This window comes from Phyllostomus hastatus, unplaced genomic scaffold (assembly GCF_019186645.2).
Source record: "Phyllostomus hastatus isolate PE091 unplaced genomic scaffold, TTU_PhHast_1.1 phas_contig_198, whole genome shotgun sequence".
In the NCBI taxonomy this organism is placed as follows: Eukaryota; Metazoa; Chordata; class Mammalia; order Chiroptera; family Phyllostomidae; genus Phyllostomus; species Phyllostomus hastatus.
In genome coordinates, this window is record NW_025333715.1 from 4,671,619 (window position 1) to 4,775,674 (window position 104,056).

At 55.8% G+C, this 104,056-nt stretch overlaps 4 protein-coding genes and 1 long non-coding RNA gene across 9 annotated transcripts; 4 read left to right on the plus strand and 1 right to left on the minus strand.

Moving 5' to 3' along the window:
- Positions 1 to 952: 952 nt before the first annotated feature.
- On the plus strand, positions 953 to 8,220 carry LOC123816176. The gene is made up of 3 exons (XR_006785232.1): positions 953 to 1,119; positions 1,327 to 1,600; positions 2,057 to 8,220. It is a non-coding gene; the product is annotated as an uncharacterized LOC123816176 (long non-coding RNA).
- A 631-nt stretch (positions 8,221 to 8,851) lies between these two features.
- On the plus strand, positions 8,852 to 18,521 carry POLR3H (RNA polymerase III subunit H). 2 transcript variants are annotated; one of them, XM_045834742.1, is made up of 7 exons: positions 8,852 to 8,906; positions 9,179 to 9,309; positions 10,547 to 10,643; positions 14,171 to 14,257; positions 14,796 to 14,859; positions 16,277 to 16,478; positions 17,318 to 18,521. In XM_045834742.1, the coding sequence occupies exons 2-7, from the start codon at positions 9,199 to 9,201 to the stop codon at positions 17,369 to 17,371; spliced, it is 615 nt and encodes a 204-aa protein (XP_045690698.1). In that variant the 5' UTR covers positions 8,852 to 8,906; positions 9,179 to 9,198; the 3' UTR covers positions 17,372 to 18,521. The 2 variants fall into 2 exon arrangements, with proteins under 2 accessions (XP_045690698.1, XP_045690699.1); XM_045834743.1 differs by having other exon boundaries at positions 8,874 to 8,919.
- Positions 18,522 to 18,664: 143 nt separating this feature from the next.
- ACO2 (aconitase 2) lies at positions 18,665 to 60,231 on the minus strand. Of its 3 annotated transcripts, none has more exons than XM_045834736.1 (18): positions 60,080 to 60,231; positions 40,659 to 40,795; positions 35,927 to 36,185; positions 32,772 to 32,864; positions 28,425 to 28,583; positions 28,054 to 28,204; positions 27,424 to 27,528; positions 26,396 to 26,487; positions 25,272 to 25,377; positions 23,728 to 23,885; positions 23,520 to 23,593; positions 22,964 to 23,075; positions 22,158 to 22,280; positions 21,762 to 21,917; positions 20,618 to 20,809; positions 20,143 to 20,275; positions 19,583 to 19,704; positions 18,665 to 19,158 (listed from the first exon to the last, which is right to left on the minus strand). In XM_045834736.1, the coding sequence occupies exons 1-18, from the start codon at positions 60,113 to 60,115 to the stop codon at positions 19,021 to 19,023; spliced, it is 2,346 nt and encodes a 781-aa protein (XP_045690692.1). In that variant the 5' UTR covers positions 60,116 to 60,231; the 3' UTR covers positions 18,665 to 19,020. The 3 variants fall into 3 exon arrangements, with proteins under 3 accessions (XP_045690692.1, XP_045690693.1, XP_045690694.1); XM_045834737.1 differs by lacking the exon at positions 60,080 to 60,231 and adding an exon at positions 44,209 to 44,349; XM_045834738.1 differs by lacking the exons at positions 35,927 to 36,185; positions 40,659 to 40,795; positions 60,080 to 60,231 and adding an exon at positions 33,740 to 33,931.
- A 324-nt stretch (positions 60,232 to 60,555) lies between these two features.
- Positions 60,556 to 67,992, plus strand: PHF5A (PHD finger protein 5A). Its single transcript, XM_045834744.1, has 4 exons — positions 60,556 to 60,691; positions 61,114 to 61,137; positions 61,656 to 61,822; positions 67,350 to 67,992. The coding sequence occupies exons 1-4, from the start codon at positions 60,640 to 60,642 to the stop codon at positions 67,437 to 67,439; spliced, it is 333 nt and encodes a 110-aa protein (XP_045690700.1). The 5' UTR covers positions 60,556 to 60,639; the 3' UTR covers positions 67,440 to 67,992.
- An 8,642-nt stretch (positions 67,993 to 76,634) lies between these two features.
- Positions 76,635 to 84,835, plus strand: TOB2 (transducer of ERBB2, 2). 2 transcript variants are annotated; one of them, XM_045834741.1, is made up of 2 exons: positions 76,635 to 77,076; positions 82,905 to 84,835. In XM_045834741.1, exon 2 carries the CDS (start codon positions 82,996 to 82,998, stop codon positions 84,031 to 84,033), a length of 1,038 nt encoding a protein of 345 aa, XP_045690697.1. In that variant the 5' UTR covers positions 76,635 to 77,076; positions 82,905 to 82,995; the 3' UTR covers positions 84,034 to 84,835. The 2 variants fall into 2 exon arrangements, with proteins under 2 accessions (XP_045690697.1, XP_045690696.1); XM_045834740.1 differs by having other exon boundaries at positions 76,635 to 77,072.
- The last annotated feature ends 19,221 nt before the right edge of the window (positions 84,836 to 104,056 follow it).

Below are 104,056 nucleotides of genomic sequence, written 5' to 3' on the forward strand. Positions count from 1 at the left end.
CCACACACAGCGGGGGAGGCTGCGTCCACCCCTCCCGGAGAGTTCTGGGTGTCCGCAGCAGATAAGCCCCGGGTGTGACTCTCAGCCCAGCACGTTAAGGCTGTGTGACCTTGGGCAAGTCTCTTGTGACTCTGATCCTCCACAGCGCCCTCTGTAGGGGAGGGAGGAGAGGACTGTTGGGGGTTCAAGTGCACTAGCCATTAGGCTGGGGCCGTTTGGAGGAGGCATCGACAAAGGAGTTTCTCCTCCTTCATCCAGCCCCCTCTCCTCAGCCTCAGAGTGGAAAGGAGGAAGGCTTTCCCTCATACACCCTCAGTACTACTGAGACAGGCTGGCACTGTCAAAACAAGTCTCACTAAAATAAAAATAAAAATAAAAAGGGGGGGATTTAGCAGGGAAACAATCATCAAAAACACCAAAGGTGGATAAAAATAGCTGGTAAGGAGCACCGAGGTCGTCCCACTTGTCGGGCCACCTGCTTTGCCCCGGTTTCCGAGCTCACGGCAGCCCATGCTCCGCTGCAGCCGCCCCTGTGTGCCGGCGCGGGGACAGGCTCCGACGGGGGGGGGGGGGGGCTGCTGTGTTCACCGCCCGGCGTGAGGGGCGTCTGAACCCAGGGCACCCGGCGCTCCCACGTGCCCCGCGGTGCCAGAGCCTCCCAGAGCTGGCTCGCACCGTCTGCACTCCTGACCCAGGGGGAGAGACCAGATGCTCGCCGCCACCGGCGCTGCCCAGGCCCAGAGCGCTGACTCCTCGCCCCCCCACCCCCGCCCCCGTCGGAGGACCCGCCCCCAGGAATCTGCCCACTTTTAATTTGTTTCCTTCTTTGCCGTCCTCTCTTCCAAAGATAGTAAGTTTCCATTGTCTCATCTGCTTCTTTTTTTTAAAAAGATTAAATGCTTTTTTAAAAGATTTTATTTATTTATTTATTTTCAGAGAGGGAAGGGAGGGAGAAAGAGAGAGAGAGAGAAACATCAATGTGAGGTTGCTGGGGACCGTGGCCTGCAACCCAGGCATGTGCCCTGACTGGGAATCGAACCTGCGATGCTGTGGTTTGCAGCCCTCGCTCAATTCACTGAGGAGCTACTCCAGCCGGGGTTCATCTGCTTCTCATAACAAGTCCGTGAGGTTTGCCTGGGTGAGGGAACAGGCCGGGAGGGGTGGCGGGGCTCCACGGGGTCCCCGAGCTCAGAGGGGACGGGGACAGAGCAGCAGCCTGAGCCCCGGGCTCCAGACCTGGGCCGCGGTGGACCCCTGGTGATTCTCACCGCCCACCGCCCACTGTCCCCTCTTCTGGGGACGCCCCTCTCCTCTCTCGGGCCACAGGACCCCTGGCCCAGGCTCGGCCAGTGAGACCCGGTGCCGGGACTTGGTCTGGGATCTCCCTGCGGCTGGCTCATCCCGGAGGCTCCTGAGTCTATGCGGCATTGGCCTTGAGCTGTCTGTGGACCAGCGGTGGATTACAAACACACAGAGGCCAGCAGAGGGGCGTGGCCAGGGAGGACTTCTCCAAGCTAATGATGTTTCAGCTGAGCCCCAGCTGACCAGAAAGAGCCAGCGTTGCCAGAATCCAGAGAGAAGACATCGTCAGAAGGGGACGGTGGGTCGGGGGGGCCCACAATGGGCATGAGCTTCCAGGGGCCTGAGCGGGAGGAAGGAGGCCGGTGCGCTGTGAAAGAGGCCGAGGGTTGGGCAAAGGCCCGGGGCCCGGCCCTCCCTGCACCCTCCCTGCACCCTCCCTGCACCCTCCCTGCACCCTCCCTGCACCCTCCCTGCACCCTCCCTGCACCCTCCCTGCACCCTCCCTGCACCCTCCCTGCCTGTCCAGCCTTTTCTCTCCAAGGCTCCTCCCCGCCAGCTGGTGAACACGTGCAGGGCTGCGGGGCGGCCGGAACAGCGAACGGCGGAGGCTGGGGCGAGGGTCGAAGTAGCGCTACGATGTGCTCGACAGCGCGGAGAGGGCACAGCTGCTCATTCAGGAAATGAGCAGCCCGTGGCGCAACCCACCCGCCCACACACACCGTGAGTAACAAAGAAATCGTCTGCTTCAAACCAGGGGCTCCGCCACTGAGGCTATTTTTGTGAAAAGCTGAGGATTCAAAAGCGCGTCTCCTTGAAAGCCTCCCTGATCTCGGAGGAGCTGAAGACGCAGGGGCAGAGCTGAGCGGCACCTGAGTCCTGTTCACTCCGCCGGAATCATAATCCCCGCCCCATTGCTGACGGCCCGCCCACCAACAGGGGCCAGTCCGGGACAACCGCGGCCTCGGTCCCCATAACCTTTTAAAGTACGTACATGCCTAAGGGGTTGGTGCCAATTTGGCAGACGCAGGAACTCCGGCACAGAGAGGTTAAGAAACCAGCCCAGCGTCACACAGCTGGTACTGGAGCTGGGATTGACACTCAGGAATTCTGGCTTCCATTTAAAGAATAGTTGCACTATTATTCTTCGCTCCACCACGCTGTCTTTGAAACGCCTTCTCAGGTCCTTGCACGCCCACCTCCTCCACCGGGCACTTGTCCCCACCCTGTCCTCTGGTTCCTCTCTCCGATCTCACTACTGCCCTTTCGCTGGAGATCTTTTTCTGCAGCTCTGACCGCACGATCCGTTCATTTTGTTTACACGCGTAACGAGTATCGTTTGACTACCTACTATGTACCAGATGGTCTGGGCTCAAATACCGCAGGGAATAAGGCAGACACCTGCCCTGAGTTTACAACACTGTCTCGTCCAGGGAGAGACACGGCACCAAGCACACAAGCACATCAATGTATAATCACAAATCTGAAGATGACGAATCTGACACCCAGGAGACTAGGAGGGCCAAGTCTAGCCGCCGACATGGAGGGCTGGGAGACGAGTGCTCTGACAAGGGATCCTATAGGCCAAACCCCCACGATGACAAGGATCCAGCCTTGTGAAAAGCAGGGAAAAGTGTTTCTTAAGGAGGGAATAGCATGCGTGAACTCCCAGCGGCAGGAAAGAACTCTGTGCATTCAAGGAAATTAAAGTCCCTGGCGTGGCTACAGCTGGGAAGAGGAGGGGAGGAGAGCGGGGACCGTACTGGGGAGGGTCTGGGGGACCTAGTGCGAGGCAGGCGCCTCATCGGAAGTGAGATGGGGAGAAAGGGCACCGTTCTGCCTCTAGTGCCGCCGGCAGCCTGGCGGTCCTGTCCAGGGTGACGATGGGTGTGAGCAGGAGAATGAGGGAGCACTGAGGGGTCCCCGGCCTGCCCCCCCCCGTGTCCTGTCCTGAGGACCTGGGGCTGGAGCAGCCAGGCTGACCTCCTGCTGGTGCAGGCCTGGGATGGGCTGTGAGCCGGGGCTCCATCAGACATGTGTACACACACACACACACACACACACACACTCCTGAACACCCTGGGCTGTGTGCCTGCACCTTCTCAACACCTGGGGCTCACCCCCATCCTCACCTTCTGAGCGAGGCTATCTCTGAACCGCCCTGACTAGAGTGGCAGCCCCTGTCCCACGCTGTCCCATTATCCGGGTGACCTTTCTTGATAGCAATGCCCGAAATGACCTCCTGCGTCTGTTTGTTCCCCATTTTCTGTCGGCCCCCCTCCCCGCTCCCCCAGAGCAGGGGCAGCCCCAACAAGTGCCTGTTGACTTTCTGCCCTTGCTTTCGGCTCAAGACGAAGCAGAGAGCAACATCCCAGGACGCTTCATTTAGGTCCCTTCCAGAATCACCGTTCCCGATGGCACTTCGGCTGCGCCTTTGCCCGCATGGAGGGGTCATTTTAAAAGTGCCCCAATGAGAATGGTTCTGGGGCCTGTCCGGACACCATCCAGGGCGCCCTTCCGTCCCCCAAAGCCCGCACTCCTCACGAACCTGGAGAGAGTCCTCCCAGGGCCCAGAATCAAGGAAACCTGGTTAGTTTCCATGTGTAATTGACATGTTTTTCTCTTTGCTTTGATTGCTGGAAAGCCCAGGGGCAGGTTCTTCCACTGCCAGCGAGTTTACAGGACCACGGCCATCTCCAGGCTAATCTGTTCTCGTCATCCTTTCGTCTAATCCAAGAAATATTGGTCCTGGGCTTCCCCTTCACTGGGGAATCGACAGTGAGTGAAGCAGACGGAACCCCTGTTTTCACGGCACTCACAGTCAGCAGGGAGAGACAAGAAAGCAACCTAATAAGTACCTATGCCCTATGTCAGGGGGCAATAAACGCTACAGAAAACTATTAAGGAGGGAAGGGGGGAAGGGAGCCCGGGTTGGTCTGCAATTTAAAAAGGGGGTATGTGTGTGTCAGGGAAAGGTGACACCGCGGTGACATTAAAGCAAGGGCTTGGAGGAGGTGAGGGATGACAACCAGAGGGTGGTGAGAGGAAGGATGTTCCAGGGAGAGGGAACAGCAGCAGACAGAGGCCCCGAGTGCAGAGGCAGGAGAGCCATCAGGCAGAGGAATGGGGCACGTGGTCACAGGGGTAATGGGGTGCGGGCCCTCAGGGCAGTGAAGGCTCGTCCCTGAGTGAGACGGAGCCTTGCGGGGTCCGGAGGGGAGGACTCCGAGTTTCTGAGCGTTGTTATGACAGCATCTCTCTGGCATCTGTGTTGAGCGTAGACTGGGGGACAGGATAGGACACCAGGGGAGGCTGCTGCCAAGGCCCAGGGGGGAGTGTGGCTGGGACCCCCGAGCAGCCACGAAGGGGTTGGGGAGGCGTTGGAATCTGGATGCGTCTTGGAGGTAGAAGCAACAGGATTTCCTCAAGGTTCACAGGGGCGTGAGAGACCGAGGGGAGTCAAGGGTGACTCCCAGGTTGGCCTGAGCAGCCGGAGCAGTTGCTGTCTGGGACGGGGAGACGGTGGTGGAAGCGGGTTTGGGGTGGGGTGACCAGCAGTTCCGTTCTGGTCCAGGTTAAGTTTGAGTTGAGAAAGGGGGATTTGGAGCAGGCAGGGTGCGTGAGTCTGGTGCTCCGGGAGAGGGCTGGCCGGAGATGGACGCAGGAGCCAGCCGTCCGCGGGCGCTGCTGAACTCGGCCAGGCCCCAAGGGGTCAGCAGGCAGGAGTACAGACCCCAGAGAAGCGGGCTGAGGCTGCCTGCCCACGTTCCCGGTGCTGAGAGGAGAGTATGCGGTGAGGGGGGCCGGGGGGCCTGGGCTCCTGGAAGCCAGGTGGAAAGAGTGTGCGAAAGAGGAGGGACTGATCAGCTGAGACCAATGTGGCCAATCAGGACTGAGAATCACCACTGGCTATGGCAACGTGGAGGCCATTGGTGAGCTTGAGCCAGCAGTTTGGGTTGAGAGGACAGGCTGGCACAACATAGGCAAGGGCCCTGACCGGGAACCGAACCGGCGACCCTTTGGTTCACAGGCCAGCGCTCAATCCACTGAGCCACACCAGCCAGGGCTCATCCTTTTTTTAAAAGAAGAGTCTATTTAGTTTTAGAGAGAGGGGTGTGAGAGAAACATTGATCGGTTGTCCCTCACACATCCTGGCTGGCGCCCTTTTGGTTTGCAGGATGACGCCCAACCCCCTGGAATCCGCCAGTCAGGCCCACTCTCGTCCTTTGTTTACGGCTTCGTATGATTCCATTCTGTGAGACACTGTGTGTTTTTACCCAGTGCCCCCGGGGCGGACAGCCATTCGAGGTCGGACCTGTTATTATCTCCAGTTTACAGAGGAGCCACTGAGGTGCCGGCAGGCTCAGGGGCTTCCCGGCGGCTCAGCCGCTCGCTGCGGTGGGAACGCCACGCCCGCAGCCGCGGGCTTGGCCGTCCTCCGCCTCCCGGATGAGTTTCCAGCTCTGCTTTCTCCCTCGCTCCTACACGCTTAGCAATGACTTGACCACCCTTTTGTTCATGCGAATGCCACACATTTACAAGCCTTGACCAGGTGCCAGGCTCAGGGCAAGGCCCAGAGGATGTGAAGGACGGGACAGAGAAGTCCTGTGCCGCACAGGAGTGGGCAGGCCGAGTCTGTGTGTGTTTTGTAAGCCACCCCCAGTCTTCCTCGAATGACAGAGAGAATAAAGAAGCCTGGTCCCTGTTTTTCACTAACGAGGAAACCAGCCGTGCCAACGAATGACTGTGACAGTCCTGGGAGCTGAACACTGCTAAAGAAGCCTGGGAACCCAAAACACTGAACTCTGCAACGCTGGCCCCATTCCCTGCCACCTCCCAGCAACTCCCCACCACCACCTGGCCCTCCTCCAATTTCCCATCTCTGCGAAAGGCCCACCGCCCAGCCAGTGGCTAAAGCCTTCAGGGATTGGCCCCTCCCACTTCCCATCTCAGGTCATCCACCCTGTCCTGAGACCATCCCCTGAAGACCTCCGGACTCTGCCTCACCTTACTCTGTGGGGCTACTGACCCCTGCCAGGGGCCTTCTCTTAAAGGAGTCACCCATTCCTCCCTGGTCTTGTCTCCACGCCGGCCCCTTCCCATCCACTGTCCATCCAGCCGATGTGTCACTGCATCATTTCTTTGTTCTAACCTTCTAAAGCTTCCCTTTGCTGTCTGTCCTAGGACTAATGTCTGGGAGAAAGAGCCCAGTGCTTAGGACCGTGGGCTCTGGGGCCCGAATCCCAGCTCTGCAACTTAGCAGGTGTGAGACCTTGAGGGACCCGCTTAACCTCTCTGAGTAGGCAAAATTCGAGATACTGTAATGGCATAAACAAGCATGATAAATGCTAATGAGATACATTAGATAATGATAATAATCGCCCCTACCTTTCAAGCTGCCACGAGGATTAAGTTAATGAGGTCCACTCCCCTCCCAGGTGTGCAAACCCTGAACGCTGAGGGTCCCCAGGAGACTTGCCACCAAGGGAGCAACAGGTGGAAAAAGCTTGTTCTGGACTCCGAGGCCCCCTTTCCTCTGACTTCCCAGGGAGCCAGAGCAGCCCTGCCTAAGCTCACTTCTTTCCTGTAATGTTTCTAGAGCCGAAGAAGCCCCACCCGGGCTCTCTCCTGTTGCTCCTTCTATCCTAAGCCCTTCCCTGTTTCCCTGTCCCCAGCTTAAAGAAACATGCTCTCAAAATCAGAAAAGGTCGTGAATATTATAACAGGCCCTGTGCTCTGGGTCACATCTAGGTCTACAACCTCACCAGTTCTCATCTCCTCTATGGACCTGCGGAAACGCTTTTGATTTTCTGAAAGCATCACATTCCCTCCCACTCTGTCCTGTCTGCAGCCCCTCTGAGTTGAATCCAGGGTCCTAGTTCTATTCCATCATATCTCCAACAGCTAGACACACGGCATGTTGAAAAACAAAAATGAATGAATGAGAAAGGCACTGTATTGCATTCTAATGGATATGAATAGCAGTTTTCCAGGTAAAGAAGGGACGGAGGTAGGGCTATGAAAGGGCTTGTTCCACCCTGGGGGCTGGAGGCTCCCAGTGCCGGGAGAACAGAAGGAAGATGAGGTTGGAGAGGAGGGCTGAGCCCAATCCAGACTTTTCTGTGTGGGCACAGGATATTCACAGGGGAAGGCTTTTGTAACAGTGGCAGTTGCAGGAGAGATGGAGGCCCGGAGCTGGGTAAGTGGCTAAGCTCCAGGGGAACAAGGAAGAGGTCTGAACCAGGGCAGTAGCTGCGGGAATAGAATGAAGAAGGAAGATTTGAGAGAAAGAATATAATTTCCTGAGCACTTTTACTGAATGCCTCCTAGGAAAGATGTGAGGGGATTAAGGGAATAAAGAGCAGAAGTAGCATTTTCCCCTGTCTTCAAGTAGCTCAAATCCCAGGATAGGCGGACAGACCTATAAATAAAAATATGAATGCAAGGAAGGTCAAATTCAGTACCACTGCAGCCAGTCTCATAGAAGGATCTCTGTATGTGTAAAATCAGCAAATTAAAGCATCATCCACTTTTGAGTCCTCTGTCACCTACCCCAAGGCTCTTTTTAAGTTCTCAAATTATTGCTAAAACACACTTCAATATATTTTCACAACCCACCAACTTTTAGTAGTATAGACTTAGACTTAGCAGCCCCTGATCTTGGACAAGTTACCGAATTCTCTTAGCCCAAGCCCACATTAGCTATCATATCAAGGTGAATGAGATGAGAACGGGGTGGGGGTGAGGGAGGGCAGAGAATGTGGAGGTGTGGTATTGGGGCAAGATCCTGCAGGGCCTTGTGAGCTACCAGAAAAGTTTTGGACTTTATGCCCTGGCTGGTGCGGCTCAGTGAATTGGATGCCGGCCTGAGAACCAAAGGATCCCAAGTTCAATTCTCAGTCAGGGCACATGCCTGGGTTGCAGGCCAGGTCCCCAGTAGGGGGCGCGTGAGAGGCAACCACACATTTATGTTTCTCTCCCTCTCTTTCTCCCTCCCTTCCCCTCTCTTAAATAAAAAATAAATAAAATACATTTTTTAAAGTTTTGGACTTTATTAGTCCACTGGGAAGCTACTGAGGTGGTTTATTTGTCACAACTTACTACCACTTTTTAACTGAGATGTACTCTATTATAAATGCAAAGATCCTAAGTGTTGAGTTCCGTGAGTTTTGAGAATTGTATACATCTGCGACATTTCTATCACCCCAGAAAGGTCCTGCCTGTCCCTTTCCAGTCAGTTCTCCCGGGTCCGAAATACTGAAGGGTCTAAGTGCACTACTGTGTCTGCGTTTTGAAGGGATCACTCTGGCTGAGGCGGGCGCCGAGGGCAGCCTGAAAGCAGCAAGGACAGCACGTCCGAGGCGAGGTCGCCTAGCAACCAGAAAGCGTTGTCCGAGGGTTGAGAGCTCCGCCCTTGGGGAGGGCCATTCAGGCCCCGCCCCGCCCCATCCAGGCCCCGCCTTACCCGTTCCGCAAAGGAACCAGTAGGCAGCGTCGCCTCGCGAAGTGGGGCGGGCACAGTCTTCTTATTGGTCAATTCTCCGGAAGCGATAGGATTCAGAATCTCGCCTAGAGTCGTGAGACTGTCGGATGCGTGGGGGTGCGCGGTGCGTGGCGGCTGTGAGTGGTGTAGGGTGGGCGGGCTGGTCCGCGCGGCGCGGGCGTGCTCATTTCACGCTGGACTGAGAGACTCTCGCGCTGAGCCTCAGTTTCCTCCCTTCGCAGTAGCGGAACATGTCCCGCACGGGGCATATCAGGCCCTACTGCGCAGCCACACTGCCGACCAGAAGATTATCTCAGCTATTGGGAGGGGACGAGGGGAGCCCGGAGGTCCTCACAGCTCCAGTCCCCGGTGCCTGACTGACCCTCCCGTTCCCAGAGCCCCCAGCGCAGGACAGGATGTTCGTCTTGGTGGAGATGGTGGACACTGTGCGGATACCCCCGTGGCAGTTTGAGCGGAAGCTCAACGACTCCATTGCCGAGGAGCTGAATAAGAAGTTGGCCAACAAGGTACCGCATGGGCCCAGGGGGTCGCGGGAAAGCCTTGGCACGGGAGGGCCCAGCACTGCCCACCCGCATGGTGCAGGCCTGGCTTGGCCATGCAGCTTATCTCAGAACTCGGCTTCCTCACCTGTACGTGGTAACCCTCATCCCACGAGGATGCTGGAGGGAGTCAAAGGGAAACAGGGTTTGAGAAGAGCCCTTGTGACTGTGCAGGGCCAGATTCCACACTTCCAAATTACTTTGCAGCCTTAGGTGAGCATTTACCGATTCTGAGCCACAGTTCCCATTTGTAAAGTAGAAAACAATCACTGCTGTCCACCCAGGCATTGTCTTTGTGAAGACGGCCGGGCAGGAGGCTTACCCATTCATTCCTGCAGGAGAAATGCGTGTGCGCCTTCTGAGTGCCATGCCTGTGTGCCTGGTGCCAGCTCGCCAGAGGTCTCCCACCGCCTTTCCTGTAGTGACCCTCCCTCCTCCGTCAGTCTGTGTCCTGTCACTCTTTCCTTCCCAGCACTTCACTTACCATTCGCTGATTTCTTATTGGTTTCCTGGGTTGCTGGGTGTTTTTTTTCTTTCCTTCTCCATGAGGGCAGGGACCTTGCCCATATTAGGCAAAGCCAGGCACAGAGTAGATGTCCCATAATGGTCTGCCGATTGAATGAGGGACACATAAGCTTTCTCCGTAGAGTGTGGCGGGGACAGCGGATGTGAACGAGAGGCTCCCACGGTTGAGTGTGACGACAAGTTGAGGTGGAGGCTTTGAAGGACAGGTGTTCACATGCCTGCGGAAGAAAGGAGCTTCACCCACAGTGAAGGAGACAGGCTGCTTTGTGAGGGCCTGGAGGAGCTAGCCAGGGTACTAGTCTTTTGTGGTGGGAGGGGCTGGGCCATGCAGGCGGAGGACACAGCATGTGCAAAGGCCCTGGGGCCTTCGGGGAGAATATTGCACCTTCATGGCCTGGAGGAGGCTGGGATGGCCTGGCAGGCCGAAAAGGTGGCAGGGGCCGGGCCACCCAGGGTGTAGGGCTTCCTGAGGTGTGGGACTGCATCCTTAGAACAGCAGGAGGCGATGGGTGGGGTGGGGCCTGCCAGAGGGAGATTGGCTGGTTTTAGTCAGTGCCCCCAACTCATTTCCTGCCGTGAAGTGGGGTGATCACCCCTGCCCTGAGGGGGTGGGTCTCCAGAGAGACCGCCTGGGGCTGGGCCCCGGGGTCACCGTGTGTATGCGCACTGACGCACACAGGTCGTGTACAGCGTGGGACTCTGCATCTGTCTGTTCGACATCACCAAGCTGGAGGACTCCTACGTGTTTCCCGGGGACGGCGCGTCGCACACCAAAGGTGGGTGCCTCTCCCCCTGGGGCATCGGACTCCTGAGGCTCAGTTTCCAGTGGTGAGAGTCCTGTTACGGGGGCTGGGAGACCCGGGGCCTGGTCCCGACTTGGCCGGGGACTGACTGGGTGACGGAGGGCAGGATCTTCTCTCTGGGCCGTAGTTTCCCCCCATATACGAGATGGGAGGGGGCCCTGGCCTGGTAGCTCAGCTGGTTAGCACGTGATCCCAAGAGGCCAAGGTTGCGGGTTCAGTCCCCAGTCAGGGCACATACAAGAATCAACCAGTGAACTGATAAATAAGTGGAACAACAAATCACTTTCTCTCTCTCTCTCTCTTTCCCTCCTTCCTCTCTCTCAAATCAATAAGTAAAAATTTTTTTAAAGAAAGAAATGGGAGGTGGACACATCCTCTCCAGCCCTGAGATTGCGGCTCTGTGTCCATGCCCCCTGGGTGTTGCCTGCTCCTGAGCCCTGCTCCGTGCCTGGCCCTCAGGCTGTTCGGTGTGGGGCAGTGGCAGGGCGGAGGGAGGGAGGGAGCGGGTGAGGCAGCTTAAGCCACGTGGAGAGGTCAGAGGTGTGGAGAGCGGAGGGGAGCGCAGCCGCCCCTCCCGAGGAAGGCTGGTTGGGGGTGAGGGATTTCGAGGGCAGTAGGACGTAATGGCTCACAGTGTGGCCTCTGGGTTCAAATCCCAGCTCTGCCACTTCTTCACTGTGTGTGTCCGAGCTTCGTTTCCTCGCCTGTAAAATGCATTTAACAGTAGTTTTGCTGTTACAGGACTGTTGTGAGGATTACCGTGTTAATGCATGGAGGGCTCTTAGGACAGGACTTGGGTGCATAGTGAACTTTTTGCCCCAAATCTGTGGGTGAAGATTTTATTTATTTATTCTTTTTTTAAATAAATCTTTTTTAAAGATTTTATTTATTTATTTTTAGAGAGGGAAGGGAGAGAGAGAGAGAGAGAGAGAGAGAGAAGAGAGAAACATCAATGTGCTGTTGCTGGGGGCCATGGCCTGCAACTCAGGCATGTGCCCTGACTGGGAATCGAACCTGCGATGCTTTGGTTCGCAGCCCGCACTCCATCCACTGAGCTACGCCAGCCAGGGCCTTTATTTATTCTTAGAGAGAGGGGAAAGGAGGGAAAAAGAGAGGGAGAGAAACACTGACCTTACCAGGGAACATTGGTATCTCTGTTACATGTGGTCTCACCTTTCAGTAGGCTGGAGTTGGCTGAGAGCCCCTGCTCTTATCCCATTGGCCAAAGCAGGTCACGTGGCTGCAGGCAGCTTCCGGGGATGGAGAAGTAGGCTCCACCTCTCCACGCTGTCCCACTGCCGAGGGGTGTGCCCTAGGGGTGGGAGGGAGATGCAGAGGAAGGATCCCCTTTGTGAAGAGCTCTCCCGGAGGGAGTGCGCCGTTCTTCACTCTCCTGCCTGGACCCAGCCGAATCAGAAGCAGGGGGCAAGGGGGCCATTTAGGTGGTTCAGGGCTCGTCGGAGTCTGGGCAGGAGACCTGCTGTGTCTGCTCCAGGCCCGCGGAATTGGAATCGCAGTGTCTGGGGGTGGAGCCCACTGCGCATCCCACGGCCCGGCCCGGCCCCATCCTCGCGGGCCCTCCAGCTGGCCTGTGGCCTTCTGTTGTGTTTGAACTGGGGTGCAGTTCAGCTCATGTACCGTAAGGTTCACCCTTTTAAAGTGAACTTTTAAAGTTCACCCTTCCAGTGACTTTTCGTGGATCCACGGAGCTGTGCGACCATCACCGCCAATTCCAGGACACTCTCATCGCCCCAGGAGAAACCCCGTGTTCACTTGGTTCGCTCAGCCCCTGGCGCCACTCGTCTCCTTCTGCCCTGGGTCTGCCCGCCCCGGGCCCCTCCCAGAGGCAGGACCACACGCTCAGTGGCCTTTGTGAGTGGTGTCCGTCACGCAGTGTGGTGTCCTCCACGTGGCAGCGCTCGCCAGCACTTGCGTGCCCGGAGGCGGAGCGCTGTCCCGGGCTCGCCCTGTGCTTCTGGGTGCGCTGTGGGTGCTCCGGACAGGTGCGCCCCGGGCACCGCGCCCCACTGTCCTGCCCCTCCCCGGAATCCAGGGCCGAAGCCCGCCTGGCGCAGCCTTGGAGACTCGGTAGAGGCTCTGCGGGGGTGCCTTACACTGAGCTGGTGTCGTGTCATGTGGTGGACGGGAACTTCCCGTCCTGTGGGTGGTGACCCTTGGCTGCCCTCCTTGTCTGCTTGCTCTCCTTGTGGCCAGACAAGGCCCTGCCGTCTTCGTGATGGCTGAGACGGCTCTCCTCTCCTCTCGGCTCCCTGCCCGGTGGAGTCACGAGGAGGCAGCCCGGCAGGGTGCTGGGGGCCACGTGGGCCCGCTGCCCCTTGGCAGACCAGGCGGCTGAGGGTGCCGGTGGCAAGAGCCTGTGAGGGGAGTGAGCCTGCCTGAGGAGGGCAGAGTCGGCCCCATGGCCCTGTCTGGCGGTCCCGGCGTCTCCCCGTGGCAGGACAGGGCCGAGCAGCTCGCAGTGTGACCGTGAGCAGGTGACCCAGTCTCTCTGTGCCGCGGTGGCGTGACCGCTGACACGGTCAGACCGGGATAGTCACTCTCCAGCCCTGGCAGTACTCCTGCCAGTGGTGGGCCTCCCTGCCCACGCTCAGCGCTTTAAGCAAGGGGCAGGAGGGACAAGGTGATGATGCTGCCAGACCCTGGGGTCAGAGTCTGTGACGTGGGCAGAGACCTCACCTGATAGTTTCCATGAAGCCCAGCAAATGGGGGCCATCTAGGGCAAGGCCAGAGAACCCACAGAAGCATTTTTAAAAAAAATATTGTTATTGATTTTTCTTTTAGAGGGGAGGAAGGGAAGGAGACAGGGGGAGAAACATCAGTGTGTGGTTGTCTCTCCTGTGCCCCCTCCACGGGGCCTGACCTGGCCCGAAACCCAGACAGGTGGTGCCCTGCCTGGGAATCAAACCAGCAACCCTTTGGTTCGCAGGCCAGCGCTCAAACCACTGAGCCACACCAAGGCCACAGAAGCATTTTCGCTAGGTGATCGGCTCTGTCCCCCTTAATGTCAGGGCAGTTTCAGCATTGCATTCCAGGTCAGAGCTGTGCTTGGGGCAAACTGCACTGGCCAGTGGGGGCCTTTGCCAGGCCCTGCCGCCCTCTGTAGAATTTAAAGGAGGGAGCCTGGAGGAGGACTGGGAGCGACGTGGGGGCCGTTGATGGCCCAGAATACGAACTCAGGTGCGACTCCCCTGATGGATGCGGGAGCCAGCCCCCCCCCCCCCCCGTTCCAGGGCGTTGCTGCTGGCCTCCCACGAGGGCCAAGCTGGGGCCTGGCAGGGAACGGCAGTGTGAAGTTCCCTCTGGCCCCGCTGCTGTGTCTGGGCCCACAGAGGGGGCTCCACGGGGAGCGCCGGCCGGGCTCCTGGAGCAGCCGCGGCCCCTCTGGGTCGGTGTGCTGGCGAGCGAGCGCCGCCCTGGTGGAAGCACCTGTTCCTCACGTGCTTGCTCATCACGGATGCGCTCGCTTCCTTCGTTTGCAGTCCATTTTCGCTACGTGGTGTTCCACCCGTTCCTGGACGAGATTCTGATTGGGAAGATCAAAGGCTGCAGCCCCGAGGGAGTGCACGGTAATGGCGGCCCCTGCTCCCCAGACGGGACCCGGGAGCACGGTGGGACCAGTGGCTAGGGCTGAGCCCAGGCCAGCCGGCCTCCCTTCAGCTCCTGTGCTCGGCCACGGGGTCGGGGGAGCAGTCAGGTGCAGAAGCAGAACGTCGCCACGGTGTCAGAAGAGCTGGTCGGCGAGAACGCGCAGCCCCTCTCGTGTTCCTGTCACAGTGAGGACCTCGGTGGGCTGCGAGGCTTCCCCACGAGGCCGAGCGTCAGGGTGGGCCCTGGAGCTGCTCAGGGTGACGACTCGGGCCTCGGCACACACCGGTCCATGCTGTGTGCGGTGTCCACCTGAGGTTTGGGATGGCCGCTCGGGGTGTGGGGGTGGCAGAGGCAGAGGCCCGTGTGGGACTCCGAGGGCGGGGCGGGGCCCAGGTTTCTCTGGTGACGTCTGCCCCCCGGGCAGCACGTGCCAAGGGGCTTTCCTCTCGAGTATCCAGACCCTCAATGTGGCACCGTCCACCGTGAGCCCCGGTCCCACGCTGTCACTCTCTTCAGTCTCTCTAGGGTTCTTCGATGACATTCTCATCCCCCCAGAGTCGCTGCAGCAGCCCGCCAAGTTGTATCCTCCCGAGGTCAGCATGGGGCGCAGGGGGGCTCTGGGCGCTCTGGAGGCTGGTCCTCACCCCCCGGGGGCGGCCCTGGGTCCTCCTGTGGTCTGACGCTGCTGGCCTCTGTGCCCACCCTGCCTGGGCTCCCCACGCTGCCCGGGGTGCCCACGTGCCGGTCCCCTGTCTGGGCTGCGGGGCCTGGCAGTGTGTAGGGTGTGCGCTGCAGGCAGGGAGCTGTTCGCCCCTGCCCCCTTTGCTTCGGTGGTCCCTGCAGGAGTCGTCCCAAGGTGACTTCCCTGGGGAGCTGTGCCCTGACTGGCTCCCCTCCCCTCCCCTCCCCTCCTCTCCCCTCCCTGCTGGGCTGCACGTGGAAGTAGCATCAAGCATCTGAGGGGTTGGCTGTGAGGGTCCTGGGTGGGGTTGGCGCCCTCTGCTGGTCTTCCCCATTGTCCCTGCCCCAGCCGCTCGCTTGCTGCACTGGGGTTGTCTGTTTTTGCACATCCTCACTGAGGCTGCTCCTTGGGAGGGACCCGGTTCTGTGGGGACTGTACACACTGTGCCCACCGCAGGACCCGGGGCTGCCACTAGAGGGCAGCGTGGCTCCTCAGTGAGGGCTCTGCAGGGCGACCAGGGGCTACCCTGCCCTTCCGCCAGGCACACGGCCCTGGCTGGGCCTGCGCAGGGCCAAGGCCAAGGCCTCCGTGAGTCTAGAATTTGTCAGAAACCCTGGCCCAGCCCTGTCGGTCCTCTCGCCAGCTGTGGGCCCTCAGGCACGTGACCTTCCGTCCCACCGCCAGCCCCTTGAACGCGAGGGAAGTCCTTGCGCTGCCCGGTCAGTGTCAGGAGGCGTGGGTGGCGAGGGGTGTGGAGCCACACCGGGCACGGAAGCAGGCCAGCGTTCGCTAACAGGGGAGGGCCGACCGGAAGCCCTTTCCGCGTTTTCCTCCTCACCACGCCCTTGCAAGGGGCACCTTGCCACACAGTCCCTGTTTTATTCGCGGGGACCCTCAGGCCCAGACCTGAGGTCGGGCCTGACCCCAGGTCATAGCTGGCAGGTGGCGGAGCTGATGCTGTATTTGGCCTCTGAGAGGACCCACAGGCGGATTCAGACCGGGCAGCGAGGGGACCCCGGGCAGCAGCAGGCCGTGGTCATTCCCATCTTGAACGCCGCTCTTGAGCCTCCGTCCGGCTTTTATGGCCTGGGGGGGTGCTGGGCGGGGGCCGTGTTCCCCAGCTGGATGCCGGCCCCCAGCAGCTCTCGCTCCTTTCTGGGGGACCTGCCCCCGGCCCCGCCTTGCCCTGGCTCGTGGGCCTGCTTTCCCTGGGACTCCCAGCCAAAGGGGGGGGGGCTGGGTGCTGGGGGAGGAGGCCCCAACCCTCAGGAGCTCCCCCACGGCTTGAGAGTTGCCTTGACCTGGGCCCACGCAGCGACGAGGCGGAGCAGATGTGGGTGTGGGAGTACGAGACGGAGGAAGGCGCGCACGACCTGTACATGGACATCGGGGAGGAGATCCGCTTCCGCGTGGTGGACGAGAGCTTTGTGGACACGTCCCCCACGGGGCCCAGCTCCGCCGAGGCCGCCTCTGCCAGCGAGGAGCTGCCCAAGAAGGAGGCCCCGTACATGCTTGTGGTGAGACGTCCCGAGGTGCTGCTAGACCCCGGGGGCCGTGGGGCGGCAGAGTCCCGCGGCGGAGTGGTGGGGGAGCCGCTTCCCGGTGCGGCGACCTGGGTCCCGGCGCTGGAACCCTCTCCCAGCAGGGCAGGGTGCGCGTCCCTGTGTGGTCTTGGGCAGTCGCTGCACCCTGGGCAGCCGTGGTCTCGGGGGGCTGGGGCAGGACGCCTCCAGGTGAGGTGATCAAGTGGTCAGGAGTCAAAGCCCCGAGAGGACGCATGAGGCTGCGGAGGGGTGAGCCTCAGGGCTGCTGCCCAGCCAGATCTGACTTGGGTTTGATTTGCCTCTTATTTTCGTGAACTCAGGCAGACACACATGGCAAAAGTGGGGGTTCAGGGGCCTCCTCGTAGGGCTCCCGGTGCCGTGTGGGCCCTGGGTTATTCCTTTGGGGGCAGCTGACTCTGCCAGGGGTCCAGGTGGCCCAGGGCATCCCCTCTCTGCGTATTTGGCAGCAGCAGGGCCTTTCTGGCAGGAAGACCACGGGGGGCTCGGGAGGGCATGCTCATGGCGGGCCTGCAGTGCCCGGGTTTGGACAGGCCTGGGGACAAGAGAGGGGACCTGACCCCCAGGCCTTGAGGCCAGGGCCGTGTCCTCAGGAAACTAGCACTCCCCTTAGAGGCCTCAGGAGAAGCTGGGGCGGGAGAGGGGGTCTGGCTGTGCGCCCACACGCGCCCCTTGCCAGCGCTGGGCCCGCCTGGTGCCCGAACAAAGGGCCCCTCCGCCCCCCGTCGCAGGTGGCACAGCCCTGAAGGTGGGTGACATGCACCTGTTCTCCCCCCCGCCGCCCCCTCCGGCAGGGATCCATCAGTGAGCCGGGCCTGGGCCTCCTCTCCTGGTGGACTAGCAGCTAGCCCTGGGCCCAGCTGCGGACCGGCCTGCGTCCGCAGACCCCAGCCCTCGGGAGGGGCCCGAACCCCGCGGCAGCGCACAGACGCCGAGGAACTGAGAGTGCAGCGAGGACCTGCGGGGCGGGGCCGCGAGTGCCCTGCCAGCCCGTCCCCTCCCCTGCCGCCCAGGCCGGAGTCCTCTTCCCGGAAGGCCTGCTCTCGGTGACAGCAAAGACATTTAATAAACAATGGCAACCCCCGTTGAAGAGCCACCGGTCTCCCTGGCTGTCGTCAGGACCTGTCGTTGAGGTGCCACAGCGGGGGCAGCATGCCCTTCCTCTCTTCACGTCACTTGTGGAGATGGCTCCCCCGCCACAGCAGAACGTGGGGGCTGCGAGATCCAGGCCGCCTCCGGCCAGGCTTTGGGCTGTTGAGCCTGGTGGCTCCCTGGGGTGACACAGGGAGCAGAAGGCTGGCCCTGGGTGGCTGCCGGGGCCACGGAAGAGCCTGAGGGTAAAGAACAGGCACCTTCCTTCCCGCCAGCTTGTGGGCGGCGGACGCTGTGGGCTCTGCTGGCCCCCGCTAAGGGCAAGTGACCAGCTATGTCCCCCCGTCAGTAGAGCAGGAAGCCTGGGGACAGCTGTCCCCCTCAGACCACAGCCACATCGGGAACACCCCGTGGGTCTGCCACGGGCCCCCAGAGCCTGACATGGGTGCAAGCACCCGGCGTCCACTCACCAGAACGGCTCTGCCGGGCTCCTCTCGCCCTGCCCCAGTTCTGCCGGGGCCAGGACACGGGTTTGTGGTTAAGTCTCGTCCTGGTGAAGGGGCCCTGTTCTGGCCTTTTTGGCCCACACTGGGCACGGGAGCATGGGGGTGTGGGCAGTGCCAGGGAGCAGTGTGCACCGTGGGCCAGCTGTGACCTTGGACAGGGTGGCCTGGGTGGAGGGTCTGGGCTGCCCCACTGGAGTCTGGCGGACCGGCTGCCCGGGGGAAGGGGGGCGGCGGTACAGGAGTTCTGGCAGAGCAGCACCGGGGCCTGGTTTTAGCTGCACGGGGAGGGAGGAGTTCCCCTGGGGCGTTCCACCTGGGCCCAGGGCCCCCTGGGGCGGAGGGAGGGGAGGCTGCCCTGCGATGGACGTGGGGCAGGGCAGGGAGAGGGGCCGAGAGGCGGGAGCCTGCCAGCTCACGTCCCCACGGCAGCGTGGGGTGCAGCTGCGCCGTGGTTATCGAGGGCCTCCACCAGTCCCTGTGACAAGACCCCCGCAAACCCCGGAGTTGACGATGCCGCCACCACTCACACACGGGAGCCGTCACTGAATGTGGATTCTTATTTTTCTTGCAAGACCAAAACGTTCTTTAAAATCCTCCAGCCACCAGTGAAATGATCAGACAGGAGAAAAACTCTAGGTGGAAGTCTTGTCATCAAAAATAAATAGAGTTGGTTCACGATCTGAACCAGTCTGAACCAGCTGAGAAGAGGAAGGCAGATTAGCCACCCTGCAACCACGGTCACTCCGCGGGCTGAGGGAGCGGAGGGCGGGAGGCCTGGCCACGCCGTCCTCGTGCAGGAGGCCGCGGCCAGACGGGACTGGGCGCGGTCCTGATGACACGCGGAGGCGTGCCCGTGCCACCAGAGCTGAGTCCGAGGAGCAGGGCGGCCCGGCGGGCCCTCACTGCTGCTGCAGCTCCTTCATTCTGTTGAGCGCGCTGCCGGCGCGGAACCACTCGATCTGGGTCTCGTTGAAGGTGTGGTTCAGGAGGATGGTCTCCTGGGTCCCGTTGGGGTGCTTGATGATGCATTTCAGGGGCTGCGGGACAGGAAGCAGGTGTGGGTGGAGCGGCCCTTTGGGACACGGCCCCGGGTTCTGCTGGAGGGCCAGGAGGCAGGGCGCCGCTCTGGGGCCTCGGGGGCCGGCAGGTGAAGGAAGTTCTGAGCTGGGTCTGGGCCCAGGTGGCAGCGGCAAGACCGGAATAGCCTAACTCCTGAGGCCACGTGCGTCCTGCTGGGCTGGCTCCACCCTCACCACTGGGAAGGCACCTCCCTCCCTTTCTGGGGGCTGCCCGGGGAGTTTTAAGGGCCCTTGCAGCTGAAACAAAGGCTCGTGGGAAGAGTGCAGGGGGGGCCAGGTGCAGAAGGGGGAGCAAGGTGGCTGCCCCCTGTACCCCCCCCTCCCAGGAGGGCCCCTGGGGAGACGGCATGGCCAGCCCGCTCTCCCTCCCCGGCCCCCTGACCTTGCCAGGGGCAAAGTCCTTCAGGCCTTGGATGGTCAGCTTGTCCACGGGGTGGATCTTGTTGTAGTCGGCGGGGTCGGCGAAGGTGAGGGGCAGCAGGCCTTGCTTCTTCAGGTTGGTTTCTGCAAGGCAGGGGCACACTCAGGCGGTGGCGGGCAGGGCCCCGCCGCCCCTCCGTGCAGAACCTCACCCGCTGGGGGGCTTCCTCTCCTAGGCTCGGTCGGGGCTCTGGACACACCCTCGTCCTACCCCCACCCCCCCACAGACCTGGGGCTGGGGCCCCACACCAGCAGGCGGGGGTGCTCGTGTCTCTGAAGCCTTCCTGACAGACATTCACCAGCAGAAAAACCCCTTTGACCGTGAGCCCTAGATCTGCACTGTTGAGGTGCACAAGTTTGGAAGGAAGGTCAGATCGGTGCTCGCCAGAGGCCGGAAGCTGCGGGCGAGGCCTGGAGACCAGGCGCGTGGCCCCGACCCGACTCAGCCACCGGCAGCGGGGCGACCTTCCTTGGGCTGCCAATGAGGGGAGCGCATGGGGCGGGGCGGGGGCTCCCGCTCACCGTGGATCCTGGCGAAGCTCTTGGTGATGATGGCCCGGCCCCCCAGGTGGCGGGGCTCCAGGGCGGCATGCTCCCGGCTCGAGCCCTCGCCGTAGTTCTCGTCTCCAATCACCACCCACTGGATGCCGTGTTTCTGTCGGGCGTGGGAGTGGAGAGGTGTGAGGGAGGAGGGCCTGTGCCCCTGGGCTTCCTGAGGTCCACAGGACAAGGGGCTACGCAGTCCCTTTGTCACCTCCCCAAGGACAGGTGAACCAGGTCCACACTAGGCCCTGAGCGCAGAGAGGTCATGAGGCACGGGCCCCGTCTGTCGTGGGCAAGGGAGGGTGCGAGGGCCCCAGGGCGGGCGCAGAGCCCGGAGCAGCGGGTGCGGGCTCCCGGATGGCGAGCACCCCTTCCCTGGGCCGCCCGCTCTGCCCCACCCGGCCACCAGGAGGTGCCAGAGGACCCCACCCCGTCCCTGTTGAGTCCGACCCACCTTGTAGTAGCGGGCAGTGTCTGGGACAGGACCGAACTCCTGGGTGATGGCATTGCGCACGGAGTTGGCTTTGCCGTTTTCGATGTTGATGGCACCGATGAGCAGGTTGTTGGAGATGTTGTCCAGGTGGCCACGGAACTTGAGCCAGGGGCCAGCAGCTGAGATGTGGTCAGTGGTGCACTTCCCTTTGACCTTGGATGGGTGGGTACAGAGGACAGAGGTCGGGGCGCGGCCCCTGACTGGTGGCCAAGGGGAGAAGCCCTCCAGAGGTGGGCCGCAGGCCAGTGGCCAGGACCCAGGGGGCGACGAGATGAGCAGGTGCGAGACACAGAGTCTACAGTCCTGGCACTGTCACCTGTGGCCGGAGGGGCCCAGCAAGGCCAGCACACCCCTCTCGAAGGCCATGTGAGCGAGAGCTCCAGGCAGGACACTTGAGGGGGCAGCGGCGAGACAGGGCGGACGGATGCCTCTGCTCGCACAGCCTCCGGGCCTCGGCCCCTAGCAGGAGACACCCAGCCCGGAAGGCCAGTCACAGCCCTCATGCCGGACTCGGAGAGCGGAGCGAGGGGGTGGCTCTGGGTCCTGGCAGGCCATTGACCCGTTTCATCTACCGCGTGGGCTGAGTACGGGCGGTGCCACTGCTCGGACCCCCCTTGGTCAACGGCAGACATTCACGGCCCGCATGTTCGGCCTCGTCACAAAGGCTGTGTCAGCTCGGCGCCCAGACACAGGCCACACCACTGATGCCCGGCTGTGGGGACGGCAATCGATGGCTTCCGGGGCCCATTTGGTCAAGCCCGAGGGGTGGAGACCTGCTGTGCTGGATCGCACGTGCCTTTCCTGTTCTTCTTGTGGTGCGTTCACTGTCCACACCCCCTGGAGGTGGCACTGACCAGTCACAGCCGGATGGCTGGGAGCCCCAGACAGCAGCCGGCGTGGGGCTGCAGAGAAGGGGACTCTGGGCTGCAGACGCCCCGGCCCCTCTGCAGCTAACCCCTCCCTCCGCCCCCACCTTAACCATGTCCCGCTCCTTCCCGTGCCCAGAGGAGGGTGTGTGGTCCCGAGGCCGGCCCCTCCTGGAGATCCGGGCGGGGGGGGGGCCTGGCAGGCAGGGGCTGCGCTCCCTCGCCCCCACGCTGCTGACCTTGATGAGGATCTGCAGGTCCTCCAGGTCTTTCCCATTCCATTTGTCGAAAGGCTCAAGAAGCTGCAGGCGCTGGCTGGTGGGGCTCACATCCACTCGCTGCCCACTGCTGTCCTTGGGGGGGTGCTGGTAGGTGTCCTGCCCGGGGTCGAACTCCTGCAGGGAGACGACAGGGACAGAGACGTCAGTCCCCTCCCGCACAGAAGATGAGCCCCTGTGCCCGAAGCAGATGTAGCTCTCGTGAAAGGTGTCACCCGTGCCTGCCCGAGGCGGGCAGGGCCAAGACGCCTGGATGCTGGGAAGCACGTGTCTGGGCCCCGTGGCACCGGCAGCGGCCTGAGGCACCCGGGCCGAGGCAGAGCTGCAGCGCGAGAGCGGGGGCGCAGAGCGGCTCACCGCGCGGGGGAGCTCGTCCGCGTCCGGGGCCTCCAGCTTGAACTTCTTGCCGTCCTTGCCGGTCAGGAAGTCAGTCTCGGGGTTAAACTTGAGGGTGCCGGCGATGGCCAGGGCTGTGACGATCTGAAATGGGGGTGGCCAGTTTGTTGGTCAGCACCGAACATCACTGCTGTCCCCCAACCCCAGCCAAAGCCTAGATTAAAACTGAGAGTGAAGCCCAGGAAATTTCCAAGTTCTCCGCAGAAGCTGGAGCCGGTCTGCAGAGGACTCGGGAACCAAGGGCAACTGGGCCTCGGCGCCCCACAGGGCAGGGCCAGCGCGGCTGGGTACACTGTCCTCTCGTACAGGGGTGCCGCCCTGGGCTGGGAGAGGCCCTGGCAAGAAACACTGCTGGGATGAGAGTGTCCCCATATGGGCAGCACACTGGGAACGTGAAAGGCCACCGTGTCACTCATTTTTGGCAAACAAGTGTTTCTGAAGCACTCATTTAAGAAATCAAGTCAGGCCCTGGCTGGTGTGGCTCAGTGGACTGAGCACTGGCCTGCGAACCAAAGGGCTGCTGGTTCAAGGCCCAGTCAGGGCACAGGCCTGGGTTGCGGGCCACGTCCCCGGTTTGGGGGTGCATGAGAGGCAACCACACATTGATGTCTCTCTCGCTCCTTCCTTCCCTTCTCTCTAAAATTAACAAGTAAAATCTTAAAGCTGAGCCCCCAGTAAGTGCCTGGAGCGCTGGGCTCACTCCACGTTCGTCAGGACAAGGACTCCGCGTGGCCCGGAGGCGGCGCCAGGGCGCTGGGGCGTCTCACCTCCGGGGATGTGACGAAGGCGTGGGTCTCTGGGTTCGCGTCGTTCCGACCCGTGAAGTTCCTGTTGTAGGAGGTGACAATCGTGTTCTTCTCCCCCTTCTTGATGTCCTTTCTGCCAGGTCAGAGGACAGAGTTAGGGTTGTCTGGCCTTGTCACCCGGCCCATTCTGCCTGCCTCTCTAGAGAAGGGGTATCAGAAAGACCCCAAGAGGGGCCTCCACTGGGGGACTCCCACAGAGAACGGGAAGGAACCCTACGGATCACAGGTCCCCCGAGACCACGGCCTGACTGTGCCGGCCTGGGCCCCCGCCCCTTCCAATGGCTGTGAGAGCCCCTGCCGTGCCCGTTAGGGTGAGGCCTCCTCGCCCTCCTCCCACCGGCCAGGGCTTCGGCCGGTGGCCGCCCGGCCCCGCTGCAGGGCTCTCGGCTCCTCTTCCAGCCCGGCTCTCCGATCCTGCCTGAAGCCCGAGCCTCTTCCGTCCGCCCCAGACACGTTTCCCTCCAGCAGCCGGGGCTCCGCACTCAAGGGACCGCCCTCCCAAAGACGTGCCTCTCACCTGTCCCACTGGCCAATGCAGGGGCCACAGGCATTGGCCAGGACGATGCCGCCGACCTCCCTCAGCACCTGTGCCTGCAGGGGAGAGAGGGCTCAGGGAACTGCCGGGCCCTGCCCGCGCCCTGGCCGACAAGGTTCTGACGCGCCCGGTCCTGAAGCCACGCTACTCAGCAGGCGGGAACCAGGGGCGGGGGCACGCGGGCACTCACGTAGCCGTCCCGCTCAATGGTGGCGCGGATCTGCTCAGAGCCTGGTGTGATGGTGAACTGGGACTTGCACTTGAGTCCATGAGCCAGCGCCTGCTTGGCCACAGCTGCTGAACGCCCCATGTCCTCATAGCTGGAGTTGGTGCAGCTGCCGATCAGACCTGGCGCGTTGTGCGGGGAGAGGGCCAGGAGTCAGGAGGAGACAGCGACCAGAGGTCTCCACCTGACCTCAGACCGTCCAGACCTGGTCAGGTGTTCACCCTCCGTGCTGGGCCAGGGGCTGTTCTTAACAGAGACAGGTCAGAAGCAACCTAACTGTCCAACAGTGAAGAATAGGCTACTCGTGACCCAGCCATTAAGGGAGGGCAGGGTGGCCATCAAACACGCCATTACTCTTACACGAACAGAACCATTGCGTGTGCGGGCACATTAGTGGGCTCACTGAAACATGGACGGACCACCGCTGGGTGAGGGCTTACAGGAGACACTGATTTTCTTCTTAATTTTTAGAGGGGAAGGGAGGGAGAAAGAGAGGGGGAGAATCATCAGTGCGTGGTTGCCTCTTGCGCACCCCCTACTGGGGACCTGGCCTGCAACCCAAGCATGTGCCCCAACTAGGAATCAAACCAGCAACCCTCTGGTTCACAGGCCAGCACTCAATCTACTGAGCCACACCAGCCAAGACTGATTTTCCTCTTTTAGACTTTCTAGAATCCTCTGGCTTTTTAAAGTTGGTTTATAATCTGGGGGGCTGGGGGGTTCTTTTAAAAAAGTCTGTCAGTTACTAAGGAAGTCAGTAAAGACTGGATGGCATCGTGCTATCTACAGATCTCGAGGTGGACCTTCGTATCAATTCAGCTGTTTATGTCCTGACTGTTAAACCACCAAACACGGTGTGCGCTTCGACTAACACGGGCAACACGTTACAGCGTGCCTTGTGCCCTGCGCTGCGGAAGCTCTTTTCACACAGTAAAGCGTCATTCCCCCCGAGAACGTCGATGGGGAAGCACGATCGTCGCCCCCATTTTACAGACGGGGAGCCAGGAGGTGCAGTGACTTGCTCACGGTCACCCAGCGGTGAAGTGGCAGAGGCAGATTCAGACCCGGGCCACCTGGCTCCAGGCCCGTGCTCTGCCCGGCCACACTGCGCCAGGACAACGGCAGGCACTAGCGGTGCCGGCACACCAGTGCGCCTGTGTCCGTGAAGGGAGCCCAGGCACCCCGGGCAGCACGACGGAATGTCTGTGAGACAGAGACACGCCTCAGTGTGCGCGGGGGCGTGGGACCGGCGTGCCTCTCGAAGAGCCCCTAGAGCTGCTTTCTGGTCGGGCTGAGATCAGGGGTGCTTTACAGTGACCGTACTTCTTTTACACCCGGATAAAGAAGTTTCTCTAAAAAGCCATCAAGAAAAAGCAAACCATGTCAGGAGGTGCCTGGCACCCCCAGGAAGCGCCCCTCGGGGAGCACAGGTGGCTGCCCACAGCCCCGGGCAGACCCGCGGGCCCCGAGGCCCGTGAACCCGGCGGCGCGGTCAGCACGGTGCTCACCCACTCTGATGTCCACGGGCCAGCCTTCCTTCTCCGCCACGGCGCCCACCTCTGCCACAGGGTGCGCCAGGTCAGGGGTGAAAGGCCCATTGATGTGCGGCTTCAGCTGGAGAGAGGAAGTCATGAGAAGCAGGAAGAGGGGGGGGAGGGCAGACCTCAGGGTGCAGACGGCCTCTCCTCTTCAGAGGTGGTCTGGCTCCTGCTCACCAAGCCCCTAGGAGGGCCCGGGAAGCCAACTACTGCTCTTAGGTTCAAAATTCCCCCCAGGCACAGCCCCTGGGATCCTTCCGGCCCTGCCACGTTCCTGTTTATCTCCAGTCGTCAGTGGTGCCCTGCTCAGGGTCACAGAACTAGGAGAGGGCAGAGGCATGGAATGAATCAAGGCTGGCAGCCTCCCGAGTCCATTACCTCCCACACTATGGTGCTTTGGGAATCGTACGGCAGATGGACTTCAGGCCAGACGCTTTACATGCCATAATACTCATCAACAAACTCGGGGCACTTAGCAAGGTGCCTGGCACTCAGAAAGCACTCAGCACATGTTAGCAACTGGTATGGCATGAATGAGCTCATTCAATGCCCGACCGCCTTAGATCTTACACGTGACGGAGTGAGGTCTGCAGAGGTTGACCGACTTGTCCGGGGGTCACAGGCGTAAGTGGCAGAGCCAGGATTTGAACTCCTGCAGACGGGCTTCGGGGCCGAAACCCTTGACCACTCCCCTTTGCTGCTTCCGTTCCTGCAGCCTGCCCGCCCTCTGGCCTGGTCTGCAGGTCTCAGGGTGCCACACCCCGCTCAGGCCTGGGGATCTCCGGCCTTGACCTCTGAACTCTGACAGTGAAGCAAACTCCAGGACGTAATCTTGGCTTTTGCTCAAGCTGAGGTAGGGCAAACTGGCCCAGATTCTGAGTCACCAGCCACAGTCCCCTCCACTCTCCCCTTGGCCACACAGTCCTGCTGCGGCCCGACTCCGGCAGTAGTTGGCAGGGGCGCTGGGGAACCCCGGGCCCGAAGAGCCCTGCTGGCGCGCAGGCCAGAGCCCTCCCTGACCGCCCCAGGGCACCCCAAATGGGGCCCAAACTCCCCACCCTCAGAAACCCCTCGGACCCAATGCCCTTCCTCACCTCGGTGAGGTTAATTTCAATCAGTTGGTCATAATGGCACCCCGGGTCAGGCACCAGGTGCTCCTTGAATTCCTCAGCTAGGTTGGCAATGTCTGGAATCAACAAGGAAGGGAGGCTGAAGCACGTGAGACAGAAACTGGTTACCAGACCTTATCCATCCCCCCGACCGCCTGTCCACCGGAGCCGCAGAGACCCAGCGCCTGCCGGACACCAGGCCCCGGGCACCGATGGCAAACAGACAAGGCAAACAGCCCAGGGCACCGTCCCTGCCCTTGAGGGGCTACAGCCTGGGGAAGGAGCGACAGGTGAGCCAGAAGTGACAATGTGGGATGACAGATGCACAGGGACACACAGGAGAAGCACCGACTGAGTGCAGTCAGGGAAGGCTCCCTGGAGGAGGTGAGAAATGCTGAGTTCTGAAGGAGACGTTACCAGGCGGTGGAAAGGAGGAAGGGCCTTCCGGGAAGGACTGGTGCCCAGATCCTGGGAGCGAACTGACACTCTCCCCGCAGCTGCCTGGCCTCGGGCTCCATCCGTCCCCTCGCTCCCCTCCCCTCGGAGGCTCAGCTGACCCCTCCCACAACCCCATTTCCCGTTCCGGGCTCCAGGGAAGCCAAGCTAGAACCTCAGGGAAGTTGTGAGGGGGGCTGGGACAGTGGTTCTGGTTCCAAATGTGCCCCCCCGTGACAGGGCAGGAATTATAAACGGAAGCAGACCCACGTCAGTCCCATGGCTCCCTGTAGGGGGCACCAGGGACCAGGCCAAGACGGCTCGACAGCCACCCTCTCAGGTGAGAACTTCGGACCCGAGGCAGGGATATCTCAAACTTTGAAGCCAGTCCCTGCGAGAAGCTGGTGAGAACTGAAGACACCTCACTGCTAAACGGCGACACACACGTAACTTTCATGCCCTTTTAGGAGCTTTTCAGAGCCCCCGAGGCCAGTCCAGAGACAGGCCCACCTGCCCAGAAGGGAAAGGTGCAGCTGATGGCTTTGTTCCCTCCCGAGCCCTGCCCTGCTGCCCCTCACCTGTGCGGCCTGTCTTGCTCAGGTATTTCTTCATCCTGTGGTTGTAAGGAAACACTGAAGTCGTGGCCCCGATTTCTGCGCCCATGTTGCAGATTGTCGCCATGCCTGCAGAGGAACAGAGCCCGCGGGGCTGGCTGAGCGCTGGGGTGGGCCCCGCGCACTTGCTAGATGTGCTCACCATCTTCACACCAGGGAGTGGGCACCACTGCTTCCCTCACTCCCACGGCCACCTCGTGGCAGTGGGCAGGCTCCTCCCACTGTGGCCCAGGTGCAAGCCAGGGAGGGCCAGGGCAGGGAGGCCACAGGGGCCAGAGGCAGTGTTCTGGCGCTCAGAGTAGCCGCTGCGCGGAGTGAAGAGGACACAGGCTTCGGCCCCTACAAGCTGAGCTCCACTTCTGGACCGCCTGTCCTGCTCAGCAGGGTAGCCCGCCCTCCGTGAGGGGCCTCCATCCCCTCCTGCTTAATGGGGACCCGGACTACCCGTCTTCCCTCTGCCTCTAAGTATCTGCCCCAAGTCCTCAAACCGGACGGGTTCTCAAGGGAAGGCCAGTCACCGCTTCTACAGCTCAACCACGGGCCCCGCCAGGCCCCACGCAGGCCGAGGGCCACGCCGCGTGGCGCCTTCCTCACCAGTGCAGGAGATAGAGTCCACCCCAGGCCCGTGGTACTCCACGATAGCGCCCGTGCCGCCTTTCACCGTGAGAATGCCCGCCACCTTCAGGATCACATCTTTGGGCGAGGTCCAACCGGAGAGCGAGCCCGTCAGCTTCACGCCAATCACCTGACAGGTGGGCAAGACAGCAGTCACAGGCCCCATGTGCCACGTGCCCACCAGGAACCCACCTGCTGGACCCCCATTTCTGCTTGTTTCTCCCTGCCTCCCTCTCAGAGGCGCGAGGCTGGCCTAGCCACGCGTCCCTTCCGGCTTCCACATCTCCCATTCATCCCCACGGACCACCCCTCCGCAGCCACCCGGGAGCGAGCCCTTCCCTACCCCTTACCTTGGGGCACTTCAGCTCCCAGGGGATCCCGGCCATGACGTCCACTGCATCAGCACCCCCAACTCCAATGCAGATGCCCCCCAGGCCACCGCCATTGGGGGTATGGGAATCAGTGCCAATCAGAAGAACCCCAGGGTAGGCATAGTTTTCCAGAATGATCTGGAAAAGAACCCAAGGTCTTGAGCTTTAAAAGCCTTCAGCAGAGAACGTAGAGCCCCAAAGGGATCTGCAGAACTGCCTCCTGTGGACAATGGGCCGCTGGGCCGTGCCCAGGTGCCCCTCCGGGGGCCCGGGAGAGCCAGACACTCGGGAGGCAGCTGGCCTGGGCCCGTGGACGGCTCTGCCGGCTCCGGGCTGACTGACGCGGGCTCGAAGTGCCTCCCTGCACCTCCGTTTCCTCGTGTGTTGGCACGGCGAGGAGAACACCCACACCCTCCAGGCCCCAGGACTGTGGTGATAACCATCTAGATAAACTGTCAGACAAGGACGTGTCTGTGCCAGGCCTGGGACAAGCCTGACCACCGAAGGGTGCTCCCGACGACAGCCCCCACCTCACGAGGGGGACGTGCGGAGTGCACCTATCCATCTGGCTTCTCATCGGGGCAGACGATTCTTCCGTGAGCTGGCGCCAGCCCCGTGAGGCAGCGCTGGGCCCAAAGGGCGCGCCAGCTGTGAGCCGCTTTCTCCGCCGCTGCGTGCAAGCGCGGGCGAGGCCTTCCCACCCGGCACAGGCTGGCGGTGGCTCCGAGAACGGAAGGGGCTTGCTCAAGGGAGACGGCGACTCGTCTCTCCTCTAGTCACCCTTCCTGGGGCACAGCGCTCCCTCATCAACACCCCTCCTCGCCGGGAGGGGCTGGCAGTGAGCGTGTCCCCCTCGTTCGACGGTGGCACAGGGTCAGCCCTCCCAGCGCGGCCGGAGGTGGCCGAGGGATCCGACTGGGCCAGCCCGGCCGGGAGTCGGCGTGCCGAGTCTGGGCCCGGCCCCACCGCCCACAAGTAGCCGTGGGCCCCGAGGTGAGTCCCCTCACCTCTCGCAGCCCCGGTTTCCGCACGCACGGAACAGGCGGACAGTGGCGCTCCCCTCCCTGGGTCACAGTGACGGCTCAGGGAGATCATGCGCATTATTAAGCTGTAGTCGTGCCTGGGAAGTGCGTATTTTTATTTATTATTTTGCGGCAAGATCTGTTAACCAAGTTTCTGCTGCCTGTCTGTCGGATGGAATCACCCCCCAGCACGTGCGGAGGGGTGCTGCGGAGGGCAAAGGAGATCAGAGACGAGAGGGCCCTATGGCTCGTCAGGACCCGCCGAATGGAGGGCCGGCTCCCTGCCCGGCAGACTCATCGAGGCACGAGGGGTCTTCCCTTGGGCGTGCAGAAAGTCAGAATATCTGGTTCCTCCCCCGGAAGGCGGCAGCTGGCCGGGAGAGCAGGCCGGCACGGAGGAAATCTCTAACAAAAGCAACTGCTGGAGTGGACTCTGGTTAACCGTTTTATTTCTCCAGCCCTGCCTGCCTCGGCCGTGATGAAAATTTAAAACTAGCTACTCTCTAAACCTCCTCGAGGCTGCGAGAGACCGGCCCACGAGGACCAGACACACAGGACGCAGTGTGCTCGCGTGTGGTCCGCGTCTTGAAGGGCGAGGCCAGTGCAGACGGTGTCACAATGCAGCTGGTTGTGACGGTGACCTCAGTGGTCAGCTGGACGTGGCTGAGGGAACGCGGGGTAGGGGGTGATGGCGAGAGAAGTGTATTTTGGGCTCCACTAACATCTAAACATAAAGCTGGAAATTCAGCCGTTCACCCACACCACTCACACATACACTGAGGACCTATTCTGTGCTGACCTGGCCCCAGGCCCAGGGCTGGAGAGGAAGAATGAACCACAGTCCGTGTCCCCACAGAGCGCACGCCAGGGTCGGCTGCGAAGGGCCCACAAGGGGGCGCCAACGCGGGGCCCAGGGAGGGCCGGCAGGGGAAGGAGGTAAGCTCCGACCGGGACACAGTGGGTTAAAGCTGCTCATGGCCGGTCACCAAGGGGGACACAAAAGCAAAGCTGCACGGGATCACATGATCCCTAGAATTTTTTTTCTTTTTTTTTTTTAATTCATACTTTTCTTTTTTTTATATTTTATTTTTTATTTGTTTTTAGAGAGGGAAGGGAGGGAGACAGAGAGAGAGAGAGAGAGAGAAATAGCAATGTGCAGTTGCTGGGGGTCATGGCCTGCAACCCAGGAATGTACCCTGGCTGGGAATCAAACCTGGGACACTAGAATTTTCTTTTTAAAGGAACAGATATGCCAGACTGCACGCTCAGCTGGCGGCCGGTGGCAGGTGTGAGCTGCCACCACTCACAGCCCCAGACTCTGGCCCTGGAGCTCCAAGCAGGCCTGGGCGTTTGTACTGAGGCAGAATGGAGGTGGAGCAGGGGGCACCTGGACTGGGACGCCCTCAGTAACCAAAGGCCAGAGGGCTGGGCCTCTGCCCTCCCCGACCCTGCTGACCCTGCCGCTGAGAGAGGCTTTCTGGCCCCTGCAGGCTGTGACCTGCTATTCCCAGGCAGCCCCGTCCTGCCGTCCTGCCGAGAGTGGCTGCTGGAAAGGGCAGAGCAGTGACCCGTGGGCTGTTTTGGAAGGGGCGGTGCTGGGTGCCCACGGGTCGGATTACAGCCTGACTCAGCGCCCTGAAGGAGTCCCGGGAAGTGAGGCCTGGGGTGGAGGCGGGGAGAAGGGTCACCTTGGAAAGGGGCAAAGAGGCAGGTTTCGCGTGTAAGACGGATTGCAAATGGACACCCAAACCTGCGCACACCCACAAACCAGGCCACTGGTCCTCCCCGGACACACACACGCACAAACACACTCACACTTGCAGAGACAAAATTGCCAACCAAGAGAAAATTCCTCCTCGGAGAGATCCTGGAAGAACAACCGGCCGATAGGGCCCTGTGGCCTACGGTACCTCCCTCCTACGAAACACCATCAAGGGGTCGAAAAGACCCGGAGGAGCGCTGTGCCCTGAGGGGGGGCGCCCCGGAGTGGTGCGCCGTGGGGAGCACTGGCCCCAGGGCCAGGCGCGCGCCTGGGTGTGAGTCTGGACTGCACGGTCGGGTGGGCAAGCTGGGGGTCCCCGGGGCAAGCAGGTTATGGTAACTTCCCAGTGCCTCCGTTTCCTCATCGGTAAGGCAGGGCTAATGAAGCCGCCCACCTCAGGGTCCTGAGGAAGCGACTACCTGTGGGACACTCCCACCGTTAGCTGTTCATGTGGCAAGGAGTAACACTTGCGGGGGGAAAAGCAAAACAAAAAATAATACAGTACTATAATGCTTAAAGGGAGAAACACGTCAAACTTTTTTTTTAAAGCAGGACTCAATAAACGGCTTTTTTGGTAAGTATTAATAATGTAAGCCCTGGCGGGTGTGCCTCGGTGAGCTGAGCACCGGCCTGGGAACCAAATGCAGTCAGGGCACACGCCTGGGTTGCGGGCCAGGGCCCCCCCCCCATAGGGGGCGCTCCAGAGGCAACCATACACTAATGTTTCTCTCCCTCTCTTTCTCCCTCCTTTCTCTGCTCTCTAAAGATAAAATAAATAACATCTTCTTTAACAAAGTATTAGTAACACATTTACATTAAATCACGCGGCCTCACGAGTAGAAGAGAAGCCTCTCAGGGTTGCATGTTGTATTCAACTATTACGACCTCCTCGTGCTACGGTCCCCGAACCGGCCTCTGCATTCAATGATTCCTTTTTTTTGGTTTAAGACTATTTCATTGATTATGCTATTACAGTTGTCCCATTTTTTTTTTCTCCCTTTTATCCCCCCCTGTCCTGCACCCTCCTCCTACCTGCATGCCACACCCCGCTCAGTTCATGTCCATGGGTGGTACATATAAGTTCTTTGGCTTCTCCATTTCCCATACTATTCTTACCCTCCCCTGTCTATGTTGTACCTACCAATTATGCTTCTTATTCCCTGTACCTCCCCATTCTCCCCCTCCCCCTCCCTGCTGATAACCCTCCATGGGATCTCCATTTCTGTGGTTCTGTTCCCCTTCTGTTGTTTGCTTGGTTTGTTTTTGCTTTTGAAACACATCCAACTTAAAATGCTGGTTACTGAAGTGGTCAGAAGGGACTATTTTAATTTCTTACACGGAGAGTGAGAATGTGTACCTTGACATAATAAAAATCAATTTAAAAATGGCGGAGGAGCCCCAGGGCTGACTGAGATGTTGCTATAACCCAGTCTCCCCTCCCTGCTCCCGAGCCCCTGCTCCCACAGGCCCGGGGGTGCTCCCTGGTTCCCCAGGGGCAGCCCGCCGCCCCCTCCACGAAAGGCAGGCCAAGCCCTGCTTTACCTGGTGAATGATTCCGGAGCCAGGCCGCCAGAAGCCCACACCATACTTGGCACCTGCGGTTGCCAGGAAATTATACACTTCTTGGTTTATGTCCTATTGAGGCAAATCAATAACCAGAGCATTAGTAACACAGTTCACGTCTGGGACAACCTGTGCTCATGCCCGCCACCCTCTGCCCAGCACCCCTGTGACCCTGAAGGGCCGGCACGGCGAGGACAGCCCTCTCCTGGAGGCCTTCCACACACACCCCCGGGCCTGGGTGCCGGCCCGGTTTCAGCCGGCAGGCCTGGGAGAGACACAGGGAGCAGAGAGAAAACCCCGGCTCCGTGACTCCTCGCCAGGGAGTGGGTCCAGAACAAGTTCCTTCTCTGCCCGGGTCTCAGTTTGTTTACCTGTAGCAGGAACCAGGCTACATCCCCTCCATGGGGCCCTCTGGCAGCCGGGCCTCCGCCAAGGCCAGCAGCGAGGGCGCACCGGAACGGTGGTGCTGCCTCTCCACCTGAGCCTCGGACGCCTCCTCTGTGACCCTGGCTGTCATTTCCTGAATGAACGTCCAGCTACGGAAAGGACACCGTGCGAAACACCCTCCCAGCCACCACACGAGGGGAGAGGCGCTGTCATCACGCCCATTTTACAGACACAAGAACAGAGAGTTAAAGACAAAAGTCAGCTTTGAAACCAGGCCTGTTCCACCCCAGAGCCTGAGCACGGCATTCTGGTATAAAAGAACGCTACCTCCTTGTATCTCGGCACACCCAGACCAGCATCGCGCACGGCGCAGATGCTCCACACTGTGTCCCGTGTACGACGGCCCCCAACAGAAGGACTGCCACACAGACCGTGGTCTGACGTGCAGGTTTCAACAGAACAACGGGGTGGGCTACACCCACTCCGTCCGCGATCCGAAGGCGGCTTCCTCGGAGGGCAGGGCCGGCCTCCTCGCACACTGATGCGCGGCCGGGGCTTACCTGCATGCCGTGCCTGCCCCCGGACAGGTGAAACGCCAGTGTCAAAAGGGGTGGGACCGCCACGGACTGCACAGAGTCCCCAAGGCAGCATTAGGAAATGAGACCGGCCAGCCTCTGGGCTCGGGACAGTCATGCTCCAAGGCAGAGGAGGGACCCACTGTCAGCTTCCCGGGCCCTCAACAGGACACCCTCAAGACCACGTAGCCCCCTTCGCCCAAACCCCAGACCAGCAACGCATCCTTCTCAGGGCCCGTTTGGTTCTTCCAGGTTAAAAAAAAAAAAAAGGGGGCAGACAAAAAACTTGGGTCCCCAGAGTGGTCCCTTTTCGATTAATTATTAACAATACTGGCTTTTTCATTTACAAATCAGTCACTTATAAAACTGGCACCAAGGGCAGGAGGCAGGCGGTCGTGTGTCTGGGTACATACGCACGTGGGTCTGTGCGAGTGGGGGAAGGGGCCGCGGTGGCTGGGCCCGAACTCAGCCTGGACCCCCCGGCTGCCTGTGTGATCCTGGACAGGCCACTCCGCCTCTCTGGGCCCCAAGCACGTAAGTCTGACCATATCCCTCCCCTGCCTAAACCCTTGGATGACTCCTAGGCTGGCGCTCTTGGCCCCCAAGGCCCTGCCCACGCCCACCCCGGCCCCCCTCCGCCCACCCCTCTTCTGCACAGAGCTCCAGCCCCACGGCCCCTGCTTCCAGTTCCACAAACGCACGGCGTTGCTTCCTGCCGTGGGGCCTTCATACGCTCTAGAATGTTCTCCCTCCAGTTAACATCATTTTATCTGCTCGGATAGGTCTCAGCCTACATGTTACATCCTCAGAGAGGTACCCTTTCCCCCAAAAGTATAGATTAGATACCTTCCTTCTTCTCGGAGCCCCGTGCTTTCCCTTCATAACACATGCAAACGGGCAACTCCCTGTTTGTGTGACCGGCTCTGTCTCCCTGCTAGACTCTTAGAGCCAGGGCGGCAGGGCCGTCTGGTTCACACCGCATCCCTCGCACCCAGCACAGCACATGGCATATAATTAACGTTCAATAAACACTTGTTAAATAAACGAGGGAATGAACTCTGAAGCCCTACGACTCTGTGACTCCCATCTCCGGAAGGCATATTCTGAATCCACAGAGTGAGGCGAGGGCCAGGCCCTGGCCTCAGAGGGGTGACGAGGCCCCAGGTCCTGACCATGCCCAGTCCCTGGCAACACAGGCCGCTGCTGCTGCACTAACATGGGAACCACCAGCAGCAGGCTGGGCTCTTCCAGCGGAGTGGAAAAGGAGCCGCTGCGCAACCGGGACACAGACCGGCGCGCCAGCACGGGGAGAAAGGGCCTGAATGGGAAAGCTGTCCTGAGCATTTCCCATGGGCCTCGGGGGCTCTCTGAGCTGCGCTGACCCTGGGAGCCGCAGCACTTTCAATAGCATGCCACGCTCTGTGCCCGGCCCGGCCGAGGGCCTGCCAGCATTCAGCTCCTGCCAACAGCCCCCCACGAAGGGCGCCCACTTCCACTGCAGGGGGCGGAGAGGGTGGGGGCCCAGGTCTGGGAGAGACCTGCCGCTGCCAAGAGCGAGCACACACAAAGGTACCACAGGCGGAGCCTGGGGAGAGCCGGGCCTGGGTTCACAAGGAAGGGTGGGGGGAGCTCGGCACGGCGCACAGTCCCTTGCAAAACAGAAGAGAAAAGCCCCCAAAGGAGGCCAGTCATAGGCGCCCGCCCCCAGCCACGAGGCTACAGGACTGACTGCACAGGGCCTTGGTGGCCTCAAATTTACACCACGGCCGTCAGCCTGCCTCCCTGACGGGGCCTCTGGGGGTCAAACAGGACTGAGTGCGCGCACACGTGACACTGGCAATGGAAAATGCAAACCGCCCCCCGCAGAGCAACCGGCAGCGTGTGCCAGCACCCGATGCCTGCGTCATCTCTGCAATACAACAGAAAAGGGACCAGGAAAAAGGTACCTTTACTGTAGTAAGATTAAGGATGATTATGATTTTAGGTTTTCTCTGTATTGTCTAACATCTTCACAATGCGAAAAAGATATTTTAAGAATTAGAAAAGAACAAAAACAAAAAAAAAGACTAACCCACAGAAAGAGCCCGGGAGAATCTGGAGGCAAGCCCAGCGTGAGGGCTTCCCCTCCCGCCCGACGCCACACCCACCGCCCCCACAAAACCGTCAGCTCACCTTGGCCCGACGCAGGTCTTTCTCGCCCCCGACCTGGGCCTCGATCAGATGGTCACAGTGGATGGTGGACGGCACGGCCACCTTGGGCAGCCCGCTGCTGATGAACTGCAGCATGGCCATCTGGGCGGTGGCGTCCTGCATGGCCACGCGGTCGGGCCGCAGCCGCAGATACGTCTTGCCCCGCTCGATCTCCTGATTGGCTGGGTCATCCAGGTGTCCATACACAATCTTCTCAGAGAGGGTCAGAGGCCGGTTCAATCTGGGGGGGAGAGACGGGGTTGCCTGGTACCGTCCCCACAATCTCCTGCCCACACGTGGCACTCCCGTCTGTGCACACGGCCACCCTGACAGAGGGCAGGGAGGGCGCCTTTTGCCCCACCAGGGTGGGGATGGAATGGTCCTGCTCACCGTGGCACCTCCAGCACACGGCACAGAACCTGGCACTTATTAGGTGCTCGAAAGCTACTTGGTGAGTAAGTGAATGACAACAGCCCAAGAGATGGCAGGGATTTTTTTAAAGGATTCTTTTTTCAGCAAATTAATCACTATTATCTGATGAGCATCTATTATATATATTTTGCACCATTTAATCCTCATTGTATTCCTGGCACTTAATAAAACCACCAAGAGGGAGCAGAGGTTCAGCAGAGTGGTGTTAACAGCTCAAGTTCACAGCCAGTCTCACCTTGAACCCTGTACTTCTCTCCGTCTACCAGCAACTCCCCTGTTCTGTCAGCCCCACAAGGACAGAGGATCTGAACCAGCAGCCCCCTCGCCCACCCTGCCCCACCCTGCACCCACAGCCGCCCCGGGGGCTGGAGGCCCCCTTCCCTACTGTGCTACGGCCTTGCCCACTAGCTGCACTAGCACTTGCTCTCACTCCATTGAGAGAGGCATGGCTGTCAGCTCTCGAGAACAGAAACCCGTATCACCGCCTCTAGCCTCTCACTGGTCCCCCTCTTTTCCCACCCCATTTCCCCGTACGTCTCACCCCCTCTTCCTCATCAGGGCTAAAACGTCAGTCCAAGCCTGACCCTGGGGAGATGCAGCCCCTGCCGAGACTTAGGCGCCCCATTTCATTCTCCCAAGGCCCTCCCCATGCAGACTGAGGTCGGCGCCGGTCAGCTCCCACCCACCCACCCGGGGGCATCCCGAGGACTCCCCGCTGCTGCCCACTCGACGGGGCGGCCCACACAGCACAGCCGCCAGGGCTGGGCCTCACGCCCTGCCTCCCACCACTCACAAGGCTATCGCCGAACCTGAGGCCTCCAGGGAAGGGCGGAGTTCCATGTACACCCAGTGACTCCAGGGAATAGGAGTGTGAGATTAGGGGTCGGAGACTCTGGGTCTAGACCTGGCCCTATTTTTTTTTTTCTAAGATTTATTTACTTCTCAGAGAGAGGTAGAGGCGGAGAAAGAGCGGAAAAGATCAATGTGTAAGATATACATCAGTCAGTTGCCTCTTGCACACCCCCAACTGGGGACGAAACCCAGGCATGTGCCCCAACCGGGAATTGAACCTGCAACCCTTTGGTTCACAGGCCAGCACTCAATCCACTGAGCCACACCAGCCAGGTATGACCTGACCCTATTGACTAAGCCCACTGAGTAACCAGACAAGCAATTGCCCTTTACAGGGAGCTCACCAACCTGTAAGTCCAGGGCTTCGACTGGAATGAGGTAACACATAGCACTTATAATAAACCAGCTTTATTGAGGTATAACTGGAGTGCAATAAACTGCATACATTTAAAGCATACCACTTGATAAGTTTCTACATACGTATACACCTATAAAGCAAACACCACAATTAAGATAATGAACACGCCCAGCACCCGCAAAAGTGCCCTTGTGGCCTCACGCCCACTCCCGTCCCCAACAACCGCTGGTCTGCTTTCTGTCACCCTACACTGGTTTGATCACAGCACTTACTTCCAGCTCGGCATTGCTAAGCACTTCACTGCACATAAATCGTTTCATCCTCACAACACAGATGAGGAAGCCGAAGCACAGGGGAAGTAACTTGCCCAGGTCACAAAGCCAGCAAGTGGCACAAGGGGCGGACAAGCAGTGTGACTCCACGGTTCGTGCTCTTTACGTGACACTACGGTCCGGCCCGCGCAAGTGTTCAGTCGTTACCGTCATTGTCGCGACCGATCTGACTGTGCTGGGAGGGCAGAGAGCCTTGCTCCCACCAGCCTGGGCTCCAGCCCCTCACTCCCAAGTTCACCTAGTCCCTGGGAGCGAGAGCCCCCTAAGGCGCTGGCTCTGTGGGCAACAGCAGGGCAACCGGGGATTCTGAGAATCCCTACGGTTCTGCTGTCTCAGGACCTTGAGTAAAAATAGCACCGGCCTGGGGCACAGCCTGCCTCCTTTAGCGGCAGCCTCTCCGAGGCTGGCGTGCCCACTGCGCAGAGCACAGCCCCTCTTTCGGGGCCCCAGGGGAGACAAAAAATAGCACACAGGCCGAAAACCAAAGTCCTTGACAGCAGAGGCCTGGAGCTGTGTACAAAAGCCTGACGGCAGTGAGAGCCTGAGGACGGCTCATCACCAGCTTCCTCGAGGGGCAACTGAGGACAGCACACCGGGTCCCACCTTCCCTCCGCTTCCCCAAGTGACAGAGAGCCGGGTCCCAGGAACAGAACTGGGCCCCTCCTGTCATGGACACAGGGTGGATGGAGGAAGAGTCCCCTGGCTTCCCAAAATGCCGTAAATGTATTTTAATTCACTACCATCTTTTTAGAACAGCCTCACTTGTGCCTTCTTTTTCTGCCCAGTGCTTCTCGAGTGTGGTGCCGCCGACAGTATGGACCCCACGGTTCTTTGCTGGGGGCCGTCCTGCGCACTGCAGGACGTTCAGGACTCATCTTGGTCTCCACCGGCTAGATCACACGAAACCACACGCCGCCCGGGACAGGACAACCAAAAATGTGTCCAGGCACTGTCGAGTTCCCCCAGGGGACAAACTCAACACCCCCACCCCCAGGGAGAACCCTGCTCTATTGCAACAACGAAAACTTAATATCCCTTATCTGTACTAATCTGGAATGCTGAACCTTTATGGGCTTTTCTGGTTAGAGCAGGGTTGGAATAACTAGGCAAAGGAAAAAACCTTCTTTCGGTTAATTTTACTGATGTAAGTAAAACCAAATATATTCCCAGTGCCTTAGAAGGCAGTTTTTCTGGTTAATTTTTTTTAGTGCAAAGACCAGACGTGAACAGTACTCTTTGTCACGTCGTCACGAGGCCATCTTCCACGTTGACTCCCCTTCTGAGCATAACGAAGACCAAGGTGGAAGTGTTTTGCAGTTTTCCATTGAGCTATGGTCTGAAAGCTCCAGAAAAAAATAAAACATTGTTTCCAGGAGGAAAAAAAATATTTGTACAAGGGTCCACATCAGTGGGGACAGCGGTCCACAACCCTGACTCCACGAGAGGGAGAGCTGGGAACCCGGCCAGGGCCGCGCAGTCTGGGGGCCCACGAGTCCCCCGGGGAGCTGTTGAAAGAAGACGGAGACTCAGCGGGCCTGCGTGGGGCCTGCGGCTCCGCACCGCCGACGGCCTCCCCGGGGGTGCCCATGCTGCTGACCTCTGGACCACACCTTCGGGAGCAAGGCCTTCACAGCCTGAATCCGAATCGCTGGGGGCCCAGTATCGGCAGTTTCCAAAGCTTCCCAGGGACTCTCAAGTGCGTGCAGCCTGGGTGAAACCCTCGGCAATGCGGGAACCGACCCCGGGAGGCACTGGAGCCAGACACACTGCAGGGGGTCTCCCCAGTCTGACACTCAGTCTTCGCATCTGCAGAATGGGGGGGTGGGGGGGATGCCAACGACCTACGGGGGTCATTGAAAAGAGGAGAAATCATGCGCGTGACACGCCCAGACCAAACTGGACACTGAGGTGGCCCCTTGCCGAGCACTCACAGGTCCTCACTACAGCTAGAGAAAGACTAAGGCGGTCCCCACCCTCAGGACTGAAGTGAGGGGACCAGTAAGGAGGCGAACGGTGGCCACAGAGAAGAGGGGTGGGGCCAGGGCTAGGGCACTGGATGAGGACACGGAGACAAGGTCCCCACCACCGGCCCGCTGTGTGGCTATAAAATGGGTGCGTTCATATCTGTTTTCTCTTACTCCCAGGGTCACTGTCACCAGGTGGGGAGTCATTCAGGTTCCAGGAGCGGTGCTGGCTGGGGTACACTACCATCCCCCCAACCTCCAGTGGCAGCTTATCCATCCTTCTGGGGCCAGCATCCAGACCAGCACCTGGCCCACAGGACAGCCATCATAGTGCAAAGATGGCTGCCATCTTACCAAATGAGAAAAGGAAGACCCCCAAAAAGATACAGTCAGGATCCCACCCGAGCTACTCTGGGCCTACTCACAGAAGAGGAAATACACACACTGGGCCCCGTGGGTCCCCGAGGGCTGGTCCAGGGTCAGCAGCCTGTCCCAGTGTCCGGAAAGGTCAGGCCTAAGCACCAGGGAGTCTCTGAGACCTTCCCTATGGTCCAAATCACCAGGCTTCTTGATGACAGACTCTCCCTGAGCAGAGAGGGCAGAAGGGCCACCGCCACCCCAGAATGCCTTCCTCGGCAGGGACCTCTGTACCCTGAATTCCTGACCCTGCACCACCATCAGCCACCCTTTACCAAGCAGCCCCTCCATCCCCGGAAAGGGGCAGGGGGCAGAACTGGCACCGTTAGCCCTCTCCACCGCTCCCCCGGCAGCCTTACCGTTTGCGAACGGTGTTGATGTTCTTCTCTAGCAGGTCGTACCGGATGTAATCACTGGGCTCGAAGTGGCTCATAGCCACCTTGGCCCGTTGGCACAGGGCCGAGGCCACATGGTACTGCCGCACACCCAGGGCTTTCTGCAAGGAGACAGAGAACAGCACCTGTCAACGGAGGACTCGGGGCGGTGTGGTGAGTGAGAGAGGAATGACCCCGTCGGGGCGCTCGGTGACTGCGACCCCGTTTCTTCGTCTGGGGCACAGAGATGACACGGACGGGGCAGCAGCCGCCAGGAACGCTGCTTGTGGCGGGAGAAAGGGCAGGGGATTTGCCATCAGAATTGCTGGGTCAAAGTCAAGTTCTACCAACCTAAGAAAATGCCCCAAGTGCCCCATCATCTGAGCACCAGAGGCGATGGGGAGGGAGGCCGGACCAGCTCCGGTGACCACAGGGTCACTGGAAAGGACAAACGAGAGCAGACTGTGAACGCCCTCGCTAGGCCACCAAGCACTGCGCACGCCCCGGCTACCACTCCGCCTGCCCTGCAAGGTCCCCGGGGGCGGGCCGAGCTCCCCGGGCTTCACTCGCCTCCGCGCCTGGACTGCCTGAAGCGCTGCGGAGCCAGTAACTAACTGCCCGACAGACGGGAGAACGAAAGAAGGAAACCCCAGGCACGAGTTTGGATGTTCTCTCATTCCCTCGACTGGGTCACAAAAAGGATAGCTTCTGCCGGGCTTTTACCTCCGAATGCTCTGGGGGAAGACAGGCACCAGGGGTTAAAACACGGAAGCAGCCCTGCGAGAGGCCCACCCGGGAGCTGAGGCCAATAACCAGCACCAGGTGGCCAGGGGTGTGAGAGGCCACCTCGCCGCCACCTCGCCAGCCAGTGCTCTCCCCGGCCCAAACCTTGAAATAAGCGCAGCCCTGGCGGACATCCAGGCGGCAACTTCTTCAGCGACCCCCACGCTCCCCAGGTCCTGGCCCACAGACTTGAAGCAAGAAGTACTTGTGGGTTTAGGCCTCTAAATTTGAGGGCAACGATCTGTTCTGTAGCAATAAACAAACGACTGTTGTGATGGAGTCTGTATCAGCTCATTTTAAACCGTGGATGACAACCCTCGCGGCGTTCACTGTGACCAGGGAAGAACGAACGATCCCGGAGAAACGACAGAGGGAAAGAAACAGCTGCTTCCCTTCTCCGTGGGATTCGCCGTCCCAGGGGCAATGCGCCCTCAGGCAAGGACGAGGCAACACTCAAGCTACTGCCCCAGGATCCCTCCTTTGTGTCCCCTGGACGTTTAAACCCTACCCCTGCCAACCTCAGCATCCGGACCAATGACCTGCCTCACTGGGCAGGGGTGAAGAACGCGCCAAGAGCACATCGAAGGACTTCCGGCAGCCTGTGTGCAGAAGCACGTGCCACACTGCGGCTGTAGCCGCCACCGGCCCTACCCCAGCGGGGAGACCAGGGCTCGAGTCCGGCAGGCCACTTACTGAGTCATCGGGACAATTCAGTGTGCTAAACACTCACTTCCACGCAGAGCGACTGTGATGGCAGGGGGGATTACATGAAGTACTTGGCACGGCTTCTATTGTCACCCCTGTGCGTGTAGAAGCGCACACTCAGCCCCCTCTCGAGTGTTTTTCGCACAGACGAGAGATTGCAAGCTGTTCTGCAGCTGGCCTTTCTCACTTACCAACATGCACACCTTTCCAAGGCCTACAGAGCCATTGCTTTTGGTAAATTAACTGCCCACTCTCTTCTCCATCTGCCCTTTGTCCACATAATTCCCACTGATCCTTCAAGTTCCAAATTAATTTCACTTCCTCAGAGAATCGTCCTCGGACGCCCAGCCCAATCAGAGACCATTATATATTCTCACGCATTACTTCCTGGCACCCACCCGTGAGAGCCGTCTGCAGTAGTCTGTAAACTCCCGCGGGGGAGGGGCTGTGTCTGTTCATTAGTAACGGAATTCACCGTGCCTGAGCACCGGGTCCGACACACAGGAGGTGCCACGGAAACACCAGTCCACCAAACCGATGGATGCTGCTTCTCGTTTATCAACCAGATCTCTCTCAGTGAGCAGGGTTCAATACAGAGGGCGTCTGGCCAACCTTGTGAGAGCAAACCGTTAACAAGACAAATCCATACTTCGCCAGTCTCAGATGCTTTTGGTTAGACTGCAAATAGGTTCAACATTTTTGAAAGACAATTAATTAGGCACTACCTATTAAATGTAAAATGTTTGGACAGTAGACTCCCCCTTAACCCATTTCACTTTCCATGGTTTCAGTGACCAGAGGTCAACCATGGTCTGAAAACATTGAGTGGAAAAGTCCAGAAACAAGCCAGTAAGTTTCAAACTGCGCACCCCCCGAGCGGCATGAGGACATCTCTGCAGCCCTCGAGGGCCAGCAAGTGGAGCTCCTCGTACGCTCACACGGACAGCCGTGTTCCTCACGACAGCCGACAGCTGGAAGCCGCCCGAGCGGCCACTGACGGATGAATGGATGAACAAAGTGTGGTCCACACATTCGAGGGACTATTAGTCAGCCTTAAAAAAGTTTTTAAAGCCTAAAAAATTCTGACACCTTCTATAACATGGATGAATCCTGAAGACATGCTAAGTGAAATAAGGCAGTCACGGCCCTGCTGGGTAGCTCAGTTGGTTGGAATGTCGTCCCAAAACACCAAAGTTGCAGGCTCGAACCCCAGTCAGGGCACATACAAGAAGCAACCAATGATTGATATGTGGAACAACAAATTGATGTCTGTCTGTCTGTCTGTCTGTCTCTCTCTCTCTCCCCTTCCTCCTCTCCTCCCTCCCTAAAATCAATAAAAATTAAAAAGAAATAAGAAAATGGACGAATATGACTGCAGTTACATCAGGTACCCAGAGTAATCAAGATCATGGAGACAGAGAGTGGAACGGTGGTCTCCAGGGGCTGGGGGAGGGAAGTGGGGCGTGATTATCTGACGGGCAGAGTTTCAGTTTGCAATGATGAACACGTTCTGGAGACGGATGGAGGTGATGGTTGCACAACAATGCGAATGTACTCGATGTGCTGAACTGTACACTTAAAAATGCTTAAAACGGTCTCTTAAAAATATTTTTAGCCCTGGCTGGTGTGGCTCAGTGGACTGAGCATGGCCTGTGAACCGACAGGCTGCTGGTTCAATGCCCAGTCAGGGCACACGCCTGGGTTGCAGGCCAGGTCCCCAGTAGGGGGTGTGCAAGAGGCAACCAATCAATCTATCTCTAGCACATCAATGTTTCTCTCCCTCTTTTTCTTCCTGCATTCCCCTCTCTAAAAAAAAAAAATAAATAAAAGTCTTTAAACAATTTGTTTAAACATATGGGGGGGGGGGCAGCAAGGAAGCCATTGTGCCAGAGCAGAATAAACAAGGGAGGGTGAGGTAAGAGATAAGATGAAGAGGGAGTTGTAAGGGACCTTGTAGAACACGGTGAAGGTTCTGGGCTTCACTCTGAGTGAGACGAAAAGCTAAGGGAGAGTTCTGAGCAGGAACTACACGTCCTGCCTTACTTACAAGAATCATCCTGGCTGCCGCAGGTAGAACAGGAGGAAGCAGGGAGACCGGCAGGGGCCAACACGACGGCCAGGGAGAGACGACGGTGGCTTAGACCCGAGTCCCAGTGGCGGAGGTGGCGAGAAAGGGCTGGAGTCGGGGTGTGTTTTTAAACAATAGGACTTGCTGACAAACTGGCCAAAGGGCACGAGGGAAGAGGCGAGAACGTCTCTGAGGCTGCAGCCTGAGTAACTGCAAGACCGGAGGTGCTGTGAGCCGAAACGGAGAAGACGGCAGAACGACGGGCTGGGGGCGGGACCAGGAGACGGGCTCTGAACCTCTGCCGACCCGACACCGGGTGCAGACGTTAAGAAGGCAGCAGGATTCTAATCCTAGGACCCGCACCTCTAGAACTCTGCTCGTTAAATGACTCATCTGCAGTCACAGATTATGAGCCCAAGGTGACCGAAGATCACAAAATCTTTTTTCTCCATTTGACAGATGAAGAAATGAATGCCCAAGGTCACATACCTAGTCAATAGCAGTCTGGGGTACAACTCAAGCTGATCATTTCTCATGTCAATGCTTTTCCCACTGCACTACCCCCTAATTCAAACTAAGGTGTTACTGATTCACTGAACAAATGTTTCTCCAGCCCCAGACTTTGCGCTGTGCTGCCTGAGTTAATGAGACAGTCACAGCCCCTGCCTTTGTTGAGCTTACAGTTTGGGGGAGAAAACAGGTACCAAGCACTCACTCCAGGGACATACAAGCAACTGTGTACGAGAAGGGCTATGAAAGAAAAGGCATGTGGCTGTAACCGTATAAAGCTGGGAAAACGAATCGAGAACAGGGAAAGGGCTTCTCCAAGAAAGTGGTATTTAATCGGAGAGCTGGGACATTACTAGGCGCCCAGGGAACCTGGCACGTAGAGAGAACAGAGAGCAGGTGCAAAGGCCCCATGGCAGGGAAGCACTCACAGCTGCAGGAAGAAAGAGAAAGCCCGCCTGGCTGGAGGAGAGTGAACCCAGTGCAGGGGAAATGGCCTCAGTAAATAAACAAATAAAGCTAAGAGAAAAAACAGAGCCAGGTGTCATCACGGGCCTTGTAGCAGGAGAAGAGCACTCCAGCAGCCTGGAGCCACAGCTTCTCGAGCCTCGGCGGGGGTACCGAGGTGAGAGGCCACCTCCCACGTGCCTTATCCCCGCTGGTGGCTGCCTTGAGACGGTTTCTCCTCCCTCCCTCCCCAGACCTGGTGAGGTTCAGAGCTTTCTGCCCCGGCCCCTTCAGGCTAGGGCCACAGCGAGGGCAGCAGCTCCTTTGGTTTTGGCGTCACCCCTTTTGGCGTGTGGGACCCAGACCCAGGCAGCTGGCACCTTGGGCCTGTTCTTCCCACTCTGTATCTAAGAGACGCACTATCTGAATATGGCTCATTCAGTGGCTCATGGTGCCTTTACCTTGTCCTGTGTGAGGTTTACAGTAGATGTTAAATTTTTAACCTGATCCCCAAAGTAACAGGAAGCCAACTGCAGCTAAGTGGGGTCATGACGAGGTCAGATATGCATTTTTTTAAATCACGGCTGCTATGTAGAGAACGCACTGGAGAGGGGCAGAGGCAGAATAGGCTAATGGCGACTCATCTTGTAACCTCTTTCCTGTAAGCACATTTGTATTTTGACACTTCAGCACCTTTTCTGTACCAAGCAGTATGACACAGATACCAAGAAGAGTAAGACGGTCCCTACACTTGTATACATTAGTCTGGCCAAGACAAGCACATAAATGAAATGCAACACGTTGTGACCCTTGCAAAGAAGGAAGCACACAGCCCTGGCTGGTGTGGCTCAGTGGATTGAGCGCGGGCTGAGAACCAAAGGGTCACAATTTGATTCCCAGTCAGGGCACACGCCTGGGTTGCAGGCCAGGTCCCCAGCAACCACACACTGATGTTTCTCTCCCTCTCTCTCCTTCCCTTCCCCTCTCTCCAAAACTGAATAAACAAACTCTTAAAAAAAGAAGAAGAAGGAAGCACACAGAATGGGCAGGAGTGCAGAAGGGGGAGCAATGAAGTCTCCTCTGGAACCCCCTCCCCCTCCCCCCCCACAGGCTTCACTGAGCAGGACTGTGGGGGACACAGAGGGGTTTGCAAGGCACTGAGAGAGGACAGTCTGGATGTTTAAAAAAGTCGCTCCCAATGGCAGGAGGTAAAAGACAAAGCAGGAGACGGAAGGTCAACTGGAAACCAGGCAGGGCCAGGGAGGGTGTGATTCACCACCCAAACAACCTGAGGTTTACGAGGCGCAAGAGGGCACAGTAAAGGGAACGTGGACCTAGCTCCAAAGTCCAGCGCTGCTACCACTTAGCAGCTGTGTGACCTCACGCAGGTTTCACCTTTGAACCCATTCCCTCCTTTAGACAAAGGGAGTAACACCTACAGCATTACATCAGGCAAGAAATGACATGAATGGGCCCCAAGAACAGCATCATTATATAAAATGCTACAAGCAGGGTTTTTTTAAAATTGTCATTTATTGGGGTTTTTCCTCCCACTTTAAAAAGTAGGACGTATTTCATGGAAAATATTTAGAAAATACATAAAAGACACATTTTATAACTCCCCGAGGCCCACCCAGGGTTGCCTACCACCACTGCTCCTCCACCAGCCTCCCTGGCTCGACGCCAGGTACGGGGTAACTCCAAGAAGGGCACCCAGTACCGGTTCCACAATGGATCTGTCCCTCCCACAGCCCCTGGTGCCACCGTACCCACATGGAACAGGTATCATGGCCGAGGTTTCTAAGCAAAGACAACCATAATAGTCATCATTATTAGTAACATAATACTTTCCATCGAGTGCCAAGTTGTAACCCTTTCCATGGACGGACAGCCCCGCTGTGTGTGACTCGGCACGCGAGGAAACCGGAGAAGGGCGCTGACTCTCCCGGACCGCACGCATGGAGACCCAGTAGTAGCTCCGCCTCTCCTCCCCTGTCCGTGCCACTCCCACACACGCAAAGGCAGCTACGGGAACGCTCGCTGCACCACTGCGTGAAATATTTTAAAAATTAGAAGCAACATGAATGTCCACTTATTTTTTAAAAAGTTACGTTTCTCCTGGCTGGCATAGCTCAGTGGATTGAGTGCAGGCTGCGAACCAAAGTGTCACAGGTTCGATTCCCAGTCAGGGCACATGCCTGGGTTGCAGGCCACGACCCCCAGCAACCGCACATTGATGTTTCTCTCTCTCTCTCTCTCTTTCTCCCTCCCTCCCTTCCTTCTCTAAAAATAAATAAATAAAATCCTTAAAAAAAAAGTTACGTTTCATCCATTCTGTGGAACACTGTACAACATTTCAGGGAAACTCCCCAAGATTCATTAGGCTGCAGTAAAATGTACGACACGGTGCTCTAGGACTCTGGACTCCTGTGTGCACATTCACGGACGCAGAGACACACCGAGGAGGACACAGCCCGAAGGACCTGCTGCCACGCCCGGGGAAGAGGAAGTTCAAGTGAGGGCTGGCAGAAAAGGAGGATGGTAGCTTCATCAGTAGCGTCCAAGTATTTGTAAGAATGTTCTCATTGCTACCTGTATAAATGCCCGTATTACTTATTGCACATGTTTTTAATTTGAACTGTAAAATTTAAAAACCTTGGAATGAAATTTACCAAAAATGTTAACAGTAGTTATTTCAGGGTGAGGTGGGATATCACAAATTAATTATAGGTGATTTTTATGATATTCTCTATACCTCTGTATTTTCCCAAGCTGCCTACAGTAGGCACCTTTATAAACAAGAAAAAAGGTGATGAAAAAGGCAAAGGGGTTAAGGGGAAAACTCACGGCCACGCACAACAGTGTGGTGATGACCGGAGGGAAAGGCGGCGGGGGAGGTACAGGCGGGGGACGGGGATAAACGGTGATGGAAGGAGACCTGACGGGAGATGATGTGTCAGAGAACGGTACGCCTGAAACCTACATAATTTTACTAACGAACATCACCCCAAAATTCAATTAAAAAAAGTAAAAAAAAAAAGCCCTGGCTTGTGTGGCTCAGTGGTTTGAGCACCAGCCTGCAAACTGAAGGGTCGCAGGTTTGACTCTTAGTCAGAGCACGTGCCTGGGTTGTGGGCCAGATTCCCAGTGGGCAACGAGTCAGTGTTTCTCTCATACACTGATGTTTTTCTCTCTCTTTCTCCCTCCCTTCCCCTCTCTCTGAAGTAAATAAAATCTTTTAAAAAATACTTTTTTAAAAAGGTAAGAAATTATTTTTACCTTAAAAGTAGATATTACTGAGTCTCATAATAATATGCTGGCCACTGTGGTTGGGGTATGAGTAGTCCAGATTATTATTATTTTAAAAAGACAAGGTCCCAGGTTCATTCCCCAGTAACTCCACAAAACAAAACAAAACAAAAACAGAATGATGACTTGGGCATGTTTTTAAGAAAATCATTTACTGGGGTTTTGTTTTTATTTCCTAAGTCAAAAAGTAAAAGATGCCTGACCCGAGGGCCCAGAGACATCCCCAGGTTTGCCCACAAGGCCATCCAACCCAGAGGTCACAGTCAGGAAATGGGAGGCACTTCGGTACTTGGACCCCGAGTCCCAGGCCTGTGGAGTTCTCGTGGATCAACACCAAGCCCTCACCTAGAAGACAGCCTCTGACTAAGAACTCAGCCGTCACTTTCTCGAGGGACACAGGGGACGAGGGACGAGGGCGGCTTCGAGGTCGGAAAACGTCTCTCTGGCAGACTCCAGAAGCCCGGTTCAACTAGGCTAGGCTGGGAAGCTCGTTTTCTTCCAGGAAGCCTACTCCACGACTAGACAGCTCTAATACCTCACAACAACAAATGCCTCTTACGTCAAACTGAAACATGCCTCCACTACATCGGAGGACGGACTCTGGCGTTGAAGACCTGGGCTCGAAGCCCAGCTCCGCTCCAAGCAGCTCCGTCACCTTGTGTGGCTTCAGTTAAGCCTCTGAACGCTGCGCTTCCGCTCTGCAAGTGTGGTTAACACCTTCCCAGGCTGCAGCGAGGATCGGGGAAGAGCCCTTACAGGAGCGCCGCCAGCCCAGTGCCTGACACGGCGAGGCCTCACTCCCCAGACCCGTGCTTCGGAACCAGACCAAGTGAGCCTAACCACCCCCCCCCACCCCTGCTGCAGCCCTTCAAACAGCGCTGGAAACCGTACTCGCGTCTGCTCCATGCTGGGCGTGCCTGCAGCACCTCCTCTGCTTTAAAACAGCTTCCGAACTTTACACTTGGGCAGGGTCTCACATCAGGGTGCCCAGTAGCCCGATGCACTGAGATACACTTTGGAGTAAATAGCAGTTGGTTGCTACGCTGCTCCGTGCCGGTGACACTGCACGGAAATCGGCCTCCCTGCCTGCCCTGAAGATACAGGGGCTCAGAGACAGGAAGTGTCCTGCCCAAGGTCACACAGCTGGCAACCTGCTGCGCCCATGCCCTGCCCACGGTGCTCCAGACAGTGTTTCCCAGCCTCTGCTAGGGGGCGGGGCTCAGTCCTCCACAGGGACTCTCTGAGTGCCTCCAGTGGAGTGCGGCTCCTTGGTCTGTTAATGTCCTCTCCCTTGCTAGATGGGTTACAAAGCTCCAGGGTCCCCAAGGATTAATGAAGGCTCTGCTGATCTGGCATTTACTGACACAGGACAAACTCTGAAGGAAAATACTCTAAGCAGACCCTAGTAGGGAGCCAGACCAGAAATGAAATGAAAATACACGCATGGGAAAAAAAGGAAAGAAACAAAGTGAAACTATGCCAGGCAGGAGCACAAAGGTCACCTAATGTCACCCTCCCAACAACTGCGCCTAGTGGGACTATTACAGGTCGTGTTCCCTGTTTAGATGACAAAATGGTGACTCAGAGGAGAAAGCAAAGTCCGCTAGAATCTAAGTTCCACGAGGACAAGAAACTTGTCTATACTAGTCACCTCTGGATACTCGGTCTAGGCCAATGTCTGACACATAGTAGTTGCTCAACAAATCCCTGGTGAGAAAACAAAGGCGGGGCAGCCAGTTGAACGCAAGTCTCTTCGCCATGCTTTCGAATTCAAGCCGGGAGTCCCCCTCCCTCGGCCGAGGCTGTGCTGAGCCGGCAGTGCCCGTTCAGGACCCAGTGCGTGGGAAAGTGGTCCACCCCACAGCGTGTCCCGTGTACGCCCTCTCAGAACTCGGGCCTCCCCGCTTGGCCACGGTCAGACCTGCTGCTCTCCCTTCCCAGAGAAAAGGTGACTCCCCTTGGGATCACTTGTGTCCAGAGAACAGCCCAAACCAAAGGGACTGACACCTTCTCAGGGAGAAGGCCAGGGGGACGGCACCAGTCTGACGGCCTGTCCACCCTGTGAGGCACGGGACATGCCAGCACTGCCTGGGGGGCTGTCGTGGGCGCTGACACGCAGAGCAAGTGAGCTGTCCAGCTGGGCTGGGCTCCGGAAGGAAGCCTGCTCTCTGGAGGCCCCTGCTCCAGCCAGGGACAGGCACGTCACCAGCCACACCTGGCCTGCCCCGTGCCATTTAGAAACACCCCAACCCCAGTGCCGAGTCACAGAAAGGGCATCCACTCGAGAGCTGGATGGACCTGGCTCAGAGTCTCAGCTGCCCAAGCTGTGGGGCCGAGACAGTTTCCTTTACCGCACCGAGCCCCTGTCTCCTCTTCTGTGAAGTGGAGATCAGAGAGCAGAGACTGCATGAAGCGCAAAGAATGTGATGCTTGGAAGTGCAGAGAAAACACTATGGAATGACACACACCACATTCCTATCAGTGGTTGCCCCTGGGGACTGCAATGGAGAGAAGGTATGAGAGTTTTGTGACTGTATTGCGTTCTTCAAGGAAAAGATATATGAAAGGCACAGAGCTTGACAGCGGGGTTCCTGGCAGGCAGTCAATAAATGTAAGCTGTTTTTATTCGGTTTTCCCAGGAGAATGAGGTGCTGCCCCCAAGACACCGCTCGCCTGTGGACTGGGAAAGAACTGCGGGCTGCGGTTTCCCTCTGCGCCTTCCACGCACTTCCCAGCCACCCACAGGCACCGGAGCCCCAGAGCAGGTGACAAGCGCCAGGGCGGCACATCTCAGAATGGAAGTGGGACTGAAAAGGTCTCATGTACCCGCTCCTTCTGCCCCTGAATGCCTACCATGGAGTCATCCAACCTACGGGGGCCCTTTCCAGTGGGGGGGAACACAGCACCTTACGAGGCAGCCCATTTTACCAGCAAGATGCCTTCAAGGTCTTGGGCAGGGTAAGACCCTGGTTCCTTTGGCCAGACCCTTCAGGCCCACAGCTCAGAGCAACTCGCTGCCCAGCTCCTCCCCGCAGGGAGGCCTCAGGTGGGAGCTGCCTAGGTGGGCAACACAGGAATGCATGTCAGTCAACATCCTCCTAGAAAAAAGCGTCTTCCCACACCTCCGCTGCTTCCAACGACTTTCTCCCACCCGTGGCAGGCAAAGCCTGGCACCTCTCCTAAAACCCAAACCTACACGATTCCGTCCTGCCAGGAGGCAATCAGCTAGCCAGGTTGCTATGCAATTGGCAGGCACAAAAGCGACGCAGCCCTTTTCAGAAGCTTGGAAAGGGAACAGGGAGTGGTGTCTCTCCAAGTCTCGGCCTCTAATGGGCTCCAAGGCAGTACGGGGTTCCTTTTAAGGAATCGGTTGATAGATTCACTCATCTGTCTAGTTCTCCTCTGCTGCTGGCGTCAGCAGCAGAGACTCCGGGCACACTGTGAACTGCATGCAGATCCCCAGCCCTGCTCTGGCCTCCGGGCAGCAGCTCTGCACCGTGACGCACTCGCGGGCACTCCCGAGCTCGGCCTGTGAGGCTGTCGCACAGCACAGCCTCTCTCCCTCAAGCTACGCAGGTATTCTGAGCAGGAGGCATTCATGCCCCAAACGGACATACGTCCAGATAGGGCATGGAGCCAACCGAACTGTGTCCCCTCTGCTGAGCCTACTCAACAGACGTCTAGTCTCTTCTCCCTAGCCCCAGGAGAGGACTCTGGGAGAGCAGTCTGGCTGGGCAGTAGAAAGCCTGCGTTCTGCAGCCAGACAGATCTGCATTCACAATCTGGGGGTTACAGGCTAGCTGTGACCTCAGACAGCTATTTAACCTCTCTGGGTCTCAGTCCCATCTTCTCGAAAGCAGGCTAATGATTCCTACTTCCCAGAGTGGTTGCGAGGGACAGGCAGGCAGTATTCATAAAACAAGAGCGGGTTCAGTGACTGGTGCGGCAGCCTGACTGAACGTGCCCCTGCAACGTCCGAGGTCCGGGATGGGGCAGCGCGGAGTCAGCCCACCCAGCCCGTGGCCCCTCCCCTTGCTTCAGCCCAGTGTACTGCAGTTATTGAGTGACTTCTCCCTCACCAGCACATACGATTTCCACAGGCAGAGTCCTCGTCTGCAACCAGCTCTGTAGTAGCTCTCTCAGCAAACAACGAAAATAACAGCAACAACACAACTACCCAGCGGAAGGCGAAGGAGCCCAGGTGAATTGGTGGGCAGGGGTTACGGGAATTCCTGAGACCCCTTGGGCACCTCCCAGGACTGGCCAGGAACTGAAGCTCCCAATCAGAAACTGTCTCAGCTTCCGTAGTGTGAAAGCAGAATACTCCTACTGGGCCTCAAATCCCCAAGGAATTTAATATCTAAAGGTTTTATTTATTTATTTTTAGCGAGGGGGGACGGGAGGGAGAGAGACAGAAAGAGAAACATCCACGTGAAACAGAAACATCGATCGGTTGCCTTTCATACACACCCTGACCAGGGACCAAACCTGCAAGCCAGGTGCGTGCCCTGACCTGGGAATGAACTAGAGGCCTTTTGCTTTGCTGGATGGCACCCAACCAAGTGAGCCACACTGGTGCGGGCGGAATGTAATACTTAGTGATGGAAATACTATAAATGTAATTCTAGAGCTCATTTCCTCAATGTTGCCCTTCAACTTAAGAGAATAAAATACAAGAACTTTATGATGATGTAGTTTTAGGAAGGGACTCCTCATAATTTTAACTTGTTTAAATCGTGAGGGTTTAAATGTTTACTTATAAAGCTGTGTAGAAAAATAATCTTTCCCTTCAATAAATTTACCAAGCAGTGCCAATCCAGAATTTTTTTGAAAATAAAAATAAAAAGCCCTGGCTGGTGTGCCTCGGTGGACTAAGCGCCGGCCTGCAAACCAAAGGCTCACTGGTTCGATTCCCAGTCCAGGGCATATTCATGGGTTGGGGGCCAGGCCCCCAGCAGGGAGCGCATGAAAGGCAACCACACAGTGATGTTTCTCTCCCTCTCTTTCTCCTCCCTTACCCTCTCTAAAAATAAATAAATAAAATCTTTTACAAAATAAACAAAGAAAAGAAACCAGTGGATTTATTTCTGCCTCCTCTCCGAACTCTCTTAGAGTAGCGCCCAAGAGGTCTTCCTGAACAATTACTACACACCCAGTCCCCATGGAGACCACAGAAGGAGCAGGCAATTCCCCTGGAGCCAGTCTACTTTAAACACATGCGCTGCAGGTACATGCCGCGGCCATGGAGGCAGCAGGCTCCCTCCAGGGCTAGGGACAGAGGCTGACGTCCCCCTGGTGCCCATCCACACCCTGTGTCAGACTTGCCTCAAGCACTGTGTACACGCAGTCCCACTTCACACTCACAACTACCATCTACAGCAGAAGACACTGGGCCCATTTTGCAGATTACGGAACCGAGGCTCTCATGGGGTGTCCAAACTTTTGGAGTCTCTGGGCCACAGTGGACGAAGAGCTGTCTTGGGCCACACATTAAATATGCAAACACTAATGAAAACTGATGAGCAAAGGAAAGGCTTTAAGGAGATTGACGATTTTGTGTTGGGCCACATTCATAGCCGTCCTGAGCCGCAGGCTGGACACCCCTGCCTAGAATATTAACTATTTTGCCCAGGACCACACAGCAAAGGTGACATTCCAGTCCTGGCTCCAAGTCGGTGCCCTTTCCTTTGGCCCAACCTTTGTGGAATAAACACAAGAAAACCATTCTCCATCCTTTTAGGACCCCCGCCCCCCGCCCCAAATAAGAGTTTCAGCAGGTTTGTTCTGAAACAATCTGAGGAAGAAGTCTGTCCTTATTCTCAATGTTAGAAATGGCCTATTCCTAAAGTGACAACAGAAACTAGTCACAAATTTTTAGAGTGCATTAGAGCTTAAAGAACGTTTCAAGTATTATTAGGGTTTCAGGACCCCTCTTAGTGGGAAAGTAGCTATTAACTGTCCCACTCTGCAGACGTGTAACCTGAAGGCCACAGGACTGAGACCGTGTGTGAGGCCACACGGTAAGTCTGTGGGTGGAGGAACTGTCCCTCAGGTTCCTGATATTCCACGTGCTGCTTTTTAAAGACTGCCGACAGCCCCCGCACAGTCCCCCTCCCCTTAGGCTGAGAGGCCCAGGGCCCCCCATCACCACCTTCCGAACCAGGTGGGGCAAAGAAAGCAGGAGCCATCAACACTGATTTTAAACAGTACCCAGATGGCCCTCTGGGGGTCACCAAGCACCAGAATAAGGCCTGCGACAGGACAAGGCTCACGTCGTGCATGACGCTCATACCCAAGTGAGGGGCCCTAGGGCAAGGCACTTGACCCCATCCAGCTTCCTTACCCGTGAAATACAGGCCATCTGCTGAGAGCTGATGAAAAGACCGAGAATTTATCAACAAGCTTCGGCCACACCCCGGTTCTACAAGTACTATGCAAACACATGAGGACTGAATTCAGGTCGACTCAACCCTCAACTGCTCAAGCGCCAAATCCGGAAGTCACCCTTACTTACACCCTACCCTTCACACCTGCATCCAACCCAGGAGCCTCCAAAGTGTCTCCACTACCAGCACCCTAACCCTAGATACCTCCAACCCTCTGGGATCAATCCCATCAGCCCCACCAGTCTCCCTGCTTCCTCTTTTATCCCTTCTGTGGCTTTTCTCAACCATAAATCAGAGCCTGTCGCTCCACAGCTTAAAACCTTCACGACATTTGGAGTAAAATCTGAAATCCTTATCACAGCATGCATGACCCTGGGTTCTTGAACCTCTTGCTCAGGCTGCCCTCTCCTCTCAGCACCCCAGCCAGACTGGCCCTATTTCTTATCTCCAACATACTAAGCTCATACCTATCTTGGGTGCTTTGTACATGCTGCTCCTTGTACTTGAAGTCTCCCCTTCCAAAACACTGAAGGGCTACCTTTTTTTTTTTAAAGATTTTATTTATTGATTTCAGAAAGAGGAGAAGGGGTGGGGGGAGAAAGACAGGGAAAGAAACATCAGTGTGTGAAAGGTACATCATCAGTTGCCTCTCGCGCACCCCCAACTGGGGACCTGGCCTGCGAGCCAGACACGTGCCCTGACTATGAATCGAAAGGGCAGCCTTTCAGTTCGCAGGCCAGAGCACAATCCGCAGAGCCACGCCAGCCAGCACCGAAGGGCTGCCTTCTTACCACTGAAGTATCAGTTCATATCTCACCTCTTCAGAGGCGCCTACCCCAAGCACCCCAGTTAAAGCCAGGCCATATCCCCACCCCTACTCTACCACACTATCCTATTTTATCTTGCTTTTAGCACTCAGTAGCTACAATTTTCCCATTTGTCTAACTTGTTTATCTTCTGTCTCCCCAGAACTGCAATATAAGCTCCGTGATGCCTGTTCCCTATTGAGCTCGCAGTGTCTAGAACAGCATTAGGTGCGGAGTAAGCGTTCACAAAACACCTGCGAACAGCTGGTCCAAAAGGCAGCAGTGTGCTCCCCTGGTCTTCAAGAGGCTGCTTTGACTGCCTCTCCCAGATCTGAGACTGGAAGCTTGTTTGCTCATCCACTGAGTCACTCATTCATGTGTTCACGCAATTCAAATCAAGTTGACTACAGGACACCTGAGAAAGTATCACAGTGAACATGCAACTAGAATGAACTGTTTCACAATTTAAAACAAGATTTTTTGAGGCACTTTTAACTTAACTTCCGCCCAGAGTCAGGCTTCCCTGCAGTTAACTGCCATCCCAGATTTACAGCTGAGGTTACGTTAAATACATGCACCTGAAAGTCACACGATGGAAACTCAGCACCCCAGTACCTCACGGCAAAACCAAAGACCTAAGAAATGCATTTGCAAATACCTGACTCCTTTTATATACCACCCGTAGCCCTTTTCAAAAAAAATAAATAATAGAGACCAGAAAGTAAGCGTGACTTTTCAAAAATTTCCCCTCCATTTTCTTCACTATTTCTAATCTACCTGGTAGCAGGCACTGTCAAATGATAGAACACTTTCAACCTCAGGAGCACTGTTCTAGACTGACAGCTGTGCGAGGGCAGGGGGAGGCGGGGACTGGATGGAAGAAGGTGAAGGGATTAGCCAAAGGTCAGGTATGCATGACCCGTGAACCCGGGCTCCTGTGGGGGACTGCCTGAGGGAGCTGGGGCAGGGTGAGGTAGGGGGAGAAAAAGGGGGGAAATGGGACAACTGTAATAGCATAAACAATAAATTGTAATTAAAAAACTTTTTTTAAAAAAGAGCACTGTTCTCAGGTTATGGGGTACTAATGGTACCTTGGGCGACAGGCTGAATCATGATGCCAAAGGAAAGCAGCGAAGCGCAGGGGCTGGGACCTCAGGGTTTGGAACAGAAAGCTGCCAATTCAGCCCTGGCTGGTGTGGCTCAATGGACTGAGCACTGGCCTGTGAACCAAAGGGTTGCTGGTTCGATTCCCAGTTGGGGCACATGCCTGGGCTCCCCAGTACAGGGCATGCAAGAAACAACCATACATTGATGTTTCTCTCTGTCTCTTTATCTTTCCCTTCACCTCTTTTTAAAAATAAACAAAAGGCCTTAAAAAAATAAGAAACGAGCCCTGGCTGGCATAGCTCAGTGGATTGGGCACGGGCTTCGAACCAAAGCATCGCAGGTTCGATTCCCAGTCAGGGCACATGCCTGGGTTGCAGGCCATGACCCCCAGCAACCGCACATTGATGTTTCTCTCTCTCTCTCTCTTTCTCCCTTCCTTCCCTCTCTAAAAAGAAATAAATAAAATCTTTAAAAAGAAAAGAAAAAAAAAAGAAAGGTGCCGATTCAAATGAAATCTAGCAATAAGGCCCTAGGCAAGTTTATTTTATTTCACTAATAAGTACATAGCACTTACTACACGCAGGGAGGTTCTAAATACACTGCAACTATAATATGATTACTAGAGAAGTCTGAAGTACTATTTATTGTTATCTGTATCTTACAGGTGAAGGATCAGGGAGAGAGGTGCAGCAACTTGCCCAGAGTCACAGCTCGTGAGCACTAGTCAGCAAATAAGGTAGTGCGAAGCAAGAGTCCATGCTCTCAACCATTACACTGTGTTTTTGCTCTATTCCTATTTCTTCATCTATAAAACGGGGCTAATAGGTTTGCCCTATCTCACAGGGTCATGTGAGATTACTGGTACACAAGTAAATGTTAGTAACTCTTAGCGGTAGCAGTAATTGTCATCATTCTATCATCTACCTTCACCTTTGCTCCAGCCAAGGGCGGAAGAAAAATATTTTGGCTGAGAGAGATCTCCAAGGCTCCCCGGAGTAGAATACATTGGAACAGAGTGGAAACTCCATGAGAACAGGAATTGTCTGCTTTGCTTATCATTGCTTACGGAAGTAAGTCATGGGTGCTCGGCAAATACACAGTGAATGAGGTAGGAACAAATTTAACGCGTAGACAGGGTTCTGCAGACATGACAACCAAGGGAGTACCATCACATCTCAAATGAGGCTGAATATAAAAAAGGTAAATTTACAAGGTTTTCAGAGGACAGTGTTAGCTGGCCACTTGGTGATTGCTTAACACAGCCTGGCTATTGGGAGGCAGTGAGGTGTTACTCTGTTCATTCATCTCAACAACAACAACAAAAAGATCTGAATTTTAATCCTGACTCTTCCTGAAACTCACCCAGGCTTTCAAAGTCTAGGATTGTCTCTCTGTAAAAGAGGAAGCTGGGTCCTGACTGGTGTGGCTCAGTGGACTGAGTGATGGCCTGCAAACCAAAGAATCACTGGTTCGATTCCCAGTGAAGGCACATGCCTGGGTTGCAGGCCAGGTCCCTGGTGGGGGGCCCTAGAGAGGTAACCACAACATTGATGTTTCTCTCCCTCCCTTCCTCTCTCTAAAAATAAATAAAGAGGAAGGTGTACTCCATGATTGTCATAAAGAAGTATATTTTACTTCCTCATATTATAACAATCATCATAAAATTCTGAATGGAAGCCATTCACCAAGTGTTCAATAAACATTTGTCAATGAAGGTGATCCCCAACTGACAGATGAAGAAACTAAGAAGTAACTAATTCAAGGTCAGAGAGTCAGGGTAGAATATGAACTATATAGCCCAGGTCTCCTTCTAGACTGGTATAACACCCGTGCTTTCTAAGATCCTTTTGCAGTTCAAAAATACTGTGATATAAGTCCTCTCTTCCAAGCTCAGTAAATCTGTCATCATTTATCTTAAATAATCCTCCCTGGCATCACTACAGCATAGGACAGCAGATCAAAAAGAAACAACTACGGTATTTCCACATTGTAAACCTGGAGATTCAAAAGATCCGAAAAGGGAATTAGCAAAAATCCTTTGTCTTTGCCCAGAATTGAGAGATCAGAAGTATTTTACGGTAAGTGATTTCACTTTAACCACATGGTTTAATTTAAGCAAAAAGATTTAAAAAACCCCCACAAACTTCTAGTAACAATGCTTCCTGAGAGTACAGCATGTAACAATTTCTTTTTAAATCAAAGTTGTGCCACTTGATTCAAAGTAGTCACAAAGTTAAAAGACTGTCAGAGAACACAGAAATAATTGCTTTATTTTTATTAACAAAACACATACTTGACGCTGAACCTTTGAGTATAGCCCCTTTCTGGGGCTGTCATGTTAGGAGTGAAAACCCATCTGGCAATCAGTCAGTTTTCTTAGATACTTTCTTAGGGTCAAGGTCACACTGTTGAGTCTCTACCCTTCCATCTTGTATTTGAAAAGCAACTAATCGTGAGCTCCAAATACTCTGGTATGCTCCCAGATACAAATGTTGGCTCAGAAAGCACACTCTGGTTCCGAAAGGTTTGTGAGGACAGGTTGACATGACCAAGTAGAGCAGAGGGGCTACAGAACAGGATGCTCAGGCCACTTCGATGACAGCAGTAACTTTCACCCCCTTTCTGGGAGTGTCATTCCTTATCAAGCGAGAATAATCATCTCACCAGATGTTTACATGACTCACAATATGACAAGGACCTAAAACAGTCCCTCAACCTTGCAGAAAGGAGAGAGGTTACTGTTATCACGATTTACTACATCTGGGGCCGGAAGACCCCCTTTCATTCTTGGATACGTGTTCTGCAGGATCCTCAAAACATGGGACAGGGCACTAGTTTCTTCTCCAGACTCCAGGCCTGGCAACCGTAGATGCACCTGGCTAGCAAGTCTCCGCTTCTTAGAGGTGAACCTTCAGGCTCTGAGCCTAGCGGGCTCAGCATCGACCGTACCCCCCAGTCACCTTGTCCTCACCTTGAGGAACAGAAAGAAACCCTACAGGGAAGGAGAATCGGTCCTCAAAAAGGAGAAAAAAGTGCCTGCATTCTTCACTCGGCCGTCACTGCTTAGACCCACACTTCCCTCGGGGCGGGGACTGTGCTGGGAGAGCTGACAGAGCGGGGACGCCTTGACCTCGGGCGCCGGAGGAGCGGGCAGGACGCTGGGCCCGCGGCCGCGACAGGTACACAAAAAGTCACCGCAGGTCGGGCCTGCCTCGCCTCGCCCACAGCCGCAGGCGGACTGGGAGGGACCCCGCCCCCATGAACCCAGAGGGCCCTGAGTTCGCTCACCTGCAGCCGGGTCACCAGGAGGCTGTAAGGCGCCATTTTGTGCACTGACAAAGATGAGGTCGCGTGAAAGATGACGTCCCACGCGGCGTACTTAAAACCTTAGGGAAGGGGGCGTGGCCTGCCGAAGGGCGTCACGGCGAAGGCGGCACTTCCACCAGGCTCCAGTGCCAAAGGGCGCAGTGGGCGGAGCTCCTGTGTGAGCAACCAATACGGAAGAGGAAGACGCTGCATAAAAACGTTTGTGGAAGTAAATACCTTCACGAAGATGACTTATCAAAGTGCAAATTTTGTATTTGTACTTCAGATTATCTCTTCCATCCTAATCGGAGAAAGGCATTTTTTTTATTAACTCAGGGACCTGTCTCCCCAGCTACGACGGAAACTGGTCTTTGGAAAGTGAAGGTTTTGATACCGCGAGAACGAGCGAGGTTTGGTGCAAACACTGTGACCGCCGAGGGAAGCCTCAGGACCAATGACGGCGACTAGGAGGCAGGAACAATGGAGGTTAAAGGTCGAGCGGAAGTTCCGGGAGCTTCGGGTGACCTGCTTGAGTGCGAGCTATGGCCAAACATCACCCGGATTTGATCTTCTGCCGCAAACAGGCTGGTGTTGGTGAGACAGCGTTCATGTCCGCAGCTCTCTAGGTGGGGTTGGTATTAGGAGTTGGGGAATCGGAGATCCCCGTCTCTTCCTAGGGTCTGGCCTCGAAGGTGCCATGTTTCCCGCCTTACGGCGGGTGGCGTCGGAGCGCGCAGGTTTGCGGCCTTCAATAATGGAGAGGGCGGAGAGCGCATGCTGGGGGCCGCAGGTGGGTGGGTGGCAGGGGTGGGGTCCAGAGAAACTCAGATTGCCCAGGACCTGTGATGGACTTCGGGAACCCGTGGGTTTGGAAAGTTCATAAGGATAAAATGGGTGAAATCGCTCAGGACTCACTGAAGTCCCTGCTTCTGTCCCCACTCCAAGCTTGGGGATGTTTCTCCCCTCTTCGTCAAACTCTTAATTCTAACAGTACTCTACCATCTTTGATCTTGCAGCCATCGGAAGACTGTGTGAAAAATGTGAGTGGAACGCGCCCTCCCGAACACCCCACCCTTGTGCTCCGTTTCTGTGCAAACAGCAAATGGGCCTTTCCTGTGGGATCACAAAGGGAGCTTTAAGTAAATGTGCCTGGACGCACGTGAACACTGAATGCCAGACTGCCACCAAAGGCCCCCTTCACCTCCCTACTCCAACGTACCCATCTTAGACACTATGTTTAGGTTTTGAGAAAAATCTGTAGCTTTGGACAGAAAGTAACATGACCCCTGTCTCCAGCTCGCACAGTTTTTGCCTGTAATTGTACAGACACCATCTATCAGGGGCTGTGCTAAGCTCTTGTTAGATGATTGACTTGTTCCTGTGTGTGGTGGGGATTGAGATGGACACTGAGTAAACCAAGTTTTGCAATGGCAAAGTAGAAGACTCAAAAGTCACTCTCAGATGGAGACTAGTGTTTTTTTTTACCCCAGTACAAAAGGAGGGCAGAGGACATGGGGTACTTGCAAGTGGGCATAACTCCATTCTCTCTCCCTCACAGGTGATGGCAAGTGTGTGATCTGTGACTCCTACGTGCGCCCGTGCACCCTGGTGCGCATATGTGATGAGTGTAACTACGGCTCCTACCAGGGGCGCTGTGTGATCTGCGGAGGCCCGGGAGTCTCCGATGCCTATTATTGTAAGGAGTGCACCATCCAGGAGAAGGACGTGAGTGTGCTCCGAGCTTCCCATCTGACCTTTCTTTTATTTAGAAACACTTGGCTGTCCACGGCAAACTCCTATGGTCTGTGGAGATTGCCACGTTCAGCTGGTCACCTAGGTTATAATTTCAAATTCTGTGAGCCAAAGTGGGTGTGGTCCAATAAAAGGCAGTTATTTTCCATCAAAGGTAAAAATGCAAGAGAAGCAAATCTTTGTCAACACCAGCAATTTGGAGAGGCCTCTGTCTTTTCCTTTGCTCTCTATTTTTATTCAGAAACAACACCCTACATTTTGTAAGTCCCAGCACAGTGTATGGTGTGTAGTAGCCACTCAGTAATTCTTTTTCCTAGCATTAAGGACTGCTTGGGTGATGGTAGTGACATTTGCATTTGGGACAGTTCAAGTTGATGTCAGCTTTGAGTGGTTGAAAGAATGCCTTTGGTTTGATATCGTAGAATTGATTGTGATTCTGTCTCATGACATTGTTGCCTCTTGACATCATGTGGTGTCAGTGGCCAACCATTCCACCCCTTAAACCAGATGCAGTGGAGAAGGCTTACAGGTCTACTGTAAGGATGAGTTTTACTGTTTTCTTTAGCAGACTTCTTGGTGGTGGTTTCTTCTCGTGACACAATAAAAGGAAGTGTGATACAGTACCAATAGGTGAATAGACGGTATCTGGTACCTAATCTAGAATAAGGCAAAAGATGTATACTTCTTAATATACCCACAAGCAAAGAATAGGTGGTTTTCCCTGGCTGGCATAGCTCAGTGGATTGAGTGCAGGCTGCAAACCAAAGCATCACAGGTTCGATTCCCAGTCAGGGCACATGCCTGGGTTGCAGGCCACGGCTCCCAGCAACCACACATTGATGATTCTCTCTCTTTCTCCCTCCCTTCCCTCTCTAAAAATAAATAAATAAAATCTTAAAAAAAAAAAGAATAGGTAGTTTATAGATGTTACCTCCCTTATTCTTCACAGTGACTTTGTTAAGTAGGGATTATTATTATCCCCATGTTACAGTCCCTTACCCAGCTAACAAGTGGCACGCCCAGAGTGTCTGATTAAACCTAGTGGTGTCACATTACCCTGCGTTGTCCTTTCATAAATCCTTTTCGTTGGATGTGCCCATCTTGAGGAGAAACAACCCAGCCATCTCAGCAGTCTGTGTACTTGGATTTTTTCTACCCCCAGTAAGTGTGACGCATCCGGCCAGATAAGACTGTTCTTACACAGTTAAGTCTTATTTAGGGAGATGAGAAGGGTCACAGATGAAGTAGGAAAAACATAACTTCATTTGGCGATTTGAACTTTCTCCTGACCTAAACCCTTATTTGCATTTATTTACGTTTGACTGTCAAATCGTATTCTGCTTGGATCTGGTCCACCAGCTAAGTTTCACTTGTTTAGAGAAAGAATGTTGGTTTGTGCGTCTGAACCCCATTTTTCCCACTTCTTGGTAAAGTGCCTGACACGTGTTGTAAGCATGGGCCACACTTTCAGTGCTGCCCCTACAAGTCGTCCACAGGAGTTCCCGTTATGAACTGTCTGGTGCCTAGCTGGTGGTTGGCGATTATTTATAGTCCATAGTAGTGAAACCACGGTAAGACAACAGCAGTGGAGAGGAAAGTACAAATGATCTTAAACTAGCTAAAGAGTCCATTAAGGAAATTTTCTTGAACTTTTTTGTGGTTGCAGCTAGAGTTACTATTGGCTTGAGCTTGCAGCCAGAGAGTGCTTATTGTTCATTGCTGTCTGACTCATCTTCGTGTGGTGTGTGACCCGATCCCTCTGGATGCTCATGCCTCATTCTGTCCCTGTCCCTGAGCGTTGTTCCAGACGTCACTGCCCCCGCTTCACGTTATACAGGGATGTTCTGGGGATATTTGAGATAGCACCCAGCTCACACCACTCAGTCACAGTTTCCAGGGAACACAAAGCAGCTCAATGGCATGGTCCAGTCTCTCAGTCTTATAGATCAACATGTACATTAAGAGCCTAAGACTTTTTCCTATACAGAAACCTTCCTGCAGCCAAAGCAACCCTCATTAATGTTCTCTTCCTGCAACTTTAGTCATTTTTAAGGGAATTAGACCAACAAACTAAGCTGGGTGTGCTCTGTAGGTTTTGGGGTGGGGTTAAAGATTTTATATATTTTTTCAGAGGGGAAGGGAGGGAGAAAGAGAAGGAAAGGAACATGAATGTGTGGTTGCCTCTCATGTGGCCCTCACTGGGGAGCTGGCCCGCAACCCAGGCATGTGCCCTGACTGGGAATTGAACTGGAAATGCTTTGGTTCGCAGCCCACACTCAATCCACTGAGCCACACCAGCCAGGGCTGCTCTATAGTTTTTCAAAGCTTCAAGAGTACTCGGGAGTTGTCCTAATAGGCCACGGATGTGGGTTGGATCCCCGATCAGGGCACATACAAGAAGCAACCAATCAATGTATAAACGAGTGGAACAACAAATGCATGTCTGTCTGTCTGTCTGTCTCCCTCCCCCCTCTCTCCCCCTCCCCATCCCTCCCCCTCTCTCCCTCCCTCCTCTGCTCTCCCTCCCTCTAAAGTCAAACTTCTAAAAAAAAATTTTTTTTTTAATACTCGAGAGTCAGGGATAATACCTGTGGGCGTTGCTGCCAGAGGAGTAATTCGTAGTTTCTTCTAATGTAGCATCATCTTGATCCCTTGTAACCCTTAATTCCTTTACTCCTTTTACTTACCATTTTCCTCAGCCGTCTGAACCAGAAAACAAAATAGCAGCTAACATCTGTGGAGTTCTTACTATGTGCCAGACACTCTGCTGAGCATTCTTTTCCAAAAACGGTATGGATATAGATGGGGAGGTTAAGGCTTAGAAATGTTTCCCTGGCTGGTGTGGCTCAGTGGATTGGGCACTGTCCTGCAAACCAAAGGGTCACCGGTTTGATTCTCAGTCAGGGCACACGCCTGGGTTGTGGGCCAGTCCCCAGTATGGAACTCATGAGAGGCAACCACACATTGATATATCTCTCCTTCTCTTCCCCTCTCTCTAAAAATAAATAAAATCTTTAAAAAAAAATACACAGCTGCCTAAAATAATACTTCCCTGTGCTAGGCACGGGGACTGACAGGTGACGAAGGTTTTAGTGTTCACACACACAGGTGCTAGAAGAGGTCCTGCCATGAGGCAGGTACTTGGCAGGTGTTTTCAAAATGTCTTCTAGCTGAACTCACACCCTGCGCCATCCTCCAGGCTTCCTTACCGGCCCTGCCACTTTCCTTCCCCGTGCTCCCCATTCACAGGCGTCCTGTGGAAGCCTCCCAGCTCCGGCGTCCACACCCTCACCTTCCACAGCGTTGGTAGAAACTGGGCACGGCCACGAGACCCGCAGGAAGTACGTAGACAATAAAACACAGGGGAGTGTAGGCAAGAAAACAGGAAACCTGTGAGTCAGTGAGCGAAGATGCCACAAACCCCAAAGATCTAATAATCCAATACATTGGTTTGCCAACTTTTTTTTTCTGGGTCCCTCCCCCCAAACTTCTTAAAAAATATGTGGAGTCCTGTCTTCACAGAAGTATCTTATACTGAACTTGTGTGTGTGTGTGTGTGTGTGTACGTGTACGTGTACGTGTGTACGTGTACGTACGTACCATTATGAAATTGCTGGTATTTGATTTTGGCAATTTCTTAAACTTACTAAGAGCTGACTATACATCAGACACTGTTCTGAGTACATGTATTGATTCTTGACTCCAGGAGGTAGGTTCTGCCGGTGTGACTGGAAAGAGACACAGGGAGGTTCATAAACGTATGGAAACCCAGGTCGCCTCACCTCGGAGCCCACCACCTGAACTGAGGCTCCGAGTGGGAGCGCAGCTGCACGTGTTGGGGCGGCGCCTCTCGAGACTCTCCAGGGCTAGAAAAATACAGATTTGCGAACATCGGCCAGTCTACTTATTTTACAGTTGAGGGGTGTGAGTCCGAAGAGGACTGATTTACCTGCAGTCACACAAGTCAGCAGAGCACAGTAAGTCTCAACAGGTCATTGTCACACCACAGCACCTCACAACGTCTCAGAAGGCCTTAGCGCACTCTTGTGTTTGAGGTCAGGCTCCCCTGAGCGAGGACGAGGCCGCTGTTCCCTCATTTGTACCAGGACTTCCCATACAAATCACATGGCTTACTAGAGGTCACCCGGCAAGCTGCCGCGGGGGCTGGGCCCATAGCCCGGCTCACTCAGCACAGCGAACTCCACAGATGGTAGTTCTCAATGTAATACATGCTACATGTTTTCTAGAAACTAATGACATGTTAGTGTTGGCTTTCTCTTTTCGGGGTTTGTTTGATTTTTTGTGTTTGTTTTTTTAATTAGAGAAATAGAAACATTGATTCGTTCCACTTATGCATTGATTGTTTGATTCTCCTGTGTGCTCTGACTAGGGATTGAACCTGCAACCTTAGCCTATCAAGACCACCCTCTAACCAACTGAGCTGCCTAGCCAGGGGTCAGATATTTTTGAAGTGTTGATATCAGTCCCTGAAAAGGGAAATCAGCTGCATTAGAAATGAGGTGTCTAAGGACTTCATTGGTTCATTCTATAGCCCGGTGTCACAGGAAGCAACCTCCTCTGACATGGATGTTAAATAAAATCATCAGCCCTGTGAAGGTTTTATGCAATGGCAACGCGCAGTTTTCCTCCCATCATTCCAGATCAGCTGATGGAGTCATCACGTCTGCAGAGCACAGCTTCCCAGGGGCCTCCCTGAAACCACTCAAGCTCAAAGCTCGCAAAATGGCCAGGAGAGCATGTCATTTCAGATCAGAGTAGGGACATCAACAGGGCACTGAAACACTCTTCCCCCAAGAGCATGTGTCACACCGGGTGAATTAATAAGGACACATCAAACCCAGTATCCTGTGAGATTTTTTTTTATGTATGTATTTCAGGGGAAGGTAGAGAAAAAGAAGGAAACATCACTGTGTGGTTGCCTCTAGTACACCCCCTACTGGGGACCTGGCCTGCAACCCAGGCATGTGTCCTGGCTGGGAATTGAACTGGTGAACTTCGGCTCACAGGCCAGCGCTCTTTATCCACTGAGCCACACCAGCCAGGTCCTCCTGTGAGATTTAAAATGTAAGGTACTGTTCTGTGAAGTCTTTCAGTTTCCTTCCTTGGTGGTAGTCTCTCTGTTCTTGGGATAGTGGAAGAGAGCTAGAAAGCTTGATTTGCAGATGATTGATACTTCTACCTTTCACTAGAAGAACACCCTTTGGGTATTTTAAGAGTTTTAGATCCTGCCTGGACTATGTCATATTAGCAACTTACGTGGGCTGAGAATCCAACGTTGTAAGCTCAGGCCACTGGATTGAAGGCAGACGGGGCCTGGGCACTTGCTGGTTGCTTGGTAAGCTCTTGGTTGGTTGAATAGGAGAACTAAAGTGGCAAGATGTATGACTAGACCGTTAGTCCAAACGTTATTTTCATGTTAATTCCCTCTCGATACAGGCTCCAAGACTTTTGACAACTTCTCTGTTCTTCTGTTTTCCAGAGAGATGGTTGCCCAAAGATTGTCAATTTGGGGAGCTCTAAGACAGATCTCTTCTACGAACGCAAAAAATACGGCTTTAAGAAGAGGTGATTGGTGGGTGGCCTTTCCTCCCTCCATTAGGCTGCCGAAGCTGCCAGAAGAGACGCCTGCTACTGCCAACAGAAAGGGAACGAAGCACAGCACCTTGCCGGAACCCCTCTCAGTACACTGGCGCCCCCCGCCCTCCTCTCTCCTCTCCTCTCCCCCCACGAGGCGATGGAATGGAAAAGGGTCGGCACAGAGGGTTCTGGTGGACTGGGTCAGAAAAACTGATAGAGTAGTTCATGGTTTTTCTTGAATGCAGGAAGCAAAACTCCGTCTTCTGTATTGATAAGTTCTCTACGCCAAGAGCTTCTCAAACAGAAATAGTATCATTTCAGCGTTCTCGAGGAGTCCACGGGAGGTGCCTGTGTTCACACAGCAGCGCTGACGGCAGCTGTCTTCGATGAAACATCCGCAGGGGCAGGGAGCTCGCGGAGCAATAAACGAGGGCATTTAATCTTGATGACACTTACTGGGTAGGGCTGGTTCATGTTACTGTTTTTTAAGAAAATAGAAAACCCTTTCTGTTGCTATTAATAAAGGAGGTGTTTATTTTCTGGCAGTTGATCACTGTCCAATTTAAGTTTAACTCTAGGAACTTAAACTCCAGTTTGTTTCAGTCACCCAGGAACTTGCGATTCAGAATAGAGGTATTGGGACTCATCGAACACCTCGTCGTCTTATTACTACTGGGAGGAATTCAAAACTAGCCGTTATAGGTCCTTCATGACCTTCATTATAGGTCAATTTTAGTAACAACATTTTTTCCTCCTGCCCAACTTTAATTTTGAACTGAAGACAGAGTTTAGTTGATTTGCTTCATAAAGTGCATGTATATTCACATTAAGGATTTTTTGAATGAAATTAATGGAGGACTGAGGACAAATTCAGACATTTAACCCTAACTCAGCTGTCTGCACGTTTGCCCACTAGAGGTGATAAGGAGGTTAACTTGAGACACATAATTCGAGACATCTGGTTACGTAGGCCTTCGGACACCATTGATTTGAAAAAGGTTACAAGTCTTGAGGATCCAAGGTGGTTCTGCAACTTGTGGGCAAAACCACAGGAAGAAATGAGAGTGTTCTGACTTCTCTAGTTTGGATCAACAAAACCTGATTATTCGTGATGTGCTGTCTGCCTTCAGGAATTCAGTAGAGGAGCCTGCCAGAAGCAGCTCCACTGTAACCCTGAAGGTGCACAAAGGAAGGGTTCTTGACCCAGCTTTGGGACACCTCACGGAACCTAGGGCCAGTTCATGGTCACACGGGTAAAGGTCACCCTTAAGGCTTTCCCATTTTGTCTCCTGCCACCAATTTCCTGTACTCCAGCCACTGGGGTTTCCTTCAGTTCCTGAAACTGCCGCTCTCTGTTAGGTCGGAGTCGCTCAAGAAACCAGCCGGACCCAGCGAACTCGGGAGAACGGGGTTTCTTGGCGGGGAGTAAGGGGGAAAGTGGAGCGGACGGAGGGCGCACTGAATGAGTAGCGGAATAGGGTGGAAGGGGCCAGAGGAGAAGCTGGAGCCGCTGTGCCCTAGGGTTTCTGAACAACTCTGCGGTCGGGGAGTCGGGTTGATGGGAGGCCAGTCCCAGTGACCAGAGAGCGGGCCTCCAGCCAGGTGCCCAATCCCGGTTTCGGCACCAAAAGTGTTAGGTCGGAGTCGCTCAAGAAACCGGACGGACGCAGCGAGCTAAGGAGAACGGGGTTGATTGGCTAGCGGGGATAAGGGAAAGGGGAGCCAACCAAGGCGGTTAAGACTTACTCGCTCGATTGTTCTTAGGTCAGGGTGTTGAAACACAGAAACCTGCGGAGGGTATCAGAGTTTGATTGGCTACAGCTGGTTGCTGGGTGCAGGCTCAAGACAAAACTGCAACCTGTTACGCCGGATTGGCCGACCCCAGACCCTAATCTTGATCTGTTTTTCCTGGGCAGGGTCTGCAGGCAGCTTCCCACGGTGCTATTTTCTAGCCTGGTTTTTCCCTCCTCCTAGGTCTGTCCCTCTCCTTCTGGCCTCGGTGCTCTTTACCGGTTAATCCCCCTCTAAGATCGGGCTGTCTTGATCACCTAACTCCTGCTCATCCTTCAGACCTCAGCCGAATGCTTCCTCAAATACACCTCTGGACCCCCAATCTGAGTTTTCCCTTTTACATGTCTGTGTAGCACTGTAAGCATTTGGTAATTATTGACAGCTAGTAGGCTGTGTTCTGTGGTGGCAGGAACCAAGTCTGCTGTGCCTGGCAGGTAGCAGGTGCTCCGTACTGAATAAATAATGTAAACCAAGGAAACCAGATAATTGGGCTTTGAAGCACATGTTGGAACCCATGGGTAAAGGGGATGATGGGAGACCATCTGAACCGGATGATGTGTTTGGGAGCTAAGCAGTTCTAAAGCATCAGGTAAGGGTTCTGGTATGTCAAAATGTTGCAGAGAACAGATCATTTTCAGATTATGTTTAGAATTGCCATTGATTCCACAGTGATTTTAAAGTGTAATGTAAGTCGAAATGTTTCGCAAAAAAAAAAATTAGGTTTTTAAAATTTGCTTATTAACTACTCTGGTCAATATAACATCTTGTATCTACAAATGATTCCAAAACTCCTTAATTTCAGCAAAGCACGTTAAGTGTTCTATCAGCCTCCATGTGAATGCCTCTAAAACATCTTGCAAGGAAACTTAAGAATAATGCCCAGCCCTGGCTGGTGTGGCTCAGTGGATTGAGTGTTGACCTGTGAACCAAAGGGTCAACAGTTCAATTCCCAGTCAGGGCACATACCTGGGTTGCAGCCGGGTCCCCAGTCGGGAGCGCAAAGAGGCAACCACACACTGATGTTTTTCTCCCTCCCTTTCTCCCCCCGCCCCCCCCACTCTCTACAAATAAATAAATAAGAAATTTTTAAAGAATACTGCCTAGTAGGAGGTCAGAGATTATAAGATTATACCCTCCACACTGATAACTAATGGAGCAAGTCGACCTTAGCCCAGTGAGTTCATCTGAATGCCACTCCTTGTCACCTACTTTCATAATCCCGTTCTTGGTTCCTTTCTTATAAGAGACCAAGGAAACAATATAATGCAATAAATGAGTTCCAAACCACCTGAGATAAACTAAGTGGTTTTGATTTTAATTTTTGTCCACCTTGGACTTCAGAAATTCCTTTTCAATTGTAAAAATTGGCATAATGATAGTACAAATTTTCTGTGGGGAAAACATCACAAGCTGAATTTTCACCTCTAACAGTATACAGTTCTGTGAAGAGAATTAGAATAATGATCTGTGTATGGCCACCAAAAATCAGAATGGTCTTCAAAATTACTGTTTTTCTCCAGTGCTGAAATGAGCACTACTGACAGAGAAAGTAGTTCCCTTTCCTGACTATGATTAATTAATCTCCTTTAAACATCGCACTTATTATATTGCTCTTGTTAAAAAAAAAAAAAGGTGTAATGAGAAGTGTGCCGGGTTTATAATGAGACCTTGATTCCTGCTCTGCTACTGACCTTTAGTGAGTCGTTGAGCCTTTCTGTGCTTCTTTTTTCTTATCTACTAAATAATGGTAATAGCGCCTACCTTTTTGGGACAACAGATTAAATTTGACCTTGTTAGCCCTGACTGATGTGGCTCAGTTGGGCATCTTCCCAGAAAGGGAAAGGTTGCAGGTTCGATTCCTGGTCAGGGCACATGCCTGGTTGCGGGGTCAGTCACTGATTGGGGCACATACAAGAAAGAGGTAGCTGGTCAGTGTTTTCTCTCTTGCATTGATGTTTCTCCCTGCTTTCCCCTCTCTCTAAAAGTAAATAAAGTAAAATAAAAATTGGACCTTGTTAGTGCCTGACCTTTACTGGGAAAGCTTTACAAAAATGGTGGGTTGTTTTTTTTTTCAAGACTATTTATTTTTTAGAGAGGGGAAGAGAAGGAGAAAGAAAGGGAGAGAAACATCAGTGTGTGGTTGACCCTCACATGCCCCCAACTGGGGACTTGGCCTGCAAGTCAGGCATGTGCCCTGGCTGGGAATTGAACCGGCGACCCTTTGGTTTGCAGGCCCGCATTCAATTCATTGAGCTACACCAGCCAGGCAAAAATGGTGGTTCCTTTACTGTGAGTCTCTACTTTTTCACAGAGAGACATTTAAGTCCTGGCACTGAGGTTCTCCAAATGGTTCCCTCTCTCCCCTACCCGCAAGGTTTTTCTCCACTTCTCTCTCTCTCTCATCACTAGGCCGTTGAAGGGACATTCCTTGCACGCTCCTGTGGTCTTGGCTCTGCTTTCCTTTGTTTGAAATGCCCTTTCACCCTCACATCAGCCAGCCAACTCGGTACCTCTTCCTTCTCAGCTCCTGACCTCTCATGAGTGCTCCAGATGCCCCACAGCAGTCCCACTTGGACTAGCTCCATGCCTAGTATATACATACGAGTTTCATAGAACAATATTTACTGTGTGTATTGCACTCCAGCATTTTCATTTTATCCCATTCTATTCTAAAGATTCTGGCTGAAATACATGAAACTAAGTGGTTTCATGACACTACTAATGGATCACACCCCAGAGTTTCAAAACTGAATTAGATCATAAGGTCCTTGAGCTCATTTCTGCCTCTCCCACCACTTCAGGGCACACAGCAGGCAGCCCCTCAAAAAATCACTACATTGAACTGGAAAAGGGGTCACTAACACAGGAGTCAGGGTGAATAATACAATCGATTGAAAAGGGAGGGGTGTAAGCATAGCCCAAACACGCTGATAAATGGTATGTGACCCTTGGCTTTCCCATCTGGAAGACAATATGGAGGTGGGGACTGTGGGAGAACCAGAGTGCACAGGCTCTGTTTTAAAGGAGAGGGCTGCCATTCAACTCCATAGAATTGTCACCCTGAATGCCCAGTATTATCAGAGCTTTTGAATTAAGGACAAGTGGTAAAATAAGATTTTTGTGCCGTCTTCCAATTTTTTAAATATTGTTACTTCATGCCCTGGCTGGTGTGGCTCAATTGGTTGGAGCGTTGTTCCTTAATTGAAAGGCTGAGTGTTTGGTTCCCAGTCAGGGCACATACCTAGGTGACTGGTTCCATTCCTGGTTGGGGCACTTACAAGAGAAAACCAATTGCCCTGGCAGGTGTGGCTCAGTGGATTGAGCACAGGCTTGCAAACCAAAGGGTCACCAGTTCAATTACCAGTCAGGACACATGCCTGGGTTGCGAGCCAGGTCCTCAGTACAGGGCGCACAAGAGGCAACCGCACACTGATGTCTCTCTCCCTCTCTTTCTCCCTCCCTTCCCTTCTCTCTGAAAATAAATACATAAAATCTTTTTTTAAAAAGAGAGAGAGAGAAAGAAAACCAATTGATATTTCTCTCCCTAAAAACAAATGAAAATATGTCCTTGGGTGAGAATAAAAAAAAAAATTCATCCTTGGCTGGTATAGTTCAGTGGATTGAGCATGAGCTGCAAACCAAAGGGTCGCTGGTTCAAGTCCCAGTCAGGGCACATGCCTGGGTTGCAGGCCAGGTCCCCAGTGGGGGTCACGTGAGAGGCAGCCACACATGGATGTTTCTCTTCCTCTCTTTCTCCCTCCTTTCCCCTCTCTAAAAAGAAATAAAAACTTTAAAAATTTTTTCAGCTCATTAACAATTTTTTAATGTATCAGTCTATGCCAAGACAATACATCCAACAGATGTGGACCTGGTGTGGACCTTGGCCTGCCAATTAGCAGATTATAGATTATATATATAATAAATATATAAATATATTTATATATTTATGGAGAGGGAGAAACATCACTTTGTTGTTCCATTTATTTATGCATTCATTGGTTGTTTCTTGTACATGCTCTGACCTGAGATCAAACCCGCAGCCTTGGAGTATTGGGACAACAATCTAACCAACTGAGCTACCTGGCCAGGGCCCAATTAGCAGCTTTTAAATTAAGAAAACTAACTTCCCAGGGAATCAAACTGAAATGACTAAATTTCAGAGAGACTGTCACTCTGTTCTGACCTGTAGCTGCTTAATAGTAGTTTGAAGCTAGGACATAAAGTTGAAAGATTCTTTGCCTTGGGTGGAATTTTTGTGCCTAAAAAAAGCATTCCAATTCCCACTTTTCCAGTTCCTTATCAACTCTCTCCACTACCTACACTAAAATGTTACTCTCAGCAAAAGATAGGTTTGTTCATTTGTTTACTAGAATTCACTCACATTGCCCTGTACATTCAATCACTCTTCTCCAAAGCCAGTTTCTGCTGTGGCTTTCTTTGTTCGTTCCTACCCTGCTGTGGCAATGGATTTGAAGAATCAAACCGAGGGACTGTTTTCTTGGATAATATAAAAGAAACCACAAAATTCGTCACCCTGGCATGTATGTATGGGAGTGACTCACCCCTGACGGTTAATTGGTCCTAATTATGACCAGCCTGACTTGTCAGAGTAACAAAACATCTGGCATAACTTGCTTCCTCTCAGGGGACCTGCCCCCACCTCTCCCCTCTGCACATGCTTACTTTGAAACTCGCCATGCCTAAAACATGGTGTGTGCTTCTGAAGGGATGATTATTCCAAATGGGAACGGAATGCTCGAGTAGGGATTCAGCTCACAAGCCCTGGCAAGATGAAATCATGTTTGGAAGGGAAAAAACGTCTTCCTCTTCACATCATAAATGGAGACATCAGCAGTTAAGGAGGGTGAATACCTTTTTCCCCCCTGTGTTTTATCTTTTCCTGTTTGCATGCTCACCCTTTGCACAGGGCTCCCATCTGAGAAGGAGCCTGGATTTCTCAGTTTGTTTTTAGTGACGTTGCTCAGGGCTGCTGTTTCCACAGTGCAGGAGAAATACGAACCAAAGCATGAACACACTAATTCAGCGCCTTCCTTCCAGGGCTCAGTTCGCCCTCTCTCAGCCTGCATTGAATGGTGGGAGCCCTCCATCTGCGTGTATCGGCTCCATTACTCCCCTCCTGAGGTACTATACTATAGGAGAATTCCTTTCAGCTCACCCTCACCTTTCTTATCATTCTGTCTTGTAAGGTGTCTTACTGGGGAATACACATTGAACTGAACACAGGTTATGTAAAATATAATTTGCCAGAATGGTTACCTTTAAGAATAGCAACTATTTGTTAGGCTTTGCATACAGAATCATGTTTAATCCACACGATCCCCAGTTTAAGGAGGAGAAAACAAGTTTGATGATGGGAAGAGATTTATTGCCATTAAATCAAGATAACGTGATTGGCGGCAGAACTAGGATTCAAACCCACATATTTCCATGGCTACCTCTAATAAATAACTACCAATACCAGCAGCCTTTGCAAGGCCCCACTGCGCAAACGCTTCCTCTGCCCGAGGACCTGGCTCCCCGCTCTCGGCCCCCAACCCTAGTCCCAGCGGCTGGATGAAAACCCAATCAGATGCCGCCTCTCCCCTGAACTCGACCAATGGGAAGGCTGTTGCTAGCATACCAGGTATATTTTTAGCTATTCAGTTCTCTGGAACCCTGTGGGTCGATGGGGACTCTGCCCGGGCAGGGCGTGCTGGTTGAAATGAAAACAAAAACTAGGCGAAGAGGGAAGGAATAGGGAGGGGAAAAGCGGTGAAAGGAAGGAAGGGAGGGTAGAAGAATGAGGAGGAGGGAGAGGGAAAGGGAGAGGGGAGGAGTGGGGCATGGCGGAGGGGGCGTGTATGTGACGCTATGCTTCTCGCTGACGCACATGGCAAGTAGTCCCTGGAGGTGCCCCAAGAGCTGAAGCGCTCAGAGTGTGGGGGATGGGGCTCTCGTGCTCCAGATCCCTCGCACCTCCCTTTCCCCGTGGAGTTTGCCCTGCAATCCGGTTTCTCTGCTGCAGTCAAGGAAAACTAATTTAAACCCCCCACGCTGCCCTCTGCCCTTGCCATAAAAAAAGAGTGACCAATGAATTTGCAAACAATTCGTAGCTGGAAACTCAGATCTCACCCACCCCACCTGGGCTCAGCGGCTGCCGACGGGCTGGAACCCTCTAGAATGAGAATAAAGGTCAGGGGTGGGAGAGACCTGGGAAATAGACGATTAAAGGAGGAACAGGGTAAAAGACTTGACACTCAAGCTCCCAGGAGCCCTGTGCCTCGCCACCCGACAATCCGGGCACAAGCCTCCTAACTCCGCGTCGCACGCAGTCACAAAGTGACCGAGAGCCTGCGTGGCTAGGGCCCGGGAAAGAGGCTGGTGCGCGCGGCCCGGCACACCACGTCCCGGGTTCGCCGAGCCTTGATCCAGCGTCCGAGGGACCCTCGGGTGTGCGAGTCCCAAGTCCCTGGCACTGGCAGGCGGCAACACCCGAAGGCTGGGGCTGTTACTAAAAGAAATGTGGCTTTCTAGTGTCCCTTATGGGGGTCACCAGCCGGGGAGAGAACGGGGCAGTCCGCAGAGGGGTCGGCCCTGCCACGAGGTAACAAGGCGCCAGAGGCGGTTCCTTTTCCTGGTCGTCTGCCCTCTTCCTCGCCTCCCCCTTTTCTCGCTCACTGTGGCCGCCCCGATCTCCCCCTCGCCCTCCCGTGGACGTTACAGGCGTTCGTTCCCCGACAAGGCGCGAGGCGCTCCGGGGAGTCGGGCCAACCTAAGTTGATAAGGGTCCAAAACGTTTCCAGAGCTCGTGTCGTGCTCTCAGCGCGCCCCGCCATCTCCTCCTCCCCTATAATTCAGGTGGTGCTAGTGCTGCGGGCCGGTCGCCCAGAGCTGGAAGGACTAGCCAAAGTGGCCTGGAAGCAGGTGTAGGGCCGAAGACACAGCGTGGACGTTTCCCTCCCCGCAATATCCCTTCAGGACACCCAAAGTGAGCATCCCGGTCGTAGTCCAAAGCCCCTGCCCTGGCGGAACTCTGTCCACCTGGGAAAACACCCTACGCGAGCATGATTTGATTGGTTTGGGGCGTGAAAAAAGACAACTATGAGAAGGCGTTGCAATGGGGAAGGAATTAGCTGGGATGCGGCTTGAGCTAGGAACTGAGTGATGAAGAGGGGCCTACCACGGGGGTGGGGGGGGTGGGGACGAAGGAAGAGAGGGTCGCGAGGTACCAGCGAGTTCGTAGTGCAAGAGCCTCTGCGCCCCAGGGGTTAAGCTACCCGCTGGCTCGAAAGTAGTCCCGGCACGGTGCCGGCCCCGCCCCTGCAGGGCGGAGGGACGCATCACGCAGGGGTGGGGAAGCCAGATCCGTGCGCAGGGTTGCCAAGGGTGAAACTTTTCATTGACTTTGCTCACTTCGGGACGGGGCGCTGGAAGGTGCGGGTCCTCTCGGAAAGGAGAGAGTGGCTAGGAAGACTCAGGGCCAGAAGGGCAGGACCACCCGCCAGCCACAGCCCGGACTGTCCTCCCCCCGTGACACAAGCCACCCTCCAGTCCGCCATCCCAACGCGGTCACCGCCGGCCGGCCCGCCCGCCCGCCCTCTGTCCCCCGCCGCTGATCCCGACCTGCAAAAAGCTGAATTATTTGAGAGCCATAGCCCATAACCTCCACCAACTCGCCCACAGACCTCAAAGAAGAAAAGGACACATTGGCCCCGGCCGGGCGGCGCCCAGGAAAAGAAGGGCGAGCGATCTCTGTCCCGCGCCCCGGACCACCCTGGAGGGAGAAGCCGCCCCGTGGTCCGCAGCCCGCCCCGCCGCCGCCGCAGAGACCCGAGTGAGTGAGTGGGGGGCTTGCGGGCGGTTGCCCCCTGATACCTGGTAGTCCCGACAGCTTCTCCTGCCCCACTCCCGCTCTTCGTTTTGTTGGATGCTACACGTTGCTGTCGCGCCCCCGCCCCATGCCTGGCTAGCATTTTCCTTTCCCCCTGTGCTCCATTTCCCCTCCTCACGCTCCTGCTGTCCTGGGGTACCCAGAGACCTCTTCTCTCCCTATTGCAAGAGTAGCTCCCTCCTGAATGGTGTGCATCCCCCACCCCCGTCCGCCTTCCTCAGTTCTTCATGTCCTAGAGACTTGCTTGATTTTTCTTGTTCCCCAACTCTCGCCACCATAAAATAAATCAGAGGAAGAAGGAAGGGGATCCAGGCCTTGTTTTCTGCTCCCCCCCGCCCCGTGTGTAGGGAAGGGGGTGGCAATAATTAATAGGGTTTATTTCTGGCCCTGTGAAGCCTAAGAAATGAAGGTGGACACCCCCCTCACCACCCCCCCTTTTGGACCGGTCACTGGTGACCGTCCTCTGGCCGCTGAGCCAGAATTCACAATTTGGGCTTAAGGTCTTTATCCTCTTTAGTGTTTTCAGTGGAAACTAGGCGGAAAAAAAAAAAAAGTACCTTCAGAGTAATAGCAGTGAGTGGATTCTGATGGATCCTGGTGAGGTGCCTAGGAGGAACAGCCCCTACTCCTAAGCTCATTCTCCTGCCCGAAGGATGGACTGTGTCCTTGACCACAAAGGGAGGGGAAGGAGGGAGCAGGGAGGAAGGGCAACTGGCAGGCCCTTTTCTATCCCCCAAGAGAAACCAGAACCCCACACAGCAGGCTTCAACTTGGGGGCCAGTGGAAGGGGTCTTCGGGGCCTGCTCTGTATACTAACCTTCTTCTCCTTCCTGTCCATCCTACCCTGGGAGTGGGTCCCTCATCTTAGATTTTGCAGCAGAAAAACACCCCTATTGCTTTCTTAGGCACCTATCCCCATCCCCCTCTTAAGCGGAGGGGGAGAGGAGCTCATGTGGGAGGAAGGATTAGGTTTGTTTAACACCCTGTAGGGGAGTTTTGCTTTCGATCTGTAAGTCTGGTCATAGAGCAGGCCTTGCAGTGGGAGGAGACTCCCAAACAATTTGAAGTCTTGGAAGGTGATGTCCGAGTGTCAGATATACAGTTTTTCCCTTCCCTGCCCGGGAACCTCTTCCCATTTCCCTCACCGGGTCTGGTTACTCGGACTTGAATTTAGAAGCGTGAGGCTTGGGCCCTGCTGGCTTCTGGCCTTCCGATTGCCGGCCCGGCGCCTCCCCGCAGCTTAACTGGGAATGTCTTCGGCTGAGAGGACGGGGAAAACTGGCTTTTAACTACTGCCTTTACTTTCCTGGTTGTTGGGGTGCTGGAGCCGAGCACGCCGGTCCTTAACTGAGAAGGTTCTTTCTTTCTGAATCCACTGTCCCTACAGCAACTCCCGACGGAGACCGCCAAACCCCAGGAATACAGATTAAGTGGCTGGGATGGGGGAGGGAATGTGACCTTATCTATTCAAGCCCACCGCCTTCAGCCAGGAAACCTCATTTGAAGCAGATCCTTAATTGGGCAGCCATGGGAGGCGGTAAAGAGAAAGGGAGAAAAAGTTAAGCCTCTCAGGAAACCGAGACATGGGTATGGTACGGCGATACAGTACGGCAAGTAGGCCTTAGGGGTAGAATTTATATAAAATATATTAGGCGGTGGGCGGGGGAGGGGGCAGTCCACCGCAGCGCGCATGTGCCTCGGAAACTTTTCCTCGGTTCTCCGAGCCTGGGCCACCTGCCCTCACTGGGCATGCGTGGTTTGCCCGGGAGCCGTCGCAAAGTACGCCGGGAGGTGTAGTGTGCAAAGAAAGTAGGTCACTTGGTTCAACCCGAGCTTGTGCTTTCTGAGGACTACGAGTCCCAGAGTGCGGGGCGTGACTTCGCCGCTGGCCTCCCCGCTTACATCGGGGCGCAGTCAAGTCTTCCCGGCTTCGGAGGAACCTGGAGTGCCCTAGAAAAGGCCGTCTCAGGCGGAAGGAACCTTGCCGTCAGACTTGGGGCTGTGCCAGCCAGTGTTTGGGGGAGATGGTGTGAGACTCTGGGCGGGGTTGTGTAATCAGTCAGTCGGCCCAAGTCCTGGCAGCCTTTGAACCACACCTGCCCCGCCGGTGCTCCGGGATTGGTGGGGTGGGTTTGTCCCCCGTGGCCCTGGAGCTTAGCTCTTACTCCCTGGCACCCAGTTTGTGGCACCCACTAACCTTGTCAAAATTGAGGACCCCTCCTCCCTGACTGCTCTGGCCACACTCACGTGAATCCAGTTGCACTTGATCATAAGACGCTTTGAAAGTTAAGGCTTTGGATGCCTGAGTATTTTTATAGGGTCTCACGGTTTGAGAGCCTGGTGGGGTCCCTTGTCATTATCTTTCCTTTTCTCCTGTTTTTTATTCGATTTTTTTTAAGTAGAAAAAGACTTCGATTCGTTGTTCCAGTCATTTATGCATTCATTGGTTGCTTGTATGTGCCCTGACCAGGGATGGAACCCACAACCTAGACGTTTCAGATGACGCTCTAACCAGTTCTGCCCAGCCAGGTTCTCCGTTTCTCCTTTAGTATATAACAATTTTTCTTCTTAAAATTCTTCCTTTGCATTTTTTGTTAGGCATTCTCTCTGGACTGTCCATTACTCTATCATTGCCTGCAGCCACCACCGCCCTCATTTCTGTCCTTTTATGCACTTTTCTTTAAAACGAGCCAGCCGGAGGGATCCGATGAACTTTGTTGCTGTTAGCAAACAAGTCGAGGATAAGATTCTAAATAAGGTTTGACAGAATTTATTCTCACATTTGCAGCTTTTTAATATGTTGACAAAAGGTAAATTTGCTATTGTTAAACAGTTAGCTGCTTAGAGTCCTCTTCTGCTGCTTAACCCAAATCTACTTGTGTCTTTTGTTGAAGGGTAGTTATTTCTAAGCTTTCTAATCTTACATATTCTATAAATATTTTATATATAAACTCTAGAATTTGTTCATCGCCTAAAAAAAAATGAGCAAACTCATCAGAGTGGTCACTTCTATCTTTAGTTAAAGACAAGACGGCACTAGTGCTTTAATCCTCTGTTCCATAAGCTTCTTGAAGTCAAAATTAGAGCCTGAGCTGATAGAGCAGACAACCCCATTCTGGTTGTCCGGCATTTTTGTAAGGTCCCACCCCACAGCCATCTGGCCCGGCCTGCTCTCCAATTAAAGAGGCAAAGGTGGCATTATATATACTTCCTTCCTTGTGCGGCGGCATCACTGAGGTATAAATGGGTGTGCAGCTTTGGTTGCTTATGCTGCAGAAAATGGGTAGCGAGGCAGGGCTGATGATAGTGCTTCTGTTGTGTTTCAAGGTGGGAGGCTCACTTCCCAGTGACTTCGCCTGCATTTCAAATGCTCTCAGTTCCAGACTGAACCGTGTAGGGGGGGTTAGCTTGGAAGGCAGATCCGCATTAAAGGTGGAGGAGGGCTGGAAGTGTGTAGGGGCCCTTTGGCCTGAGTGGCGTGCTAAGAGGCCGTGCGATGCCTTGAGAAGTGTCATTTACTGGATTCAAGTCTGTGCCTTTAACTTCAGGCTCATTCTTGGAAACCAGTGCCGACTTCTTCACAGCATTTTACATTTTAGTCTCCTCTGTGTTGGACACCTCTAATGGGCTACTGTAGCCCTTACATACCTCCATTTTTTTTAAAAGATTTTATTTATTTTTAGAGAGAGGGGAAGGGAGAGAGAAACATCACTGTGTGGTTGCCTCTTGCACGTTCCCTACTGGGCACCTGGCCCACAACCCAGGCATGGATCCTGACTGGGAATCAAACCCGCGACGCTTTGGTTCGCAGGCTTAATCCAATGAGCCACACCAGCCAGAGCCGCACGTCCATTCTTGAGCCGAGGCCCAGGCTCCTGGTGACTAGCTTTGCATCTGGTGATGAACCCAGTCCTCAAAAACAGAAAGCCCCTTGGATCTTAACCCTTCCTCTCTTAAAACCAGAAGGCCCCTGGAAGTGATCTGTGGTGACCACGAATAGATATTTGAAGTAACTTGGAGATTCAGTGTTTGTTGGAAGCTGTGATAGAAGGGAGATAAGGGTCTCCTGAATCCAGAGCATCCCTGTGGGGAGCTTCGGGGAGGCTGTGCTCAGAGCATCTCTGTTGGTGACTCCCCCGCATGACCCTCTGTCTGCTCAGACCTGAAACGAGGGCAGGCCTAGACCCAGCCAGTGTGTGTGCTGCTCCAGATTGGCCTGGTGCATCTTCTCCGAAACTCCCCTGGGAGAGCTTCACTTGAGGATTCAGTCCTAAAAATGCCCCTAGGAGACATGGCCCAGGTCTGAGAACCACAGGGAAGTGAGTTGAGACAGGTGTTCAGAAAATGCAAGATCCTCAAGCCTAGAATTAGTCCCTGGACACTCTGTGCTGGACCAAGAAGGGACTTGAATCACATTCCAGCGCCAGGTCTGTCACAGGACTGAAGATGCCCTTGACGGATCCTGGATCGGTCTCACTTCTGTGCTGAGCTCAGCAGCACAGCCTCGCCCAGAGGTCTGGCTAGGAACTTGTTCTGGCCTCGTCGGCCCTGCGAGGCAGGGGGCCTCTTCGGTTCGTTTCTCCCGTGGCATGAGCCTGGAGCTGTCCTTTTGGAGAAAGCGAGGAGATGGGGATCACTGGAGCTCTTAAGGCCTCGCAGATCATCTTCCTGGGACGTGAGGCTGGCCTCGAAGTCGGGAATATAAACCTCTTCGACCTCTGTGCGATCTGGCTGTGAGACAATCCCAAAATAACAATCTGAGTGTTTATCTTGAGCTGCCTCCTCTCCAGGGATCTCCAAACACTTGATAAATCTGAGCTGGTGCCAAGGACAGGTGGTCAGACGGTCCCCGGGAGACTGAGTGATGATGGCTCCCCAGCTGGAAGCTGCGGGGTGATGGAAAATTTCTTCCCTCTGCCCTCCTCATCACCTACCCTCTAGACACGTGTTGGCCAGCAGGACCCTCCTTCCCTCTCCTTTCCCCTGCAGCCCTGGGCAGTCCTCGTCAGCAGTTCCATTGTTGGCCCAGGCCTCTTGACTTTGTCCTGGGAATCATGCTCTCATCTCTATTCTTGGAGGCCGTCTGGACAGCAGTGCTTGCCTCGGTTATACTGCGCCGTTCTTAGATCAGTTCTGCAAACCCAGAGTGAGCCAGAGCACATACATGCCCAGGAGCCCGGGTGACAGATCAGATGTGACCGGAGTCCAAACCTTCAGTGAAACATTGGCAGTGCTACGTCTTGTTCAGTGACCTGTATCCCTTTCCGTTGAAGGGGGGAAAACTAAAGATTTTAAATTTATATCTTGGCCTGTGGCCACTTGGGAGCACAGTTTCAGATGTTGCAGAGACTAACGAGTTAGCGGAAGCCTTCCCTTCTCCAGCTGAATTAAGGGTTCAGTGTTTTCGTGTTAGTCGTGCAGTGGTCTGAATTCTCAAAATATTGGAAACCACGACATCTCAATTTCTTTAAAAAAATTATATTACTTAAAAAAATAATAGCTCATTTTATCAAGTACCTCCCAAACACCAGGTAGAGCATGAGGTGGTTTGCATCCTTGAACTGACCTAGTCTTCACGGCAACCTCCTGTTGCCAATGAAACTAAGGCTCAGAAAAGGCGACCTGCCCTCAGCCACACCACAGAGGCAGTCACTAGTAGAGCGGAAATGGGACCTGGGGTCTGTGAGATCCGAAGTCGGGGCCGTTATGTCCTTTGCCATTGATCGCCCGAGGCTTCCTGCTCCCCTACTCACGATGCCCTCTCTTGTTTCCCAGAGCCACCTGGAGCCCGAGGCTGCCTGCCCTCCGGCTTCCGCCTTTGGCCCGTGCACGTGCCCTGCAGTGATTGTCTGCCCAGGAAAGGACCATGCAGCTGGAGATCAAAGTGGCCCTGAACTTCATCATCTCCTACTTATACAACAAGCTGCCCCGGCGGCGGGCAGACCTGTTTGGGGAGGAGCTAGAGCGGCTCTTGAAAAAGAAATATGAAGGCCACTGGTACCCTGACAAGCCACTGAAGGGCTCCGGCTTCCGCTGTGTCCACATCGGGGAGATAGTGGACCCCGTGGTGGAGCTGGCCGCCAGGCGGAGCGGCCTGGCACTGGAGGATGTGCGGGCCAACGTGCCCGAGGAGCTGAGCGTCTGGATCGACCCTTTCGAGGTGTCCTACCAGATTGGTGAGAAGGGGGCTGTGAAAGTGCTGTACCTGGATGACAGCGAGGGCTGTGTTGCCCCAGAGCTGGACAAGGAGATCAAGAGCAGCTTCAACCCCGACGCCCAGGTATTTGTGCCCATCGGCAGCCAGGACAGCTCCCTGTCCAACTCCCCGTCCCCATCCTTCGGCCAGTCCCCCAGCCCCACCTTTATCCCGCGCTCCACCCAGCCCATCACCTTCACCACCGCCTCCTTCGCTGCCACCAAGTTTGGCTCCACCAAGATGAAGAAGGGCGGCGGGGCTGCAGGTGGTGGGGGTGTGGCCAGCGGCGGGGCAGGCGGCCAGCAGCCCCCACAGCAGCAGCCTCACATGGCCCGCTCTCCCACCAACAACCTGCTGAAGCACAAGAGCCTCTCTTTGTCTATGCATTCGCTGAACTTCATCACACCCAACCCGGCCCCGCAGTCCCAGCTCTCGCCCAATGCCAAGGAGTTCGTGTACAATGGCGGCGGCTCCCCCAGCCTCTTCTTTGACGGGGCCGACGGCCAGGGCAGTGGCACCCCGGCCCCCTTTGGCGGCAGTGGGGCCAGCACCTGCAACGGCAGCAGCTTCGACATGGCCCAGGTGTTTGGAGGTGGCGCCAACAGCATCTTCCTGGAGAAGACACCCTTCGTGGAAGGCCTCAGCTACAACCTGAACACCATGCAGTATCCCAGCCAGCCGTTCCAGCCCGTCGTGCTAGCCAACTGACCGCCCACCTGTCCACGGGGCCAGGAGAACGCAAGACCACAGAAAAGAGAAAGGAAAGGAAAGGCCAAAAAAAGAGGAAAAGAAAAATATACAAAAAGATGTCCAATCTTCTCACTCTCACTTCTAGAAAAATGCGGCCGAGGCGTGGAGTGGGAGGGGCTCCTGAAGCACCCGAACCGTGTTTAACTCAACCTCCCTGCCGTTGTCCCGCCTTCCTCTGATTGGTTTGGTTGGTTTGGGTTTTTATATTTTTTCTTTTTTTCTTTTTTTTTTTTACATGTAGTTTTCTATATAACATCTTTGATTAGTGGCTTCCTGTGCTATAAGGATGGTCCAGATGTGAATTGCTGCTCCCTCTCGCCCGCCTGCCCGCCCACCCTCCCTCCCTCCTTCACACACCTGGTCTAGGATTGGTGTGTCCAAGCTCACGGGGAAGGGAGAGCCGCAGCCGGGGCCGGGCCCTCCTTGGAGCGGGGAGAGGCTGTCCCTCGTCACTGCATCGGCCACTCAGCTGTCCTCTCACTCAAAGCCATCCAACCTCAGCAGGCCTTCTCGTGTCCTGCCACCCAAATAGGCCTGACACCGGCCCCCACTCCCTCTCAGGCATGGGTCACAGGGAGGTTAGTCCTCTGTCTGTTGGAATTCCTTTCATCTCTGCCCTGTGCCCCCCACCCCGCGCCACCACCCCAACCTGGAGTACCAGACTGTCACTGTGGCCCTGGAGACCCCGCTGTTGCCGCGTGTGGCATCTCACGCAGCCCCTTCTTCCCTGGGCCTGGGGTGGGGGGTAGGGAGGTGGGGCCAGTGGGGGAGGGGTGTGTGCGCATGCGTGTGCCTGGTGTGCTGTCCTAGTTTAAAGGGTTCCCAGCCATGTGAAACTTCCCCTCTGGATGTGATTCTGGGTTGCCGCAAGTGCTTATTTACGTCTGAGGTTGGGGAACGGGCCGGGGCAGGCTGTCCGTCCTTCTACAGAGTGGCTTGCCTGGCGGGGTGAGACCGGCTGAACCCGATACACTCCCAGGGGAAGGCGCTGCAGAAGGAACTGGTTTCCGAACCCGGAGGGATCTGCACTTTTGTTTTTGACCAAAAAAATTGTTTAAATGGTTCACCGCGAGGGACCGAGGGAACGCCCCGCCTCTGACACCTGAGAGAAGTCCCTGGACCCGGGCCCTCCTGGTGTGTGGCCCCCGCCCATGCGGGAGCTGAGACCCTGGCGGGTGCGAGTCTGTGTCTGGGGCCGTGCCTGTAACGGGCAGTCCTGAGCCTCAGACTGAGACTTCTCGGTCCTTCGGTCGTGTAGATGTTTTACTGCATTTCTGCCCCTGCCCGCTTGAAAACTTCTTGGTGCCTCTTGCCGTCCGCCCTCACTGCCCGGCCCAACCCCACTGGGCCTTGGTGCTGCGAGGGGTGTCCTTCCGGGCGGGCCAGGCCGAGCCAGCGCAGCAGGGTGTCCGGACGGTGGAAGAGCGTTCGCTCCCCCCCTCAGCCAGAAGAGAAGTTGTTTCTCCCATCCCACCCCAGCGGGCCAGCTCCCGCACCATGAGGCTTTGGCAGGTGGGGCACGTGGCATCAAGATCCCCACCACCAGAAAGTACCAAAGCCTTTGGCACCCCACCCTCCCCAGCGACCCCAAGTGAGCAACTGCTGTGGCAGTGGGTCCCGCCCAGACAGACACTGCCAGCCTCTCCCTGCACTGGGCACCAGCTCTACCTCCCCCAGCGGGGCAGTGCCCTGGCTCCCCAGCCTAGCGCCATCTGTTCCCCAGACTTCTCAGGGGCCAGCCCGGTCTGGGCCGCTCGCTCCCCCTCGCCACTGGCTCCCACACAGGTGACGGGCTCAGGCAGACCGCTGCTCTCCGGGAAAGGCTGGACGCCGCCTTATGCCCCCTCCCAGCCCCCTCCTCCCGCACTCACGCGCACAGGTACCCCCACACCTGGTCAGCTTGTTATCTCGCCACGTGCAGGGAGAGGGGGAGACCTACCCCTTAGTGTCTTGAAACACGAAGAAAAGCGTGTGTCCAGGAGCGTGGCTCCAGCCCTGGGCCCAGGGCCCAGTCCAGTCTGTCTCGTCTCAAATCTAGGCATTTTGCTTCGATTTTATTTTTTTTAAGAAAACAAAAACAAAAATCTGCACTAATTTACCTGGTTTCGTAGACAAAGTTTTTTTTTTATTTTTTACATTTTTTGGTGTCCGTTTGTATTGAATAATTTGCTACATTTGTAAAATGTAAGAGGTATATATAATATATGTATATTTCTAACGTAAAACGTAATTTTTTTCTTTTCAAGATTTTTTCTTAAGAAGAGAGAAACAAAGATATTTTTTCAGGAAAAACAAACTTTAAAATAAAAAAGAGAATAAAACGTTTCTCCCCTTTCCCCATCCCCTATCTATCTACCCCCTCTTTCCAGGAACAAATCAAGAGGTGGATCGTCTTGTAAAGAAAGTAAACTTTTAGTCCAGAATGATGTCTTTTTCTCAATGCAGTGAGCTGTAGACTCTCCCGTCGGACCCCCGGAGCCGGGAAGGGGGCGCCGAGGTGACGTGGAGAGGGGCGCAGGGGGCGGGGCAGTGGACTTGTTTTCTTTAGTGAAGGAGGAATACAATCAGGCATTTTGTATTCAGAACGTTGTGCAATATTTTGGAATGGGACATTGGTGTGTTTAGATATTTAGTTTAAAAACAAAACAGTTGATCAAATCTGTACAGTTTATATTGTTCCAGATTTTTTTAAGTTTGTATTAAAAGCATGATATATAATAGCCTTCTGCGCACTCCTGGCCTGCTTTGTCTCTGGGCTCCGCTTTGGGATGGGGGGAGGGAGCGACCCGGCCCCTGTCGGCTTCGAGAAACACTCGCCCTCACCTGACCGCTGGATGAGCACAGGTGTCACGGGCTCCTTTTTGACCACCTGTCCCGTCAACACAGGACGCCTCAGGGTGCCCACTGCCCCGGGGCCTTCTCTACGCGGGAGATGGGGTCCCGGAGGTTGCGCGGGGCCCTAGCTCCCTGCACTCACCGGCGGTGGAGCCTGGGCTGGAAGCAGAGCCTTGAGAACAAGATGATGCGTCTCTGGCTCCTCTAGGAACAGCCCCCAGCAAGCTCTAGAACCAGCATTTGCCCACTCATTAGACCTTCAGGAGTGGGCAGGGCCGAGAGAGCCCCCCTGAGCCCAGGGCTGGCGAAGAGCCGGCCTCCTACCTGATCCCTGGGGAGTTCATCCACCGCCCCCATCCTAGGCCCATGAGGCTGGGAGAAGGGAGGAGAGACACACAGACAACCCCGTTCAGTACCTTCCCTGCAGTGATTGACATCGGCCCCAAAAGGCCCCTGGGTGGGAGCTGGCGGCCAGGTGCTTGTTGGACCTCACCTCGCCCTCACAGTGACCTGCTGGTGCAGGCATGACCTCCACAGTGCTGCTGAGAAGTGGGCTCCAAGTCAGGTTACCTGCTAAGTTCACAAAGCTAGGAAGTGGGGAAGCTGACGTTTTGACCTGTGTGTGGTGGTTTTGTTTTTGTTCTCTTTGATATTTTAAGATTTTATTTTATTTTTAGAGAGAGGGAGGGAGGAGGAGGGAGAGAAACATCATTGTGTGGATGCCTCTTGTGTGCCCCCCTCAGAGCACCTGGCCCACCACCCAGGCATGTGCCCTGACTGGGAATTGAACCGGTGACCCCCTGGCTGGCAAGCCAGCACTCGATCCACTGAGCCACATACACAGTCAGGGCTGTGTATGGCGTTTTTCATGCATAAAACTGGTAACAGCTATGGAAGGGTGACACGAGGCAAGCAGGCAGGGCCTGACCACCAGGCTGGGCAATAGGCAAGCAGCTCTTCTGGGCATGGTCGAGATAGGGGTCTCCTCAGGCTCCCCCCCCACCCCGGCAAACAGGCCAAAACTGATAGCCCACCCCCCACAAGCATGTGACCTGGGCCTAGGACCTCAGGTCAAACATGCAACCTCCGCTTAGGGTCCTAGGAGCCTCTGATGGCATGCCCCTCCACTGGCCACTTCCTCCCACAGCGTCGGACCTAGGGTGCCTGCCAGACATAAGGCCGCTTCCAGGGGTCTCCCCTTCCTCTGTCCTGCCGGGGAGAGGCCCAGCCTGTCCCTATGTCCCTGTGGCCAGGCCCCAGGGCCCTTGCACTCATTCCTATTTATGTCACTGTAAACAAAGCCCCTAGTCTCAGTGCTTTATCTCCCTGGAAGCTCAGCAGTTACAGGGCAGGTGTGCACAGGGGCCCCAGGATCCGGAGGCGAGGGGGGGGAGGAGCTAGCCAGGGAGGAAAGAAGCTTGGCCACAGCCCCTCCGCAGGGACCCTGTCAGGCGGGCGCCTGTCAGGGAAGATTCTGGACTCCCTTAGAAGACTCAGGTTCCAGCCCTGCCCCCACCACTCCCTAGCCGGGTGACCTCAAGCAAACCACTTCCACTCTGTCACCTCATTCCTTCCACCTCTAAAATGTACGTCCTCATGAAACGAAATAAAATAATGAGTGGGAAATGCTTAGCGCAGTGGCTGGCCCGGGGTAAGGGACAAGTATCATTTTCATCATCAGGGCCGTTATTGTCCATCCTCAGACGCCACCGGCCAGCTGGTCCAGGATGCCTCCTCACAGCAGCAGACGGGCTGGAACCCAGCTCTGTCAGCAGCAGGACCGGGAAAAGGAAACTGCGCTCTCTGAGCCGCGGAGCCTGGGCTGCCCCCGCCCCCCACTCTGCCCCGTGGTGCCCCGGCGGGGGGCTGCCTGACCCCCAGGAGGACAGCTCCTGTGAAGTGTGCTGGTGGCCGGTGGCCGTGCCTCCTCTCCGGGGCCCAGCCTTTGGCCTCCGAATGGGATGGGCCCTCCACGTGCGTCTGGAAACCTCCTGGGAGTCTCTCCCAGGAGAGGCAGATGGGCAGGTGGGGGGGAGGCGAGGGGGCAGGAGAACCTTGCTCCGTTCCTCACTGTCTGCCCGAGTCAGGGACCGCCCTTAAGCCAAGTGGGTACCACCGCCTCGTTCCCGCCACTGCACCCCCTGCTCCCTCAGAATTCAGGGAGCGGAGGGGTGCTCTCTCGCCCTCCCCACTCCTTTCCACGGGCAGGGCCAGTTGTGCAAGTCCCGCCTGGGCAGGGCGTAAGGACAGGCTGGGGCCAGCCAGGAAGTCTCCAAGCCCCTGGGCAATAGGGACCTGCTGATCTGCCGGTTTTTAATTCAGAGAATTTCACTGCTGGCAAGACAATTGAGTTCTCAGTCCTCACAGCTGCACACTCTCCGTGTAACCTCAGACACGTCTCTCTCCTCTTAACGTCTGTCCCATTTGTACAAGGAGGGATAGCGGGGCCAGGCCCCTGCCCAACTAGGCACCTGTCCAGCTAGGCCATCGGCCTGGCCCCCGGGCCAGCACGTCTTCCTGCCCCACTGGCTCCCAGAATCTGGGGGGGACCCCGGGGGACTCTGTGCTGTGCCGCCTTTCCCAGGGAGGGGAGCCCTGGGCAGGACCACAGGGGTACTGATAGAGACCTCCCTAGACATGAGGACCTAATCGGGACCCTGCCGAGCTGCGGCAGAGCTGGGTGAGGCCAGGCTGGAGAAGAGACCTGGCCCAGCCACGGGAACACCTGGGTCCTCCAGCTAGCTCTGTCCCGATTTACTACATTCTACACTCAACACGGAGCCTCCGCAAACCCCAGACACTTCTAGACACGAGGACGATAAGGGCGGACGGCAGACAAAACCCCTGTCCCCCTAAAGGTAATCTCCTGTCAACCACAGACAAGTGAGAAAGTGTCAGACAGGGAGGATGTGCCATTAAGACCATCACAACTGGTGACGACAGCTAAAGACCAAGTGGTCCCTTTACATCGGGCGGTTGGGGGAAGTGGGGACCTTCCCCCACTTGCAGCCTGCAACTTGAACGAGAAGAGAACTGCAGAGACAGAAGCCAGGGGCTCAGCAGCCCTTTCCAAGGGCAGCAAGGCAGGAGCCAGCGTGGTGCACGCAGGGAATGGAAAGGCCAGCCGGAAACAGGAGGCAGGAGCCCGGAACAAGGTCCAGGAAGTCCTCGGGGCCACGTCCCAGGCCCCAGAGCCCAGGTGGCCCAGGTGAGCGTTCAGTTTCTCACCCCCAGGTTGCCTCGTCTGTGGCCAGGGGCAGAGCGCGTGAGAGTGTCCTCACGCACAGTCAGTCCACAAGCTCTCCTGGGGCCCCTCCTTTGGACCGAGGCCCTGAGCTGGGCCCTGGGCACGAGCCTGCTGGGGGAGTGGAGGCGCTTCTAGTGGCGGAAGAGCGGGCCAGAGGACAGACCCGAGTCCTTATGATCAGGGCCAGGGCAGAAGCCAGCCCAGGGAAGCGTACATGCCCAGAGGAGACGCCTGCCCATCCCAGGAAGGCTCTTTGGGAGGTCGATAGAAGCTCGAGTGCAGGGGGTCACAGCCCAGCACGCAGGCTGGGTTCTGCAGGGTGGGGTGGCAATACGGAACCCACACTTGGAACGGAGGGGCTCCGGGGGTCAGTGCGGGGGGTGGGGGGGCAGAGAAGCCAGACCCAGAGGAGTGGGTGGGGAAGCCCTGGTCCCCCGAGTGCAGGTGACCCCTCCAAGGTAACCAGAAGGCAGAAATGTGAAAATAAACTATAAAACCTCTAGAAGAAAAGAGGAAATCTTTGTGTTCTTGCATGAGGAAAAGATTTCTTAGCTGTGACTCCAAAAGAATGCTCGAAAAGAAAAAAAAAACCTGGTAAATTGGGACTTTATCAGAATAAAAAAAACTCCCCTTGGACACAATTAAGAAGTGAAGGCCAAGCCACAGATGGGGAGAAAACACGTGTGAATTCTGTAACACGTGATGGAAGGGCTTGTGTTCCAGAATCTATAAAGAACTTTCAAAACTCAATATAAGAAACAAGCCCAACACAAAGCTGAGAAAAAGATTTGAGTGGACACTTCACAAAGAAGATATGACTAGCAAACAAGCACACAGACAGATGCTCAGCATCATTAGTCATTAGAAAAATGCAAACTTAAGTCATAATGAGCACACCTGTAACAGAGCTGAAATTAGGAAGACTTAAGAAGACCGACCACGCCGTGTTGGCAAGAATGTACAGGAATGAACCCCAGCTGGGTTGCCTGGTCGGGGTGTCGTCCCCCACACCCAAGGCCGCGGGTTCTGTCTCCAGCTCCAGTCAGGGTACATACCTACGTTGCAGGTTGGACCCCTGGTCAGGGTGCGCACGGGAGGCAACCCATGCACATGCCTCCCCCTTTCTCTCTCTCTCTCTTCCCAAAAATCAATGAACATATCTTCAGGTGAGGACTAAAAACAACAAAAAACAAAATGTAGAGGAATGAGTCACTTTCACGCACTGCTGATGGGAATGTCAGTGGTCCAGCCACTTCGGAAACTAATTTGGAAGCTAACTTTTAAAAGTTAAACATACAACCACAGTGTCATCCGGCCATTCTGTTCCCAAGAGTTTACCCACCAGGAAGTCTGGGTCCCTACAAAGACCTGCACACAAGTGTTCACAGCAGCCTTACTTGTTAGCCCCGAACTGGAAACAAACCACATGTCTCCCACGGCCTAAATGGTCGAACCGACTCCAATACAATCGTGCTATGGAATATTACTCAGCCATAAAAAAGGAAATGAACAAGTGATGCATGCAACAACATGGAGGACTCTCGAAATAATAACGCTGAAGGCTGGACTGCCCCAAATAAAGCCATACTGTTTGAATCCATTTATAGAAGATTCTAGGAAATGCACACTAATCATGTAGCAACAGAAAGCAGTTTAGCAGTTAGTTGTCTGGGGACAGGAGAGGGAAAGAGGAAGGGACAGGAGGGAGGGGCTAGGAAGGGGAACAAGGGAACTTCCGAGGGTGACAGGTACACTCATTACCTGGACCGTGTTGTGACGGTCACGGGTGTGCACGCCGAAACGTATCCGATTATAACTTTAGCTGTGTGCAATTTACTGTACGTCAAATATTCCTCAGTAAAGCTATTTCAAAAAAAAAAAAAAGAAAGAAGAAGAAACAAGAAGGCGAGATGTGTCCGAAATACTGAAAGGCACAACCAAAATTCAATCGTTTATTTGATAAATACGTATCGACCTCCTAGTCTGAGCGAGACCCTGTTTTTGGCTCGGGAAATAACGCAGGGCCCAAACGCAGTCCCGTCCTCACCAGGTCCGTGCGCTAGAAGCAGGCCAAACAACAGATCTGACCAACAGGAAAGGCTGTGCCGAGAAATGCCCTCGGGGAAACGAAATATGAGTGCGGGGCTCTGCTCTCTGCCTGGGGGGCGGGGGGCGGGGGGCGGGAATGAAGGAAGGTGTCTCCGGGCAGGAGGCGGTTAAACTAAGACCAGCAGGGGCTCGTGTACCCCTGCCTCTCTGAGACGGCCCCCTCCCCGCTGTCACTGTCCCTCAGCCCCACGCGGTGGGGAGGTCTCAGGCTGGCTGGGTGACGAAGGCCAGCCTCAGCTTTCCTCAGCAGAGACACGAGGCTGTGCCCCGCTCACGTGGGCGCCCACGGCTGGTCCTCTGCCAAAGCGGGCCTCTCGCCTGGGCTCAGCGGGGTTCAGAGACGGGCAGAGCAACGCTACCGAGGGCAGGCGAACAGGCGTCTCAGGGGCCCAGCCGCCTTCTCCTGAGAGGCACCCTGGGGAGCCAGTCTCTCAGGATTGGGAGACATTCTGGGGAGAGGCGCAGGCTGGAGCAGGGGGCGCTGTCCCGGCCTCTGGGAAGGCAGCTCTGGCGTCCTGTTCCTGCCGGGCCCAGGGCCAGGCCAGGCTGGCCTGAGGCCAGAAGGGGCGGGGCGGGAGGGCAGGGGCTGGCCGGGGGAGGGGGGCCACTTGGCCCTCTCTCTGGACACAATGTCCTGGACTGCTCCACGACTTGGCTGGCTGACAGGGAACAGTGGCTGGCAGAGGGGACGGGCAGCCGGCCGACTAGTGGGGAGAGCAGCCTGGTCCCAGCAAAGGCCCTTCTTCCTGCACCATGTCCTGCCCCACCTTGGGCAAGGGGGGGGACTAGCTCGCCTGGGAGGCAGGCGGGGGGCCTGGCACCACCCTGTGGGCACCTCGACAATATCTCCCTGCCCCGTGCCTCAGTTTCCCCATACCTCCCCCAACTGCCATCCGTAGAGGTACGTTCCGCAAGAACACAGAACCCTGCCGACGCTGGCCCTGACCCTGACTGCTGTGACTTTGGGCAGGTCACCACCTCTCTGAACCTCAGATCGTCGCCTGAAAAGTGCCATCTGCTTCTTGAGCCTTGAACGTGTGGGAAGCATTTCTTGAATGGTACAGTTACCTTCACGGAGGAAGCTTTCATGGAGTAGTGTGCTATACTCACCACAGTAATAAACAACAGTAACAATGATTATGTGTCGAGGGCAGGTTTTATCTACATTGTTTCATAAGCGAGGAAACTGAGCTCCAAGAAGCAAAGTGACACAGCTGATACTAGGGGACGAGTGGCTCCCCTGGTGGGAACCCAGCCTCCCCTGTAGGCAGAAGGATATGGGGCTGATGCGTGAACCCTAGGGTTTCCCTCAGGCTGACCTGAATCAGGAGGGGCCCTGGGGGGGGGCGGGTCTTAGGAGCTCAGCAGCCAAACCCAGAGACCTCTCTCGCTTCCCACTGGACACTCCTAGCAGAGTCCAAACTAGACCCGGACACACGAGCTGGGGCGGCCAGCAGGCTCTGGGGGCAGGTGGGAGAGGGACGCACTCAGTCCTCGGAAAACACTGATGGAGGGAAGTACAGTTTGGTGCTGCCGAATCCGGTGTCTGGGGCCCGGCTGCCAGGCTTTAGACTCAGACACTGTCACTTGTAAGACGTGTGGCCTAGAGGTAGAACGGCTCTCAGTTTCCCCGTTGAAAGTGCCGCCTCGCAGGAAACCCCTCCGTCCCAGGGAAACCAGGGAAGCTGGTCACTCCACTTGTTGGAGTTACTCGTCTCTGGTTTCCTCAACTGTAAAAGGACACCTCTCACCTCGGATTGCTGTTTGCAGGTGAACTCAGCATAAAGCCAGCAGGGGCTCCCGGCTCAGGCTCCTTAAGTGAGATACGTGGGAGCGCAGGGGTAGCAGCACCGACTTCTTCCTGGCAGAGCGGAGGGAGGGAGGTGGGATTATCCCTGCTCTGCAGACGCAGAGACTGGGGCCCCTTGGTTTTTCAGCAGCGTGGACAAGGCCTGGGCAGGTGCCTCCCTCACCCTAAATCGGCTCCTAGGAGCTGCTCAAAACTGGTGTTGGGTAGACCACCTCAGGGAGTGAGACCGTGGGTGGTGCTGCAGGGGAACCCCTAGGTGCTCCTAGGGACCTTGTGCAGAGGACAGCTGGGCAGGCCCCCCAGCTGTGCTACACAGACCTGCAGGACCAGCTGGACCCACCAGGCCACAGGGCAGGACGGCACCTCGTGCTCCCTGGGCAAAGGCCAAGGCCCACAGGGAGCTGACTGGCCTGTGGGGGCACCACCTACCAGCCGAGCCAGGCCCGGGTCCTGCACTGCTCCAAGTCCTGGTACGGTAAATGGAGGGTTAGGACACTTCAGCTTCTATGCTAAGTATTCAGCAGGTGCTGACACACCTGGTTCTTCCCTACACTAAAAGGAGTACTTATCTTAGCCCCATTTAGTAGGTGGGGACAATGAGGCTAAGAGAGGCCAAGTTTACCCAAGGTCACCCAGAGAGTACCTGGAGGAATCAGTCACCACTGAGCTTCAACGCCTGACTTTAGACTTCAAGAAACTTAGTGGCCCAGGCGCAGTGGGGTGGGAGGCGCAGGTGTGTAGGGCTTCCCAAAAGGGCACTTCCAGAGCCCCCAGGTGGGAGCCCGGGAGGGAACCTTGGTTCAGAAAAGGAAGCCATGGCCTCAGGCAGAGCTGGGGCTCCCACCGCAGTCTGGATTGCCCGGGAGACCCAAGGATCCTAACGAGGGATGTAAGCCCCATCCCCGCGGCCGCACCCTCTTTGGAGAGCGGCCTGTTTTCCTCGGGCGCTAAGCAGAGGTAGGGTGCCGGGCCTGGGAAGGTTGCACCGAGGGAGGAGCCGGCCTCTCCCGTCCCCAACCCCCACAGCCTCGGGGGCGCGAGAGGGCGGGGGGAAGAGTTACGTAAGGGCCGGCTGGGGGCGGGGCGTCAGCGAGGCGGAGGGAGCCAATGGGGTCGCTCCCTAGGTCGAGCCGGCTGTTCCGACCCCGGCACTCAAAACTGCCCCCCCCCGCGCGCACGCGGCGCCGGCGGGAACCGGAGGGGCTGGCGGACTCTCGGGAAGGGTGGGGCTCGGGGGCCGGGCCATCCCGGGCGGGTGGCCTCCGGGTTCCCAGCGCGTCTCCGACTCCCAGGCCGGAGCTGCTAAGCCGCTTTGCCCGGCGTTGTCACACCTCCCGCTTGGGGTGCAGGTGGAAGCAGCTCAGCCTGCTGCCTGGCCTCTAGGCCCCGAGCCCCCGACTCCTCATCGAAGGTCACTGGGGACTCGAGGGAGCTCCGGGCCCACGCCTCCCTCCCCACCGGGGCGCCTTTGCAGATCCCGCTCCCCAGCGGCGGTTCCTGCCTCTCAGCTCGCACTTACTTCATGTGGCCTGGCCTCGTGGTTATTTATATCCACCTCTGCCTCCCAGCAGACAGCCCTGAGGCCTGCTCGCGCACCTTTTGCAGCAGATGCAAGGGCTGTGGGGCCCGCCTCTGGCGCGTGGACCGAGGCCGAGGAAGCCCCTTACGTGGGCCTGGCTAACCTTAGTGTTGGGAAAGGAGGAAGCATGCAGGCAGCTGCCAGCTGAGGTCATACCCAGCCCCCCGTCCCACCATGACTGCACTGGCTGTCCCTCCCTCCCCCTTCCTGGTCTGGGCATTATTTGGGGCTTGTATGTTGTCCCCCCTCCAGGAGGTACCCAAAACGGAATTGTGGTCACCGGGAGGCTGCTTAACAATGCTGATTCTAGGGTCGCACACCAGGCTCCCTGTACGTGGGTCTGCTGCTGCTTTGATTTGATGGGGTGGCGTGGGAAGGCACGGCAGAGGGGCTCAGAGGTTTGGGCCAAGCAAGTGAAGGTCCTAAGGGAGGGTTGACAGGGGACTTGGCCAGAGCAACACTCCTGTGGCAAGGCCGGTTCACGCCTACTCAGGGATACGGCAGATCCCCCCCGTTGGCAGCGACCCTGCACAGTGGGCCTTGTCCCCACCTCACAAGGCTCACGGAGGGGATGTGATTGGACAAGATCCCTGCTGAGAAAGGAGCAGGATCAGGACCAGTCTCATTCCTTCATCCACTAGCCAGACACTGGGCACGGAGAGAGGAGGACAATATAGTTCTTGCCCCCCACCCCAAAGACTTGTGGACCCAGGAAGAGAGGCGGGCGGCAGACAGCAGTCGCATTCAGAAGCGTGAGGGTGGTCTGAGGAGCCGCAACGGCTCCCAGCTGGATTATGAGGATGATTAGGAGTCCCCCAGGAGGATACAGGAGGGGCATTCCAGCCAGGGGGAACAGCTTGTTCAACTACTCAGAGGCCTGAAATAGCAGTTGCTGCAGGGATCTGTGAGCAGTTTGGTGAGGCTGAGCTTAGAGTGCGGCACGTAGGTGATGAGAGATGAGGCTGGAAGTGCAGGGAGAGCCCCGGCCGGGACAGGGGGGTGGGCTTTGTCCTGAGTGGGGCGGGTGCCTAGCCCTTGGAGGAGGAGGAGGAGGGATGGCGGGGAAGCCAGAGCCCAGTGGAGGAGAGGTGAGAAAGAGGAGGAATGGGAGCGAGGCCTAATGAACAGGGGTACCCCCACAGCAGAGGCGGCAGGGCCTCCTCCCCTGTAAACCCAGGACAACCCCTCTCCCCCCCCCCACCCCCCCACCCCCCCCCCACCCCCACCCCCCCGCCTACACCCACCTTGGCTCCACCTCAGGTCTCTGTCAGCAGCTCAGCTGGGGACTGGCGGAGGGGACTGGACCCCATCCCAGCTGGGCACGATGTGCTGGCTGTGCGGCCTGGAGCGGGCGACTTTGTTTCCCTAGGTCTCCGTTTCCTCATCTATAAAATGGGGACAGCATTGGCTCCCGCCAGTCCCCCCTAGGCTGGAGTCAGAGTGAGGAGCGTGGTGGGTGGGCAGGAGAAGCTTGTTGGTCGTGACCAGTGTAGAGCACGGTGCTAGCCGTTGCTAACTGGGTGCCTCCCCCACCCCGTCCTCTACCCAAATGAGCCTTCTCCCCAAATGGCTCCCACCCAGCACCCACCAAGCTTCAAGAATCAGTGCCTGAGGGGCAGAAATGGCTTCGAGTTGTGGAGCTGCCGCGTTTCCCAGAGCAAGCGGCCTTAAGCAACCCACAACTTCCCTGTGGCCCTCAGTTTTCTCAGATGTGAAATGGAAAATGTTGCGGCGGGGAGTGGCCTGGGCAGCCCCTCTGACCCAGGACAACCCAGGCTGGCTGTCCCCAAACACAAATAGCTCCCAGGTGCAGAAAGCACAGATAGGACCCCTCCCCCCTCCCCCTTGCCATGTCCCCTCTGCCACCCCCAGCCCCTGCCAGGGACATCCTGTGCTCTAATGATGTCACCGGGCCCTGGGAGCTGTGGCTGGCTGTGGCTGGCAGCCCTCGGGCAGGATTTATTTTTAAACTCTCAGGGCATGGTCAGCTCCCTGCCCCCTCCCCTCGCCCCCACTTCATTCTGTTCACCCCGTTTCCCATATCTCAGCTGAGCCCCAAGAGGAGTTTCTCTCCACACATCCTCTGTTGCCTAACACACAACAGTCAGGCTTCGGAGGGGCTGTGCGGAGCCAGGCCACTGGCCAAGCGTCTCCCACCCAGACCCGCTGAGGTAGACAGATGGGCCCCCGGAGCCAGCCTCCAGCCTCCTGTGCCTCCTGAAGCCCAAGGGGTAACAGACCCGCCCAGGGCCCCACAGCCAGGGCTGGGGTCATCAGACGGGCTCGGCAGACACCTAGAACGCCTGGCTGAGCTGTCACCAGAGCTTGATTTGAATTCATGTTTTAAAAACAGCTTTTTGCCTGTGGGCCTGAAGGGGTTTTGATGCCACCCGGCTCAGGTAGTCTGCAGAAAAGCCTGGGTGTGGGGTGGCTTCCAGCGGCAGCGGCCCCCGCCCACACCCTGGGCGGGGTGAGTTTCCATCACAGCTGTCACACAGCCTCTCAAGGGACTTTAGGCTAAGGACCTGTCAGCACCCTGAGCCTGGAAATTTATGCTGATGAAACATGTCTTTTATCAGTTCCCTATGTTGGCCTTCTAGGCTGAAAATAAGATTCTTCTGGAAAAATCCATCTGAAAATGGCAGCCTTGACTCCTCCGTCCTCGCAACTGCCCTGTGAGGCTGGGCTGGGGCCAGAACCCTCTCTCAGCAGAGGGGGAAATGAAGGCTCGAAGAGGAAGCATGACTTGTGCGGTGGCCGGAATCCAAGGTGCTCCGGCCTCCACCCCTGTGAGCGGTGAGGTGGACCTGCCGTGCGCAGCCCAGCCTAGAGCTGCTGGTGCAAGAGCCCCCCATAGGCCATAGCACTCAGTGGGGACACCCCCTTGGAATCTCCATTTCTTTTCTTCTTTTTTTTTTTTTAAGAATGAGGGTAGAATCCAAGGGCAGAGTCTACATTTTTTAAAAAAATTATTTATATTTAGAGAGGGAAGGGAGGGAGAAAGAGAGAGAGAGAGGGAAACATCAATGTGCGGTTGCTGGGGGCCACAGCCTGCAACCCCGGCATGTGCCCTGACTGGGAATCGAACCTGCGATGATTTAGTTTGCAGCCTGCGCTCAATCCATTGAGCTACGCCAGCCAGGGCTCTTCATTTTTTTCTTTATTTTTAGAGAGGGGAAGGGAGGGGAGACAGGGAGACAAACATCAATGTGTGGTTGCTTCTTGAGTGCCCCCTACTGGGGACCTGGGTTAAAACCCAGCAGGCATGTGCCCTGACTGGAAATTGAACCTGGGACTGTTTGGCTCACAGGCTGGCACTCAGGCCACTGAGCCACATCAGCCAGGGCAGAATCTCTATTTCTTGACAGTTCACTTCAGTGCAACACAGACTCTGGACCCAGATAAACTCAGTTTGAAACCTTCTTGTGGCATCTCTTGGCTGTGTGATCTTGGATACATCACTTTACCTCACTGTGCCTCAGTTTCCTCGCCTGTAAAATGAGGATAATAATAGGAAGCATTTCACATGGAGGGCTGTGGGAAAGACTCCTTGAAAAACTGCCTGAAAAGCACTTAATGGCTGGACACTTAGCGCTCAGCTGATAGTAGATTTTATCGCCACTAGTATTGCCCCTGAACGAGCAGTCACGGGATCTTCACCCTGATGACTCTGCCCTGGGCGCTGGGAGTGGACATGGCCTCTGCCCCAGGCGGCTCAGAAGTCCAGGCAGACAAGGGGTGACGCTGAGGGAGAGGCCACGTCTGACGGGGCTTCCGGGAGGACCTTCGGGAAGAAGTGGCCTTGAAGCTGGGCCTGGAAGGATGGCCACTCTGGGCGGTGTCTGGGCAGGGCCACTGGGGGTTGGGGACAGCTGGCTCGGCTGGTCTGGGAGGAAGAATGGCAGGGAACACCTCCTGGCTAGCCTGGGGTGGCTGTGACGAGAGGCTGAATTGGCTCCGGAACCCCCAAACTTCAGCAGAACCTTTGCTTCTGCCACGGCCACCTCTACCACCCTCATCTCCCCAGGGGGTCACTTGAGCCGAAAGGGCAGGAGCCAGGTGGCTGGACAGATGGCTTGTTACCAGGAGGGCAGGGAACGGGAAAGAGGGAGCCTGGGCCCCTCGCCAGAGCCGGTTCCAGCTCCGCTTACTGTGGGATCTCTGCACTCCATCCCTCTGAACCTGTTTTCTCCTCCAAAAAACGTGTGGACATACCTCAAAGGGCTGCCGTGAGGGTATCGGGAACAGGTGTGTAAAGTTTCTGGCGCACAGCAAGTGTCGACCGATTCTACCTCTTGAGAAGGGTTAGAGCCAGGTTGGCTCTTCTCCACAGGCAGCAGCGAGGATGCTGGATGCTGGGCCCCTCCAAGTCTGTCCCTTGCCCCCTGACCCTCGAGAAGTCCACAGCCTCCAAGACTGGGCTGGCAGGAGTGAGAATGAGGGGGAGCCTGGGGGTTCTGAGAGCAAATGAATGCAAGTCAGGAAGCACAGGGTGCTCTGGGGGCGGGCGGGGGGTGGGGAGATGGAGAGAGACATCCAGATCCAGCTACCAGGGGCTGGGCAGCCAAAACAGACGCCGGTACCCTACGGGCCCCTCTGTCCTGGAATCCCCCGTCCCCCTCTGCAGCTTGTCCTCGCCCACGGATTCCCAGGTGTGGACACAGACAACACGTGTGCGCAGACACACATGCATATGCCCAGGAACACTCGGACACACGCTTCAGGCCACGGGCCTCAGGACAGGGGAGGCCTAGGGAAGCCGGTTGGATGGAGCAGGGAGCGGAGGCCCTGGGGGCTGCTGACCTCTTCTCCATCTGCCTTTGCCCCCAGCGCACCCACGGCCCACCTGCCCACGCCTCTCACACCGCTGGGGAGCCCCCCTCCGAAGCCGCTCCCTCTCACTCCAGCAGAGCAGTCACACAGGGTGTCAGCGCTTGTTCACATGCGTGGCCCCTGTTGACAGATGGGAAAATGGAGGCTCCAAGACGGGACCTGGCTTGGCAAAGGCGTGAGGAGGACAGGGGGAGGTGGGAGGCCAGCCAGCCTCGGTGCACAGACTCTTAAGTCCGAAGCCTCCCGGAGCCCCTGCTCCCAGTTCCCCCTGCGGCACCTCCTCCTCGCGCCTGCAACCCACTTCCTCCCCAGAAAGAGCCTAGAAGTACAGGGCTATGGGAGGCAGCCAGCCCTCCCTCCCTCCCAGGCCTCTGCGGACACCCCGACCCCTGTGTTCCCGTAGCCCCTGGGGAACAGGCAGGGTGGGAGTGGATCAGCTGGTGCCCCTCCGCTCGGCCAGGCACGGCCCTGGGAGGCTTTGCTGAGAGGACAAATCTGGAGGCTGAATCCGAGGTCCCGGCTCAGGGAAGTGTCTGCAGCACCACCTGGTGGTGATATGGCACGGCTGTCACACCCGGCCCTGATCTGTCATCCAGCCCCGTGAGTCCACCAGGTATTTAGTGGACAGTTACCGCGTGCCGACCACTGGGCGGCCGGTCACCGAGAATGGGACTAGGCTGAGAAGATCTGGGGGCATCAGCCCCGAGACAGGAAGGAGTGGGGCGTGCCCCAAGTGGTCGACAAGGCTAGGCCTGGGTGCCGGGGTGGAGAGGGAGGGGGAGAGGACCAGGTGGGCGGCCCGGTCTCACAGCGCCTTTTAGGTTGCAGTGAGGAGCTCGGGTTTGTATCCGAGTGTGATGGGTGGTTTAAAGGCTGCAGCAAGGAGGACGGATGGGGAACTGATGCCCGGAGCGAGGAGCAGCACAGTGAGTCCTTGGTGCCCTGGGCACTGGCTCCTGGCTCAGGGCTCCCCGGCTTTGGGCCCCTCCCCTTGCTCGGGTCACATCCCTGGGGCTCACACTAGGGGCCGCAGTGAGGCTCTGGGATTAGCTTTCAGGGTGATTTGAGCAAAGTCCAGCAGCTTCTCAGCTGGAGTACCGGGGCCGGGGGCTTGGCCCAGCCCTGCCGCAGACAGGGGTCAAAGCCGTCCTGGACCCAGACCCAGGAAAACAGTCGCGATCTTCAGCCCTGAGTGGCCTGCTCCTGCTGACTTCCGGCCCCAACTCCTGCCTCTGCTTCCCTCACTTTAGCCTCCAGCCAGCTTTTCTGATAGAATCGCAGGCATGGGCAACTCCGTGGGGAAGGTGGTTCGTGTGTGGTGTGTGTGTGTGTGGGGGGGGGACAGGGAGGTGGGGCGAGGCACCTTTCATCCCACTTTGGATCCCAGATGTGCTGGGCTGGGACATCGTCCCACGTCTCATCCCCTGCAATTGACAAGGGGCTTCTATTCAGCACCTCCTGTGAACTTCACAGCAACCCTGATGCGTGGGCAGGACAGGGGTCCCGACCTCCATGGCCCTGATGAAGACTCAGGGCTCAGGCAGGGATGCGGCCTGCAGAGAGTCACACAGCAAGTTGGCGGTGAGGCCTGGTTTCTGCTCCCATGTGAGCCCAGGTTTCTGTGACCCGCTCATGGTCCAGGAGGACTAGGAGCAGCCAGTGCGGTCCCTGAGTGAAGGGCCAGCCAATCTCAGTGCCATTCCAGGGAGACAGGAAGTGTGGGGGTGCAGGACCCCTTAGCCCAAGTCTTATTTTGCTGCGTGAGCTTGGGTAGCTCCTTTTCCTCTCGGGGTCTCTTCCCCATCCATTCAGGGAAGACATGGATACGATAACTTCTAATGTCCTTGTTGTCCAAAGCTCTGACCCTGGCACCCAAGAAGAGAGGAGATGCCATGAGGGAGGGAGGGAGAGAGAGGGGGGTGGGGGTCCTTGGAGGGAGGGTGGACGGAGAAGCAGTGTGGCCTTGGGGAAGACACTTCCCCTCTGAACCTCTGTTTCCACATTGGTCAGCTGCAGTCACCGCGGAGGTCCTGGCCCAGCATTTGGGACAAATGTCAGTCTTTTCTTGCCCACCACCAATCACTAGGCCTGGGTCTCACTGCTGCTGGCTGTGGTAGCTTGGGGAGCCACGGAAGATGTCAGACCGGGCAGTGGTCAGGCTGCTCGGCTGGCTGACCTCTGCTGGCCCAAGGAAAGCGGAGGGTGGGGTATCTTTCCGGCAGGACAGGCCTAGGCAGCACCCGCACCCTGGTCAGGTGATCACTGAGATGGCAGAGGGGGTTTAGGCTTAGGGGCCACCAGGCCTGGGCTTGAGTCTCAGCTCTGACACTTAGCAGCTGTGAGACGTTGGGCGAGTCACCTACGACCTCACTGAGCCTTAATTTCCTCTGTAAAATGGGAGTGCCTATCCTCAGGTGCTGTGGGGCTGGGCGACAGAGGAGCGGCGGGGAGCAGTGCACCCAGCCCAGGCTGAGGGGACCGGCTGACGTTCCTTCTTCTTCTGCTGTCCCTGCAGCCCCAGCCTCGACTCGGAGTCAGCCTGGAACCCGGGCGCCAGTGGATGCCTTACCGAGCTTGGAGGCCCAGGCAGCCTCGGAGCTGGGGAGGTTGAGCAGGGCACCTGTGCAGGCCAGCTCCTCCTGACAGAGAGACGGCTCACAATAATCGGCTCCACCTGTCCAGGGGTCAGTCTGCGAGGCTGGGGGGGTTCGCTGAAGTGAGAAGCTGCTGAGAGCGCAGGAGGGGTTGCCTGAGGGTAACCACCCCAAAACCTGATTTCCTTTGCTGCTCACCCCTCTCTCTGGCTGGCAGCCTTCCTAGATTAGCTGCTGACGTCAGGAGTTGCCAGCTGGGCGGCCTGGCACAGCCGCGGGAGGTGGCTGAGAGCTGTCTGGTTGATGGGAACATTCAAGGAAGGGGGCCTCTGTTAAGCTTTGGAAAATTTGTCCTTCAGGGAGCTGGGAGGTGGGGTAGAGAGCTGAATTGTTTTAGGTGCTCATCTATTATCTGAGTAGCACATTCACATTGTAGAGAGAAAGAGCTCAGGGAGGGGGAGTAACTTGCCCAAGGCCACACAGCTAGTCTGACCCTGGCTGCAGCCCACGCCATCCAGTGGACCCGCAGCTGCTAGGCCGGGGGGGCTCCTCCCCACATGGGTCAGCACCTCCTATGTCACCGCCGCAGTGGCAGCTGCCATGTGCTGAGAGCGGTGAGGCTGCTGTCCCCCTGTGCACACAGGGAGGTAGCAGGCGCTTGACACCAGGGCTACGACGAGGGGAGGCTGAGCTGGAGGCTCTGAATCTCCAACAAGGTGGGCCCTGGGGGTGCCAATGCTGAGAGAGTCAGGAACGACAGCGCAGGTGCCCTGCAAGTGGCTACACCTGTGCGGAAGCTTGTTTTTGAATTGTGAAGCTCTCATGGCCAGACAGAAATCTGGCAAAGGGAGAACAAGAAAAACCCCAGAATCCCGCCCAACCCTTCCAGTCTTTTTTTGTGTTTTAACGTAGCTGCTAGCAACGGCTCCCCAGTGTTGGGAGCACTGCCCGGGAGCAGTTTCCTGTCTTCCCAC

Excerpts from the sequence above, each read along its gene's own strand:
- POLR3H (XM_045834742.1), top strand. The coding sequence starts at position 9,199 with ATGTTCGTCTTGGTGGAGATGGTGGACACTGTGCGGATACCCCCGTGG. Across the intron at positions 9,310-10,546 it reads ATAAGAAGTTGGCCAACAAG|GTCGTGTACAGCGTGGGACT; the intron begins GTACCGCATGGG and ends TGACGCACACAG. Across the intron at positions 16,479-17,317 it reads AGGCCCCGTACATGCTTGTG|GGATCCATCAGTGAGCCGGG; the intron begins GTGAGACGTCCC and ends CCCCTCCGGCAG.
- ACO2 (XM_045834736.1), bottom strand. The coding sequence starts at position 60,115 with ATGGCGCCTTACAGCCTCCTGGTGACCCGGCTGCAG. Across the intron at positions 28,205-28,424 it reads GGGAGCTGAAGTGCCCCAAG|GTGATTGGCGTGAAGCTGAC; the intron begins GTAAGGGGTAGG and ends CCCACCTGTCAG. Across the intron at positions 20,276-20,617 it reads ACACTGCCCGCTACTACAAG|AAACACGGCATCCAGTGGGT; the intron begins GTGGGTCGGACT and ends CACGCCCGACAG.
- PHF5A (XM_045834744.1), top strand. The coding sequence starts at position 60,640 with ATGGCCAAACATCACCCGGATTTGATCTTCTGCCGCAAACAGGCTGGT. Across the intron at positions 60,692-61,113 it reads CCGCAAACAGGCTGGTGTTG|CCATCGGAAGACTGTGTGAA; the intron begins GTGAGACAGCGT and ends TTGATCTTGCAG. Across the intron at positions 61,138-61,655 it reads CGGAAGACTGTGTGAAAAAT|GTGATGGCAAGTGTGTGATC; the intron begins GTGAGTGGAACG and ends TCTCCCTCACAG.
- TOB2 (XM_045834741.1), top strand. The coding sequence starts at position 82,996 with ATGCAGCTGGAGATCAAAGTGGCCCTGAACTTCATCATCTCCTACTTA.